Here is a 144,179-nt window from a genome sequence, read left to right as displayed (position 1 = left end):
GCTCTCTTGAAGTTGCTATCCTAACAGCACCAGGCGGTTAAGACAGTGTCTATTTCTTCATGTTTAAAATACGGCACCATATGTGTGAGTTGCCTCAGGGTTTGGGTGACAAGGCATTCTATTTTTGTCAGATTGTTCTGGTTTTTACTCCTTTTTTTCCCCACAGTGTCCTGAGAAGTCCTTCTGAGTAGCAATGTGTCCCCTTTGAAAAATCAAACCATGCCTGGAGGGTCATAGCCCTTGAAATGAGACTAGTGGAATGTTTAGAACCCAGCAGCTGATGGCTCTCTGAAAGCCTGATTCTCTACCATAAGCATTTTGTTTTAATTGGTCTGTGAGTTTAGGCTGATGTGACTAAGTGATCAATCAGGTTTGAATTATGAGATATTAAAAAATGGGATTAGAGAAGAAAAAAAAGCATTTGGCAGATTGACCACAGGACAGGAGAGCTGAAACGTCTTCATCTAACCATTGGATACTTGCTTTTTATTTTTTTCTCTATCCCTTGAATGCTAAGTCATAACAAAACCTACTTAGATGTACTTCCTTGCTCATGTTTCATTGGAATTCATTTTGCAATTCCCCTTCTGTTTTGATCCAGAGTTCTTTTCTTTCTATCAAACACAGTAAGCCAGAAATTCTGCCTGACATGAAACATTCAAGAACCAATGAATGCCTGCTATCTAGAAAAGTGAAATGAAACTATTGAGCTCTTGCTACCTATAGACAGTGTTAATATAGTCTTTGGAAAAAACAAAACACAAAACATGAGTTTTAACACTGATAGGTAACATTAGTTCCATTTAAACATTAGCTACTCTGTTCCTATTTGTACAGTTAAATGGGAGGTTGGCCAAGGAGGGCATTTCAGCATGTGGATTTTTGCCCCCTTCTTTTCGAATGGTTATTAGTGGGAGGAAGTCCTTGGGTCATCTCAGGCCGGTAACTGAAACTGCTTGAGACAGACATTCTTCCAGGGTCTGGAAAGGTTAGGAATTGGGTAAACTTATCAAGCTTGGCTGGTTTTCCAGTTGACTGGCTGTGTCTGAGGTAAATATGGGTGCTCTGCAAAATGTGAAGTCCTGCCACTCATTTACAAAGATCTAGGAGCTTGGTTTTGTTTTTTAAAAGGTTGATTTTGTTTCTGAACTTTGGTCAAACATATAAAATGAGTATGAATTGGCTCCTCAACTCTGGGAGCAGGAAGTATTGTATTTCTTCATGTTCAAATAAATTTGGCTGTGTTCCCTCCTGACCCAGCAAGGATGTTGAGAATTTAATCTCATCTGTTTTTGCCTTGCAACTTCTTTTGGTCATTTGAGTAATTTGAGGGTCTTATACGTTCCAGAAAACTTGAGGAAGGACCTCTGGTCTGGCTGCTGAAGTGGCTCATTGAAAAGCATAGGTTTGGTGGTACAGTGTACATGTGAAACTTGGCCACTAGATCTTTAGTCTCTGCTGAGTTGCAGGGCCCAGGTTTTAGATCTAGTCTTCATGTTACCTCAGTAGCACCCACACATTGCCTGGGCATCGAGTCCACTGGGATAGAGTCATGTCTTTCAGAAACTTCTGGACTTTTCCCATCTTGAATGATTCATTTGTTTACTTTGAAAACCTAAACATCTGAAACTCTCTTCCTTGGGGTGACATCTAGGTTACAAATCCTTGCTTTTCTCTTGAGACGAAGATTAAGGAAAAGTAGCTCTCATTCTTTCACATTAGACTCACAAGCAAAGTTAAATTCCAAATCCATATTCTCTGCCATATTTCCTTTCTTAGTTTTTTTTTTTTCTATATTCTTGAATCACTGAGTAAGCTGCTAGCATACATAGTTAAGTGTTAGATCATAGGAAATAGTCTCTGATGCCTGTGATAATGTTGTTGTTGTCGTGTGTTTTTTCTTTCTTTTTTCATAGGGGAAAGTATGAAGTCATCTTTCTCATTGCTCTCCTCTTGAAGTCCAAGAGCAAAGTACTTCTAAAGAGCAGGGTTTGTGGTTCACATGGAATGTAAATAGCTCAAATGGCCCCACTTCCAAGAAGCCTTCTTTAACCCTAAGGCTGAATGAAGGAAGTGTATTCTGTTTTCTACTGTATTCCCAGCAATACTTTGAGCATTCTTTTAAAATAAATTAATTGCACATACTCCCCCACTCTAGGGAGAGCTCTGATTTCTCTTCTCATTCATTCCAAGAAAAAAGGTCAATACCAAGGACTGTATTGGACCAAGTTCCTTTTCAAGAGGGGGTGGTGTAAATTTCGATTTGAATAGAGAAGATAGAAGACTCTTTATACTTTGTGTGACCTCTGCTCTGTTTAATGTCTTTGCTTTAGAGCCATGCTTTAGGTCCTATCTTGATTCATTAATTTATTTACTCACTTAACAACTTTCTTTAGGGCGCTATGCTTCAGACGTTGTCTAGACCTTGGGAATAGTGCAGAGATAATTCAGCCAATATTCTATCCTCCTTGCCTATATTTTAGTGGACTGTCTCTCTTGGAATTGACATGGTACAGTGAGATTGCCTTGGGCCTGCCTGAGTCTTAGGGTACCCCAAGAAGGCTAACTGGGAAGCTGGATTGTTTATTCAGAAAAGTAGTCATTATCCATATTTTTGCTTTTATAGGCTACTCAGAGAGTCTTGCCTGATGGTTCAGATGGTAAAGAATCTGTCTGTAATGCAGGAGACCTGCGTTTAATCTCTGGGTTGGGAAGATCCCCTGGAGAAGGGAATGGCTATTCACTTCAGTGTTCTTGCCTGGAGAATTCCACGGACAGAGGAACCTGGCAGTCTATAGTTCATGAGGTCGCAAAGAGTCGGACTATCATCACTTACTCACAAGAGCTTATAGCTCAGTAGTTGTCTGTCTTGGCCCACCTTTGTTTTGAGCAGTAAGTATAGAGCATCTGCCATGTGCATGGGGATCAATCTTGAAATTGATAAAATCCCTGAGTCATGAAGACCATGTACATTTACACAGCTAGCACATTTCTGTGATCATATCTCCCCTGGAAACCCCAAGGTCCTGGATCTGCAGAAGGAAGCCAATTCCTGATCTAGAATCCATCACCCTCTTTTTCCAGACCATTTTAGAGCCCAAACTACTAACAATGAAAAATAACATTGCTTCCATCATTCGCTCACTGTGTTATCTGCCTAACTAGATTCTAGTGGGCAGACACCTTGTCTTAACTCTGGTATCCTGGGCACATTTAGCAAGATACCTTATTCATTGTGGACTGAATGAATGCAGAGATACATGCAGGGGAAAACAGAATGGTGCTGAAATCGTTCTCTTCTGCATTTTAAATGGCTCTCAATTTGTTCTTAACTAAATGATAATTTTGAATTTAGGAAAATATTTGGCTGTGGGGAAAATAGATGAATAAATATTGAAACATTTTGTTTACTCAAGGTGCTGGGCTAGGAACTGTGGATTACAAAACAATGAGCTGACCTAGATTTGGGGTTTAATGTGTATGGCAGGGCAGATGAGTCACATGCAAACAATGAGATTTAATTAAGATTATTTATATATTTATTTTTGAAATGTGTTTTTTTTAAGCATCACAGTAGTGGTCACTGCTTTACCTATGGTTGTGAGTGCAGATGAAGTTTGAGATTTGCAGTTGTTTGAAAAGAGACACTTGCGTCCTTCATGAGAACTAAAAGTCAACCAGATGGCAGGAATATACAATGTTTGGGTGAGAGTTGAAGGATGGAAGCAAAGCTTGGGTCCTGTTTTCTTCTCTCTCTCTCTTTTTTTAAATTTTCTTTTTCTGTTTTTCAGCTGAGCCAGGCAGCATGCATAATCTTAGTTTTCCAACCAGGGATCAAACCTGTGCCCCCTTCAGTGGAAGCCAGAGTCTAATCCCTGGACCACCAGGGAAGTCCTTTGTTTTCCTCTCTGCTCGGTACCTTGGATGATCTGGTTTCAGAGGAACCCAAAGAGAACTTAGCTTGTTTTCTCTTATCTTTCCCTCCCCTGCTGTGTTCTTGTGTATCAGTCGCTCAGTTGTGTCTAACTCGTTGTGACCCCATGGACTGCAGCCTGCCAGGCCCCTCTGTCCATGGCATTCTCCAGGCAAGATTACTGGAGTGGATTGCCATTTCCTACTCCAGGGATCTTCCCAGCCCAGGTTTCCTACACTGCAGGTGAATTCTTTACTGTCTAATCCACCAAGGAAGCCCTCCTTGTTCTTAAAAGAGTCTATTTTTGTTTGCCTAGTTAGAATGTTTGTACTCTGTTATTTTGTATACATTTTCATTCTGATTTGGGTTGCCTAATTCTAGTATTTTACCTATATTCTGTACAATGTCCTCTATTGCTTTCAAACTTGTCTTTATGGTAGTATTTCTCTGATTTGTACAATTTCCTGTTATTTAAAATACCGCATGTTAGGTCATTGCCTTGAATTTCATCATCTAGAAATTGTCTCTGGTTAAAGCTATACCAGGTCAGAAAAATCTGGCTATATGACATTTTAATAAAATATAAACATACACCTTGGGGGTCATTGCTTACTTGTGAGATTCCAGGGCTCAGAAGTTTGGAGAGGGCTACAACCTTGGATAGAAGATGAAGACTGTTTTAGAAACAGCGTCACTCTGTGCCACTGTGGTAATCAAGGGCAGGATTGAGCAAATTAACAGTACATGCTGTCTTCTTACCCTGCCTTTTAATATGGTCAAGATATGGCAGGTGAATTCTCTACACATTTACATTTTTTTTTTTTTAAACTAGAAAGCCATAGGGAAGGAGAGAGTTCATGGCTACCCCAGAAGACATGGTAAACATTCAAAACACCTGATCTGTTTCTGCGGTTCATCTGGAAGAGATGGCACTGCATACAGGAAGGACTGTGACCCAAATTCATTCAAAGATATGACTCTGCACATTTTTCCTGCACAGTGTTGTGCTTCAACTTTTCATTTTTTGAGGGGACGGTGTTCAAAGTGACATTTAGGATATATGCCTGATTTTTGCTCAGCTCTCAGCAGATCTGGAATCTTTCATCTTTGAGATGGGTTCATATCTATGGATTAATGACAATCACCGACCCATAGCAAATGCTGGCAAAATTTTTGCAAACATGGGCCAAATTTTAGTTTTATTATAGAATGTAAAGTCAGAGCTGGCTTTGAGTTTTGTACTAACATATCATACAAAACTAATTTACAGTTCTTCCAGATGGGTTCAGAGTCTATGGCATGCTGCCTGCTACTCTAAAACGTACTTAGTAGAGAGGATGATAGTGAGGGAGGGAGTCTAGTTTGTTCCTAAGTGGGAAAATATGAAAGCTTTGCAATTTATGGCAATAAAGACTTGAATTTTTAAAAAATTACCACTGTAACAGCACCTTATCTAAATAGTTTCAAGGGAAATGGCAGAGAACCAATATTTTACAGAATGAGTCACACCAGGCTTTGTGCTCTGTGCATGATGTGTATTATCTTATTTGTTATTGCTGTACCATATGAAGTGGGTATCTGTTTTCATTTTTAACTGGAAATTCATTTACCTCTGACTTCTATAAATCATTTCTTTGTCTTTGTTACATATCAGATATGTGTGCGTATGTGCTATCTGTTAAACAAAAACATACTTTGTTGGCACGGAGTCAAAAATATCTTCCGGATAGAAGCTGACTCAGCTTGATTCTGTCTCCAGTTTCTGTGCAGGGCTGTGGTCTACAGTGGTGCAGGTTGCTTACTGGATGAGTCCCTGGTCAGGGAACAAGTGGGGGTATATTACAAACCCCAGTCCACTCACTGTACTATGTGCTTTGGTCTAGATCATGTCTGCTGGGAGAAAGGGGCACCTTTTGCTAGTTGATTCATCTATGTTTGCAGTGATTCTGCTGATGTGGATTCCTCAGAACAAATGAGCAACCCAGGAAAGGAACTTTGAAACTCTAGGTAATATCCTGTTCATCCTGGCATCTTTGGGTGTTTGTCTCTTCATTTCCCCCTTCTCTATCAGGCATCTTGGGACTCTCCCTTAGAAATCCATTAGTCTTGACTGCTGATCTCACTCTGGCACTAGCCTGGGAAAATGGCTGGATGAAGGATTCTGGCCTTCCTGTCTCCCTCTCTTCACTTCCCGCTGGGCATGGAGACCTGGCACTGATGCAATGGCAGTTTGCCCTTGCTAGGTAGTACTCTTTATGAATGGCTTAGTGAGTATTCATGTTATTCTTTTCTTATATCCTTTCCCCTAAAGCTGCATGGATAGTCAAGAAAGTGTCTACACACACACACACACACATTTAAAACCCCAGAGTTTCAAACTTTGGAAAATAGTGTAAAGAAAAAATTGATTAAAGTGCTGTCAGTTCTTTAGTAAATTTACTAAGCTGCATAGATAAATGAGTGTTAAAATATACAAAGAGAAAGGGATTGCTGTAACTTAATTTTAAAATATTTATTAAACATCTGCTTGATTCTTGGTGTGTTACATGCAGGAATGGAATACAAAAAAAATTATGTTGTGAACATGGGCTTATGACTTAGTTTAAAGAGATATGAAAACCATCAGTGTAATATATCTTATATATAATCTAAGTGTTGGGAAACAGGGACCCCATGGCACCAGATATGTTCTTCAAGCTCCGACTCTTATGTCCCCAGCCATCTTGCAAAGTCGGCTAACTCCTGGCCTTCATTTCCCTTATCTGTGAGTGAGACTTGGCGTTCTGTAATATCTTCCTCCCAGGCTGTTGTGTGCCTGGAATAAGATAATGCTTGCACGATACTTTAAAACTTCTAAGGCTCTTTATATATTGAAGGTTTAATGGTCCTTACAAAGAAAGATGAAAGAATTGCTGATAATTTATTTCAAAAAAAATAATTTTTTCTTTTTAAATAACATGTTTTGTGTGAAAAAAGTGCAGAGACTAAGGTATAAAGTAAAAGAAAAAAAAAAAAAAAAAAACCCAATCAACTGTATACTCCCAGTGATAATCATGTTTAGCATTTGATGTATGATTTTTTAAATCTTTACAAGTTTACATTAATTTATTAAAATTGAGGTACTATTATGTACAATTCTAAACCTACCCTACTTCCATCTTTGTATTAGTTTAAGATTTACAGAAAGCACATGGGCAGTTATTGTTATGGGCTCTCAGCAAATATCTGCTGCTGCTGCTAAGTTGCTTCAGTTGTGTCCGACTCTGTGCGACCCCACAGACGGCAGCCCACCAGGCTCCCCCGTCCTTGGGATTCTCCAGGCAAGAACATCGGAGTGGGTTGCCATTTCCTTCTCCAGTGCATGAAAGTGAAAGGTGAAAGTGAAGTCGCTCAGTCGTGTCCGACTCTTAGCGACCCCATGGACTGCAGCCTACCAGGCTCCTCTGTCCATGGGATTTTCCAAACAAGAGTACTGGAGTGGGATGCCATTGCCTTCTCCGTAGCAAATATCAGTTTTAGATATATCAATAGTTCAATGATTTCACACAGTAGCACTTCCTAACATGACTTTTATTGGATTTATACACAAAATTGATACATCCTTATAGAGAATGCCCAATGCAGCAGGCCTGGGTTCGATCCCAGGTCAGGCCCTTGGATGCCTCAACTAAGACCTGGTGCAGCCAGATAAATAAATAAATTCAATAAATATTAAATCCACCTCTTACCTATCACTTTGTCTCTCACTGAATCCTTTCTGCAATGAGACATCAAGAACCTGAGCTTTATTCAGTCTCGAGACCATGTGTGATCTCAGTGGAAAGATGTGGGTTTAAGTCGCAATCTGGGTTACATGGTTTCAGCATGATAAAATAAGGAAACGCTAAAAACCCTGGCTCCTTTTCAGTGCTACTCCCCTTGTTAAGGGGTGGATTTCCTCGTGCTATGGTGTAAATATAACTTTTAAAATACTGGAGAACTTCCCAAGTATTCAGACAGTGTAAAGATTTTGGAAAAAATAATTACCTGGAAGTTTAACTCATGCAAAATGGACTTTTTTTTTTTTAATATATGGATGCTTTTCTTAATACAAGGCACACTAGGAGTTTCAAATCATATATGCTTTAAAAAAGACTGTTTCCCAGGGACACTAGTAAGTACACATGTTTCCTTTGGGCCATTTGATTTGTATCATTTGCCTCATCTTGGTTAATTACACCAGTGTGCTCATAGTTATATAAATTGTCTTAGGTGACTTGATACTCTTGTTTTCAATTCTGATCAAATGTAAATTGGCAACACATTTCCTTATGGGCATATCCTTATCCTCTTTTAAACCAATTCTATCTTGAAATAAAACAAATGAAATGAAGACACTTGTAATTACAACCTCGATAGGTTTTATCTTATCACACCTTCAAGATTTCATGCCTTTCTATCTAGGTCCTGTCTTCTCCTCCCCCCTCTCAGTTCCTTTTCCTCTCTAGGTCAGATTAACAATGGAAAAAACCTCACAAGGATATTCAGAGGGTGAGAAAATGTTAGGATGGATCTGAACCTCTTTATTAATAGTGAGTTGCATAATAAATGCCGTGGGGTTGGTAGGTTTTACTGCGTCTGTTAAACATTAACAGTACTTGTACTTTCTGGGATATTGTTGAAGCCTGGATACTGCTCAGCCAATCACAAAGAAACAGGTTTCCATGGAAGCAATAGCATGGATTCATTTCATTCTCAATGGAATCCACACAGCAAGACAGATCTGTAAAAATAACCCATGTAAAATTGAAGCAAAATATTTCTGGGTATTTGTTTTATGCCTTTCAGTGTGTGTGTGTCTGTTTTCCATTTAAAAAATAATCTAAAAATATCTGGGCACTCATGAGAGCTCCCAAGGAAGCTAAAGCTCTTAGCCCAGCCTGGTTGTTTGTTGTTCTTCTTCTGAGCATGCATACCTGTGTGTTTGAAGGGCACAACCCTTCCTTGTTTATTTACATTCTTGAACAAAAACATTTTAGGCCAAACTTTATCATGAAACACAGAATATTCTGAATGTGTGGTGAACAATAGACTATTTACATAATATTTATATATCAATAATAAAAAAACGTAATTAATGATTTTTGATGCTCCTATATGATAGGCTTTGAACACTGAAACTTGGTACTATAGGAAGCTTTATTTTATAGGTGAAAATGGAAGCTCAGAGGGTGCAAGGAACCTCTTCAAGGCTGCAGAGTTTGAGTGGCAGAACTTGGTTTGCAGTCTGGGTTTACCTGGTTGGCAGATGCTATAATCCCAAATTACTATGCCATGTTTTTATTTTCATGAAGAAGAGCATCAGTATTATTTAACTGTTCCTGAAGTCAAAACACAGGCTATATCTCCATTCATATATACACACATTGATGTACATATATATATATATATTCACACACTAAACCCTGCTCTCTCCTTTTGCCATTGCTCCTATAACAAGCAGTGTATTTTTTTAGCTCTAACAACACTTATTCTACTGCAGTGACTGTGTTTATCTGTTTCCTCAGGGCTGGGCTCTGAGCCCTGCTGATCATCGATGGGTTTAGGCTGATCTGGATATTTCCGGAGGCTAGGACTCTGCTTGGCACAGTCCTACTTTGTATTAACAGAGTTGATTTAGAATCTAGTAGAGTTTGAATGACAAGCAAAAAAAAAATATATATATATATATATTTTGTTTTACATAAACCCTTAGCTGAAGCAAAATTGTATGGAGCCAGGGGAATGTTTGAATAAATGAAAACTTTTTGCTGTTCTATTCCCTGAACCAAGAAATGTGCCTGGTACACTTGAATAAATGAGATAAATATCTTGGAAGTATTTTAGAAGCATTATTCTTCATTCTTCACATTTTACTGTATTAATATAAAACGTTTATCTAATTAGTATTTATTAAAACAGGTCCTCTAAAATTGAAAATTGTCTGAGTACTTTGAAGTAATAAAGAGGAAATAGAGTGTCCTAATAAGACAGTTTCTTCCTCTATTATTTTTAATTCTTGAACTTGTTTGGCTGACACACCAACAATTCATATGTTGGTTAACATTGAGGAATCAAGTTCTTTCAATGTTCAGTCTTTTAAAGATGCATTTTATGATTCAGAGCTCTCTGAAAACCATTTCTTACTTGGTAATTGTGTTATTCACCTCCCTATCATAATGAACAGAGTCTATCGGATGTGACCTAACCTTTCCTTTATGACTCAGCACCATCACTCTATTATTTGTAAACTGTAGGGTTGTAGAGTGATGTCCTTGGGTGTCAGAGCTTGTATAGTCCCCATCTGCTTAATTTCTTTTTTTATTTCCCTTCCATCATCTCTGATCATTTGCACTGGTTTATCTGGTTCTGCTTCATAAATACAGTCCATTATATGTGTAATTCCATGTCTTCTGTTTGCTAAGGCTGATCTATGGGTTTCATGGGGTAGTAGATAGGTCAGTAAGTTTAATCAGCTATGGTAAGATGAACCCCTGAATATTTCAATTAGCTCTGGCCTATAGGCTTCAGGGTAAATCCATTTATCTTCCTCTGTAAAATGTATGAGCTTGGTTTAAGTGCATTCCTTATCAGTGCTAGAGTCTTTTTTCAATTGTTATCATTGTTTCAATTTTCAAGAAGGAAAGTGTATTTGGTTGAGTTCTATAGACTGTCTGCTGAATATGTGAGACTGTTATAATCTGCAACAAAGACTATAATCTACTTTGTTATTTTGAAGGGGAGACATTTCAAAGGCAGCTTCCTTTGGGGATGTTTCTAGGAATAGTGACTTGACATATGTGGGAATATATGTGTATATGTATATATAGAGATATATGTATTTATATATTTCTGTGAATTCACTTATATTCTATATTGTTTCTGAAAAGATTTAAGGTAACAGTAGTGACAACAGAAAAGGGAAAAAAATGGGTAAAGTTCATGAGCTTATGTAATAGATGTCAACACTTACCTTGTGTTAACTTGGCAGCCTGTTAATTTGTAGTTCTTTTTGCTTATAACTATCTTCAAATTATTCATGGGATTGTGGCAGGATGTCCCTCGGTTATGAGTAACCTTGGAGGCTGGTGTGGCTTGGTCACAATCTTGAGGAAGTTCAGTTTTATTTTTTAAATTGTCTAGATGAATTTTTTTTTTTTTTGAAGGAGAGTCTAAAGGATACGACAGACCAAAATAGTGTTTTTGACTATTAAGTTATAAGAAGCATTTGAGATAATCAGAAATAAAGGAGCCAGGGGTCCGAAGGGAAATGACTCAGGCATTCTTGAAAAGATATCAGCTAGTGCAGCTGTTATCTTTCTTTCTGGCCTGGTGCTGAAGTTTTGCCGTGAGAGGTCTTGCAGTGTTGATCTGACCAGGGTAGTTGCTGTTTTAAAACAATTTGATAGCCAGGTTTCCAGATCTGACAGAAAATAGTAGCTGAGATTCCTGATGTATTTTAAAGGGCTGCTGCTGCTGCTAAGTCACTTCAGTCGTGTCCGACTCTGTGTGACCCCATAGACAGCAGCCCACCAGGCTCTGCCATCGCTGGGATTCTCCAGGCAAGAACACTGGAGTAGGGTGCCATTGCCTTCTCTGATTTTAAAGGGCAGTAAAAGTTAATTTGCCCTATGATCATCTCCTCAGTGGTCTTACTTCACTTTAAAATTTTCATGGTTAGAGGTACTCTGCTGGATAAAAATGGATAAAGTCCATGGGCCTACATAATAGTCACCAACATTTACCTCTTATTAACTTGGCAACCTGGTAATTTGTAGTTTATTTTTGCTCATGTGTGATTGTTTAGTCACTAAGTTGTGTCTGATTCTTTGCGACCCCATGAACTGTAGCCCGCCAGGCTCCTCTGTCCATGGGATTTCCCAGACAAGAATACTGGAGGGGGTTGCCATTTCATCCTCCAAGGGATTTTTCTGACCCAGGGATTGAACCCGGGTCTCTTGCATTTCAGATGGTCTTCTGCATTGCAGGCAGATTCTTTACCGACTAAGCCACAGAGAAGTCCCTAACTACCTTCAAACTCTTTGTGGGATTGTGGCAGGGTGTCCCTCAGTTATAAGTAAGAAGGCAAGGCAATATTTTGCCTGAATATACAATTTAGGTATATTCAGGTAACAAGATGATGTTTTCCCTGCTGCTGCTGCTGCTGCTGCTGCTAAGTCACTTCAGTCGTGTCTGACTCTGTGCGACCCCCATAGACGGCAGCCCACCAGGCTCTGCCATCCCTGGGATTCTCCAGGCAAGAATACTGGAGTGGGTTGCCATTTCCTTCTCCATTGTGTTAAAGTGAAAACTGAAAGTGAAGTCGCTTAGTCGCATCCGACTTATAGCAACCCCAAATATACCATTAATGCCCTTTCTGAAAGTGAAAGTGAAGTCGCTGTAGCCTACCAGGCTCCTCCATCCATGGGATTTTCCAGGCAAGAGTACTGGAGTGGGTTGCCATTTCCTTCTCCAAATGCCCTTTCTGAACACACAAGCAAATTAACAAATTTAGGCAGCTTTCACCAGCCAAGAGTGGAGTGTGGCTGATCGAGATGCAAGATGAGAACATTTAAGATGGGCATGTCTGAAGTAAGAGGCGGTGTCCTAGGAAGACGTGGGAAGTGAGGGCTGACTGGGTGGGGAAAAGACAAAGCCATTGGACACCTGGCGGTGCATGTGCTGACTGCAGGAAGATGACGAAAGGAGAGATGAGGGAGTGAGGACTGCTCGACAGTTGTGCTCCAGGCTTGTTCCATTTTGGGGGGAAACATAAATGAGCTAAGAGTAAAGAAATCATGCCTTTGATTATTCTTGACCTTTTCCAATTAGGTTGTACAATAATTTAAAAGTAATAACTCCCTCTGCTTCCTGACTCAACATCCCAGCTAATTAGCTAAATCCTTTTGACCTCTGCCTGGTGACTCATCTTTGCTTCTGATTCTGAGACCATACTGGTTTACAACTAAAAACATTTAAAGAAACTTAGTACTGAATGTCTTTTCCTTGTTTTGCTTCAATCTTGTGACCTAGTTTTAGATTTTTTTCTCTGTTATTGAGGTTAGATGATCACCTTGCATAGAAGATGTAATAACCAAATCCCTGTTCAGTTTGTTTATTCATTTACCAAGTATTTATCAGATGTTTGCTAGGTGTCTGGTACTGTACTCAGAACCAGAAACACAAAGACAAATGACACATGGCCATTGTTCTTCAGAAGTTACCTTTAGTGCCAGAGAACTTGCCTTTATACTCAGGAGGGCTCCCAGGGCCCTTTATGACTGGAGTCCAGCCTGCTGCTAGGAAGCTTCTATCTTCCTCACTCACTTCCCTTTCCCTGAGTTTGGAGATCTGCTCCAGAACCCCATTTGTTGATTGAATCAAACTTTCATGCCATAGGAGTTTGTACATAGAATGTTTTCTGGAGAAAAAATTAATTTAAATATATTTGGAGACTCTCCAGAAAAGTTTTGAATTGTTTCCTGTTTGTTCCAAGGGTTGTATATTTTTCCTCATTGCCTTCACAGAGAAAGGTGAGTGGGTTCAATTCAATACAAGAAACAACCATTTTAAGGTATCTGCATCATTATATATACATCATACACATATACATATATGCATGTATAGTATATACACATGTATATGCACAAATTCACATGTATACATATACAGGTAAGTATACATGTATATAAATGCATATATAGGTATGCATTTAGGTATGTATGCTAAGTTGCTTCAGTCGTGTCTGACTGTATGGCCCTATGGACTTCAGCCTGCCAGGCTTCTCTGTCCATGGGATTCTCCAGGAAAGAATACTGGAGTGGGTTGCCATGCCCTCCTCCAGGGGGTCTTCCTGACCCACGGATTGGACCTGCATCTCTTATGTCTCCTGTACTGCCAGGCAGGTTCTTTACCCCTAGCACCATCTGGGAGGCCCTTAGGTATGTATACATACATATATATATGTACACACATACACACACCACATCTTTTGTATCCATTCCTCCACTGATGGGCATTTGGGTTGTTTCTATATCTTGGCTATTGTGAATAATGCTGCAATAAACATGAAATTCACACATCTCTCTGAAATCCTGTTTTCATATCCTTTGAGTATATGACCAGAAGTGGAATTCCTGGATCATATGGTAGATCTATTTTTATTTTTGGGGGGAACCTCCATATTGTTTTCCATAGTGGTTGGGCCAATTGACATTTCCACTAGCAGTTTACCAAGGGTTCCCGTTTTACCACATCCTCACCAGTCTTCTTGATAAATAGCCATTCCAGCAGGAGTGAGGTGATATCTAATTGTGGTTTTGATTTGCATTTCCCTGATGATTAGTGATGTTGAACATCTTTTCATGTACCTAGGGGACATTTTGATGTCCTCTTTGGAAAAATATGTACTTAGATCTACCCATTTAAAAATCAGATTATTATTTGTTAATTTGTATCAGTTCTTATAAATTTTGGGTGTTAACCTCTTATCCAATATGTGGTTTGCAAAAATTTTCTCCCATTCTGTGTGTAGTATTTTCATTTTAATTGTTTCTTTTACTGCGTAGAAGCTTTTGAATGTGATGCAGTTCTATGTGTTGATTTTTGCTTTTGTTTTTTTGTGCTTTTGGCCGTTGGCAAGACTAATGGCAAAAAGTTTCTTTTCAATGCTTTCTTCTAGGATTTTTATGGTTTCAGCTCTTATGTTTAAGTTTTCAGTGATCTATTTCAAGTTAATTTTTGTGAGTGGTATGAGATTGGCATCCAGTTTTATTGTTCTACATATGTTTCTTCAGTTTTCCCAGCACCATTTGTTGAAGAGACTGTCTTTTCCACTTCGGGTGTTCTTGGCACCCTTGTCAAATAGTAGTTAACTGCATATGCTGGGATTTAATTCTGGGCTGTCTATTTTGTCTAGGTGTCTATTGTGGTGGGAATACCATACTGGTTTTATTATCATGGCTTTATAATATGGTTTGAAATCTGGATGCATAATATCTCTAACTTTGTTCTTTTTTCTTAGAATTGCTTTGGTTATTCAGGATCTTTTGTGGTTCTACACAAATGTTAGGATTGTCTCTTCTATTTTTGTGAAGAATGCCTTTGTTATTTTGATGGGAATGTTGGTGAATCTGAAGATGACATTTAAACAATATTATTTCGTCTGATTCAGGGACAGAGGATGTCTTTCCATTTGTTCATGTCTTCTTTGATTTCTTTCAGAAGTTCTGTAGTTTCCATCGTAGAGAGAGATGGATAGTTTTTCATTGCACATGACTGATTCCTTTTAGTGGGCTAGAGCTGCTGCCAAGAGCTGGCTACCCAGCTACAGGTCAGGTTTGTCAGCCTTCATTCTGTGTGGCTGCTTCTCCCAGTGGAATGAGAGCAGAAGTGATGTAGTCACATGTAGGCCCAGGTAGTTAAGAAGTAGAAGGTGTCTTCATGATTTCTGCTCCTGTGTATAGAGAATCCAGCACAGGAAACCATGATGGTCCTTGGGAATGAAATCATAAGATGAGAGGAGTCAATTCCAGAAATACCACCTAGGGGATAGTCACCTCTCCTTGAAGAGCACCCAATTATAGGATTGAGAAATAAACCTGTAAAGTGTCAAACATCTAGGAGTTGAGAATATCTGTTACTGCAATTCGGAGAAGGCAATGGCATCCCACTCCAGTACTCTTGCCTGGAAAAATCCCATGGACAGAGGAGCGTGGTGGGCTTCAGTCCATGGGGTCACTAAGAATCGGACACAACTGAGTGACTTCACTTTTCCTTTTCACTTTCATGCATTGGAGAAGGAAATGGCAACCCCCTCCAGTGTTCTTGCCTGGAGAATCCCAGGGACGGGGGAACCTGTGGGCTGCCGTCTATGGGGTCGCACAGAGTCGGACACAACTGAAGCCACTTAGCAGCAGCAGTTACTGCAATTAGCATTCTGCACCTCATCTTGTTGGCTTAGTACAAATCACAAACCTAAGCACTTTAGGTGACACAAAGATGAGTCAGAAGCATCCAGAAGTTTGAAGGAAGGAATGCAAACAATTGTAAGACAAAGTGAAAGTGAAAGTCACTCAGTCGTGTCCAACTCTTTGCGACTCCATGGCCTATACAGTCCATGGAATTCTCTAGGCCAGAATACTGGAGTGGGTAGCCTTTCCTTCTCCAGGGGATCTTCCCAACTCAGGGACCAAACCCAGGTCTCCTGAATTGCAGGTGGGTTCTTTACCAGCTGAGTCACAAGGGAAGCCCAAAGCAGATTTTAATCATTTAGAATTTTAATAAGACTCTTTGAATTGCAAGTGACAGGCATCCAATTTAAACTAGCTTTATCAAAGAGGGAATTTATTAGCAGAATGCTCATATTACTGATAAAAAGATTGAAAAACCAACAAGGATATAATTGTTTCCTGGAAGAAACTGGGACCAGGGACTTACATGCTGCTAATACTCATTCCTTATAGATCAGTTATGGCCAGAGGAGCAAAGCTGTGGGAGAACTGGTAGCTCCAGTGGATACCACAGGACTAGTTGGGGGGCTGGGAGAGCAATACTCAGAAGTAAAGAAAGGCTCTTTTATTCTCAAAGAAAGGAAAAGGTATTTAGCAGACAAAATAATTGGTTTCCTCTACAGATGGAGTAATTATTTGCAAATTCACCTTTTTTTTTGTTTGTTTTGTTTAGTGTATTTTGCATGGTTAACATTTCCTGTTTTTATGACTGGCTCTTGAGCTTGAATTAGATCTTTCCTTTTTGTTCCTCTGTCTTCCCCCATGTCCAGGACTGTCTTGTATATAATAGGAATTAAACAATTATTTTTTTATTGGTTGAGAAAATGTAATTAGAGAAGTACAGTGGATTTGGGTCTCTGTATGTTGTCTTGATGCAGACACTCCCTTTTCTTCACCGAATCCTGCTCCTGTACATGAAATTGCAACTCTAGCTAGCAGTGGTTTCTGAACATGCTTTGTAAGTATCCACCTCTGATATGTTCTCCCTACTCTTGCTTCCCTTGGGAGCCTAGCCTCCTCCTCCCAACCAGTCTAAGGTCCACCACCCATACCTGATTAGATACAGGGCAAATACCACCCCCGCTGTGAGGCCTTCCCAGCCCATCACATGACACAGAGGTTTTTCTTCCTCTGAACTCCTCACTCTACTATTAACTGGTGACCATGTCTTCTTGCATTGTCCTTGTGTAGTTTCACACTGTTACATTTTGTGAACAATTAACATTTTAAAATAATTAAACATATCATTTAAATTTTGATTTTATTTTCCAACTAGATTGTGAATTATTTGAAGAATAGGAACAATCTCTCATGCCTTCTATAGTGGTTGATGAAATAGCTTAAGTGGTAGGCTTCTGATAAATCTTTGCAAACAGATTGAATTAATTCTTATTTTCAGTTTCAAGGCTGTTATCCCATATACAGCACAGCTAAGAGTCTGCAAATATTCACATGAATACAGTGCTTTTTAAATGAATATTTTTTCCTTTCATTTTTAAATTAAAGGGCTCTGCCACATGGTTGAGTCGAACATATCAGTGCTCTATTATTATTATTATCTTTCCATTTCTTTAAGATACAACCCTTAGGGATAATGAAACCTATTGCACAGAGTGAAACCAGTCAGGCTGCTTATTGACTTTGCAGAGAAGCAGTTTCTATAAAATTGTAAATGGTAATCATTAATTAGACTGCTTTTCCTACATTGCCCTGTGTAGTGGTGGATGGTATATGTGGTAATCTGAATGTGATATGTATGAAAAGCACAGGATGTGTGAAAGAAGGTGAGAAAAAGCCGGGCTGCAGAAGATGAAAAGCTACTACAGCTTCTGAGAGGATGCAATATGTGAAGATTAGACAATGCCTCGACTCTGAAGGCGGGTAGAGCAGGTTGGGCGCTTTAAATAATTTTAAACAGTTTCCCTCACTGTTTCCTTACCCTCAGCCGCACCACACACCGTTTGCTTCTAGCATTCGGCCCAAGGTCTTGTGCTTTCTGGAATCTCTCTGCTGCCCTCACTGGCTTCTTTTCAGCCATGATTGTCCCTTATTTGCAAATGACGCAAAGATTAGAGAAGGTTTCTTATTTTGTGTTTTTTTTTTTTTTTTTTTAAATAAGATTCTGAAAAGGCTCTATCTGCTGTTGAAATAAACAACTCTTGGCTTTAGAGACATATCTGTTCTCAACTTCTCAAAAATTATTCTCATTAATTGCTCAAAATGTACTATAACATAGAGTTTGATATTTGAGGAATTCATAGACTAATGAAAGGTTAAAAAAAGAAATGACTTTAGAGTCTATCTTGTTCACATCCCCTGTTTTAAAAATTAAAAAATTCCAATTCTGTGTAGAAAAAGGGGCAAAAAAAAAAAAAAAAAGAGAAAGTATAGTGCAACACTAACAACAACACATTTACAACTGAAGCACACATCTTAAACTTGAAATTCAATTTAAAATTTATATTACCAATCCAACAAGTAAAAATGGTGGCCCAGGTATATTTGTGGTATTGTCCTACATTTTAGTTTGCTTGGTTTGTTAGTCAGAAAGTAAGCCGTTGAAATCTCCACAGTTAAGGGACTGTGAGTTCAGATTCCTTGTGGGATGTGGTTTTAGTATGTTAATGGACTGGCCCACCCAGATCTGGGGTAGAATGGCCATAACATCCCCTCTCTTGGATTTTCTGTCTCACTGCACTGAAAACCAGCCTATTTTAACTTATTTAAAAATTATAATTCTGCATTTTCTATTCAAAATATTATAGCTATTTAATTTCAGGAGATATGCTTTCTAATTTTATGCTTTTCAAAGTTCCCACCATTGTTGTTGCTCTCTAGTCCCTAGGTCGTGTCTGACTCTTTTGCAACCCCATGAACTGTAGCCTGCCAGGCTCCTCTCTTCATGGGATTTCCCAGGCAACAATATTGGAGTGGGTTGCCATTTCCTTCTCCAGGGGATCTTCCCAACTCAAGGATGTAACCCAGGTCTCCAGCATTGGCAGGTGAATTTTTTTTTTTTTTTTTTTTTTACCACTGAGCCACCTGGGAAGCTCCAGGAAAGCACTAGAAGATATTAACTGCATATAATTGGTGCTGATATGATGATATGAACCACCACACCTTGTTTTTCTTTTCCAGCAACAGTGGTTAACATTTATTGAATTTTTAGCATGAACCACGTTGTTTGCTTATGTCAGTCATCACAGTGATTCCAGGGAGTGAGGTGCTGGTTATTTTTTCCATTTTATTGATGCTGAAACTAAGGCTTAGAGAGGTTACACAGTTCATTAGGTTTGAATCCAGACTGACACCAAGCCCACCTACTATTATGCTATAGTAATTTTTTAGACAAAGTGTTGGGTAAGGAGACTATCATCCTTGTTTCTAACCCCAGAGCACATGAAATAGAGCACAGGCACTCAAGGGATGTTCTGTCCTTCTGGGTGACCCGGGATGAAAAGGAGAGTAGAATTAGGTATGTAGATGATTGTCCCTTTTGAGTTGTGACTTTCTTTGTCACTTCTACCCCTGAGCACTGGTGCTCTGGGAGTCACCGTGGAAACTCAGGGTCCAGCTCCAGCTTCTCTCTGCTATTCAAATCTAGATAAGGACAAGGGGTCACCCTTGTAAATGATTAATGTGTTTCCACTTGAAAAGTATTATCCCGTTTTCTGTCACTACCTCCCTGCCAAGTAAATGTGTATGGTAGAGTGCCTGAATTTTTCAGGTTAGCCAAATATTCTGTCCTGTTTTCCCTTCATAGTCCTCAAAGGTCAATGGTTTGGTATTCAAACTATTATCTTAAGGATTGACTAAAGGCAGTCCCAGAAGCTATGCAAAAATCCTCTGTGATATGGAATCTAGAAAAATGGTATTGATAAACCTATTTGAAGGGAAGGAATGGAGACACAGAGGCAGAGGACGGACTTGCAGACACAGTTGGGGAAGGAGACAGTGGATGAATGGAGAGGGTGGCTTCAGCATATATACAGTATCCTGTGTAAAACAGATAGCTGGTGGGAAGCTGCTACATAACACAGGGAGTGTTGCCTGGTGCTCTGTGATGACCTAGAGTGGTGGGGTGGGGGAGGAGAGGGAGGCTCAAGAGGGAGGGGATCTATGTATAATTATGGCTAGCTCGCATTGTTGTATGGCAGAAACCAACACAACATTGTAAAGCAATTTTCCTCCAATTAAAAAATAAAGTCCTCTATGACAGAGGAGGTTTTGATTTTTGGTTTGGAAAAATGTGCTTAGAGAAGCAGCCTTCACACATTCTTCTCTAGACTTGACTCTTTAGTCTGAATTGCAGGAACACCTGTTTCATTGCAGTTTCAAGTTCACATCCAGATGTGTCTGGTGCCATGGTCAGTTCCCCCACAGCTGTGGTGCCTGGCAAGCAGGTTGCAGCTCATTGGCGTATCTCTCTGGGGAATGGGTGTTTTATTTATAGGCAGTGGGAGTTCACGGTGAAGAACGAAGTCTCGGTGGTTGCATTTTCTTTCTCATGGTATTGATAAATAAAGCCCAGCATTCCCTTCCAAACAGTGTTTCCAGAACCTGAACTCATGTATTCAGTAAGTGGACCAGGTTCTTCCTCAGCGCCAGTGCCTTCTTTTATAGACTCTCTTAATTAGGCTATTTCAGGGTAATGAGATGTCTGTGCCTGTCAGCTGAGGGAGCCAACAACTCTGCTTCCATTCACTGCAGAGAAACAAACTCAGGGGCAGCTGGGAGTGAGATTTGAAGGCAGTGCCAGCCCCACCTGACCTGCCTCTGCCAGGGCCCAACAGGTGGGATGAGGAGTGCGGTATTCTGGTTCTCTTTTGCTCTTCCCTCCAAGAGTGGGTCCATGGGAAGTCTGGTGGGATAGATGTCTACTCATCATCCCTAACACTAACACATGTTCACAATGGTCTACACACTTTGCCTTGATCCTTTGACGTTTGCCTCATTCAGTATTTCTAGGGGTCCTATGAAGGAGGGCCTGTTACTATTCCAGTTTGGAGAGGAGGCAGTCGAAGCACAGAGGGGCTCAGTGACTTGCTGCAGGTCACAGGGCTGGGAAAGCGGCAGTGCTGAGATGTGATCTCAGTTGGTGTGAGAGAGAGAGCTCCTTTGTTCCCTGGGTCCCAGGGAACTCTGCAGGGCCTGACCCACTGGGTGTGGTCCTTATGCCATTTCAAAGGGAGATGTAAGCTGTGCCAGGAAGACAAAGGACTGAGGGTGTTCCCTGCACTGTACTCTGTGGCACACATTCTCACGGTGCACTTCCCAGCCCCACGTAGTCCAACCGTGCAGGAGGTCCCCTCTCCCTGGCAGCTCTGGGCTAGGCCACAGCCTCCAGCAGAGAACTGAAACCAGGCTGCCTCTGAAAATAGAGGACGTGGGCAAAGAGGTGGCGGGTTCCTTTCCTTGCTGAGTAGGCACAGTGCCAACTCCTCCTGGAAGAACTTTCCTGTCTTCTTTTCTCCTTGACCCAGCAGGAGAGGACAGCTGAGTCTCCAGGCAATTCTTCACTGACTTTGAACACCGAGTCCTGTTCTAGAGAGATGAGAGGCTGCACATTTATGTTGGGGTGAACTCTGAAAGGTCAGTCTGCCCTTTTTAGAATAAAAATCTTGCTTTTTACCTCATGCGTTGTCCCACTGGCCTTGTGTGTATTAGTATGTGAAGAGTAGGCTAAAAGAAGAAACGCCAGAAACCTCATTTAGAGTTTTGGATAACATTCGGAGTTAGGTTTGTCTGTTGAAAGAATGCTTGATATGGGATGGTCAAAAACAGGATGACTCTCCTGTTCTGACTTTGAGGTCACTTTTTCTTGGTCAGTGGGCAGCGGCTTTTCCCCACCCTTCAGGTAGGACTGAAGAAAGCACAGGGCATGCATTTCTCTGAGAGTGTTCTGAGACATCTGTCTGTCTATCCATGGGGGAGCTTCCCTTTTGCAAAGTTTTACTCCATTCACTGGAGGACAAGCCACAGGGTTTCTGCAGGCCTACCTGAGTAACACAGTTGTACAAAAGGTACATCTTATGTTGGGAAAAGATAGCAGCCTTGTTCCCACAGCTCTATAAAACTCAGTGCTCCAGATGGCCACCCTGCCTCACTCCTTCAGAGCAGAGGCAACCCCCAGATTCAGGGTCATGGCAAAGCCATGTTTCAGAGTGTCCCTGTACCACAGCAGTCATGATCCGGGGGTCCTGTTAGATATGTATTTATATATATATTTGTGTACATAGCTGTGTATGTATGCATACACACTATATATACATATATACACATACATATGAAATACATCTGAAAGAACTAGGTTCTATGTTTATGTAAATAGTACCAGAATGGGTAACAGCTATTTTCCTTTATGAATGGGTTGTGAGAAGAAAAACTACCAATGAAACTCATAAAAGAAGGACTGAGAATGGTGTTTTCAATTTCCTTGGTGTAAAGTCATTTCCCCCAGATTAAATTGTCTGTTACTACCTTCCTGGCTAGTTTCTCTCAGATTAGATTTCTTGGAGTCCTCTCGAATTCATTTCTATGTTTTGGATGCTTTATTAACTGTATATGGCTGACACTTAATTTTATTGATAGAATTTGGTAAACATTAACAGATTACATGCTTCCCTTCTCCCTTCCCCTCATCCCACATGACTCCTCTCTGCTTTCCCCACCTTGGCCCCAGAGACAAGAACACTTATTACTTTGTTTTATAGTCATCCTGAAAATAGGCACCAGCTCCCGCGTGTGTAGCATACAGAATTCTAATGAGCACAGAGCCAGCTCTTCAGTCCTCCACTCTGATTTGAGCAGGGTGATGTCAACCTGTCTAGGAAGTATTGAATTGATTTTAAAATTGCTTTCAGGGTGAGTAAATTGGTGGGACCATGCGTTACCCTCAGGCTGCCCTACACTCAGTCACAATTCCCTGTTTATCTGAAGACCAGAATTATTAGAAACCATCTGAATAGATGCCCTTCAAAATATAAGTCGAGGGAATGTTGGTTTTGTCTTAAGCCTCAATTTTATAAGTTGCCATTATCTTCAGTTTAAAATTGTCAAACATATTTAGCTTCCAGTTTGAGTATTTTCTTTCTAATTCTAGGATTTGATTCATTTACTAAAACCGGGAATTGCTCTTTTGAATCATCTCTTCTATCCCTCCCTCTTTCCAGCATCTTCCTCCTACATGTTTCTTGGAGTACATTTTGGTGCTTCAGCATAAAGAGCACTATATAATGTTTTCTTTGATTCCCATTCTGCCATGCAAAATGAAAAGCCCTAGCATCCAGTATGTGAAAAACTGACATTGTGAGCTATTTGTAAAAACAGGCTATATTCAGCAAGACACTGTCTTGCTGAATATCAAAGCCAGATAAACTCTCTCCATACCAAAAACCAAGGACAATGACAATGAAAATTCCAACCCCAATACATCACCAAATGCATGACAACTCTTCCTTCAACTCTCTAAAATATGGTTAGGTTTTTAGATTGCTACTGCTAAACCGTTTGCTTTTCTTCTTGCAATCTGCTTTCCAACTTGCTAGTTTAGCTAGTGATTAATGAGTTAATTAGTAAAGATTTATAAAGTTCTTTGAAGAATAAACATACTATTTACTGTGAACCTGCCTTTTATAACATTAGATTAAAGCCACTTTAAGCTACTTACAAAAACCCAAAACTGAAACCTTTAAAATTTAACTACAGTGACTTCAGAAATTTTATTAGCCTTTTAAATACCTGACTCCAGTAACTCACCTGGACTTCCCAGGTGGTGTAGTGGTAAAGAATTCTCCTGCCAATGCAGAAGATGGAAGAGACATGGGTTCCATCCCTGGGTTGGGAAGATCCCCTGAAGGAGAAAATGGTAACCCACTCCAGTATTCTTGCCTGGGAGATCCCATGAACAGAGGAGCCTGGGGGATACAGTCCATGGGGTTGCAAAGAGTCAGACATGACTGAGCACACAGCACACATACATTTGCACTTAGGATTACCTTTCACTTAATCTCAGTAACTCAAGGTTTTGATTTTTTGGTTTTTAGTTGATTGGACCCTTTCTGCTGGAGAAATTTCCCAGCACATATTCTTTAACAATGACCATTAATTACTATAAGTATTCCTGAGATTACCCTCCTCCCACTGAAGCAAATCTGACTACTGAATAATTTGTTAAGCCATATGAGGTATACAAGAAAATGTATGATTTATTATTTGTCCCCAAAGAACTTATAGTACACATAATTCAAAACAGTAATTCATAATATAAGACAGAATTTGATGTGTCAAATGAATGGTGTAAAAAAGTTGATGTCCTGGGAGTTGTTGTTCAGTCGCTAAATTGTGTCCAACTCTTTTTGACCACATGGACTGCAGCATGCCAGGCTTCCTTGCCTTCACTATCTCCTGGAGTTTGCTCAAATTTATGTCGTTGAGTCAGTCAAGCTATCTAACCATCTCATCCTCTGCTGCCCTGTTCTCCTGCTCTCAATCTTTCCCAGCATTAGGGTCTTTTCCAATGAGTTGGCTCTTTGCATCTGGTAGCTGAAATATTGGAGTTTCAGTTTCAGCATCAGTCCTTCCAATAAATATTTAGGGTTGATTTCCTTTAAGATTGACTGATTTGATCTCCTCACACTCCAAGGAATTCTCAACAGTCTTCTCCAGCACCACAATTTAAAAGCATCAACTCTTTGGTGCTCAGCCTTCTTTATAATCCAACTCTCACATTGGCACATGACTACTGGAAAAACCATAGCTTTGACTATATGGACTTTTGTCAGAAAAATTATATATCTCTGCTTTTTAATATGCTGTCTAGGTTCGTCATAACTTTCCTTCCAAGGAGCAGGTGTCTTTTAATTTCATCACTCCAGTCATCATCTGCAGTGATTTTGGAGCCCTAGAAAATAAAATCTGGGAGTAGGGAGAAAGATCTTTTTTTTGTGGGTTGCTTTGTTTCCCAAAGGAACTCAACAGAGGCAGGACTTTGAGTTGGTCTCGGAAGGACTCAGTCTTTGTGGAAGTGGAGCTTATTCCAGGCTAAAGGAGAGCTGACAGTAACAAAGGTACTCCTGACACATGCTTAGGAGTTAGTGCATAGATGGGCCTGACTTGAAGGCTGGTTCATTCAAGTAAGAATAAGTTTGGAAAAAACATCAAGGTAGAGAATATCTCAAGGTGCAGGCTGAGGAAAATTGTGTTTAACTTTGTTGTTGTTGTTGTTCAGTCGCTAAGTCCTGTCTGACACTTTGCAATCCCGTGGACTATTAGCACGCCAGGCTTCTCTGTTGTTTACTGTTTCATGGAGCTTGCTGAAACTCATGTCCATTGAGTCGGTGATGCTATCCAACCATCTTATTCTCTGTCATCTCCTTCTCCTCTCGCCTTCAATCTTTCCCAGCATCAGGATCTTTTCCAGTGAGTCAGCTCTTCACATTGGGTGGCCAGAGTAATGAAGCTTCAGCTTCAGCATCAGTCCCTCCAATGAATGTTCAGGATTGATTTCCTTTAGGATTAATTGGTTTGATCTCTTTGCAGTCCAAGGGACTGTCAAGAATCTTCTCCAATATTGCAGTTCCAAAGCATCAATTCTTCAGTGCTCAGCCTTCTTTATGGTTTAACTCTTATATCCATGCATGACTACTGGAAAAACTATTCTTTGACTATACAGACCTTTGTTGACAAAGTACTGTCTCTGCTTTTTAATATACTGTCTAAGTTTGTCATAGCTTTTCTTCCAAGGAGCAAGCGTCTTTTAATTTCACGGCTGTAGTTACCATCTGCAGTGATTTAAGACAGTCTCTCACTGTTTCCATTGTTTCCCATCTATTTGCCATGAAATGATTGGACTGGATGCCATGATCTTCATTTTTTGAATGTTGAGTTTTAAGCCAGCTTTTTCATTCTCCTCTTTCACCTCATACCTAGAGTTTTCAAGCAAAGAAATTATTAAATCCTTTATTTCACCACTTTGAAAGTGGTGGAAAAGTAAATCTTATCTGTAAAATAATTAGTCAACCCAGAGTATAGGATACAATCTAGAGTATAGGACTTATACCAGTTCAGAACAAAAGGGAAATTAAAACTCAAAACAGTGCCTGGAGTGGGTGTAGCATGTACTTGTTCCTCCTCCTTTTCCAATAATTATAAGGTGGTGACTTTGAGGGGTTCCTAAATCTTTCAGAATGCCCTCCACATAGCAGTGTTCAATATCTGGGGATGGATATATGAATAAATAGCTATTTTGTTGGTGAACATAATAAGATGAACAACAGCCATCATGTAAAACCTGGAAAGAAATTGCCTTTATATAACTTACTTTCTGTTTCATTAGGGATTAACTCATTTTTATCTACATTTGATGTGAGGCTGGACAAGAAAGCAGATCCTTTTTACTCTGCATTTAAAAGGTAAATGAAGAGCACAGAGTAAACAAATGAAAGCAAACAGAAAACCAAGTTAAACCAAACAAAAGCCTGACACGTCTTACATGTTAACAAACCGAAATAATGTATTGTTGATTGGCTGTCCCTTGGGAGAAAAAGTAGCTAAACAACCTCTTGAAGAAGGACATTTAAATGTTTTCCAGGTGGCTTTTATTCTGTCAGAACCCATTATGCTGAATGGGGATATATATTTACAGGCTGCTAATATCCAGCTGATAAGAAACCATATCTGAATTATTTCTAAGTGTCCTGGGAGCCCAGAGGCAGCTAAAAGCATCTCTGCTCATATGTCACTTTCAATCAATTGCAGCTGTTACCTGAGCTGTCATTTACCCATAATCAAGAACTAGGACTTGAACCTGAATCAAGCTTCAATTTTCTTGCACTTGAAATTCTCAAAACAGTAAAAAACTAAATGTAGTCAGTGTTAGTTATATGATGACTTGCCTTTTAAGAGTACTAGATAATTCAGCAGTAAATTTTGGAATAAATACTCAAGACCCAAAATGATTTCTAATCTTGAGTAGTAGTTTTATTATTTGTCTCTTTCTGCAAATATGGGTTTTCTTTCAATGAAGATTTCATTTCTGGTATAATTACTAAGATCAGAGTTTGTGTATTGTTGTCATATATAAGGGGTTTAGTAAAGTCAGGGAGCATGGGTTAAATCTTACTTTATTTGATTAATATTAAGTATCATTTATTTTTATTACATAGGTTTCTTCTGAAGAACAAAACCCTGGAGTTGCCTTTAGGAACTCAGGGCAGTTAAGCCATGTAACCTCTCTGATTTTCAGGTTTTGCATCTAGTCTATAAAATAAAGGGTTGAACTAAATGATAGCTAAGGCCTATTAAATTACTAATTCTAATATTATTTATGATCCTGTGATTTCAGCTGGTTTCCATCGTAACTGGTGGCTACCTCTAGAAGTTCAAACCTGAAAGGAGGTAGTGCATTTGCATTCATTCATTCATCAGCCATAGAGCTTGGGATTCAACGTGGCAAAGCCTGCTTACAGGCACATTATGTGATTCCTCTTTTGCAGCCATTTGCCTCATTTGTTTACAGTGATTGTTCTCAAAACGGTGGTCCCTGGACCAGCACTGTTAGTGTCATGTGGGGACTTGCTATTAATAAAGACACAGATTCTCAGGTGCTGTCCCAGACCTACTGAATCAGGAACTCTGCAGTTAAAGCCCAGCTATCTCGGTTTTAACAAGTCCTCTAAGTGTTGCTGATGCATGTTATTTTAGTTTATTTTATTTTTCATGTTAAAATTTGATGACCTGCGGTTAAAATTGTAGGTTCAAACTCTGAGGTGTTAATTCTGCACCCTGACCCTACCTCACATTATTGTTATAAATTCTTCCATTATTTATCAGATTGGAAAAAATGCTTAGCTGGCTCAGCTCTATTGCAACTTGCAGATCTTGAACTATTCATTTAGATTGAGGTGTTTTTCAGTATCCTTCAAAGGCATCTATTGCTCTAATTCACAGCTCTATACAAATGAAATTCTGTCTTTCCTGACTCCTCAGTGATACCCTGTTTTTGCTTAGACCTATTTCCTTACTGTACACTTCACTTATCCTTATTCTTTCCCATCTCCATTTCTTGGCTCATACTATTTTCTCCTGGAATAAATTCTGGATTTTCTCTCTGCTGCTGCTGCTAAGTTGCTTTAGTCGTGTCCGACTCTGTGCAATCTCATAGACGGCAGCACCGGGCTCCCCTGTCCCTGGGATTCTCCAGGCAAGAACACTGGAATGGGTTGCCATTTCCTTCTCCAATGCATGAAAGTGAAAAGTCAAAGGGAAGTCGCTCAGTCGTGTTCTACTCCTAGTGACCCCATGGACTGCAGCCTACCAGGCTCCTCCGTCCATGGGGTTTGCCAGGCAAGAGTACTGGAGTGGGTTGCCATTGCCTTCTCCAGGACTTGCTCTCTACCAATCTAAATTGATCTAAACTTGCAGATAATTACTATCTCTAAGAAGCTTTTCCTTAATCTCACCCTATAGGCACTCCTCCCATTAAAATAAAAAAAAATTCTGTCTCTTGAATACCCTTAAATGTATCACCTAGAACAGCATTCCTCAAATGGAGTTATACAACTCAGTCACCTGAAAGAGGTCTTTAAAAGTATAAATTCCTATGTGCCCCTACCATTGACCTACTGAATCAGAATCTCTTGGGTGAAGGTTTTTACCCAACAACCTTTAGCCCGGTTCTTAGTAGATCCACATTGCAGCTGGAAAAGGTGTTCAGAAATCACTGAACTAGAAGAGGGGTTGGGACACCGGTTCTGGTAAATATTTTGGGCTGATGAGCCATACAGTCTCTCACAATTATGAATCCACCATCAATCTCAACACAGCTGTTACAGTACAAAAGCAGTCATAGATGATATTTAAACAAATGGGTTCAACTTTATTTACAAAAAATATGGTCCAGGAGCTATAGTTTTCTGATCCCTGAGCTAGATTAATATTTAATTTAGTAAAAATCAACTACAGTGTCTAAACTGTTACTCTACACTCAGTAGGTACTTTTGGGAAGAACTAATAATAATAAATAAAGGAATCCAAAGTAATGTACTTAGTGGACCATTTTAAATTTGAATGAGACAATAATTGCAAAGTAATGCTCCTAGATGATCTTGACTAAAATCATGCTGACATATGGAAACTCTTGGTGGTCTGGGGAGAGGGAAGCATGGAGTATACATCTGAATTCTAATTAAGCCTGATCATTTCTTGGTTTTCCATCTATAAATTATATTCTACCTAATTGACTTCCTGACCAAGGTTTGGTTGAAGAGTAATTTGTTTAATGTTTTGAAAAGGCTACATAGATGCTGAGTGTTATTGCAGAACAAGGTTTCTAAGGAAGAACCAAGAATTAGCAGCTCTAAATGCCCAACCCCCACCCGTTGTTTTTTTGTTTTTTGTTTTTTTTCCTGATTCCTGACAAAAGCTTTAGTTAAATGTCTCCTGGAAAGTGGCACTTAGCCCCTAACTCAAATGTCACTCTGCTCTCCCATTTTACTCAGGAAAACCTCAAATACATTGTGTGGGTGATACTGAAAGAGGTCAGGATCAAAGTGTATTTAAAGTTGCTAAGAGGAAGCAGATGTTCGTTTTAGCTGGGCAAAAGATCCTCAGAGTTTCCAGTGAAATATAAACTTCTTGAAGGCCCCGTGGGATCTATGCCTTAAAATGTCATGGTTTTGTTTACGCTTCTCATATGCAAAGCAGTGGTGAGATGTGTTGTTCTGGGAGAGATAGAGGGAAGTTAATGAGCTGGAAACAATAAGGAACTCTATACTTGGAAAAAAATTGGAACGGATGTTGTCCTTAAAAAAAAATAGAACAAGATTAGAATAGTCATTTCCCTCCATTCTGCTTTACATTTATACATATTTTTAAACATCTATCTCTGAATTATTCTGGTTGGCTGGAATACCAATTAGTTTTCTTTAATACTTTTTGCTCTCATCTTTTTCCAAATAGAATAAGAAGTTTTTTCTTATCCTTTAGAGATTGTACCTTTCTCAGTATAGTTGGTAACCAAGAGATAGTTGCAAAGTAAAGAATAGTTGGTGGCTTTTAAACTTCAGCTGAAGCCAAAGTATGAAACTAATGCTTTGAAGAGTGATCTGAATGCAGACAATTATAATTTTCAGCCAGAAAAGATGCCCAGAGACTTGTTATTTTTTCCTGATCACAGGGCATCAGGTAAAATGCTGTGGTAAAATGCTAAACAAATGTAATATTTTGTGTATTGTATTTTCTTAAACACTTGAGAAGAAGGTAAGCCAAGGAGGATGAGGGATCCTCCAAGGTGCAAGACCAGCCTAAAGCTGAGAAGGGAAGAGGGGAAGCAACTGCAGTGTTCTCGGTTCCTGAATTGCTTCAGAATCATTTCTATGTTAAGGTCACTATTGTGAGTGGTGAGCTTGTTTTTTCTATTTACTCTTTCTGGGTAAATCAATGAGGGATTAATTGGTCAAAATTGAAATACAACTATAATGTCTATGCTGCTAAGCATATAATTAATGAATTTGGTTTTCTACACATTTTGTTGAAGTTTGTTAATTTAGTCCTAGATCCTGGTGCCATCATGGGGAACTAAGACAGATATGAATAGGCTAGGAAGACTACAAAAAGACTACAGCTTTTTCTAGGGCATTTATCTGAGTGATTGTAAGGAAGCCTGGCTGGTCTTCATTTTGTAAGGCAGAGGGAGGAAAGAACATCTATTACATTTGAGTGATACAAAGACATCTTACACTATAAGCAGCTCACTTCTAGGAACCAGATCTTAATCACATTCTCATGCCCAGACCTGGCAGAGAGAAGAACACTGTGAAGGTTCTTTGCTGGAAGAATGCCTACCACGTATTAAGGCACAGAGTAGAATTAAAAGCCCATCTGTGAAATAGTAATGACAGTTACTTGCCTGTCTTTACATCTCATCGCAAGGAAATGGATGAATTATTTTACCTTGTTAAGAAAAGTGCCATAGAGTCAAGATGCAATAGAGCTGGAAGGTACCCTCATTATTCCAGTTTTGTAGATGAAGGAATTGAGATTCAAAAAAGAAAAATTCTCCCTGAACACCATTTTGGTTGTGGTTCTCACAAACATTGATGTAGAGCTTGTCCATTTGCACAGTTTATTTTATTTTCATTGCCTCTGTTTGATCCCACTAACAACCCTGCCATGTACAGCAGTTGCACTGCACCCATGAGTGCCACGATTGGTTCGATCTACAAGTGTGAAGATACCAAGGGATGACTGTATGTTGCCATTTTATTAAGGGACTTACTGATTTGAGTATCTCAGTCTAACTCATCTGGAACCACTTCCCCAGACGCAGAGGGACTTGTATACTGTTACAATAATAAATTCACCTTATAGATGAGAACACTGGGCTTTCGGGAGATGAAGTGAAGCATCATTTTTGCCTTCACCCTCTCTTCATTCCTTGTATCTACTCAATCATTTAATCCAGTGGAGACTAACTCTTAACTATTGCTGGAGTCTTCTCGTGTTTGCGTATTCCCACTACCCCTGCTATAGAACAAAGCACCTTACATTTTCCTCTTGATGACAGTGACAGCTCATTGTTCACCTACTTGATACCAGGTTTGACCCTGACCCCAACCCTGTTTCCTGAATATTCTAAAACAAAGATAAGATCACATTACTGCTCGTTTTAAAACTTTGAGTAAATCCCAGAGTGCATGTCACTAATGCATGACAGAAATTTCCTTTAGATCCTCTGCCTATGTATTTTGCCACAGCACTCACACATCCTGTTCTTGTTCTCCTCTTCCTTGTCTATAGGCCGTTTCCTGTTTTATAGTTCTCAATGGGTCAGCTGATGACGGGAGAGCAGGACAGGGAACATCTCTTTCAACTTGCAGATGCATTCATTGAATTCATTTAAATCTCTGTTAGCTAGCCTTGTGCCAGATATTTTATTAGACACTCAATAAAGTTTTCCTGAATGAATGGTTGATTGAAAGATGGATTCCTTTGCTGCTGCTGCTGCTGCTGCTGCTGCTAAGTCACTTCAGTCATGTCCGACTCTGTGCGACCCCATAGACGGCAGCCCACCAGGCTCCCCTGTCCCTGGGATTCTCCAGGCAAGAACACTGGAGTGGGTTGCCATTTCCTTCTCCAATGCTTGTAAGTGAAAAGTGAAAGTGAAGTCGCCCAGTCGTGTCCGACTCTTAGCCACCCCATGGACTGTAGCCTACCAGGCTCCTCTGTCCATGGGATTTGCCAGGCAAGAGTACTGGAGTGGGGTGCCATTGCCTTCTCTGATGGATTCCTTTAGTTCCATTCAAAGCCAAATTTCCAATATCTTTGTTTACTGATGGCAAGAGGTATGATTTACTCTCCCCAGAATTCTTGACATGTAATGTGATCAAAATGGAGGTTTCATTTGGGGATTTTTTCCTCTAAATCTTTTCTAATAATCTTTAATCAGTTTGTATTTGTTTGTAGATATTAGGTTGGCCATCTCTTGTAGAATATATGTATGAGTGTATATGTATATATATATACACAGTTGTGTCCAGTTGTGTCTGACTCTTGTGATCCCATGGACTGCAGCATGCCAGGCTTCTCCATGCCTCACCATCTCCTGGTTTGCCCAAGTTCTTGTCCATTGTATCAGTGATGCCATCCAGTCATCTCATCCTCTGACACCCTCTTCTCCTTCTGCCCTCAATCTTTACCAGCATCAGGGACTTTTCCAGTGAGTCGGCTGTTCACATCAGATGACCCAAATACTGGAGCTTCAGCTTCAGCATCAGTCCTTCCAGTGAATATTCAGGGTTGATTTCCTTTAGGATTGACTGGTTTGATGTCCTTGCTGTCCAAGAGACTCTCAGGAGTCTTCTGCACACAGTTCAAAGGCATCAATTCTTTGATGCTCTACCTTCTTTATGGTCCAGCTCTAACAACTAACTGTATGTGATTACTGGGAAAACCATATCCTTGACTATATGGACCTTTGTCTGTATAGAGTCTGGCAGAGTGATGACTCTGCTTTTCAACACACTGACTAGATTTGTCATAGCTTTCCTGCCACAAAGCAATCATCTTCTGATTTCATGGCTGCAGTCACCATTCACAGTGATTCTAGAGCCTAAGAAGAGGAAATCTGTCATTGCTTCCACCGTTTCCCCTTCTATTTGCCATGAAGTCATGGGGTTGCAAAGAATCAGACACGACTGAGCGACTTCACTTTCACTTTTCACTTTCATGTGTTGGAGAAGGAAATGGCAACCCACTCCAGCGTTCTTGCCTGGAGAATCCCAGGGACAGCAGAGCCTGGTGCCCTGCTGTCTATGGGGTCGCACAGAGTCGGACACGACTGAAGTGACTTAGCAGCAGCAGCAATGGGGTTGGATGCCATGATCTTGTTTTTTTTTTTTTTTTTTAATATTTAGTCTTAAGCCAGATTTTTCACTCTCCTCCTTCACCCTCATCAAAAAGTTCTTTAGTTCCTCTTTGCTTTCTGCCATTAGAGTGGTGTCATCTGCATATCTGAGGTTGTTGATGTTTCTCCTGCCTATCTTGATTCCAGCTTGTAATTCATCAAGCCTGACATTTCTCATGATGTGGTTAGTGTGTAAGTTAAATAAACAGGGTAATAACAGACAGCCCTTTTGTACTCCTTTCTCAATCCTCAGCCAGTCAGTTTTCCATACAGAGTTCTAACTGTTGCTTCTTGACCTACATACAAGTTTCTCAGGAGACAGGTAAGATGGTCTGGTATTCTCATCTCTTTAAGAGCTTTCCATAGTTTGTTATGACTCACACAGTCAAAGGCTTTAGCTTAGTCAATGAAACAGAGGTAGATGTTTTCCTGAAATTCCCTTGCTTTCTCTCTGATCCAGCAGATGTTGGCAATTTGATTTCTGGTTCCTCTGCCTTTTCTAAACTCACCTTGGACATCTGGAAATTTTTGGCTCGAGTAATGCTAAAGCCTAGCATGCAAGATTTTAAGCATGACCTTAATAGCATGGGAGATGAGTACAATTGTCTGATGGTTTGCACATTCTTTAGTACCGCCCTTCTTGGGAATTGGAGCACAAGGCAGTGATCCATGAAGGGGCTATATAAATATATATATATCCCTTAATAATTTTACTTTTAAGGGTATTTAATGAATATACTATTAATACTACTGATTTATTAAATCTGGTTGTGAACTTGTATGAATTAACAGTAGATAGGATTTTTATATGAATTTTACAGATGTTACTTCTATTTTGAAATATGAAACATTTTAATATATATCTATTGTTATGTTGCAAATGAAGATTTCATTTCATTCATTGTTTGAGATGTGAAAAGAAGGACACCTTTTTCATTAGCCTTCTATCTTATCATGTTAATATGGACATTTACTTTTAGCAGTGATTACTGAGTTCTTCTTTCTGGTGAATGTATTAACAAGTGTGTCAGTATTTTTCTCCTTTAATCTTCAGGATATGGGTCTATTAATTTCTTAATTGACCTCCAATGTGCTTGAAAATTAGGAATAATAAACACGTACAAATTAATGCCTGTTTATATTGAACAGAAAAATATTTTGGATTGAACAGACTTTTGGCTTGTATATTGTTCATATAATTTGTTCAATTTTTTTACATTAGCTTTTTAAAACAAAGGCATGAAAAATTTGCATATGTAAATGATGAGAAGTATTTTTTTCCTTACTGATCTTATACCTTTGATTTTATTTTATCTACTCTTTGGTTGGCATTGATATGCCTTTTATTAGCACTTTTCTTTTCACTTCCAAAATGTTGGCCAGCTATGCTAGGTTTGAATATTCCCCTTTTGATGGTGCTTTTAAAGCTAATGGAGGTGAGAGTATCAGGGAAGGAGGAGGAAGGTGTCCTTGGAGGGTTAACTTGGAGGACATGACCCAACCAGCTGAGTTGGTTCAGAATTGGGCACAGTTGTGCATATCAGCCTGGACCCTCTTGATACCTGAGGGGGTGTCTCTCGGATTGGGATGAGACTGTGAAGAACAGATGATAGCAAATCTGGGTATGGAGCCTACACCTGATGCAGATGGTATATTGTATGAGGTAGGGTGCATTATTAAAACCGAATCCAAGCATCAAGAAGTGTGGCTCATTGTCTTGATGAATCATAGCATAAGTGGCAACTTCTAGTCTTATGTGTGCCCTGTTAGTTCTTGAGCTAATTCTGACAGAACAAAGGGTATTTTGTTACAGCTACCTCCCCCTCGGCCACCTGCAGCCCAGATTAAGTGATTTCTATAATCGAAGTCTGTTGACCTAGCTGTGCCTGCCCTGTGACACTGGTCCTTTTTGATGCCTGCAGTGCAACCTCTAACCTGCTCACCACCTGCACCAGGCTCTGCAGTACAGCCTGTGAAGCGCATCCCCTGAGTGACAGCACTTCCTACCATACCCCTACTCCACACCATGTTTGTCTGGCTGACCCTTGTTGTCTTTCTGCCTAAGGTTGCATTGCTGAATCCTAATTTATTTACCAAACACCAAGTCAGAACCATGTAGTATTCTGTAGCACACCATTAGCCCCAGATGTTTATTGGGGTGCTAACATATGTAGACCACTCCCCCAGGATGATGGCTGCTGACTGGGTCTGTCTCCACTACACCTTTCAGACAACCCAGAACTCAAATACTGGGTCTTGTCCCTTTCGATCTTCTTACCTTTGCCCAGAGCTTGTTGCTGCAGTAGGGTCAGTTACCCTAGTCCCTGTTCTAAGTGATTAGTTGTCTCTGCCAGCTCCTCCTAACTTCCTTCCTCCCATATTCCTATATATTCGTTATGACTCCTGCCCAAGTTACCTTAAATTCTGAAGGTTCTAAACCCGATTAGTGTGCTTGGTTTGTCCATTGATTTGTAGGTGACAAATATATGTCAAATGGATTTGTCCCCAGAGGGCAGAAAATAATATGTTCTAGAAGCAAAGAAACCTTTGGGAGCCTTAGGCATGCATGAAGTTTTCAGTAGCCCATGAGCTTTGTTATCTTACTTTTAATGTACTTGTTTTTCTTACCTATCATAAGATTGCTGCCATCAAAAGCCTTGTTGTTATTATGTGTCAGGGCTTTAAAAACTCTGATACATAATTACTCTGGTTAGCAGCAGAGTAGAGTCATAGTCCAAACAGATAAATTAAGCACAAGGCCCTTGGATGTGAGGTCTTGCCTCAAGTGTCACAGACTGTCTATAAACCCCCTGTCTGAAAGTGGGTAGAGGTGGTCTGAGATGTAATGACTTGTGCCTGTGTATAATGGGCCCCACAAATGATACCAGGGCTGGAGGATGACCAGGCAACCAGATTGTGCCACTGTTCTGAGTGGAATAACATCTGAGGGGGTTCAGGAGGTAAGGTGAATTAGATCACTGGGAAAGTACAAGCAAGAGGTGAGTGACTTGGAAGTTTCAGGTGAACACTAAAGATCAGAGAATACGCATTTGATTACTGGAGGTGCTTTAGGTTATATATATATATATTTTTTTTTTAATTTTGCTCTTAACTTTGCTATCAAATTATCCCAACAGATGAAATTAAGAAAGTGAAGTGTTTTTTTTTTTTCTAATTTAGATTTTCCAAAAGTGAATTCCAAGAATCAGCTGTGTCAGTGTCCCTCGCAAAAATGCACATTTTCATGCCCCGCCTGAGACCTGCTGAATAAGACTATGAAGGATGGCATCTGTGGATCTGTCCTGATCCTGTGTACTCTGAAATTTGAGAATTATTTAGGACCATTTAATTTTGTCCCATCAGGGCAAGTTTCTGAGAACCTTGTGTATATATCAAGTAGAATGGGCTCTATTTAGAACAAGAAGCCAGTGACATAGTTTTCAATCATTTGGGGGTATGGGGAAATGCTTTTACTCCATAAATGTATTTTTGACCATCAGAGATTTAAATAAGCTTAGGTCTACTGTGAGGAGGTCATGGACAGACAGGTAGGCAGAGGGGATGATAGAAGATCTGGGAGCATCCTGAGGAGCCAGAAAGACTCAGAAGTTTCTTAGGAATCAGTTTAGTTCAGTTCAGTTGCTCAGTTGTGTCCAAATCTTTGGGACCCCCTGAACCCCATGAACCCCATGAACCGCACGCCAGGCCTCCCTGTCCATCACCAACTCCCGGGATTTACCCAAACTAATGTCCTTTGAGTCAGTGATACCATCCAACCATCTCATCCTCTGTCGTCCCCTTCTCCTCCCGCCCTCAACCCTTCCCAGCATCTGGGTCTTTTCAAATGAGTCAGCTCTTTGCATCAGGTGGCCAAAGTATTGGAGTTTCAGCTTCAACATCAGAAAGACACCCAAACTGGTATTTGTTAGGGCTTGCAAGTGGTGAACCCTAAAATAGCTTGCCTGGGTTTAAATTTATAACTTACCACCTCAGAATTTTTTGAGGGTTGTATGGAGCTACTCCACCAGAAATTATTGTCTATGAACTTCCTCATCAAAGAATTCAAATTCACTAGAATCTGAGGGTTGGAAAGAAAATAGAACCACATAAAGTGGGATCCAGGGTCTGAAAACAGGGTTATGGATCCACTGGTTGACAGAAAGGAGTTTCGTGTAGCTGAGGAATAATTATCTAGATATGTAGAGTGCAGTATGGTAGTTACTAGCTAGTAGTAGCAGTTAAACTTATTAAAATTAAGTAATAATAACATTTCAGTTAAGTCACACTAGCACATTTCAAGTACTCAGTAGCCACGCCTGGCTATCTCATTGGATAGTGTAGATACAGAACATTTCCATCATTGCAGAAAATTCCGTTGCACAGCACTAATCTAGATGAACTAGTTTTGGTGGGGATGGGAAGAAGGAATGTTTTGATCTGCTGCAAGTCACTAGCTAGTACAGGGTGGAGAATGTGGACCAGTGAAACCAAGGTAGCCTAAGTGCAGAAAGGATAATCTAATTCTCAGTGAACCAGGTTTGGCTACTTTCAACCTGGAAAGCCTGAGCATCTATATAGTGTCATTCCAGTTTGTATCTGAGCCAGTTCCCAGGGTGAATTCTGATGCTCTTCTGATTCTATTGAAAATCTTTGTTGTTTGAAAAAGGTAACGCAGAGGGGTAAGGGAGGCCGTCAGGGAAGAGTGCCTGTTAATGAATCAGGCGGCTTGCCCTGTTAGTTGCTAATCAGGAACCGACTGGACTTCCCATTTTGGTTGGACAAGCTAAGTCCCTCCAGAGGTCCATGTAAATGCTAATCTATCCAAAGAATGCAGATTTGGAAGGGACTAGGGAAGAAGGCAGGCGCTTACTTCATTCAAGCAACCCAGAGAATCCAGGTTCTCAGACTGAGTTGGGCTTAGTTAGCCAAATCCACCAAAATTCAAGGGAAGAAAGAATCCCAGGGCAGTTGGATCAGCCAGAATTCTCTCCAGTGATGATGAGTATGTGGAAAGAAGAGTGAAACAAGAGGGTAAACCAGATGTTTTTAGAGAAAATAGCTCTCTTTGTTTTTGTTCAGTTTCCAGGACTCTGATATGAGTACATTTGAAAGGAGCTGTGCTTGGGAAGGGGTGTAGCACCAGAGAAAGCCAGCTTTTCCCCAGATAACTACGACCTTTTCTTCACAGGCCAAGCCTGTCTGACAGTCTCATTCTGTATGAGTTCCTTCCCAGGAGACTCTTCAGTTCCTGAAGCAAACAGACTCCTGGCAGCCCACCGTTCCAGGCAGCCAGACATGGCTGAATATTAGTGGCAAACGAGGTAGCTGGAACTCCTGCTATGATAAGATTCACTGGCAGCCTACCACATGCCAGGAACCTGCAGGGATATTATTTAGTTGATTCCTCATAATGAACCTATGAGAGAGGAATCATAATCTCCATTCCACAAAGAACCAAACTGAGGTTTCCAGAAGTCAGATAATTTTGCTTGAGGTTCCTGAACTATACTAGTGGATAGAAGATTTGAACCCAAGTATATTTGATATCAAAGCCCACCCGCATTTCTGCTACTGAACTACATTATCAGTTGGACCTAATAGTTAGTCCTTAAAGTTTGAGGCCTAGCTCTTCTCATTGTAGGATTTTGCTTTTGAAGAAAGGAGGGATTTTAGAGGGGCAAGATATGATGATTAATTTTATATGTCAGTTTGACTAGATCAGTTTGGTCAGACACTATTTTGGGTGTTTCTGCCAAGGATGAGATAAACATTTTAATTAGTAAAGCAAATTGTTCTCTATAATATGGTGGACTTTGTCTAATCACTTGAAGGTCTTAATAGAACAAAAGGAATGACTTTCCTGAGCAAGAGGGAATTCTCCAGCAGACTGCCTTCACACTTTATCTGAAACATCAGCTCTCTGGGTCTCCAGCCTGCTGGCTCACATGGCAGATTTGGACTTTCTAGCTTCAAGGAAACGGCAACCTACTCCAGTGTTTTTGCCTGGAGAATCCCAGGGACGGGGGAGCCTCGTGGTCTATGGGATCGCACAGAGTCGGACATGACTGAAACGACTTAGCAGCAGCAGCTTCTATAATCATATGTACCTATTCTTTAAAATAAATCAATTTATATATAAATATTCATAGCTTATTGATTCTCTTTCTCTGGAGAACCCTGACTAATACACAAGGGATAGAGGGAGAGTGAGGCTTTCCTATATGAAACAAAATTCAGGAGGTTGGGTCTTGACAGGCACCCCTACCTTAGTTTTAGTTATTATAAATACTCCCCAAAACACTTAAAATTAAATTTTTATACATTTAGAAATTAAAAGGAATGCGTAGAAATAATTTCAAATGGAAACCAAGTATGAATCTCTTTTGCCTAGGCCTCTGTCTTTTCCCACATGGAAGATTCAGAATTTCAGGAGGTTAACCTAAATTTATACAGCTGAAATTGACAGTGATTCTGCAAGCCAAAGAATGATCTTATTTTGTGAGTGAAGTATGAACGTTAACTAAAAATTCAACATATGAGAGAGCTACTGGAACAGACTTGGAAACATCCTCCAGTTTGTACACCGGTCAACACGATGCCAAGTCTGAACCAGGCCTCTGGGGAGAGCTGCAAGCAGAGCTCCCACACCCACTCCTTTCACAGTACAGTTGACCCTTAAACAACATGGGTTTGAACTGTGTGGATCCCTTTATACCTGGATTTTTTTCACAAGTAAATACTACACTACTTCACAGCCCTGGTGCTGTGTGCTTAGTGACTCAGTCGTGTCTGACTCTTTGTGACCACATCATAGACTATAGCCAGCAAGGCTCCTCTGACCATGGGATTCGCCATGGAGATTACTGGAGTGGGTAGCCATTTGCTTCTTTAGGGATCTTTCTGAACCAGGGATTGAACCCAAGTCTTCTGCATTGCAGGTGGATTCTTTACCATCTGAGCTACCAGGGAAGCACTCCCATGGCCCTTAGTTGTTTGAATTCTCAGATATAGATGTGCAGATTCAGAGGAACCACAATAACAAGGGCTGACTATAAGTTATATGTGGATTTTTGACTGTGAGGAGGGCTGTCTCTCTGAACACTTGAGGTTGTTCAAGGGTCAACTAGAGTTTGTCTCTGTTTGTGTTGTTGTCTGGAATCATCATAATGGAGTCATCAAAGTCATCATCCATCATTTACATCTTTTTGCCTCTGTGAATCTCCCACTTGGAGCAGTGATCCAGTTAAATGAATTTATTTAATGATTTTCTAAGTTAACCAGGGAGGATTTAAATCAGCTTTGTAACCAACAACAACAACACAGAGGGAAGCTGTTAAAATTTTTGAAGAGGGGTAAAAAAAGAAAGAAAGGCTCACTTTAAATGTATTATGAAAGGAAGAAAGAATTGTAGATTTCCATGTTTAGTGCAATAAATTTTTTCCATAGAAATTTAACAATAAATCGTATTGAGGATCTAAATCTGAGAAGCTTATATAGGTTTTTGTTAAACCAGAGTGTATTTTCACATGGAATGGACTAGACCATTCTTTTAGAACATAATCCTTACATTAAATCAAGAAGAGTTTATATAAAGATATGGATTGTGTATCTCACATATGCAAGATCTTTGATGCAAGCCTTCTCATCAAGCCCCACATCCACTGCATCAGCAAGCTCCGTTGCTTCTGTCCTTAAGTCCACTGACCTGTTTCTGTTTCCACTGTAAATACTTAATCCAGTTACCGTTATCTTTCCATTTACAGGATCATCTCCTAACACGTGGCTCCCCTATCGCATGCCATGTTTATTTCCTTGGTAGCAGTCAGCACACTTTGTACTTATTAAGTGAAATTGTTTATTAATTTGTTTGTTTGCCTGGGCATGTATACTCTTAGTTCCTTGATATGAGACCCAGCTGCCTTGTTTAGTACAATAGTTTTATCTATGGTTTCACTTTGTGTGGTTTCAGTTACCCATGGTCAACTGAGGTTTGAAAATGTTAAATGGAAAATTTCGGAAATAAACAATGCATGTTTTAAATTATATGCTATTCTGAGCAGCTCTGCAGCCCTCCTGCTCTGTCCTGCCTGGGACGTGAATGGGACATGAATTATTCCTTTATCCAGTGTATCTTACCCTTTAGTCACTTAGTAGCCACTGGTTATTAGATTGACTGTTGTGGTGTCATGGTGCTTATGTTCAAGTCACCCTTATTTTATCTAAGAATGGCCCCCAAATGCAAGAGTAGTCATGCTGGCAATTCAGATATGATGAAGAGAAGCTGTAGAGCTTCCTTTAAGTAAAAAGGTGACAGTTCTGGACCTACTAAGGAAAGAAAAACAGTCATATGCTGAGATGCTAAGATCTACAGTATGAATGAAGCTTCTATCTGTGAAATTTTGAAGAAAGAAAAAGAAATTTGTGCTAGTTCTGCTGTTGGAATTCAAAATGCAAAAGTTATGGTCACAGTGTTTAAGTGCTTAGTTAAGATGAAAAAGACATGAAATTTGAATAATAAGATATTTTGAGAGATAGCATTTATATACCTTTTGTTCCAGTATACTCTTATAATCTTTCAATTTTATTATTAATTGTTAACCTCCTACTGTGCTAATTTATAAATTAAACTTTATTGTAGGTATGTATACATAGAAAAAACAGTGTACGAGGAGTTCATTACTCTCTGTAGTTTCAGGTCTCCAGTGAGGGTTTGGGAATGTAGGCCCTGTGGATAAGGGGGAACTACTGTGGTGTAGATTTGGTGTCTGGGGCAGAGTTGATGCCCAGTAAGTATTTGTTTGAATGGAAAATTTACAACACACATGAATGAGGAAGTAGTTGTTTTTAATAAAGAGCTCACCAGAACTTTTTTTTTTTTTAATGATAAACTACATTTTTGGTCATTTAATGTATTTTATACACATAGATATAATTCACATGAAAATTTTAAAGAGTCTATCTCTGATATAATGCAAAGTGCCTCTGAAATTATTTTACAATAGGTTGAATTCTGACTTGTGTTTCAAATATATACTTACGCTCTTCCTGACTTAAAATGGAAAAAAAAAGTACATCCATTTGTATCTGTCTGTCTTTCCTTCCTTTCTTCCATCTATCTGTCTATTTCCCAGGCTCCCTATAACATATTTACACATAGAAATACCTTATTTTAGGTTATACAAGTATTTAAGAAAATTTCTTGAGCACTGAAATTTTGTAAATCAAATTATAGTATGATTTATATTTGACTGATACTCTTTTTGACTGATTTTCTATTGGATGTAATTTCTAATTACTATCCTCTATCCCAGTCAAATTTGTAAAACAACTCAGAATTATTTTTTAAATAAGAAGTTATTAGGCAATGAGGACACTTTTCACCTCCTGCATCTACTGATCCTTGATTATATTTAAATTTTTCTTGTACCATCTTCTTTTCTGAAGGCAAATCTCATCTAGTTCCTCTCTCCTTGTAGGATTTTACAACACAAATGAAAAATATAGGTTGCGATGCAACAGTGAATAAAATGATTTTGAGGGTTATGTTCTCTATTACATAGACTTACAGAAACAAACAAACAAAGAAACTCCTATATGTGTTTAAGTCCCCGACTTGGGGATTTGTTTGAAGTCTAATTCCCACGCCAGTCTCAGGATGCTCTGGCTTCTGTTGTGGGTGTTGAACTGGCACAGATTCTGTATGCATTACTTACACTTTCCTTGGGGTCTGTACTGAAAGCCTTGTGGATTTAGAAATGGATTAACACTGGCATTTGGGGTATTACAGATGGAACACCATGGAACTTTATTTCAAATAAACACAATGCGTGTATTTCATTTGTCTTTTCAGTGGTTCATAAAGGTGAAAAAGAAAAAATATTCTGCTACTTTTGTTGAAATTAAATTATAGAAATTATATGATTATGATTTTAAGGATTTAGTTTCACCCATTTACATAATAGATTTCTCATGATTGACTAAGTTAATATTAATTCTTTGGACTAAAATGTTTTAATGTGTTTTTTGCCAAGATCTGTTATTCACTGAAAGCAGACAAGGTATCAGCTAATTATGTTTCTTTACAAGTTTGGCTGAAATATTTAAGTGAGCTGTAGGCCTACTTATTTTATTAGCCTAAGTACTCAAATCTGATTAATATTTGGACAGTATTTAGTTAGTAGTGTGAAAAAGACTTTTGAAAATTAACCCTGTCATATTTTAGGAAGCAGTTAAAAATGTGAAGTAGAATAACCTCTAAACTGTCTTCACAGAACAACTAAAGAATTAGCTCAATTTAAAATAAATCATAAGTCATTTAGGAAAGAACAGTTGAAATGCATGCGTGTGATGTAGTTTTGTGGGAAAAAAATAGTCACTGAAACCAAGAGATGTGAATTCAGATCCTGGCTCCATCATAATGCTAGGGGTTCAACCCTTGTGTAAGTTATAGAACTTTTCTGAGTTTCAGCTTTTTCAGTTGTTAAATGAGGATAATCCTACCTATCTTACAGACTCACTGTGATATAATGAGATACATATGTGAAGGTGCCTAGCAAGAATAGAATTGCAAGATATAAAGGAAGGCATGAAATAGGAAGGGAAAGGATGAAGGATGGCGAAGTGAAGGGAAGGAGTCTCTTCTTCACTCCAAGCATCCCTAAAACCCTTTACCCCAGACCCTTTCCCTTCCAGTGGCTCACCTTTTCTCCTGTCAGTGACCATCTGCCTTCTCTAACATAGAGTCAGTGGGATAAAGGACATGTGATACATACATACAGTGGAATATTAGCTCTAGAAAGGAATGAATCTGAGTCTGTTGCAGTGGATGAACCTAGAGCCTGTTATACAGAGTGAAGTAAGTCAGAAAGAGAGAAACAAATATCGTATGTTAATGCACATATGTGGAATCTAGAAAAATGATACTCATGAACATATTTTCAGGGCAGGAATAGAGACACAGATCTAGAAAATGGACTTGTGAACTTAGCGGGATAAAGAGAAGGTGGGATGAATTGAGGGAGTGGCATTGTCATTAACATATATGAACTTCCCTGGTGGCTCAGATGGTAAAGCATCTGCCTGCAATGCAGGAGACCTGGGTTTGATCCCTGAGTTGGGAAGATCCCACAGAGAAAGGAATGGCTACCCACTCCAGTGCTCTTGCCTAGAGAATCCCATGGACAGGGTAGCCTGGTGGGCTACAGTCCATGGGGTCGCAAAGAGTTGGACATGACTGAGTGATTAAGCACATTAACATGTATATGCTACCATGTGTAAAATAGATAGCTAGTGGGAGCTCAGCTTGGTGCTGTGTGATGACCTAGAGGGGTGGGATGGAGAGGTGGGAGGGAGGCCCAGGAGGGAGGGGATATATGTATGTTTATGACTGATTCACCTTGCTGTATGGCAGACACCAACACAACATTGTGAAGCAATTATTACTCAAGTTACTCAAATCTGCATAACAAAGGCCCTGACCGTGAGGACAAGTAGAACTCTTCAGTGGCTTCCTGGTAAGGGTACAGGGCAGTCTTCTGCATGGATAAAACTTACTAACGCATATATATGGAATTTAGAAAGATGGTAACGATAACCCTGTATACGAGACAGCAAAAGAGACACTGATGTATAGAACAGTCTTTTGGACTCTGTGGGAGAGGGAAAGGGTGGGATGATTTGGGAGAATGGCATTGAAACATGTACAATATATATGAAACGAGTCGCCAGTCCAGGTTTGATGCATGATACTGGATGCTTGGGGCTGGTGCACTGGGAGGACCCAGAGGGATGGTATGGGGAGGGAGGAGGGAGGAGGGTTCAGGATGGGGAACACATGTATACCTGTGGTGGATTCATTTTGATATATGGCAAAACCAATACAGTATTGTAAAGTTAAAAAATAAAATAAAAAGTAAAAAAAAAAAACAAAAACTTGCTTCCTCATTTTCCTATCTTCCTTTTTTTTTTTCCCTTTTTAAAATCAGACCAGAATAAGATTGCCATCTTAACTCTTCATAAGCTGATGGCTTTTTAGTTAGAGGGGGTTTAGGCCACAACTGTCCTATAGAAACAGGAAACAGGTGTGAACCACATATGTGATTTTGTTTCCTACTAACCACATGAAAATAAAACATAAAAAGAGATTAATTTTAATAATCTTTTATATTCAACCCAACATATCCAAAATATTTATCACTTCATTCTGTAATCAATATTATAAAATTACTATGCATCCTTTTTTTTTTTTTTGCATTTCAATTTGGACTAGCCACATTTCAAGTGCTCAGTAACCACATGTGTCTAGTGACTACCATATTGCATGTGTCTGTATGTGTGTGTATTTAGTCCTGTCTGACTCTTCACAACCCCATAGACTTATAGCCTGCTAGGCTCCTCTGTCCGTGGAATTTTCCGGGCAAGGATACTGGAGTGGGTTGCCATTTCCTACTCCAAGGCAACCCAGGGATTGAACCCGCATCTCCTGCATTGGCAGGAGGATTCTTTACCTTTGTGCCATCTGTATGGTGACCTACGCCTTACCATATGGCATAGGTCAGGTTTAAGACTAATTCTTCCCCTTCCCTTTCTGCCCCACCCTGACCTCCCTTAAAGCTGTCTGAGAAATTTGGGAATAAGCTAAATCACCAACCCCAGATTTTGTCAGGAGAGTGAGATGCAAGCAGACAGTAAATTATCCAGTATTGTTGTCCAGCTGGTGAGTGCCACAGCCAGAGCTCAAACTCAGTTTTTCTTGATTCAATTTGTTGTTTCTTCCAATTAAACATCTAATTTATGGATTACAATTTATAAACAGAACTATTGGAGCTCAGATAAATGAAGTCACAGTGCGTTTCACAGAGAGGAATTGATAAATTCCTCAAGGAATAAAATGACAGGTTCCTGACACGATTATGTGATTGAGTGGGTAATGCACTGGCTCCTTAATACCATAAGAACCTATTCTCCTGAATTTTATGGAAAAAGAAACCTAGAGGCCTGATTTGCCATGGGAAAAAAAAGTCTATAAAAATCCTTTAATATGGCATCCTCACATTGATGTTGATGACTCTTGCATCATATATAGTACATAGTACATATAGTACATAGTACTATACTTGGCTCATAGAATCTCATAAACATTTGCTAAATCGCATTAAGCATTAGTAAATAGGAGATCAAAGCTAGAAGTAGTATTGGAAACCATCTAGTGTAAACTTTACAGAAGACAGTGGTGGCAAAGTGCCCAATAATTCAACAAATTGTAGTACCTTCTCCCTCCCTTTAATGTTTCAGATCAGAGAAGTGACTTGCTCAAGGTCATACAGCCACTAATTTGTAGAATTGCAGGTCTCTGTATATGCCTAGTGACTTTTTAAAAGCATAACTTCATTTCCTCTAATTAGACAGAATTGAATCTATATCTAAGCCATGTCTTGTGAATGGAGGGAGTTTGGAACCTCAAGATATGACATCTAAATTGGAAATTTAGAAAGCATTTACTGAGCCTGAGAGAATTATCTGTTTCTTGAGAGTGCTGTTAAAAAGCTACAAGAATGCAGTTATTTTGGATTTGTTTTAGTGCTCTTGTATTTTTAGAATTTCCCCATAAACACCTCCCTTGAGGAATATCGGCACTTGGCATGCCGTGGTACCTCAGGATGCCTTTAGCAAATGCAGTTGACAACTTGACAGAACATCTGGATTCGTGTGTTTCTGAGAAAGCCCAGGTGCCTATTCAAGATATTCTTGCTTTTTGACTCTTCAGTTTGGCTAATTCTTCCCTTCTTTCTTGAGCACAAGCAGACTTACTAGCACAGAACCGGGCCACCTGTCAGGATGGAGTTATTTCTGCCCAAACACACGGCTAGGTTCCAGACTGCCAGTTGTTCAATACAGACTCTTTGTTCAGATAATTGAGGGCATGTTTATAAAGCAAGGGCCATAACAGCAAGGGCTGTGGAGTGGCATCCACGCTGAGAAGTTTGATGAAATCAGGCCTCCATATAACTTAGTCTAGCATGGTGATGTTGCTCTGAGAAGTGAGGTGGAAGAAAATATCCCCAGGATAAAAAAGAACAGGATGAAAAATCCTGGTTAAAAAAAAAAAGAAAAACAAACAAGATATGGATTTTTTTCCTTCCCAGACAGATTGTTAAATAGGCTTTACTTGTTCATTGGGGTCTGGTAATGAAAGTTGACAGGATATTAAGGTTATTTCAGGTTCTACTGTCTCCCAGGGTCACATAAGCCTTCTGTTATGCATGTTAATCCATCTCAGCATTCCTGCCAGGAACTGGCTAAGTAGGGCAATCGGTTTAGTATGCACCCTTCCCTTTTACAGTTTCGTTGAGAGGCAAAACCTACCAAATAGCAGAATATTCATTGAAAATCAAATGATGTTTTTCTATTCTGAAGACACAGCACCAAAATTTGTGATTAATAAATGATGCATCCGACTGCTATTTCCTCAGAAATGCAAATCAAAAAGAAGAAAGCCACATCTCCCTCCTCTCCCCATTTCTTTTTTGGTACGTGCATGTGCACACATGCTCAGGTGTGCATCTGTGAAGGTACATAAAACTAAACGTTGAATTTAACTATCATAGACCGGAAATGCTGGTTGGCTCCTGCCAAGTCCAACTTGTATTCTGTCTTTCTTCCTCTTTAGGCCTACCACTTCATCGTCTGCAAACTCACCACCAAATATCCCATTAGCTATGGAAGGGGAACAACATCAGAAAGAAAATACTGGAGATATAATTAAATCTTGGTGAAAGGGAGATTGCAGAGGTGTGATTCTAGAACTAATCCTTTAGTAATGATGTGTTCCCCCTCCACAAGAGGGGCTTCTTGGTGGGGACATTCCCACACCATGGACAGAAGAGCCTGGCAGGCTACAGTCCATGGGGTCGCAGAGTCACTAAACAACAACAAAGAAACACCAACAGACATTATACCGGACAAATCCTTGAAGGAGACTGTAAACTTTTGTGATTATAAAATAACCAGAACTATTCTCATGGTTGTTGCTATTTCAACCTTAAATCGATTGTTTTCCACAACTGATGACTGTCACGGCAACAGCAAAGGGTTTGGAATTCATTTGATTGTTAGAATCCAGCCTTACCACTTACTAAATGTGTGGTCACAAGGAAGATCCTTAACCTCTCTAAGCCTCAGTTTTCTCATATATAAATAAAATGGGAATAATTGTACCTACATCTTAGGATTCTTACAAGGTAAATGAAATATACATACTCTTTGGCTCTGTAATTGGTGATCTTTTAATGGTCACTACAGTAATGATGAAGACAAATAAAAATTCAAGATTAGTTCTAGTGAACTGTTGCCGCCTTTTGTCTGCTTCTTAAGGGTTATGACATTATACCAGAGCAAGGTGCTATGTGCCCTAGCCTAAGTGGTCAGTGCAGAAGGAAAAAATACCCCTTTTTACCCACATTTATCTTTGAACAAAACCATAAAAAAAGGTTCCATTCTCTTCTCTTCTGATAAAAGCAAAATGTATTCACTCTAAGTGGCTATTAGAGGGCCAATCTCTGTATAGCCCATTCTATATAATAGGTACTCAAAACACATTCACTCTATAATGGCTTAATATTTTCTGTACCGTGACTAGTGGTGTTGGAGGCTCCTAATAAAACATTACATCAACTCTTGTACCTCTGAATCTTTGAGGCAGATGTTTTCGTAACATCCTGTAAATACTCCAATTGTCTCAAACGGCTGAGATTTCACCTTTGTACCATTTTCAGAAATGTGCCCATTGAGTAATGGGCCTGTCTAATCTGTTTGACGTTTATTGGTGCTCAATGTGTAGGAAGGTTGGGAGATGTAGCAGAGCACACTCTAAATAAATCAATGGAAGAAAGCAAACTAAATCACAGGGGGAAATTACAGTGTCCAAATCATTTATACACTGGTGATTACCATTTCACCTGGGTCCAACTGATGTCACACAAGAGTCTCTAAAGCCCTTGGAATCATTCGTCAACCCGCGTAAGCCTGCTCATCCACACTTCCACGCTGCATCGCCTGTGGCGGCAGCGACTTACAATAGTCTAGTACAGGCAGATTAGTTAGCAAGGAGGGGAACATGTGGAGTAGAAAATGGACTAGATTTAGAGGGGTTCTGCTACCATTTCTGCTCTATGTCTTCTTAGGGAAGTCACTGTACATCTCTGGACCTCAGTTTCCTTAACAAGAAAATGTACGTGTATCTATGTGTTTTTGGAAGTATGTGTGTAGAAGATTGGTTGTAATTTGCATAGTTTTGAAAAGATCAGAGCCTCTGTTTCATTATTATCTAACTCAGAACTTAATATAGAAAACTGATAAAAACAGAATTTATGTTTGGGCAAAGGGACCCAGAGCAGACTGAACTTTTACCTATATCCTATGGCAATTCCAAACAGACTTTCATAAATACCTAGAGTTCTCCTATCTATGTGTGATTACATGGTCTGTGAAGCTCTACCAACTCTAATTTTATTTGAGTCGATGGCAAATTCACCTGCACAGATACAATGTTGGATTTATGCAAATAATTTATTAGTTTTTAATTTATTAATTATTTTGCAAGTTATGAAAATAATTTATCAAGTCTTTATAGTAGTTGGTTTCAAGTCTCATGAGTCTGTAGTTTAAGTTCCTTTATATTTTACTAATTTAAAATAATAAAAATGTCCTTTGTGTATTGTTCCCACCACCTATATTATTCTTATAACAAATGGCTAAATTGTATTCATTTAAAACTCTAAGCTCCTTAGAGAGTCTGTTTCCAGTTAGGATGGTGAAAGTCCCAAGAGACTGTTGTGCTCATCCTGGTAATGAGAATAAGCTGGATCATCTACAAAGTCATAGATTTGTCCCCCATTAGGGACTTGAGGATTCTAAGAAACCTAAATGAATCACATTCCAGGAAACACAAGTTTTTCCTAGAAGAGCAGAGATAACCAGAGATGCCTTCAAACTAGTGGAGGAATGGGAGGTGGGGTGAATCTGACACAGACTGGGGTAAGGAAAAATCCGGCAATTACACTTCTTGGAATTTACCCAAAGAAACTGAACACTTCTGTCCACACAAAAACCTGCACATATTTATAGCAGGTTTATTCATAATTGCCAGAACTTGGAAGCAACCAGGATATCCTTCAGTAGGTGAATAGATAATCTGTTGTACATACAGACAATGGAATATTATTTGGTGCTAAAAAGAAATGAGTTTATCAAGCCATAAAAAACATGAAGAGATCTTAGATACGTATGTTGAGTGAAAGAAGCCAATTTGAAGATATTATATATGGTATGATTCAAAATTATGGAGATGGTGAAAAGATCTGGGATTGCCAGAGTTTTGCAGTCAGAGGGATAAGTAGGCAGAGCACAGAGGATTTTTAGGGCAGTAAAAATACTCTGTATGACACCTAATGATAGATCCGTGGTATTATACATTATAGAATATAATACAACACCAAGAGTGAACTGCAATGTAAACTATGGACTTCAGGTGATTATGGAGGGTCAGTGTAGGTTCACCAGTGATAACAAATGTACCACTCTGGTGAGGGTGCTGGTAATGAACGAAGCTCTCCATGGTTTGGGGCAGAGTGATATATTGAAAATCTCTGTACATTCCTCTCAGTTATGCTATAAACCTAAAACTGCTAAAAAAAAAAAGTCTTTAGACAATAATCATGTAAATATATTAAGGTATTAATGGAAAAGATGAATAAGAAACATGAATATGAACAGGGAGTCTTAGCAGAGAAATTGTAACAACAACGAAGACAAATAGAAATGTTGTAAGTGAAAAAAATGAAGAGGGAGGGGACATATGTATATCTATGGCTGATTCATGTTGATGTTTGGCAGAAACCAACACAGTTCTGTAAAGCCATTACCCCTTCAATTGAAAAATAAGTAACTTAAAAAAATTATTTGATGGGATTAATACACCATGGTGATTTGTGTCCTTTTTTAAAGTAGTTTCTTTAAAAGTTACAATATATGTTTATATGTTATCCCAGTCTACCTTCAAACCACATTAAACTAGTTTACCAGCAGTGTAAAAACCTTACAACCGTAAAATTTTCTTTATACCTCTCTTATTCTTCTTGCTCATGTTATCATACATTTTACTTTTAGATATGTTAAAACCTTCAGATCATTGTTATTAATTTGCTTAAATGGTCAACAGATCGATTCAGGCTTTTCTTTTTTTTTTTGGTGTACGGTGTCTTCGTTGCAGCATGTAGGATTTTAGTTCCTGAGCCAGGAGTTGAACCCGTGCCCCCTGCATTGGGAGTGTGGAATCTTAACCACTGGACCACCAGGAAAGTCCCTAGGCCCTTCTTTCAAGTATCTTTCATCTTTTATTCAACATATTCAATCTTTCTTCAACCCCCCACATGTGGAATATAGTCATAATAACTGTTTTAATGTCCCTGTCTATTAATTTTATCGTGTCATTTCTGGGTCAGTTTTAATTGATTGATTTTCCCTCTAGTTATGGATTGTATTTTCCTTCTTCGTGTGCCAGGTAGCTTTTGACTGGATGCCAGGCATTGTGAATTTAACCTTGTTGAGTGCTGTAGGCTTTTGTATTTCCATGCATATTATTGAGCTTTCTTTTGAAACATAGTTAAGTTACTTGGAAACAATTTGATCTTCATGGATGTTACTTTTAAAAGGTGAAATGAGAGCTGCATTTGATCTAGAGTTAGTTTTTCCCAGAACTGAGGCAAGGCCTGTCTTAGTACTTTAACCCAGAAGTTAGTTGGCAAATGTTTCTGTAAAGGACCAGGTGGTAAATATTTTAGGCTTTGTGAGCCATCTAGTTTCAGCTTTAACTACTCAACTCTATCATTAACTACTCAACTCTGTCATTGAAAGAAAACAGAAAATGCGTAAAGAAATGAGGGTAGCTGTATTCCAATAAAACTTTATTAACAAAAATAGGTGGCAGGCTACATTTGGCTTGGGAGCTATAGTTGCCTACCCTAATCAACCAAGCTTGATTAATGAGGTTTTCTCCCCTGGCTGTGCGGAACAGACACTATTCCTGGCCCTGATTGAATTCCGGGTGCTGTTTCCTGGATTCTCTTTGAGTAGTGTCCTCACTCTTATTTGTTCAGCAGTACTTGGCGGAATAATTAAGGGGGATCCTTTCCCTGCAAACTTTGGAATTTTTCTTTCTGTGCAGTGTGCTCTCTCCCCTGTCATCTGCTCTGTGAACTGTTGGCACTCTGGCTTTCCTGAATTCCCTTCTCTATTTCCTCAACTCAGGTAGTCTGCCCTTTCTGCACCATGGTCTGTAATCTTTTTCCAGAGGGTGAATTGGGGCACTCAAAATAGTTTCCACCTTTTTGCCTCCCAGGTCTCAGGAATTGCTCTTCTTCTTTGCTTGATATCCATATCTTGGAAGCTGGTCTTTATAGAATTTTAAGTGGTAGGGTAAAGCTGGTCCCTGTTATTTTATCTTTGCCAGAAAGTAACAATATCCCCCTGGAGAAGGAAATGGCAACCCGCTCCAGTATTCTTGCATGGAAAATTCTATGGACAGAGGAGACTGGCTGTCTGTAGTCCATGGGGCCACCAAGAGTTTTCATGATACATGAAGCTATGTCCATGAATTATTTCCCCCTGCTGCTGCTGCTGCTAAGTCGCTTCAGTCGTGTCCGACTCTGTGCGACCCCATAGACGGCAGCCCACCAGGCTCCCCCATGGAGCTCTCTTCTGTAAGCAAAAATAAGCATCAAGTACACAACAGATGAATTTATCCATCTGTAAGAATAACACTATCTTAGAGAATGACTGGGAATTAAGTTATTGGAGAAGACTTGGGGAGTGTGCTTCCCAGGTGGTGCTAGTGGTAAAGAATCCGCCTGTCAATGCAGGGACATAGGAGACCTGGGTTTGATCCCTGGGTCAGGAAGATCCCCTGGAGAAAGAAATGGCAACCCACCCCAGTATTCTTGCCTGAGAAATCCCATGTACAGAGGAGTCTGGTGGGCTACAGCCCATGGGGTCCTGAAGAGTCAGACATGACTGAGCACAAGCATGATGTGGAATATGCAGGTCTAATCAATCACTGTAGTATATGTTCAGAAATTAATGGTAACTGAAGAAGCTACAAAATGATCAATTAAGGTATAGCCTATCTCTCTAAAGTATTTATTAATCCTATTTATTACTATTATTTCAATCTCCACCTTTGACCCTAGAGCTGACCCTCCTTTAATGACAAAGGAAAAATTATTTTTCCTCTCTCTTTTCATCTAGCATATAGCATGGGCATAAGAATATTTTAAAAATTTCTCATGTAATTCTAATGTACAGCCAGGTGGTATTAAACTGCATGCTGAATAACACTAATTGAAGTAGCATCTCATAGAAGAAAACACCCCATTTCAAACTGTGGCAATCATGAAAAATTTTTTTCATTCAGTAAGTGTTTACTAAAGGCTTTCTATGTACTCAGCACAGAACAGGTGCCCAGTGGGTATAGAATGAATAAAGGCATGGTCACCGTTCTGAGAATGCTTACCATCTAGTTGGGGAAACAAATACATGTGAAATAATTGAGCAAAAACGCAGGCTGTGGATAATTAGCTCTGGAATGGAGTGGACAAACAGCATGCTGCTGCTAAATCGCTTCAGTCGTGTCCGACTCTGTGCGGCCCCAGAGACGACGGCCCACCAGGCTCCCCCGTCCCTGGGATTCTCCAGGCAAGAACACTGGAGTGGGTTGCCATTACCGTCTCCAATGCATGAAAGTGAAAAAATAAAGTGAAGTCGCTCAGTTGTGTCCGACTCCTAGCGACCCCATGGTCTGCAGCCCACCAGGCTCCTCCATCCATGGGATTCTCCAGGCAAGAACACTGGAGTGGGTTGCCATTTCCTTCTCCAGACAAACAGTATAGTCTATAAAAATTCAGTAAAGCAGAAAATCAGAACAATCTGAAGTAGTCAAGGCAGGCTTTGTCAGAATTGGTATTTTTCTTCAAATAAAACATTTTGAAAGTCTATTAATAAGAAAATAGAAATTCTTACTTGCCAGGGACATCCTTTCTTTTTCAATTTAAGATGGATCAATGGAAAATTTGAGAACTAGTTTACATAGTACAATTAATGCTAATAATTTCCAAAAAAAGTGTCTCAGTAATTTACTTGTGTCTTCAATGTCTAGAAATTCTGTTGGCAATTTAAAAATGTTCTTTTTCCTAAAAGAAGCATATCTGATACTAGTATTATTATTATTTTATTTGAGATGAAAAGGGAGGGATACTTAACACCTAAAACTAATTAAGTGTTTTATTTTTTGGAAATCCAAGAAAGTTTTGTCATAAACACATCTCCCTATTTTCAACATGTGCCTTTATTAAAAGAAAATTTTAGTCCACATTTTCCTGATTTATTTGACCTAAATAGTGCTTTGTGAAAACTATTCAATTTTTGATCGAATTTAGCTTTTCAAAGAGCTTTAGGTCTATCTATCTATATCGATCTCTCTATCTCCTTTCAGAAAACCAAGAAATGTTTTCCCAGGAGCAGAAGCAGATGGAGACCCAAAAGATCAGATCAAAAATGCAAGCAGAGCTCTCCTCTTATCCCCATTTCCACTTCCCTTCCAAATCCCATTTGGAAGGCTGGCCCTCTTGTTTGGTGGCCTTTGCCTCCTCTGACAATGGTAAAAGGAGGCCTTTTTAAAATAGAAGCAGTGGTGCAGCACATCCTGTTCAAGGAACAGCAGTGTCTGCACTTTGTGTCTAATGCGTGAAGCAGCTGTCTGAGTTGCTTGCCCCCAAATTGCCTTTGGATAGAAGTAAACAAACATGGACATCCAATGGAGTATATTTGAAACTGACCTCTGAGGCCATGTATTTTAAGCAGATTGTAATTTTGCAAAAGACATGGCCCCATTCCAAGTGTTTATTTAGTGTTGAATGGTTTCCAATTGGCTGGTTGGTCAGCTTTTTTTTTTTTTGATGGTGTTGAAAACAAAGATACCAATAATAGATGTTGGATTTGCACTCATCTCGGTGTACAGCTATTCATTTTTGGGGGTGCCAGAATAAAAATTCATTATGGGGAGAGAGAGGCAAATAAGTCTGGCCATATGGCAGCTGGTTTTGGGGCAACCATTATTATTTCTACCCCTCACACCTGGATGTTAACGTTGTTTAGGAAAGAGTGTTAAAGTCCCTGCCAGCATAGTTCTTTTTTATAGACTGCATACTGTGTGCAAAGCACTGGGCTGAACTTCCTGCACATGATCTGCTTTTGCCCTCACAATGACCAGAAGCAGCAAGTGTTATTACCCTCATTTTAGAGATGAGGAAACTGCACTTCAGAGACCTCCAGCTGTAAGTTTGAAGTGAAGGTTAGTCCCAAGGTTTGATTCCAGAAGTTACTGTCACTTTATTTCATGAAAGATCCACATTAACCAGATTTCCCCTCTCCTGCTTATGTGCTTATGCTGTAGCAATTCTTTCCCCTTCTACCTGTCCCTGGTATGAATTTTGGCTCCAGGATGTGACAAAGTGGATGCCTAAGGATGAATATATTTTTTTTAAGTGGTAGCATTTATTATCCAAGTGCAAAAGAAAGAGTCCTTCAGGGGATTGTACATGTGACCATATTTTCCTACACATATTTAGAAAGGAGACTAAAAAAACGAAAGCAAAAATTAAAAAAAAAACCTCACAACTCTTCTTGCATATCATTCATCTCACTTCCCTTTGTGCACCAAATGTTAATTTGCTTCTAGAAGAGACTTCTTTAAAGAGAACCTTGGGTTAAAAAGAGCTGTAGGTTAAATTAACTGCATCTTGGCTACTGAAACTGGTCCTTGGGTGCAGAAGGGAGATTTACTCAGCCTTTTTCTCTCCCTAGTTTTGGGTCTCTTTCATTGAGGCATATGAATCATCAATTTTGAGACAGCTCTTGAGGACTTTCTGTCCCAGACATCTAGAGTCACCTCCTAATGGCAAACCATTGTGAGCCAAAATGCCAAGTGCTCTTGTGCTTACAAGTCACAGCCTTCTCTGTGTAATCATCTTGGAATTACTTTCACAGCCTAAGTTCTGCGTCCGTGCAAGTGTTTTCCTCTAAGCAGCACTTTTAGGAACTTGAGGAATTGCTGAAGGTAGGGAAAAGTTTTAGGAGATCTAGATTCTAATTAACTTTTCCTGTAATTAACAGTCACCATCCCCTCTGTGCATGCAACTGAGACTCTCAAAGATAAAGGGAAGCACTGAGGAAGATAGCAGCCCAGGCTCAAAAAGCTCACAGAATTCTTCCCCTTACCAAGATTTTCTTTTAAAGTTTTTTTTGATGTGGACCATTTTTAAAGTCCCTGTTGAATCTGTTATTATATTTCTTCTGTTCCAGGCTGTGTGTTTGTTTTGTTTATTTGACTGTGAGGTATGTCACAGATCCCACTGTCCTAGGTCCCTGACCAGGGATTGAACCTGTAGCCACTGCATTAGAAGGCGAAGTCCCAGCCACTGGACCACCAGGGAAGTCTCCCCATTTCCCAGGATTTTAAAGCGAAAATCATCCTAGGAATATGGGTTGCATGAGAAGGAAGGGGAAAAATGATGATTTTTTTAAAAAAGCAGAAACTAGATGTTATCTTTCTCTGCAGAACTGAATAACTTTGTCATATATTAATGAATAGATTTTCTCAATATCCCATGACATCTGTGCCTTCTTTTCTATGATGTTTAATAGTTTATTGCTGGATAGATGAGGGTTAAATATCCCAGTGCACCGATCAACTTCTCCTGTTTCCTCTTTTCTCCATTCTTTTCTGTCCAATAGACTTACCTTCCCCAAGCTCCTGGAATAGACTTTTCAGATTCTAGGCTGCTCTTCATGGTGTCTGCATCACCCAGCAATTATCAGTTCTTTCCTCTTTACCTACTGAAATCCTTCCTATCCTTTGAGGCGTATTTCAAACATCACCTCCCCTCATAACGTGCTTTACACAAAATACTCCTCCAGTGGATAGTCTCGATAAATTTTCTTGGTTACTCTTGCCATAGTTAATGGTTTTCACTTTTCCAGACTGGATGGACTTCCTGTTAACTTTCTGTCTCTTCTGACTCTCATTGCAACTCTCTCTTTCAGTTTATGGGTTATACAACTTGAGTATGATCTTTCCAGTCAACAAATCTCTGTCTCCTCCGCATAAGTTGCCTCTTTGACCACTTTGACTATATTCATTCCAAGACTGCATTTTAAGGTTTCAGTGCCTTTGCCTCTGAAATCCTCTTTCTAGCACATCCTCTCATTTCCCTCTTACTCACTTATTGCTGTGGTTTCAGTCCTAGCATGCAGCAGTTTCTTTTGCTATAGAGTCTTCTTTTCAGCATCTTTCCCCTCCCTTTCCTTCTGCACAGTTCACCTTCTTGTGTTATCCCTCTTCCCTAAATCACTTTTTTCCTCCCAACTGTCAATCATGTGTCCAACTTAGCCTAGTTAAGTGTGCTTCTAAGGCAGTACTTTTCTCCCTCTCCACCTTCCGACTGCTAGGCAGTTAATGTCCCTCATCCTGGCTTTGCCTTCTAAAAGCTTCTGCTGCCTCTGTCAAATACACAAGCTGTCCACCTGCCATGGCCTGTTGTGTCCAACAGACCTTGTATTAATACTAATGGAGTTAGGATTGATGCCCACCATCGGAAGAGCCACATAAGCACTCAGAGCCCAGGATAAAACTTGAGTTCAGTTGTGTTTGATTTCCACTGCCATACAGCTGCTCCCCTTCATCTGCTGGGAGTCCCTAGGTACCACCTGCCAAGACCACTGCCCACCCAGGTTCTTAACCACTCAATGAGGTCATTTTTGATTCTGAATTGTTTTGTTTCCTGGTGCCTTTCTGAGTTGCTCACTGCTATATTGTTTGCCCTTCTTTCTGCCTGACTACTGGGGCCTTGAGCTCTTCCTGCCTCCTCTTGCCTCTGAACCATTTCCTCCCATTCTCAGACTGCTCTCCTGGTTCATCTTCCCCTTTATAATAATATGGTTTGCTCTTGCCTTTACTGTCCACTTAGGCCTTCGGGCCCTGTCTGACTTCCTGGGCTTCTGGCTTCCATTGCCTGTACAGATCCTCATCTCAGATCAATTTAATGACTGCATATCAAGCACTTACTATATATAATTCACTGTGTGATTTGTGTCAGAGATATAAAAATAAGTAATACAAGTACTTTGTCACAAGGAATTACAGTGTAATGCAAGGGTGATTTATTTGTACAAGGCAGACTATGATACATTCCCTAAATGAGATTCAAGAAAGTGAAAGGTGAAGTTCAATGTGTGTGTGTGTGTGTGTGTGTGTTGGGTTCTGGGTAGTGGTGAACAGGACAGTTTGCTTGGAACAGGTGACATGTAGGACTGATTTGAAGATGAATAGGGACATAGCCAAAGAAATACATGTTTGGACAGAGAGTTAAGTTTGGCTAGACTTGCAGTAGTATTTTTCAAAAGGAAGATACTACTGTTTTACAGAAGTCACCCGCCACTTCTGTGACAGGTGCTTGGGATGCTGAACGTTCCACTCATTAAATGACACTGTGACCTCCAGTCACTGAGGTAAACAAACGCAACTCTGACACAATTTCCAGATGCCTTGGGGATGGTACCATCCTCCTGAGCAAATCGCTGCACCATGGATGGCATATGGGAAAATCCAGAAAGATCTACGCAACTGAGGAGTTTCTGCCAAAGTAGGATTGAGTGAGAAGCTACTGAAAATCTTTAAACATGGATGACAGTCTCTAAGATACTCTTTGGAAAGCATTAGAATATTACTCTGGCAGTGAAATAGAGGACAGCAAACAAGAGAGCCTGGATTAGTGGGTGGGAAGAGTCAGAGGCTGTTGAGTAATGCAAATAAGGGATGATAGCAAATTATGCTGGATACATACATACAATGTTGCCTTCATTGGGTAAGACAACTAGTTGGATATGGGGGATAAGGGGAGTTGAGTCAACAGTGATTCTCAGGTTTTGAACCTGGTGGCTAGAGGGGCCATATACAGAAATAGGGAGGTCAGAAGGAGGAGTTGGTTTCAGGGCAAGATGATGAGCTCAGTTTGAAGCCTGTTGTGTTTGTGCAACCCAAGAGGACACTGAGTGACCGGAGTGGTGCCACCAAAGACCAGTGGCCACTTAATGAATATAAATTATGCTACTTGAAAGGCTATGTTTTTAAGGTCTTTGAGACAAATTGTTTCTTAAGCCCATCACACACTGCCACCCTCTAGTCACTTTGCATCAGCCAGCCTCCTCATCTTCCTCTTTTCTTTTCTCTCCCTTTCTCCCTCCCTCCTTCTCTCCCTTCCTTCATTTCCTCTTTCTTTTTCTTTCTTAACAATGAACTTTCATCCCAGTTCAGATCAGAATGCTCCTCAAATTGAAATTAGCATTTTGAATTAGTGACTGAGCTTTTTAATAAAATATTAGGTAATGGATGTACCAGGAATGAACTAAAAAAGATGCAAGCTTTTCTTAATGATTTCAGCTTTATTCCCTGGTGTCTCTCACCGAAGAAAGGTCATGAACAACAAGGCACAGACACATTGTATCCAGAATTGCTAAAGTAAGTTTTCTCCTCCAGCAGAGTCCCTGAGGATATTGAATCTGGCTGAGCTGTTCAAGGTTTCATATTCTCCCCCTAAGTAAATTAAATCAGGAGCACATCTCATCACAGAGATCCACACAAAAGCCTGCTATACCTTTTTGGCAAGCAGTGCTGGAAATGGAGCTTTTAGAAATTCTAAAAGCCTGCCTCCTCCAACCATCTGCGTTTGGCTGGTCCAGCTGCGTCCATGGCAGGGGTGGGGATGGGACCACGGTGGCAAATTTCATCCATGTCTGAGCCAAACAAAACCCAGATGGGCTCCTTTCAACATTTTCTCTCTTTTGCTCAGTGACTTGGTGTGTATTTCTTCCCCGAAGCAGCCAGTGATCCTTCTGGGAGTGAGTGGTTATCTAACCTTTTTCCCCCAATGTTGAACATGCTTTAAGTGTGAGGGTAAATGAATACAAATAGGAACGTGTTGGGAAGATACAGTAGGGAAGCCTTCTGTGGCTCTGCGAGAAGATACAAATGCCGGCTTAATTAGAAAATCAATCTTGCTGTCCGGCTGATTGATTACAATCCTCTGCTGGAGGTGGGAAAGAGTCGAGTCATGACGAGATAATTTTTTCCTATTACTAAAAGGAGGCCTAATGTACATCTCTAAGCAATTCAGCGTGAAGAACTTGTTAAAAACACACCACCTTTTCCCTCTTGTTAATTGAATCTTCGAGGGAGAAGAGGAGCAATCACATAGTTTGCATTTGTGAAAACTCTTATATTTTTTTTTCCTAAGGATCCCTGAGTTCTGAGAGGTGATTTAATAACTTTATTTCTAAAAAATGGAGATTTTTTTTTATAGGATGGAGGATGGACACCTGCTTACCACATCCACAGAACACTGGCTTAAGTGATAGGGTTTATATCCCTGGAGGAAAGAGTTTACATGTTTGATGATCAGTTTACATCTCTTGGCCCTCATCAGTATCCTCATCAAAACACACTGTGAGGGTAAAAGTCAGATGTTATTTTGTCTACTTGGGTTTCCCTGGTGGCACAGATGGTAAGGAATCCAGCTATAATGCAGGAGACCTGGGTTCGATCCCTGGGTCAGGAAGATCCCCTAGAGAAGTGAGTGGTTACCTACTCCAGTATTCTTGTCTGGAGAATTCCACAGAGGAGCCTGGTGGGATACAGTCCATGGAGTTACAAAGAATTGGATGCGATTGAGCAACTAACAACTTTCACTTTTCAGATGAGAAAATAGGCTGTGAGAGTTTAACCTGACCAAGATCACATGGATGGTGAACAGAGGAGCCTGGAAGAAAAGCGATCTGTCCTGCAAACCCCAGCATTTCCCACATACTGCTCGGCTTCTAAAGAAAGTCAGCAAGAGTAGCTGACCCATCTGTGTTCTCTCTCTTGCCTTCTATTGGTTCTGTGGTCAGATCTGCTTTTCATGCCCCATCCTGCACACATTCTAAATCCAGAAGATAAGTTTTGATTGAACAGAGTTCTCATAGTTCTGATCTGCATTTCTCATATTTCCAGTCTTGAAAAGGCAAAGCTTCTTCCTTCAATTGTGGAGCGCCATCAGCCATCTCTCTATTGCTTAACTCTTCTACTTGATTTGTCATTTCGCAAATGTGAATAATGATGCAGCTATAGCTCTCTTCCCCTAAGGATGATCTCTACTGATACTCTTTCTGCAGAAAAGCCTCTGAAAACGCTTGCTGCAAATAAAATTGGAAGAAAGATTTTAGAAACCTTCCTAGCTTAAAGGATACTAAGAAAAAAGACTTCAGGTCTAGGAGATCCTAGAAGAATGTCCTCTGCTACTTAGAAACCCTTTCCTTGGGTTCTTTCTTGTCCCACAGTATCTCACTTATTCAATAGGTTTTTATTCCAGGCTTTCCCCCAACCCATATTGACCCTTAATCTTGAGCTAAAACATTTTCTCCCTCATTTCAGTGAAGTTTTGCAGTTCAGGCATTTCATGCACTCTCACATGTGGATTACATTTGTACTATTTAATCATTTCCAAAAGCCCACAGTCAAGACCAAGCTTATTAGTTAAATGGAACCAACGTTCTCTGGGCAGTGTTCATCCCAAACTTCATTTTATGAGAAACATAGTGAGGCTTGTTATTAAAATCAAGAGATATTATTTGTTTCAACGGTCAAAGACTGCAAGAATAATGAAATTATGCAATAATTTTAAGATTTCATTTTGGGTACTCACTTCAGCATAATGAACTTTATTATATAATGCTTCAATCATTAAAATAAACCCTTAAAAACAGACTCAGAGAAGGCCATCAGCCATCATTCCATCAAACTCACCTAACTAAAAGAAAAAGAGCAGATGTGACTTCTGTAGCATCATGTATATGGAAATCTCTGACCTATAAAAGAAACGTATACTTTATAAGGAGCATTTATTTGAGGTACCTGTGTTTTCTTCACTCTGTGATCCTCTAGGTGTGGTGCTAAAAGGCAGTGAAATATCTTGAGTACTGGAAGCAGAAGGAAGAATGCCCAAACCCAGAGCTGTTGAGAACAGTGTGTGTGTGTTTGTATGTGTATGTGAGAATTCAAGGAGAACAATACAATTTCAGTGTATTCTGTATATTGTAGGCTTTTACCACTGTTGTGTGGAACACACTTTGCATATTTTTGGGTAGAGCTTAATTATTATGATTTTACTTTCGAAGCCAAAGGTTGTGCTATTCAACCCAATTTACGAATGGGGAAACTGAGGCGAGAGACAGTAGATCATTTCCCCAAGGTCACACAGATAAGTCTTGGCACATCCAGGAGATCGTTCCTGTGCTCTAACTGTAAAGCTTGTGCTTTAACCTGCTGTGTACAGTATACTGTCTGTAATTATACATATAGAAATAAACTAGTGGGAAAAGAAACGTGGTACTTGAATTTGACACTGTCTCACAAAGTATGTTGCCTACGGATTCATGTATAAAAATCAACTGTTAATTTGAAAACTGGTGATGGTTTGGGTTTCGTTTGCTCTGAGGCTTGATGTGTGCATGTGTACTAAGTCACTTCAGTCATGTCTGGCTCTTTGCAACCCCACAGACCATATAGCCCTCCAGGTTCCTCTGTCCATGGAATTCTCCAGGCAAGAATACTAGAATGGGTTGCCAGTCCCCTCTCTAGGGGATCTTCCTGACCCAGGGGTTGAACCAGGTCTCCTGCATTGTGGACAGATTTTTTACCATCTTCCTTTACCAGGGAAGCCCTGAGGCTTGGTAGAGCTCATAAAATACAGCTGATTCTTAAAAATGTCTTTCCCTTAAGTATGGAGGTATAAAAATGTTTAAAATGTGTTAAAATTTTGAGGTAAATTAGCCATGGATTTATGACACAATAATATTTTCAAACGCTCCAAAATTTTACGGAGGGCTTCACATTTCAGTGATATTTCTTTAAATACAAAGAACTTCATGGAACATCTTGAGATAAGATTCCTACCTTAAGATTTTGCCTCCCCCTTTCTTCTTTGGTTTTGAGAGAAATCAGAATTTGCTCACTTTGTGTTATCACTGACCTTGTAAACATACTTAAGGTAAAAATGATGGCAGAATCAACTCAGAATATTTGAACCTTAGGAGGTGGGGTTTGGCAAAAACATAGCCTGTTGAAGAACAAAACTAGATGGTTTTAGGAATCTGTAGTAGTCCCTTGCACTGTCATATGCTTAGGAAATATTTATTAACATTTTTGGAAATGACTAAGATCCTCTTGGTTAGACTAGTGTTTTCTCTATTTGTGGTTTTGTATTTATTTCTGAGTAATCCCAGATAACAATGGTAAACCAAAAAATCAGGCAACAAACCCTTTGAGTATACTAGTTTTATGCAAATTTAGATGGTATTATGAGAAAAGAATGTAGATCACTCCTGAAAAAGAAAAGGAAGGTTAAACATTTCCACAGCATCTTTGGCCCCAAATGCAACTCAGTCTACACTCCTCTCCCAAATCCCATTTGCAGTGTTTGTCATGTGATGTGGGAAATCACTGGGAAGACCTGTGGAGGTGTCATATGTCAATAACTGCTGCAGATGGCCAGACACTTAAGTTTATTTTCTCAGTGACTCTTTCCCAAACCAGTGAGTGAGCTAGGAGAGACATCACTGCTCACATTTCACAGAAAAGTTCACAGAGATGTTAATAACATATTCAATATATATGAATAGCAATAGTATCATCAGGAGTTGACTCTAAGATTGCTCCATTCCAAAGCCCAGCCTCTTTTCACTTTTCGTGAATTTCTCTACATTTCATGAATGTTTCTAGTGACTATTTTATACTTGCCTCCTCTTTTAGAAGAGCGAGTGTGAGACTATAAGGTTTGGATAAGAGAGTAACGTTGAATAGGCAAGGTAAGACTGAGCCATTTATAGGCTCAACTAGAGATTTCATAAATAGCTACAATTGACAGATTTCAACTGCAGACAGATGGTAGTTTTGGCAAGGATCAGCTCAATTCCTCGAAGGTAGTTCTGTGCTACCAGAGCTGGTCTGCTCTACACTCCTTTGGGCTGGCTCAGCATGGAGTACGATGAGGAGGTTTCATCTGGCTGGACTGAATCTTAATATTTCACAATGTCAGAAATGAAATGAAAGGAAAGCTAATATACTTTGTATGTTACTTCCTCTTCCTAGAGATATTATCACAAAGGGACCTGGAATGTAGGTTGAAGAGATATATACTTGAAATTCCTATCTTCTCTCAGTAATTATTGATACTTGTGGCCAGCACAGATTCAACTTATTTTTAGATCAAATATACAGTTGGTAAACGAACTATATTTTAGGCTTGAATTAAACTCATTTTTCCTTCCAGTCTGTCCCAAATCTAATTGATTGGGCACCTTTCCACTTCATATTCTTGTTTATTTAGAGGAAATATAATACATATGTTTCACATTCATTTATGTTTAATTTATCAAACTGCTATTTTGCAATCAGCATATGGTGTCTCCTAGAAGATTCTTGAGGTGCTTATGATAAGATTTGGCTCTGCTAATCAGGACATGGAGAAGGGTATGGCAACCGACTCCACTATTCTTGCCTGGAGAATGCCATGGATGGAGGATCCTGGTGGGCTACAGTCCACGGGGTCACAAAGAGTTGGACATGGCTGAAGTGACTTAGCACGCACACACGCAATCAGGACATAGTATGATGTCTGGAGAGAAACAAAGTTCCCAAAGGGCTCTAAGTCAGCTCAAAGCTCCATTCAAAACTGGTTATGAAAGACTGAGTTTAGAAGAGTTCTTTTGTACAATTCACTGCTCTCTGAAACAGCCAGGAGAGATTGCTGGATAAAGGGTTACTGGACTCCTCAAACAGCTTGGTTTAATGTTTATCGTCCAGCCACAAATGGACAGATTGATAAATATACTATTTTATTTATGCACTATATACTAAACATTATGTGCTCTGCATACATAGTAAGTAGAACATTAAGGATTTGACTACATAAAAATTAAAAGTATATGATTAACTGGTAAGTAATATTGGCAACAAATGTGCCAAAGGCTAGTATATTTAATAAATGCAAAAGTATATTTGAAAATAATAATGTAAATATCCCACTAGAAAAATGAATACGACAGAAGGAAACACATGTAAACACACATACATATAAATGGGAAATTAACTTGTGCAAAAAATTTGGTTTTATTAATACTCAAATGATACAAATTAAAACAAAATGAGATATAATTTTTAAACTAGCAAATTTGCAAAATAATGTTAAAACATTAAATGCTACCAGGAGTTTTTTTTTTTTTTTAACATAATCTGTAGGTTGAATTGCAAACTAGTATAATTTTCCTAGGAATGCATTTAACAATATGAATAACATTCTTAAAAGAGTTCATGTCCTTTCATGCAATAATTTTACTTCTAGGAATCTGTCCAAAGTTGTGGGCAAAGATTTATATGCAAAAGTATTTATTGCATTGCTGTTTCTAATATTAAAAATAAAAAAAGCCAACTTTTCTAATAATGGAATTAAGTTATGGCTAAACAGGGTATATTGCATAAGCTATTATTCATTTACTAATATCACACTATAGCATTTAATGTCATGAGGAAATGCTATTGTATAAATGAGAAAAAACAGAAAATGAACTCATATATGATTCTAACTTTGCAAAAATAAAACCAGATACACAAATGCATGAAAATATATATTAAGAGAAACCAGTTGTTATCAATTATGTGATTTTATTTTTATTCTTTATAATTTTCTGCCTTTTAAAAATAATGAGCATGTGTTAACTTTATAATCATAAAACATTAAATATTGCTTATAGGGAAGGAATTCTTTGAATTTCCAATAGGCTAAAGCAGTAGAAGTAGTATATTCATCAAAAACTGATATGGTGTTTTTTGGGTTTTTTTGATGTCCATTAAATAACTCTCCTTTTCTCATGTTTTCATGGCAATAGTGGCGCCAGCTTTGAAAAGATCTATAAATGAAGCTTTGTTTTCATACAAAAATGATAATCTAGAAGAAAACGCATTCACTCTACCTAGTCAGTTAGAAAAAATCTCCCACAATTCATGTTAGAAAAATGTTCTGATTTCTGAATAAAATTTAGTTGGAAATTTCTTTAGGTACCTTCAGTTGATTGAGTTCAGTTCAGTCGCTCAGTCATGTCTGACTCTGCGACCGCATGGACTGCAGCATGCCAGGCTTCCCTGTCCACCACCAACTCCCTTAGCTTAAAGGAAAATAGTTATTTGAATAAGCCAGTTATCTTAAAAAAATTTTTTACATCTTTTCAGAAGGTATTTCCCCCATGAGTTTAGACTTGATTGACTTGATTTATCTACCTTATTAGGGAGAAGGGAATTTGGATACACAGCATAAGAAGATATAGTTGAGAAACTGGAAACTTTTTACAAACAAAATCTAGTCTGGAGAGATAACAGGATGTGGGAGTGAATTAAAACCTGGGGTTGCATTTTAGTTCTGCCACCTCAAAGATGTGTGAGCCTGTTCCATCAGGCTATAGTTCTCATCTACCTCAAAGGGTTCTTGTGAGGAATACATGTATATGTGTGAATTGTTATTGTTATCATACAATCTATGGAAGATGTACTAGAAATCAGGCTCCTGTTTTATCTTAATATTGATGAGTTGGACCAGAAGTTTCTTGGTAGAAGAAGTTTCTTGGTAGAAGTCATCGAAACTTGTTAGAAGTCACTGAAACTTTCACTCCAATCTTTACAAATGTCCCCAGAAATTTTAATTTACGCTAAGAAGTATGGATGCCATACTTTTTGTTTGCTGGTAGTCCTACTGTCCAATCACTCTGAATGCCCTGAAGATCAAATATTCTTTAAAATATATGTTTTTATATTTACAGTAAACTCTAAAAGAAATGAAATAGGCCACACATCTATTTTATAGCCACCTCATGTTTGTGTGCACCTTAATTTAAAAACAAATCAACCAGCTGAATGTAATATTTGTGAAGAAAGCTTATCATTTTATAATTTTGAAAAGTTAGAAATAAAAACTGCTCTGGATCAAAGTGTGTAGTGAAGAAGCCATGTCTCAGCTCGAGGAGCTTAGTGGATGGGCTTGCAGAGACAGACCCTCAAGAGAAAGTAGAGTCTGCCTGTGGGAAAAGCAGTTGACAACTATTTGTCACAACAACACACAGTAGGATATTTTTTGACCTCACTGCGAGGCTTGTGTGATCTCAGTTCCCTGACCAGGGTTCAAACCTGGGCCCTTGGCAGTGAGAACACAGAGTCCTAAACACTGTGCTGCAAGGGAATTCCCCCACAACTGGATTTTACACTCCAGGCAGTAGATGTTGGACAATCCCAGCCAAGGAGAACCAAGAGTTATCAGTTTAAATTCATGAAATGGCAAAGACATTTCTGGAAAAAAAATTGAACTTTTTTTTTCCTTGATAGCAGATTCAAATAAAAGGTCAGGAATGCTCATAGACACTGAGGCAGGCCAGATGTAGAGGGAAAACCAGGACCTCTTGTTTGCTTCTTTGTTTATGCTTCCTGTAAGTTGAATTTGGGCTTCTTAATAAGAACTTACATTTTGTTTAATTTCTGTTCTTACTGAGGTTTCTTTTTGTATGATAAGATAGTATAAGCATAATTTTCTTAATAATGACTGATTTTTTATGCATATAAACTTCAAGTGGGAAGTATGTATTCTATTTTAAAAATGTGAATTGAGTAACATGACAAAGAGCATTGTGCTACTCCAGAGATTCATTATAGAATTAGTGAGCTTCTGGAATATTTCAATCTAGAAGCCGTTAGGTGGGGATGAGCAGGAGTGACTACTGAACAGGAAGGAGGTGAGGTGGCAGAGTCGGGGTGGGGCAGGCTGGGACATCAGAACCTGAGTAAGGTGGAGGCATCCTCGTGAAGGTGGGGAAACTGTGGCAGCATCGGGAGACTGAGTACATATAGGGAGACTGACACAATAAGTAAATAAATTAATGACGGTTTTATGCTATTTAAGAAGAAAGTTATAAATGTAGTAAGGGAAAAAAATGCAATGAACCGTGTGATATTAGATTGGAATCGGAGGTCTGATGTGAACTCATTGTTACACACGCACACACACTCACACACACAACCCTTTGGCTTCCTAGCTCTGGTCATTGAGAGGCCCCCTGAGCCCTGGCATCCCAGTCACAATAAGCACCTCTAGTGGCCAAATCTTGATTTCAAAGTACCATTCTTTACTAAAAAAAGCTGTGATTGTTTGGAGAAATGACTGATTCCAAGACTGGGCCAGAGAAGGTATAAAAGAAACCTGGAATATCTTATTGCCCTAGGATGTAGGAAGTACTCAAAGGATGGTGGAACATGACGACAGAAACCTCTTTGAAAGGACTCACATGAGCACTGGATAATCTGAACTTCAAAATAGATAATCTTAGTAAAGGATTATAACTCATTGAATAAAATAGGCTCCTTGAGTCCATACTAATACATCAATGGACAAATAAATTGAGAAAGGTGGATGCTGACTAATGAATGTAGAAAGAATATTTACATTAGAAAATTACCATTTGGCAACCATTACAGTAGTAACTAAGCCAGGAAACATCTATGAGTATTAGAACCAAGGGAGTAAAAGTTTGATGAGGAGAAAATATAGTCTCAAAGAAGTACCTACTATGAAGTATTTACATATTAATAAAAAAAAGAGTAACTTGAATAAACCTGGGCGATACCATCTTAATCCAATTATCAAAGTTAACCTTACCAGAAAAGAGACACAAGAAATTGTGACCACTTTATAGGACTTCTGAGACTTTACTGCCAAAGATAGATAACCTTGATTTAATCATGAGAAAACATCAGGCAGATTCAAATTGAGGGACATTCTACAAATAACTGGCATGCGGTTTTCATCAAGGACTTGGATATTATAGAAAGACTGGGGAGCTATTCCATATTGAAGGAGACTAGAGACACAAAGAACTAGATGTTTAAGTCTGTACTGGATCCTTTTGCTATGAACAAACAACATTATTGGAAAACTCAGTGAAAATTGAATGGGGTCTGATATTAGATGTTTTGTTGTTGTTCAGTCACTAAGTGGTGTCCAACTCTTTGCGACTGCATGGACTGCAGCACGCCAAGCTTCTCTGCCCTTCACTATCTCTCGGAGTTTGCTCAAACTCATGTCAATGATACCATCCAACCATCTCATCCTCTGTCACCCCCTTCTTCTGCCCTCAATCTCTCCCAGCATCACAGTCTTTTCCAGTGAGTTGGCTCTTTGCATCAGGTGGCCAAAGTATTGGAGCTTCTTCATCAGTCCTTCCAATGATTATTCAAGGTTGATTTTTTTTAGGATTGACTGGTATATTAGAGACAGTAGTCCTGTATCATGTTAATTTCCCCATTTCAATGGCTTTATTTTAATTATGCAGAAGAATGCCTTTGTCTGGAGGAAATTTATGCTAAATTCTTGAGGAGTTATATGATAGTATGTTGGTAACTTTAAAATGGTTTAGGAAAAAAACAATTTTTGTACTGTGTTTGCAGCATTTTTATAATTCTAAAATAATTTCAAAATAAAAATTAGCTTTAGTCTGAAAAAAATGAATAAGAAGTGCCCTCTGTCCTCAGAGAGGCTATTGTATAGTTGAAGGGCCATGACAACAAAGGTGAAGTCAGCAGGGTAAAGAGGGAGGCAGTCTGGTGACATGGTTACTTTTTGGGCTCTGGAGCCAAATGGCCCATCTCCAATAGTAGCCCTGCCATTACCAGCCAGGAGACCTTAAGGGGATGGAATAAAGTTTGAGGGACTCAGTTTTCTTCTCCATAAAAAGCGGATGATAATAGTATAACCTTATAGGGTAATGTGAAGTTTATAGAGCATAAGGCAAGTGCATAATACATGATAGCAATTATATTACTGCTGCTGCTAAGTCACGTCAGTCGTGTCCGACTCTGTGTGACCCCACAGACGGCAGCCCACCAGGCTCCCCCATCCCTGGGATTCTCCAGGCAAGAACACTGGAGTGGGTTGCCATTTCCTTCTCCAATGCAGGAAAGTGAAAAGTGAAAGTGAAGTCGCTCAGTCATGTCCAACTTTTAGTGACCCCGTGGACTGCAGCCTTCCAGGCTCCTCCATCCATGGGATTTTCCAGGCAAGAGTACTGGAGTGGGGTGCCATTGCCTTCTCCATATTACCTCCATATTACTAGTTATTGGCAATTAAACTCATGATTATTTGTAGTCAGAGAGATGCATCTAAATTCAAACACTGCCACTTTCTATGTGACCTTGAGCAAGTTACTCATTTTTCTAAGGTTCAGGTTCCCCACTGAAAACAGAAATAATGATCATGTTAATGAGTACCAGTAACAGAATAGGTGTGAGAATTAAATAAGATAATGCAAAATGCTTAGCACTTTCTAAGCACTTTATAAATGTGTTATTGTCACATAAATACAAGATGAAATATTAATAGAATAAATTTCATCAGATAAATTAAAAGCATGTGGCAGTTCTGAGAAGAAGGAAAAACCATCTGGGTAGAAGTAAGGGAAAAGCACTAGGTTGTAGAATTCTCTGGAACAACTGAGAAGTTTTTACTCTGATTAATAGATGCTAAGACTAGAAGTAGGGCAGGAGCAGTAGGAAAGAGGAAGAAGGAATGTGGTGGTCAAGGGAGAAACAAGAGTCATTTGTGATCTCTCAGCATTAATAGACAACATGCAGCCAAGAAGGAAGAGCCAGTGTGTGGAAAAGACACTGGATTAAAGTGTTGAGGGGATGCAGCAGGAAATGAAATTGGCTCTAGAGAGAGATTTCTTTTCTAGAGAAAAGGAGACTGGAATGAGCAAGTGTAGATGCTGAGCTGATGATGGAAGTCTATGAGCAAATGAGATTTCCAAGAAGGACTGCCCAAGAGATAAGGAAGGAAGAGGTAGGGGCAGAACCAGGGAAAATGCCTTCATTTAGGGAGGGCAAAGGGAGGATGGAAGTGTTGGGTAGGTGTGAGGGTGAGGAAGAGAGAGAAGTGGTGAATGAATTAGGAAGATGCTAAGTAAGAGGCAAGGGGTAGCTTCGTTCAGAGAAAGAATGCAGAGGGTTGAGAAGAATAAAGGGTGGGAGAAAGATACTATATTATTTACCTAGCTGGTTGTTGCCAAGTTGCGGGAAGGAAGTAAAAGCCAGACTCCCAGGGGTTAAGTGCCAGGGAGAGCATATCTGAGTAAAGGGCAGGACTTGGAGGAAACTTCTTGGAATTCTAATGCCAAGGCAGACATACCAGGAAGCAGATAAGCTTTCAGTTTCAATCCCCTCACTCTCCCAGACCTTTCTCAGGGCCTAGGATGTACTAGCAGTGCCTTTCTATGGTTATGTAATCTGTAAAACTTACACACTGAAGATATTTGACTTTGTCTGTTTAACAAAATCCCACAGACTAGGTGGCTTAAACAACAGAAATGTATTTATCACGGTTCTGAAGGCTGGGAACTCTAGTCAGTACCAACATGGTCAGGTGGAGCCCTCTTCCTGGTGTGCAAGATAGCATCGTGTCTCCCTATTTTCTCACAATGTGGGGGTGGGAGGGCTGAAGGAGAGAGGGAAAGACAGAGAGAGATCCTCTTGTATAAAAGCATTAGTTTTAGGGATTCCTTGGCAGTCCAGTGGTTAAGACTTCACTTTCCATTGCAAGGGGTGTGGGTTCAATCCCTGGTCAGGGAGATAAGATCCCAGATGATTTGCAATGAAAAAATAAAAACATAAAACAGAAACAATATTGTAACAAATTCAATAAAAAGTTTTAAAAATGGTCCACATCAAAAAAATCTTTAGAAAAACATTAGTCTCATTAGGAGATCTCCACCCTCATGACCCAATCTAGCCTAATTTCTTCCCAAAGCACCAGCTTCCAAATACCATCACACTGGAAATTAGGCTTTCAACACAGGAATTCTGGAGGAAGACAAACATTCAGTCTATGCCAATGTTTAAGTACAGTAAAAGACTATTGTATCTTTCTATTTAGGCCCTCCTTTACTCACAGTTCCCCTTTGTTGTGAACAGCATTTCAGTATCTGCTTAGGGAACTAGGGTTAGGGTGTATGGGAATATACTGCGAAGTTCACACAGAGGTAACATATAGTTAAGTTACTGCTAATAGTCTCAGGAATTCTCCCTCTACCCACTGGGGCCTGACTCACCCAGGGATGACATCAAGTGTGAATGTGCCTTTTGACACCTGGCATTAGGAAAACTGTGGCGGAGAAAAGGGTTGAAATGCATAGCACCAGAAGCTAGTGTGTGAAACGTCCTTTTAATTATAAGATGTGTGAAATTGCAAGAAGAGGATCCGTTTTTTGTCAAGGCCCAGTCAAAATGCACATTCTCCCCTATCAGATAAGATAACCTAAAATTCATAATATACCTCTGTGATGAGACATCAGTGACAAATTGGTTAGTGGGTTGTCAGTTCAAAGAAGATTTAAGATTAGTCATAGCACACACACACACATTTTTGAAATGTTCTGAAATGTTTCAACTCAGGATTGAAAGAAACTTGATAAAGAATTTTTACAAATTGGAGACAAAAATTCTGCAGGCTTACATATTGCCAGTAATGGAGTAGGAAGCTAAAACTTTCTGTACTGTAAAAATGAAAACATTAAAAAAAAAATTAACTATACTGAAAAGACAGATTGAATCTTTGCCAAATAAGGAAGCAATCAAAGAGAATGCAGATTAAAAAATGAGAGGGAAAATGTTGCAGAGACCAGACAGTTAATAAATGTTTATATTATTTATTACATTATTTTTATAGGTATTACACTAATATATTTGTAGCGTTTGTTTTTTAAAATTGTAATTTTTTGCATTGTTCTCATTCTAAGTAAATATTCACTTTTGTACTTTTGTTTACAAGTTTGAATTCTTTATTTTAAACAGCCCTCCTACTCCCAAATTGTATAACCTGCAAGCCCCACAAAACCTGGATCTTCCTCATATAACAACTGTGCTTTTTTCCTTAGGTTTACTCATGCTTGAACAGAAAACCTAGGATGTCAGCTTTGGGCTAAAACAGATATTAAATATTTTTCATCATTAGTAATTTTTAGATGAGAGGTGACATGAGCATTTTACAGGCAAAAGGGAAGGAGCTAGCTGGAAGTTGTTCAGTCACTAAGTTGTGTCCGACTCTTTGCCACCCCAGGGACTGCAGCACACCAGGCTTCCCTGTCCTTCACTATGTTCCACAGTTTTCTCAGATTCATGTCCACTGAGTTGATGATGCTATCTAACCATCTCACCCTCTGTCTCCCCCTTCTCCTTTTGCCTTCAATGTTTCCCAGCATCAGGGTCTTTTCCAGTGAGTCAGCTCTTTGCATCAGGTGGCCAAAGTATTGGTGCTTTAGCTTCAGCATCAATCCTTCTAATGAATATTCAGGGTTGATTTCTTTTAGGATTGACTGATTTGATCACTTTGCTGTCCAAAGGACTCTCAAGAGTCTTCTCTAACACTATAATTAGAAAGCATCAATTCTTCAGTGTTCGGCCTTCTTTATAGTCCAACTCTCACATCCTTACATGACTACTAGAAAAACCATAGCTTTGACTATATGGACCTTTGCTGGCAAAGTGATATCTTTGCTTTTTAATATGTTATCTAGGTTTGTCATAGTTTTCCTTCCAGGGAGCAAGTGTCTTTTAATTTCACGGCTAAAATACCACTGTGACAAGGACATTGTTGGAACAGATCTTATTTTGTGAGGATGAGTTGGAGTTGAGAGAACAGCTTTCAAAAGCAAGCACAGACAGTAGTGAAGAAAGAAAGAGAGGGAGTAGACTCTGAATTAGTGTGGAGGGCGGTAGGGGTGTTCCAGTCCTATGACCTTAATCTTCCAGTTCATGAAGGAGGCCAGGTCGTCACCTAAGTACCAGAAGTGGGTGGTTATAGGGATTTCCAATGCTTGAGCATGTCATTAAGAACTGTTTTGCAAACTGAAACTGTGAAACAGCAGTGATGAACCTTTTGTCATCTTTCCAAACTCTGTCTGTTATTCCTAAGACACAGCACCCAGAGACAATCCCATGGGCCTGACAGTACCTGTTTAAAGGGAAGGGCTTGGGAATAGCCCTATATTTTCCCTATTCTAGTGTCAGAATGATGAGAGAATAAATCTGAGGAAATGACGCAAGGTTAGTGAGGAGACCGTCGGGTGGGGAACTTGAGTTGTTGCCTTGAGGAAAGGCACAAGGATTTATTTATATATGGCCTTATCCCACACAGGATTTAAGGCTGCTTACAGGAATGCATGCAGTAAAATAGCAAGATGTGGTCCATAAATAAAAAATCAAGGCTGGCAAAGGCATAAAATATAGAAGAGCAGACTTCAGATGTGGCTTGTCAGGGGTCTTGAAGTAACTGAAGGGGTTGCCATGTGGATGCGAATTTAGGGTTATTTGGTTCAAGAGCAGCAGGGGTGGGGTGGAGGATGGGGAGGGGATACAGTGAGGCGTGTATCAGCACAGCATAAAGTGAGACTTTCTAACAAGTGCAGCTGTTTCACAGAGGAATGGAGGTCATGAACTCCTCCTCCATCACAGGAGGCAATTAAACAGAGCTAGGTAGCTCCTTTCTGGCCTGCTATGAGAGCCAGCTGATGCAGTGGATGGACTGGCCCCTGATGTGCCCTAAAGGTCGGCATTCAATGATCAAATGAAAGGAACTGTTCTAAACAATGTGCTGTAAGTAACGAACTATTCTAAAATATTCCACACGATAATAAAAGCTTGTCAACAGTCATACTGTGTATTTTTTATGACCTGCAGTGTTGCCCACCTTTAAATGCCATTGCCGATTGCAAACCCAACATTTCTAAAGCAGAAATGAATAAACCCTGCATGAAGGACGGGTGGAGTGAGAAGTTCATGGGTTATACCCCATCATCATTCTCTGAGTCATCACTGGCAGCTTGCAGAGCTGGTGGTATCCCTTCACATAACATTCAACAATGGCTCTTGTTCCCTATCATCTGTCAGGCCCAATGGTAGACCCTGGGGAGACGATAATGTTTCAAAAAGACACAACCCCTGCTTTCACAGTGATGGTTGCTTAGTGGAAAAATGACATTAATAAAAATAATCACATCTATATACTTAGAAAGTCTAATTTGTTGTTCAGTCCCAGATCATGTCCACCTCTTTGTAACCCCATGGACCAGGCCTCCCTGTACATCACTATCTCCCAGGGTTTGCATAAACTCATATCTATTGAGTTGGTGATGGTATCTAACCATCTCATCCTCTATCTCCCTCTTCTGCTTCTGCCTTCAGTCTTTCCCAGCATCAGGGTCTTTTCCAATGAGTCAGCTTTTCACGTTAGGTGGCCAAAGTATTAGAGCTTCTGCTTCAGCATCAGCCCTTCCTATGAATATTCAGGGTTGATTTCCTTTAGGATTGACTCATTTGATCTCCCTGTAGTCCAAGGGACTCTCAAGAGTCTTCTCCAGCACCACAATTCTAAAGCATCAATTCTTCAGTGCTCAGCCTCCTTTATGGTCCAACTCTCACATCAGTACATATCTCCTGAAAAAACCATAGCTTTGACTATATGGACCTTTGTCAGCAAAGTGATGTCTTTGCTTTTAATATACTGTCTGGGTATGACACAGCTTTCTTTCCAAGGACCAAGCATCTTATAATTTTATGGCAGCAGTCACTGTCCACTGTGATTTTGGAGTTCAAGAAAATAAAATTTGTTACTACTGTTTCTGCTTCTACTTGCCATGAAGTGATAGGGCCAGATCTTAGTTTTTTGAATGTTGAGTTTTAAGCCAGCTTTTTCACTTTCTTTTTTCACTCTCATCAATAGGCTCTTTAGTTATTCTTTGCTTTCTGCCATTAGGGTGGTATCATCTGCGTATATGAGGTTGTTGATATTTCTCCCAGCAATCTTTATTCCAGTCTGTGATTCATCCAGCTCAGCATTTCTCATGATGTACTTTGCATATAAGATAAATAAGCAGGATGACAATATACAGCCCCGACATATTCCTCCCCCAATTTTGAACCATTTTTCAATGTCTGTTGCTTGTTGTCCATTGTCCCATGTCCGGTTCTAACTGTTGCTTCTTGACCTGCATACAGGTTTCTCAGGAGACAGGTAAGGTAGGTATTCCTTTCTCTTTAAGAATTTTCCACAATTTGTTGTGATCCACACAGTCAAAGGCTTTAGTGTAGTAGATGAAACAGATGTTTCTGGAATTCTCTTACTTTCTCTATGATCCAGCGAGGCAATTTGATCTCTGGTTCCTCTGCGTTCTCACAATCCAGCTTGTGCATCTGGAAGTTCTCAGTTCATGTATTGCTGAATCCTAGCGTGAAGGATTTTGAATATAACCTTACCAGTATGCAAAATGAGTGCAATTGTCTGGCATTTTGAACATTCTTTAGCACTGCTGTTTTTTGGGATTGGAATGAAAACTGACCTTTTCCAGTTCTGTGGCTACTGTTGAGTTTTCCAAATTTGCTGTCATATTGTGAGTGAAAGTTGCTCAGTCGTGTCCATCTCTTTGCAACCCCATGGACTATGAAGTCCATGGAATTCTCTAGGCCAGAACACTGGAGTGGGTAGCCTTTCCTTTCTCCCGGGGATCTTCCCAACCCAGTGATCGAACCCAGGTCTCCCGCATTGCAGGCAGATTCTTTACCAACTGAGCCACAAGGGAAGCCCCTTGCTGGCATATTGAGTTCCTACACCTGATGATATACAACATGTTCTTCCTTCATGCTATAGCATGTCTTATAAAGCTATCCACTATCCTAGAATACCCTTCTCTTTCTTCATAATGCCTATTAGGCCTTATTGAGCTTTTTAAAATCCTAAAAGATGCTGCTGCTAATAATGCTAATTAGGCATTATGAAGAAAGAGAAGGGTATTCTAGGATAGTGGATAGCTTTGTAAGACGTGCTACAGCATGAAGGGAGAACATGTTGTATATCATCAAGTGTAGGAAAGTGTGTGGCAGGGAAGAGTGATCAGAGGGAGGTGTTTCCAGCTGCGGGGATGATGTAAGTGAAGCCTCAGAAACATAAGGAAGGCTCAGAAACATAAGGGATTATTTGAAGAATTTTGTGGCCAGGGTGGCATGAGTCCAGGAGAGAGGGTCCAGGCTGTGCTCAGAGGATTTCTGTCTTTATCCTAATGGTAATGGAAGCCCTTTGGTTTTACTGAAGAGAGAAATATGGTCACATTGATATTTTGTTGTTTCGTTTACATGTATGGAATCATTTTAGCTTTGGAGTAGGGTCTAGAATGGGGAGTAGAACAAGAATAAAGGTAGCAAGACTATTCTGTAGGCTGCATGAGCACTCAAGATAAGAAATGGCAGTGATATGGGCAAAGATGGAGAGGAATGACAGTTTCCTAAAGGCGAACATGGGATAAGAATGAGCAGGATTTGGTGATGGGTTGGATGGGAGATAAGGGTGTGGGAGGGGAAATGGTATCAGAGATGACTCCAGCACCTCAACAGATAAGTGTTCCATCCACTGATGGGGTGCACCATGATAGGGCTGGTCTGAGACACTGGCTGACAGGAGAGACCTTCTTGACTTACTTGGTTAAGGGTTAGAAAAGGCAACCAGTTTAACTGATTCAAATTCGGTTCAACTCAGTGTATTTCCATTCTATCCAATCCAGTTAGATTATGGAGCAGCTACCAAATAAGGCCCCATGACTGATGCAGACAAGTGTGAGTGGCTCTCAACATGGTTGCACGGTCTTCTCTTCTACTTGATGGCTGTTTGCATGACCAAAGGTCCCCACGCAAAGTGCCAAGTGCCTACAGAGACAGAAATGAAATGCCACCATAACACAGCACCTAGTACCCCTCACAGAGGGCTTGACTGACTTGTAGGAAGATTGGACTGGCTTTTTCTAAAGTTGGGAATGAGGCTTCATAGGGTGCCTTTGAGGGGATGGGGCAAGGGCTGATGTGAATGTGGGCAAACCTCTGATATCCTGTCATTGGTCAACCCTGACCAAGAGCAGGGGATTAGAGTGTGTACACGTGTTCTTAGCCCTGACTTCCTCTCAAACTGCCAGGTGCTTCTTAAGGGATTCTGTGCTCATGTCCTCATTTCCATGGACAATAAGCACTCTCTAATGAGCCCATCTGTGTTTTAAAACAGCTAGTTGGAAAGGATCTGATAGCTGGGAATTTTCTGACAAAGGCAGTGCATACCTCTATGTATCTGGGGCTGATTGTTCTACCACAGCCACCTGAGGTTACAAGTGGAAAGCAGGAGCCCCAGCTTCCTCTTTCAGCCATGTCGGGTATCTATACACACCTTTCCTATGACCCTGATGTATCCCAACTTCTCAAAGTGCCACTGCCACTCCCCTCCAAAACCCACTCAGAATTTCAGGATAAGCACCATAATCTAAATGCAAATACTTCTGGGAGAACTCCTGTGCTTAATCTAATTTTGGATCTTAATAATAGTGACTGACCCTTGTACACTCAACCCCACTTTCAAAATGTGCTTCTCTAAGTGTTTCATTTAATGCCCAGACAGTCTTGTGGGGTCGGTATCATTATAATCATCCACAGCAGGATATCTCCAGACCACTATGTTGTGGCCGAGCTGGGACTCTGCATTTCATGTTTCCACCTCTCTACCAGTTGTTCCTTCTGAATAAAGCAAACAGATCTGTTTGGGGAGGGGGAGCTTGAAAATGTTGTGAGCAGAGAGGATTTTCCCATTATCCCTTGAAGTCACACAACATAGGCAGCTGTCGAGTTCTCCCCACTTAATGGTAGTCCAGCTGTCAGCACAATAGCTAAGAGTACAGGATGTAAAGGGAAATAGGCCTGTATTTGCATACTGATCTTTAACCTCCTGTGTGTGACCTTGAGCAAATGATTACAAATTAGGACAGTACAAAAAGGGACAGCAATCATAGGGCTGTTGTAAGGAATAAATGAATTAATATATATGTATACATATACATGGGGCTTCCCTGATGGCTCAGTGGAAAAGAATCTGCCTGCCAATGCAGGAGAGACACACGTTCAACCCCTGGGTTGGGAAGATCCCCCAGAGTAGGAAATGGCTACCCAATCCAGTATTCTTGCCTGGAGAATTCCATGGACAGAGGAGCCTGGCTTGCTGCAGTCCGTGGGGTCACAAAAGAGTTGGACATGACTTAGCAACTGAACCACCACAACAAATACATACATACATGTACACATACACACATACAAACGTATACATATATGCCATAGTTGCTGAATCATAGTAAATACTTTTAAAGTATTATTGTGGAGGCAGTGTTTTTGCAGCCTTGTTTCAGGGCCCAGATTTTGGGCTGACCTCAATTTGAACAGGGGAGGCAAATAACTGAAGTGCTGTTTTGCTCCAGGTTGATTGGAAATGACTGATTAGAATACTGTGTAGAGAAGGTTACTGAGGTTTACTCTGAGATCAGCTGAAATTAATTGGTGTTCCTGTATGCGTGCTCTGTAGTTTTGCCCTTTCTTGAGACCCGTTGGCCGAGTCTGTCAGTCTGTGCCTTCGCTTTGCAGCCTGAATGTCTGCCTTAGGCGTTTGCTCAGATTTTTTCTGTCAGGACCAGTCCGGCTATGTTCAAACTCGGTGCAGTTTCCAGCTCACAGGGCCACTGCCTGCTTGGGTGAGAGCAAAGGATTTAATGAATAAGAACTATGTATGGATGGGTTCTAACAAGAGGGGTTAGCAGGCTGATTCAAAAATAACTACACCGCAGCAACTCTGGGTGAGCAACACATGCTGTATATTTCCATCCAAATAAAAGACATTCATTTTGAAGACCCTGGAACAGCTGTAACTTGAGACTCCCACAAATGCTTGGAAAACTGTCAGTCCTTTCTGAGTGGCAGTAGATATAGAAGCAAGAATGCCAGTAAGAATATAAAACTGATCCTGTGGAACAGGGCATGGGTTAGCCTCGCAAGAAGCCAGCATTCCGGAGCACTGATCTGGCTTTCAAGTATTTTGGGGACAGTATTTTTATGAAGTTTACTGATTAAACATTTTCTGATCTCTCTTCTAAAAGAATTACAGAAATACAATAATTATTATGAATGATCTCTTAGAGTAGGGCTTATCAAAGATTCCATTCTGTGATCTGCAGAGAATTCTACCAATGTGCTATGTTTTTCTTTTGCTTCTACCAAATTTATCAATGTCTCAGGTCATTATTTGCCTGATCACAACAACATGCGTTCATGAATATGTATTCGCTAAAATCCTGCAATTTTATGTGTTAATTTGCTCATGTCTTTAGGTGTTTATAGCAATTAAATGAGACCTTGATAAATTTAGAGGAAACAAAAAAAAAAGCTTTGATATTATGAGTGCTTATGTGCTTGAATTGCAGGCTGTGAGATAAATTATGTTTTGTGCAACTATTAACTCATTTATGGGTTTATTAAATATTTTCCCATTTGGTTACATTTCTTCTTAGAAAACAGTCTCTTCTTGACTGCATTGTTTGGTCTTTCTTGTGTTCATTTTAGTCTGTGAATGCGGCTAATCCTTATCTTGGCTAATGTGAATTAGGTGTGTTGTCTTGTTGGGGACCTATCCAGGAGCCTGGAAATTTATTTGTAATGAGTCAGGGTAGCCATGGGGCAGGCTGCTCAGGGGTCAGAGTTCTGTCTCAATCCCACCTAGTAGTGGGGTACCCAGGTGGAAAGGGATGCATTGCTAGCAGAGGTCGCCAGTGAAGAAGGGGCCGGTGACTGAGTTCTGGCTGCCTGAGAAAGAAAACCTGGGAGTTGTGATAGCCCTACCAAGCCCAGTGGTGTGTAATTCCAGTGGTGATGTTCCAAGGGCTTGGTAGAGTAGGGATTTGGAGTGGGGTCCAGAGAAAAAGTACTGGGACTCCCAATTCCATCCTGAAAGTTGGGACATAGCAGGGTGGAAATGACATCAAGGCCCAACGGAATGAGAGTGGCAATGACTTGGTCACAGACCACAACTCCAGGAAGAGATGGGGTGGGGTTGCCAGATTTAACAAATAAAGATACAGGACATCAGGTAAATCCAAATTTCAGATAAATATTTTTGAGTCAGTAGGTCCCATGTATTATTTAGACATACTCATACTAAAAATTTATTTATTGCTTATCTGAAATTTATCAGGGCATCCTATATTTTATTTGGCAGCCCTAGGTGTGTATACGGGACACTGTTCAGCACTTGTGTGCCTGAGGAAGCCTTACTCATCTGGATGGAGGGGCTGGCTGCGGGTGGGGAGAGAAAGTTGGAGCAGGGCTGCTGTGTTTTGTGTGTGTGTGCGTGTGCGTATGACAGAGAAAGAGAAAGAAGAACTAAGAGACTAATACTGAATAATTTTATGTTGGCTTTAAGACCCACTTATTTTCATAATTTTCCGTCTCTTTTTGCAGGGCAGGGGTTTGGTTTGCTTTGCAAGTACAAGATACATTTGGCCTATGTCAGAGACAGGATATTTGTTGGTCTGTAGTGTGAAACTGGCAAAGTTGTGTGTATCCAAAGCAATGCCATCTTATTGAGAATGAAAATTTCAATCCCCCAAAATGGTTGTCCAGATTGCAGTGAACACGTGAATATCTGGAAACATTTGGATGATTGCTATCCTTTGCATAAAAATCCGCATGACTGACTCTATTTTTCCATTTTTATCCATGTATTTTAGAATAATGTAGACAGCTGAAGAGGTTCATCTCCAAGAGAGAATACATAACCATCATGAGGTAGGAAAATTTCAAAACTACTTCTTGATATTTTTCTTCCGTCTTTATGGTTTGTGTTTATTCTTTTTAATGATTTTATTGATCTCTGGTTCTCATCTCACCCCCTGCCCAGGGCCAAGCGCAGAGCTTGGCACATATTAGATGCTGAATAAACTTTTAAAATGAATAGATGGGTAAATTCATATATTTATTCTTAAGTAATATATGGTGGTTCAGATGGTTAAGAATCTGCATGCAATGTAGGAGACCTGGGCTTCATTTCTGGGTTGGGAAGATCCCCTGGAGGAGGGCATGGCAACTCACTCCAGTATTTTTGCCTGGTGAATCACATGGACAGAGGAGCCTGGTGGGCTACAGTCTATGGGGTCACAGAGTTGGACATGACTGATCGGGTAGCACGTTCACAGCACACAGAAATTATACTAAGGATTGAAAAACTATTAATTTCAAAGGGAAAAGAACACATATTTATTGACTATGCACTGTGAGACAGGGACTGGGCCAGACACTATATGTGTCTATGTACACATACACCCGCATATGCAGATTTATGTACTACTGCAGTCTCCTTGTGAGTAAGCACTCAGTTCAGTTCAGTTCAGTCGCTCAGTCATGTCCGAATCCTTGCGACCCCATGAATTGTAGCATACCAGGCCTCCCTGTCCATCACCAACTCCCGGAGTTCACTCAAACTCATGTCCATCGAGTTGGTGATGCCATCCAGCCATCTCAAGCATTAGTAGCCTCATTATACATTTGTGAAGACACAGCGGTTGAGTGTATTCTGAAGATCCTCATCTAATAAGAAGCAGGGCTGGGACATGTGAACCCTCTGTGTGAGCTATTAACATCTCCACTGATGCCGTGCACCTTCCTGGACTAACCTGCAGTCATTGCTCTTGCTTTAGTAGGTCTCATATCACTTTGAGAATTTGAATAAAGCCAGGTTCCTCTCCCAGAAACACGAACATAGAAAGGAATACTCCCAATTTTACAAGCACTGTGGGTTCATCGAGCATCCCTGATTAAGGACCTCATAATTAGGATACAGAGTTCTTTCTGGGAGGTCACGGCTGACCTCCTGAACATCAGTTTCAGGATCAACCTGAAACTGATGTGGCCACAGCCCAGTTCTCTGACAGCCCTGTTCAAGACCCTTCCCTCATGGAGGCTAGAGGTCCGGATATCCTCTTTTCATGCAAGATCTGTTCATCCCTCAGGGAGCCAATGTGCTTCTTTCATTCTACTAATAACTGTATATTAAATACATTAATATTCAAAAATACAGATTTTATGATTCTTAATTTTACTGTTTTAGTGATTAAAAGTGAAAGTGTTAGTCCCTCAGTCATGTCCAACTCTTTACGGCAACCTCCTGGATTATACTGGGTATGGAATTCTCCAGGAAGAACACTGGATTGGGTTTCCATTCTCTTCTCCAGGAGATCTTCCCAACCTAGGGATCAAACCTGGGTCTCCTACATTGCTGGCAGATTCTTTACCATCTAAGCCACCAGGTATGCCCCTGTTGATTAGAAAATTAATGGATAATAGTCACCCAAATAAAATTATGTACAATGTCAGGAGTACAGCAGTGACCAAAACAAATGTGGTCCCTACCTAGAGGCAGAGCCACTATGAAGCAAAAGAAGATTCAGCTTTGTGGCCCCACTAACTCGAGCCCTTTGGAGGTCCTGGGAGAGGCCTTAGGAAAGGATTCACATAATTGATTGTTATGTTTTATGTAAAATATGCACAGTAAGGTATTTCTGTATGGTTTTTCTTAAAAAACTGGTCCCTTTCACCAACCATGGAAGCTCAAGTGCCTGCATCTCCCTGTCAGTGTCCTCATGGAGCTTTGTGAAGAAGGACTGACATTTGATGGAGGAGCAAAAGACGGATGGATTCAGGGTTGGGGGAGTGCTGGGTAGCTGCTTCTAGGGGATTTGGTCTTTTTGTGAGGTGGGCCGTTGAAACTGAGATCCGAAAGATGGTTGTTTTGGTTTGGTTTGTTTGTCAAGGAAGGAGCTGCATTAGCAGGTGGAGGGGACTACGGGTGACGAGGCCTGGGCCAGGAGCGGGCAGGGCTGGTGTGAGACCTGAATTGGGTACCCCATGACTGGTGGGCACAGAGAATGAGGGGAGACTGGTGGGCGAGGAAGCTGAGAAGAGTGAGCAGTTTCCCTAGGATCCTATAGGACTCGTTAACCGTTTTGAACCTATTCCAAGAATAGTGAGGACCTGCTAAAGGGGAGTTACATGGTCGGATTTGTATGCTAAGAACACACTCTGGTTGTTGGGTCGAGAATAGATTTTCTTTTTCTTTTTTTTTTTTTTAATTTTTGGTCTCTGGAAACACTGTTTTGAACACAGCTAAAGAAATGAAATATTCCTTAGTGCAATGAGGGGAAAATTCTCTCAAAGGCCATGCACCTCAGTATACAAGAGCACAGAGTGCCCTGGCCAGCATCTCACACACTGAATCAGAAGGGCAGGTGGATCAGGGCACCAGGGAGCAGCCGGGAGTATCTGTGCTGTTGGTGGTGGTGGGTGTGGGGCTTTCCTGGCACCCTTGGTTCTGCATCACAGTTGACATCAGGTTGGAAGCAGTGAAGATTGAGGGAGACTATAGAAAACCAAACATCTCAAATCCACAGCTGGTGATGAGGATGCAGGTGGTGTCAATGCTAGTGTCAAAAATAATGCCACTCTTTAAGATGCCTTTCAAGCAAAAGTGAGCTTGTACATGGAAGGACCAGTGGGAGGGAGTTTGAGGGAGAATGGATACACGTAATATGCATGACTGAGTCCTTTGCTGCCCACCTGAAACTCTCACGACATTGTTAATCAGCTATGCTCCAATACAAAATAAGGTTTAAAAAACACAAAAGCAGTTCATCCAGCAGGCTGCATATAGTAGATTTCCACACTTCACCAAGGCATGTTGCTCTCACCTCTTCCCAATAGCTTCCTCCATTCCTTACCCGGTTAGACTGGGTTTGCCCCAGACTTTGCTCTGCTACTGTTCCTCTGGAATTGTTCATAGTTTGTTAATATCAGAGAGAATCCCTGATACTGACTTGGCCCAGCAGTGATTCTGTCTGTGAGATGCTATTGTATGGGTTGTGACAGAACAATGCCTCACTGATTAGACCTGTACACGTGTCTGAAGACGGTGTTTGGGGACCTAATGCCCAACTATCCCTCATGGCACAAAATCAGTTCCACAAAATTTAGCCGCCAAGGTCCAGCTCAGTGGGACCAGCTGACCAAGAAGTATGGTAATCATTTTTATTAGGGTGTATTTATTGTGTGTGTTAGTTGTTCGGTCGTGTCCAACTTTTTGTGGCCCCATGGACCAAATAGCCTGCTAGACTCCTCTGACCATGAAATTCTCCAGGCAAGAATACAGGAATGGTTTGCTGTTCCCTTCTCCAGGGGATCTTCCAGATGCAGAGATTGAATCCAGGTCTCCTGCATTGCAGATAGTTTCTTTAACACCTGAACCACCAGGGAAGCCCATGTATTTATTAAGTGAAGGAATTATATAATACATATTTAGATGAAAACGAAGTGTTCATGCTTAAAGGGTAATGAACACTTGTCCATAAAATCAACAGATATACAACATTTCATTTATGATGATGCTAGATAAGTAAGGAAGTAGGATTACAATAGCATATCTTATTTGCCTACATTAAAGCAATCTTGGGAGACTAACGCAGGCTACACATTGCCTATAGTCTAATACAAATATAAGCACCTAGGATTAAAAATCTTCTGGCAAGTCAGGAGTGAGGCTTTCAATGTTCTTATCATCTATCAACCTGGAAAGCTTTTCTTAGTTTTTCTGTTTGGGGGAAGAGTTTTATATTTGTGTACTTGTCAAGTTGAGTGAGGTTTTGAAAAGTCAAAGGAAGGAAAAGGAGCTGATAGTCACTGTCGTGGGGGGAGGAAAGCTAAGGTAGGGGAACCAGAAGGGCATGGGAGGGAGGTGGGTCTGGGGAAGGGAGGCTAACTAGAGGCTGCTGTCAGCCCTAACCTGTTGCCTTCATCCCTGGGAGCCGGCCCTGTCCCTGCTCTCTGTGACAATGACAGAGCGTTTGGGAGGCTCTGCAGTCAATCCACACGGCATGATAGGTGTCCCTGCCATTTTCTTGTGTGTCACCAGAGAAAGACATTCTCCTCCCTGGAGTCCACAGGAGTCCACGTGCTCTGCTTGTGGGGAAGTGGACACTTGGTCCCATTTTTGTACTTTTAAAAAATTGGCCAGCGATGAGTCACAATTTCATCAACTTCTCTGATATGAGAAGCCATAGATGGAAGTACACAGAAATTATTTCTTTAATGTGATGTCCTTTCTATGTGGCAGTGAAATGACTTTCCTGCCATCAGGAGATACATGTTCTTTGAATTATTTTTATAGTCATAAAGGAAGATCTGTAAAAGGCTGTCTGTACCTGATAGCTCTGCTTTTATTGATTCTCTTCAGAATTATATCATACCTTGAAATGTTGGGGAGCGGGAAAAGAGATCAAAAATATTCTGATTGTCTGTGAGTGCTTTACAGAATTAGTTGGTGTGAATTATATTATTTCTAAACCCTGTTGTTCAAGCAATGTAAACTTCCACATATTCTGAATAGCTTAATTCCTATTTTGAGCCCCTGTCTTGTGCCAAGAACTTAGTCTCAGTTAATGTGGGGTCTCTGACCCCATTTTCCTTGGACTGGCATATAAGCTCTTGAGAAAAAATTGCTAGTATACTGCTGGTGTGGGGCTGTTGGATGTTGGAGAGGGCTTTGCGGTCCGTCTGGTCTTTAGCACCATGTAAGTACTACCAGAATGAAAAGCCAAGTGACCCACCCACCTAACCAGCCTCTGGGTTGTCATTCACAAGGTCTCGTCTTACTGTTCCTGGACATTTTGCTCCTCCTGAGTCACTCTGGCTTACAGGGACCCTGTGATGCTGTAGGAGTCCAGAGCTACCTATTTTATCTTGTCTGTAACGCTGGGTATTTGAAGTATTATTTTCCATTTACAAAGGACAGATATTCAATTCAAATTAATTTTAGCAAAAGAGGAGAACTAATTGTCTATATAACTGCAAACCCTGGCGTTTCAGTCACAGTGGGATCCAGGTGATATATGACTCTTTTTTTAATCTATTGACTCTGTTTTCCTTTGTTTTAACCCCCAACAATGTATGTTTTGGGTGGGCCCTTCATCTAGCAATCTCAAAGGCAGAGAGGTCCTTTTCATCTCAGCATCCTAATAATTCCAAAAAAGTACCCTGATTGCCCCTGTTTGGGTTGTATCTGCTGTTAGACTCCAATAAGCTTGGACTGTATATTTCCCCCAGGGGTTGCCAGTACAGGATCCTGTGATTGTGAACCTCTCTAGAGTCCCAGAAATGAGGAAAAGGCAGATCCAAGATGAAACAATGGAGCAAGGAGTAAAAAGCAAACCAACGGCCACTGTTTGGCAAGTATGAGTTTCTGAGTTAGGTGCTATGTAGTGCTTTCTTTGCCATGGTGAAGTGAATCCATGTCCGAGAATGGGCTAAAGGGCTAACATTTCTTATTAATTGCAGGCACTGTGCTGAGTACATTGAATGCATCATATCCTTAGCTGTTACTGGATTCAGCCCTTTTAGGAGACAGACATCACCCAACAAGGTGAACTAGACCTCGTGTGAAAGGAAAGTCCTTACTTCCTAAGCATTCACAGCTCCCATTTCACACACTACTCTTGATCTCTTTCTTCTGATCTGCCTCAGTGATATTCCACCACTTACCACTCCAGTTTTGTTGTAACAACTGGCCATCTCCCAAAAGCTTCCAACCTCCTCTCCCCTTCTGCCTGATAGTTCCAAGTATAGAACCCCACCCTCACCCTTGCTGACTTACTCTGTGGGTCATTCACACTAAATTTTCAAGGTGGCCCCGACATCATATATTTGTTGGTTCCATAGAACTGGCATTCTCTGAGGTAAATAGTTATCACAGTTTTATATCTAGGTTTCCAAGAAGTAAAGGACCTTTTCAAGAGACATATATCTGGATATAATTAACATGAATATGGAGTTAAACCCAAAGCCTGATTATAAATTCACCAGACACTATCTTAGATTAATATGCACGAAGCCCTTGTAAGTCCTTGAAAATTTGGCAAATCAAGATTGAATTTTTGGTTTAGTTGATAAAGAAATTGCAGCCTGATGATATTCCTGGGTGATGCTCTTTCCTGAATTTTGAGTTCAGAAAAGAAGAATGAAATTTAAGGATACAAGGAAACTGACTCATTATGAAGATTTGTTCTGTTTTTGAGAATGGTGCTTCCCAGAATTGTGCAATATGCCACATAAGCAGTATTGCCTCATGGCCCTGAAAAGAAAGGAATAATTACAAATTTCATTTAAAATAGATCACCATTTATTTTAATTATATGATTTGCCTAAAGAAAGTTAGGCTTAAGAGCTTACTTGTGTTACTTATAAATGTATATCTTATATTAAAATTCAAAGTAACAGCAATATATCTGTGATCTACTTGAGCCCTGCAATTTCTCATATCTGATTAATTTGCCTATAGAGTATCAGATTGTTGATTCTCTGTAAAGACACGGCTTTCTGATTCTAAGGATAAAAATTATATAAGCATCAGAATCCAACAGCTTCTTTTATTTCAAACCACTCTTCACATTTTGACAAGTTAAGCACAAATGAATCATAAATGTACAGATTAAATTCCTGTTGGAATACAAATGGGTTTAAATTGGAGGAAGAAAAAGTGGTTGGTCAAATGCATCCCTATTTTGCTGAGTGGAGAACTTTCAAAAAATAGCTTAGTGTTTGAAAAATCTAAACATGCCCTAATAAAACCACGAATGTGAATATTTCCATATTTTAGTGTTCTGTTTCCATTTCAAAGTCAAAATAGTTTAATGAGTATGTTTAGAAAGAAATTCTCTCCTTTTCCCTAATTAGTGGTTTTTCTTGTCTGGCATCCCTTATAGTTTTACTTGAAGTTCTTCACTTCATCATCTGTAGTCAAATAAAAGCATAAGCTGACTCTGCCTGATTAAGACTGTGACTGCCTCTGTATGAGCTCCATGGTTTACCTAGGCAAGAAATTTCTCTGCTTGTTTGCAACCACCACATAACAGGAACACATTAGTTGGGTCACTGAGTGAAAACCATCAACAAGACACACTTACAAAGGATGAGAAAAATACATTGCTGCTTATCTGCTCTACATTCCATATTCTTTAATAATGTGATCTGACTTGGGCTGGGTGTATTGAGAAAGCAATGAGAAGGATGAGAGAAAAATAAAGTAAATAACCCTAAGGAAACTAAGTTACCCATCTAAGTAAAAGAGGGTAACCCTTGCAGACTGAGATAAAATAAGTACTTTATCCCAGAAGCAGAAACCATGTATTTATTGAAGCCTCTTACTGGATGAGAAGGGGCTTCCCTGGTGGCTCAATCATTAAAGAATCCCCCTGCAATGCAGGAGACGTGGGTTTAACCCCTGAAATGGGAAGGTCCCCTGGAGAAGGAATGGCAACCCCCTTTAGTATTCTTGCTTGGGAAATCCCATGGACAGAGGAGCCTGACTAGCTGGGTCACAGGAGTCAGACATGACTTAGTGAGTAAACCACCACGACCACTAGGAGATAAAGTTAGCAATTCATCTTCCTAGGAGATGAGCAGAACTCAATTGGCATGTGGGCAAAAAAGGTAGTGGGGGAGGGGATGGGGAGTGCTGAAAACAGCAAGAAAGAAATAGGTGATGATTTAGCTTGGTCACATAGTCAAGCACTTAGTCCAGGAAGAGGCAGCTTGGGGAAAGCCAAGTTCTTGAAAAGGCAGAGCAGGGAGATGCCCACAAATAAAAAGATATTTAAATAAGAGGCCCATTTCTTGGTAGCTGCAATTATTTTTTACTGATAGAGTACAATCAATTGTGAGTATTGCAGAGCCCTTGCTGTTAAGAATCATGCTTTTAAGAGCCATGCGGTAAGACTTTGTCTCAGTAGAGTAGGAAGCTTAAAGAAATATTGAGATGAAGCCTATCTAGCAAAGAATCAGTCAGTCAGTTCAGTCACTCAGTCATGTCCAACTCTTTGCAACCCTATGGACTGCAGCATGCCAGGGTTCCCTGTCCGTCACCAACTCACAGAGCTTGCTCAAACTCATGTCCGTGGAGTCAGTGATGCCATCCAACCATCTCATCCTCTGTCATCCCCTTCTCTTCCTGCCTTCAATTTTTTCCAGTATCAGGGTCTTTTCTAATGAGTCAGTTCTTCGCATCAGGTGGCCAAAGTATTGGAGCTTCAGCTTTAGCATCAGTCCTTCCAATGAATATTCAGGGTTGATTTCCTTTAGGATTAACTGGTTTGATCTCCTTGCAGTCCAAGGGACTCTCAAGAGCCTTATCCAACACCCCGGTTCAAAATCATCAATTCTTCAGTGCTCAGCATTCTTTATGGTCCAACTCTCACATCCATACATGGCTACTGGAAAAACCATAGCATTGACTACACAGACCTTTGTCAGCAAAGTAATGTCTCTGCTTTTTAATATGCTGTCAAGATTGGCCATAGCTTTTCTTCCAAGGAACAAACATCTTTTAATTTCATGGCTGCAGTCACAATCTACAATGATTTTTGGAGCCCCCCAAAATAAAGTTTTTCACTGTTTCCATTGTTTCCCCATCTATTTGCCAGGAATTGATGGGACTGGATGCCTTGATCTTAGTTTTTTGAATTTTGAGTTTTAATCTAGCTTTTTCACTCTTCTCTTTCACTTCATCAAGATGCTCTTCAGTTCCTCTTCACTTTCTGCCATAAGGGTGGTGTCATCTGCGTATCTGAGGTTATTGATATTTCCCCCAGCAATCTTGATTCCAGCTTGTGTTTCATCTAGGGCAGCATTTCGCATATTGTACTCTGCATTTAAGTTAAATAAGCAGGGTGACAATATACAGCCTTGACGTATTCTTTTCCCAATTTGGAACCAGTCTGTTGTTCCATGCCGAGTTCTAACTGTTGTTTCTTGACCTGCATACAGATTTCTAAGGAGGCAGGGCAGGTGGTCTGGCATTCCCATCTCTTGAAGAATTTTCCACAGTTTGTTGTGATCCACATAGTCAAAGGCTTTGGAGAGTCAATAAAGCAGAAGTAGATGTTTTTCTGGAACTCTCTTGCGTTTTCTGTGATCTGAAGGATGTTGGCAATTTGATCTCTGGTTCCTCTGCCTTTCTAAACCGAGCTTGAACATCTGGAAGTTCTTGGTTCATGTACTGTTGAAGCCTCACCTGAGAATTTTGAGCATTACTTTACTAGCATGTGAGATGAATGGAATTGTGAAGTAGTTTGAACCTTCTTGGGCATTGCCTTTCTTTGGGATTGGAATGAAAACTGACCTTTCCCAGTCCTGTGGCCACTGCTGAGTTTTCCCATTTTGCTGGCATATTGAATACAGCACTTTCACAGCATCATCTTTTAGGATTTGAAATAGCTCAACTGGAATTCCATCACCTCCACTATCTTTGTTTATAGTGATGCTTCCTGAGGCCCACTTGACTTCACACTCCAGGATGTCTGGCTCTAGGTGAGTGATCACACCGTCGTGGTTATCTGGGTCATGAAGATCTTTTTTGTATAGTTCTTCTGTGTATTGTTGCCACCTCTTCTTAACATCTTCTGCTTCTATTAGGTCCATACCATTTCTGTCCTTTATTGAGCTCATCTTTGCATGAAATGTTCCCTTGGTATCTCTAATTTTCTTGAAGAGATCTCTGCTGCAGCTAAGTCACTTCAGTCATGTTCGACTTTGTGCCACCTGGTAGACGGCAGCCCACCAGGCTCCCCCGTCCCTGGGATTCTCCAGGCAAGAACACTGGAGTGGGTTGCCATTTCCTTCTCCAATGCATGAAAGTGAAAAGTGAAAGTGAAGTCGCTCAGTCGTGTCCGACTCCCAGCGACCCCATGGACTGCAGCCCACCAGGCTCCTCTGTCCATGGGATTTTCCAGGCAAGAGTATTGGAGTGGGGTGCCATTGCCTTCTCCAGGAGATTTCTAGTCGTTCCCATTCTATTGTTTTCCTCTATTTCTTTGCATTGATCACTGAGGAAGGCTTTCTTATCCCTCCTTGCTGTTCTTTGGAACTCTGCACTCAGATGGGTATATCTGTATATCTTTCCTTTTCTACTTTGCCTTTAGCTTCTCTTCTTTTCTCAGCTGTTGGTAAGGCCTTGTCAGATGACCATTTTGCCTTTTTGCTTTTGTTTTTCTTGGCGGTTGTCTTGATCACCGCCTCCTGAACAATGTCACGAACCTCTGTCCATATTTCTTCAGGCACTCTATCAATCTAATCCCTTTTTTCTAGCAAAGAATACTGAGACTGAATCCATATACACTGACATCAAATTTGCTACTAACTTTTGATTTTCAATATCACCTTGGAGACCAGCTATATTATTTTCAATATCTGGGCTAATTTCTCTTTACATTTCCCAAGCAGCCTTCTGCACCTAACCTTGAGTTTTTGTCGTGTTTGAGGGATATTTATAAATATATATATAAAATAAATAAATAAATTCTGGGGGAATTCAAGGCAGTGGAGGGGAGAATGTCACTCTTTTTGTCCTCTATGTAAACTGGAGCTGAGGGATGTCCAGACTGTATTAAAAGGGCTCTTTTCAGAGTCATCTGGAACCTTGAGGAAAGTGTTCTGCTTTTGTGTTTGGGTGGCCTGCAAGCCCTCCAGCCATCAACCTACCTATTACAGGAAATCTCTTTGTCAACTCAGCTTCTGCCCTCAGTCAGCTTTGTTCATTTACTCCTAGAATTTGCAGGTAGAGTCTTCAACAGCCAGATCATTAGATAACTTCTTAAGGGGTAGATGTTGCTATCTGATATAAAGGAACTATTGTACAAAGCACATTTAGTTATAATTACTACAAAGACAAAATGAAGAAAATTAGTTCCTTTCCTAGAGATTTTTGGATAAACTTATTTGGAGATTCACCTGATGGTAAGTGTCTACTATGACCATGTAGTCATGTGGAGGCTGATGAGTGCTTTTCTATTTAGATATCTGAGTAAAACTCTAGGGAAACAGTTGGATATAATAAACAGAACATTGGCCCTAAATGGAACCTGATAAGCCGTGAGTTTAAATCCTAGCCTTGTCACTCAGTAACTCTGAGACATTAAGCAAGTTACTTTTAAACTCCTTGGCTCTCAGTTTCTTCATCTGTAAAATGGAGATAATAGCTCTCTAGATAAGTACTGGGAGAGATGATATAATGGGTCAGCGGGCACCCATTGGGCTTGCAACAAAGATTGGTTTCCTTTCCTTCTTTCTTTCTTCCAAGTGTCCTCACCTGTAGAAAATAATTTTTTTACCAGTGTTTTTCAAAAGGCTAAAAATTCACCCAAACTTCATGGGCATAAAAGGACTCCACCAAATAACCCTTTAACAAGCAGTCCCATAAAAGCATCTGGAAGAGATATATTATTTCTTTTAAAGAGCATAGGGTTTAGCAACAGAAAAGTTACAGAGAACAATGTTTTTCAAGCAGTGGTTTTAAAGTGGCTGGGAGGTCAAGTCACAAATAATCTAAGGTCCCTTCCAGCTCTAAAATTCTGTTATTTCATGAAATTGCAACAGTGGCTACAAACCAAGGCTTCCCTTTATGACTCAGAAAGGATTGCAGGCTCTGGTCTGGCTACTTGGCATACCAAAGATTTGATTAAAAACCCACCACCTTCAAATATTAGCTTTGGGATTAGCAAATCAAATAAATGCATGTGGAAAAAAAAAAAAAAACAAATAAATGCATGTGATAGCTTAGTCAGATGTGGTTAAGTTGTTTTTGTCTGCCAGTACATTCTGAGAGAGTAACCAATAGCTAAGCAAACTAGCCAACAGTCCATGAAGTTGAGAACAGGGAAAGGGGGTTTTCCCAGCCCAGTCTCTTTATATCTTGATTATTGATTGCCATAGTCTATGTGAGGGAATTGAGCTATATGTAAAATAAGAGATCTTTGGGTAAAATTGATAAAGGTGTCTAGTTCTGAAACTAAGAACTCTCAAGAAAATCCAAACAAGGATGTTGGGGTAAAAATGATTTTAATTTCTTTTAAAAATAGAATTAATTTCCATTGAGATGAATTTTAGAAAAAAATGAGTTCTAGAAAACGTGGTTTTGCAACACTAAGCATTATTTGAAACAATTTATTTTCAGTGGTTATTTCAAGATGAGAAATGGAATGTAAACACTCAGGATATGACAATATCTCTTGTAAGGAGTGAGTGAGTGTGTGTGTGTATGTTGGGAGGATGTCTTCCTTTGAGAGGATAAATTTTTCCTCTTGCCTTTGGAGTTTATTCTATTGCTAGAAAATACTGCAAGTTTTAAATATCATTTCATTCTATGAAAACATGGATTCAAAAGTCACCTTTTCCACACTGGGGGTTAGGGAGAATCTAAGTAATTAAGTAACAATAACACAGATTCCTAAAGATACTTCAAAATCAAGATATTCCTGCCTAGGGAAGTAACAGCCTGTAGCAACAGACAGCTGCCAAGACAAGCATGCTTTGAGGACCTACTGTACGCTGGGTTCTGCTTTGACACTTGAGAAGGAACTGAAACCCTGGAGCTCTGTCAGTGCCCCCAGATGGTGCTCTAATTTACAGAAAAAGAAAATACTGTTGGGGGAAATGGAGTCTTCTACGCAAACCTGAGCGGATGAGAGATCTAATTTAGGTGAAGCAACATTACATAGTATTCAAAACTAGTGAAAAAGGAATTTGCTTAATTGTAGGAAATGGCAACCCACTCCAGTGTTCTTGCCTGGAGAATCCAAGGGACGACGGAGCCTGGTGGGCTGCCGTCTGTGGGGTTGCACAGAGTCAGACACAACTGAAGCGACTTAGCAGCAACAGCAGCAGCAGCAGTGACTTTTTAGACTTTGGAATATTCACCTTCAATAAATTTCTACTGAGTGCCTACCACGTTAAAAAAAACTGGGAGGGTATAAAAGAATGATAAAACATGTTTCTGCCTTTTATTATAGTCTAGAAGGACAGAATATTTATTGTCGCTTTAATTGAATGCTATGTATAATTATTAATGGTATAATTTTTCCAGCTAAATTTTCATAGGTATGTATGTAAGAAAGTTATTTGATGGTTTTAGCTTTACAAAAGTAAACAAACAAAACTTAAAAGATATCAATCAATAAACGAAACTGGAAATAGAAAAAAAACAACTGGGAGAGAGTACACGAAAATGTTCTTAGTGATGTTTTTATCGTGGTGGAAACATGAGTGATTTTGGTTTTCACTTTTATTTTTTTAGAATAAGCCTATATTTCTTATATACTTTATTTTGTGTTTTTTAACAAGTTTTTGCTACTTTTTGGCTTCTCTGGGTCTTCATTGCTGCGTGGGCTCTCTCTTGCTGTGGCGAGCAGGGGTTGCTCTTTGTCGCAGTGTGCGGCCTTCTTATTGTGGTGACTTCCTTGCAGTGGAGCACAGGCTCTAGGAGCTGGGGCTTCAGTAGCTGTAGCACTCGGGCTCAGGAGTCGCAGCTCACAAGCTTAGTTGCTGCATGGCATGTGGAATCTTCCCAGACCAGGAATTGAACCCATGTACTCTGAATTGGCAAGCAGATTCTTATCCACTGGATCACCAGGGAAGCCCCTCTTGTATACATTAAAATATAAAAATTCCTTAGAAGAAGGATATGAAGGAGGAAATAAAGTTAAGGAAGATGAGAAGAAGGAAGGAAGAAAGGGAAAGGAAATAAATCACACTTGAGAAAGAATATTTTTCTTTCTGTTACTCACACTTCTGAGAACGCTGGCTATGTAGGCCATAAACCCACAGCTGCTCATCTTTTCATGTGAAAGTTGTCAGGTTTTCCCCAGATGTGGCAGAGATTATGCAGCCATGGGTGATTAACATCTGGAGGGAATGGACAGATAGACATCTAACTTGAGTACCACAGAAAGAGTTAGAATGATAGAATGGTTAAAGGAAATGGGAGGCTGACTTTACAGCTGTTAGCTCAAACAAATTAGAAGCAAGTGAAAGTCCAGGTGAAAGAGATTGGGCCCAGGAAGTGACAAGTAGATGAGGATGGGGTCTAGGACAGAGGCCTAGGGAGGAGCACTGCTGGGGAAAAGGCTGGCCACGTGCCATGTGATTGAAGCGCATGGATGGGAGAGTGATCACCAGGTTGAAGTAAGGCTTGGGATCTGAATCACCTGCTAGAATGATAGCTAAAGTTTCTTGTGGTGCTGTCACAGACTCCTTGCCAAGTTAGAACTCCTAAGGGAAGCCTCAAAGGACTTTTATTAGGGGAAACACTTCAGAACAACCTGCCTATTGGGAAAGGTTGAGATCTGCCCCTGAGTTCTGCTTCTCCTGTGCAGAGGCCACCTATGTCTCATTTAGGTCATCTCTGCTGCCACACACAGTCCTTCAGATGCATTAGTTATTGCAGGATACCTTTCCAGAATTGCTGCATGAGTTGTAGTTCAGTTTTTTCTCCCAAACCTAGGTTTCTGTAGAGCACTGTCAGACTGAAATTCAGTTAGCTCCATGCTATATGTGGGCTAAGTGGTATGGTACTGAAACTGATGGGTTGGAGATACGTTTTAAAAACCAGAGTATTCCACAGAAACATCTAGATTTCTGATATTGGTTGATAAATTGGAAAATCTGTTAACATTAGGCCCTGACTCCTGCAAAGTTACAATGCGATAGAGCTGAAAAAATGACATTCATTCATCTCCTTCTTTCTGTGTGACTGGACTGTTTTCCAAAGGGATTGTTTTGCTTTCTAATAAACAGAGACAGTTAGGAGCAAACAGCCTTCTTCCTCCTCTGGACATGAGGTTTCCATGACTCCTGAAACTCTAACATTATCTGGGTCCACGAAGGCAGTAAATTGAGCACAAGATATTCGGCTGAGGGTGGATGGGTAGAAAGGTGAAAAGAACTTGGGTCCCTCATGGCATCATTGAGCCGTTCAATTAACCTGCCCTAGAGCCATCATCGGAGAAGGCAATGGCACCCCACTCCAGTACTCTTGCCTGGAAAATCTCATGGATGGAGAAGTCTGGTGGGCTGCAGTCCATGGGGTGGCTAAGAGTCGGACACAACTGAGTGACTTCCCTTTCACTTTTCACTTTATGCATTGGAGAAGGAAATGGCAACCCATTCCAGTGTTCTTGCCTGGAGAATCCCAGGGATGGTGGAGCCTGGTGGGCTGCTGTCTATGGGGTCGCACAGAGTCGGACACGACTGAAGTGACTTAGCAGTAGCAGTAGCAGAGCCATCATATTGTCAGATTTCTTGTTACGATGATGATTTTGTTGATTCTATGTTGCACTTTCTTTTTATAGTTCAACATCTCTGAAATCAGAATGGATTTTGCCATGGTAATACCTTACAATCACTGCTGGCCAGAGGTGGTCCTGACATGGTTGTCATTGCTGTGAATGTGTCAAATTGATCATTATTCCCCAGGCCATGACTGACAGCTGCAGCTCCTTGACAGTTGAGTCAACAAACCATTGAAGGACCTTCATGTTAGGGATCTTGTTTTCTGTCTGAACAACTTCCATTGATACCTTCTGGAGAGATAAAGTAAACACCACTATCAAAACTTCCATAATGAATGTCGGTGTTTGGAAGAAAATTCAAGAGACAATAGTGGAACAATTTTTCAAAAATGCTATATCACCAACACTTTGGATATCACAGACGATAATATTGGGTAGAAAAAATATGGCTGTTGATGGCTCTGAATTTAAAAATGATTCAGAAGTTTCAAAATCTGAAAATGAAAATGTCTTAAGAATATGAACTATATATATTTGATTTATGGCTATATATACTTATACTTCTAATGTATATTGTATATGTGTTATATGATAAAATATATTTATACATTTTACAGTTCTCTTTCAATAGGTATAAAATTTTTAAAAATTAAGTCATTAGGATTGTGTCAATCCTAATTGGCAGTGTTTTTTTTCCTTCTCTCTTCTTTAGTAGTTCATAAAATGGCATGTGTTCCAATTGGCTTCTTACATTTGACAGAATCACTAAATTCTTTGTTGTTAAAGTTGTGGTCTTCTCTCTCTTGCAGTCAAACTTCCACAATGATGTAGCGTATATTTTATGAATATTTTACATGTAGTGCCTTTCATTTTGGGTTTTCCATGTGGCACTAGTGGTAAAGAATCCACCTGCCAATGCAGGAGACACGCATTTGATCCCTGGATTGGGAAGATCCCCTGGTGTAGGAAATGGCAACTCAGTCCAATATTCTTGCCTGGAAAACTCCATGGGCAGAGGAGCCTGGTGGGCTACAGTCCACGGGGCCACGGAGTCAGACACAATTGAGCGACTGAGCACACACTCACACGCAGCTTTTATTTTAGCTCCCTTAAGGAAAAGGAGTAGAATAGGTTAATATCCCTGACGTGTGGGAATCTGAGTTCTCCATCTGGTCTCTTCATAAACAATAGATACAAGTAGTGACAGGACTACTCTCTTGTTAGTGTAAGCATATGATGAGTAGGGTGAGCAAGGGGAGACTTGTCTCTCTGTGAGCTCAGAAAATATCCCTACATCCTCCCTTCTGCAAAGACTTCTCAGTGTTCAACAACCAATAGTTGTGCTCCTGTGTTAACAAGGAGTATCTTCTGGAAACGAAAATGTGCCAGCGTCCTTGCCAATAGATCTCTTAATTAGCTTGCTGATACTCTTAGCAACTGATTTAGCTATTGTGCTAGAAATGAATTATTTGAGTTCTTTTTTCCCACAGCACCCCCTTTATGCTCTCTGACTGTTATAGGATCATGGTGCTCTTTGATTAGCCTGTCATAATTTCCTAAAGTAAGCAAACATTTGAGAAAATGCCCACGGCACCTTACTGCATTGCTTAAACTTGCTGCTAATTCTGTTATTCCTTGATACCTAGCTCTAATTATACCACTTATTTATTCTACAGCTATGCCTTTTCTTTTGGTGTATTTCATCCTTATAGACAAGATTAGTTGCCTCCCTTCAAAGAAACTTCACCATGGGCGTTACTTGTTGGGAGAAGAAATATTTCCTACTTTTCAACCTGTGCATGTCCCAGTCATTCATGCCTGAGAAGTGTTCACTGCAACATGGGTCTTTAAGAGTAACTAAGCAGGGACTGGGAGTTCCATCCTTGTGATAAGTACATGTTTCCTGTTAAACGCAAGTTCTTCATTTGAAAAGGTTGAATAGAATGCTATTTTGAAGAAGAATTCCAGTTAAATTTAGTGTCATAAAAAATTCAGTCCAAGAATAGTTCCTGGCTTTGAGCCTGTGAATTGGATGTGTCTTCATTCACTAAGCATTTCCTGCAGTGTTTGTCCTGTGAACACATATGATGGCTTTATTGGTTTTAATAGTATTTGTCTTTCCTTCTAAAATGACTTTTCTAAATTTTATTACTGCCAAACAAGCAGGACCTTGTTTTTATTTTAATTTTTAAGTTTCTGTCAATTGTTTAGCCAACTTCTATCATAAAGTTGGGCTGCTGTATTCCCTACTGTTACCTTCATCCCTGTCTAGAAGCCATATCTGCTCTTCTTCTCAGTTCTTCAAAGGAGATAGCCTTAAAAGACAACCCTCTGTATTTTTGCTAACAGTTCATTAGATTTTAAGGACTGAAAAGTCTACCAATGTCCTATCAGTCTCTCTGACCTGCCTTATGTCTCCTTGGGCTTCTCCTGTTCAGCTCTCCCTTTGTTCCTTAAAGACTGCTGGAGGAAAACTTCTGATTCTTTAATGCATATTTGGTGCTCCTGGGCCCTGCCCTAAATGTCTTACAGACATGATCCTGCTTAATCCTTCCAACTGCCTTAAAGGTAACTATTATTATGCCAAAGTAATTAGACAACTAGCCTCAGGTTACTCAGCCAATTAATGACAAAGCTAAAGTTTACAACCTCATTTGCCTGACTGAAAAACTCTCTCTCTAGTTATGAAAGTAATATTCAGAACCTCCTACAGAATATATTAATTTTGAGGGGATGTGGAATTTCTAGTCCACTTCACTTTCCTTTTTTCTACTGTTTGTTAGGCACTAGGGACTCAAAACCAGAGAAGGCAATGGCACCCCACTCCAGTACACTTGCCTGGAAAAATCCCATGGATGGAGGAGCCTGGTGGGCTACGGTCCATGGGGTCTCTAAGAGTCGGACATGACTGAGCGACTTCACTTTAACTTTCCTTATATTCCTGACATAGAAACACAAGAATGACCATGTCCCTGAGCTTCATTCTCCACATATTTGATGTGTGATATTTTCTTATATTTTACTTCAAATTTTACTACATCTAAGATATTGGTACCAGTTTTTTTGTGTTAATTTCTAAATTAACTTCTCTCCAAAATTTGTCATCAGTACATCTCTTGTCATAATTCTGCCAAAGTATCAGGATTTCATGAGAGACTCTGTTTTATAGTCCCCATTGAAATTCTTGGCTCTCTATCTGAAACACAACGACAGGCATCTGAGGGTGTTGTGTGGGGTAATAGGCCATCTTTCAGGCTTCTTTGGACTGAAACTATATACCAAAAATAAACCTAACTTAATACAGTATGTGATATGGAAATGCTAACGTCAGTGTTTGTATAGGAATCAATGCATCTGGTCAGTTGATGAGGTTGCTGAGAAAAGCCTTGAAAATAACAAGAGCAAGGTAAATAGGTCAAATTTGTCAAATTCTGCAGCAGAGTCTTCACTGGATAGGCAGGGCAGCTGCCGATTGCTCCTGTGATTCCTCCAACTCAGCTGAATGTTCACAGTCTTTGGGATTCTACTCCAAAAGTGCAAAATTATGGGATAATTTAATTCTGGGATCAGTCAGCTTCAGGATAGGAAGATCTGCTCTTGAATATTGTGAACTCAGAGTTACACTAAAGAAGAACCCAGTCACCCTAGGGAACAAATCAACTAACATACTTGGAAGAGAAAGGAGGACAATTTTTATGTGACTTTTAGCAAATTTGCTCATTATCTCTTTAATATTTTCTGGGCTGTTGACAGTGATGAGTATATCAAATTAATTCTTGGATGGCTTGCTAGACTGACTGAGTTTGGATCTCTAGGAGCTGTAAGCAAAAGCTCATCTAATCCAGTTGGATCAATTCCTCCTCTCCCATCCTCTGTGTATCCCCTGACTGTTACCCTCAACTGCCGTAATTAAACATTCTTGTTTCTTGGCACTGTGTGGACCAGAGAGTGTCTCAGTGTGAAGTCTGCCCATGGGATACTATGGAAGTCTGAAAGTGTATGGAAAATTACATGTTTGTGAACAGATTTTCATCTTTCTGGAGAGAAAGATCATAGCTTTTATCAGATTCTGAAAGATCCTATGACACTAATGGTAACAAACATTGGTTTCAAAAAATTACTCATTTAATGAATATTTCTTTTTTTCCTCTTGTTGTGTGGAAGGCTATCCCTTGTAATATTAACGAGCTCAGACTCTAAGTGCTTAGGATACATTGGTGAACAAACTAGATTGCTGTCTGTCTAACAACCCCTGTCCCATCACAAGTTTAAGTTCAAACAAGACAGTAAGATAATTAGAAACCATCAAAGTGGATGGGCCAAGAACTTGCTAATAGTGGTGAAGAATGAACACTGCTACTAGATGGATACTTACTGTAAAATTTGTGGGTTTTAAAAAATTTGTGTATATTGATTTTGGAAAAACTTTTAATTGGCGTTTCTCCCCCTTGGAGATAGTTGGGGAGTCCCGTGGCATTTCTTTGTCATTCTGCTTGCTGAGTTTGTACAGATGTCCAAGTAGTCTCCAGCTTGCACATCATTCTATCAAGCACCTGGCTGCTGCATGCAACATGAGAGCTCATGCTATCCATCCACACTGACAAGAGAGGAAACGAGAGGCATGGACCTTGACAAGTTCTGTCGCATCCAAAAATGAAATTGATTCAGGCCACTAAAAAACTCCAAGCTCTTTCATTAATAGGCCCTGGGAAGCCACAATAAATCAGCCTATTAGGGAGCAACAAGGGTGCAAATTGGTGTCTCAGTTAATGTGGATAAAGATTTCAGTGCACACTGCATATATCAAAAATTTAACACACGCTGTTTGCAGAGTTTTAATGAATACAAAAAGCTCGATTGCTGAAAACCAACACAACCCAGGCCTTACTTCATTTAACTGTCAATAAAATTGTCTCTTATTTTATTTTCTAATGGTTTATCAATACTGGTAATTTGCCACTGGTTATAAAAGGGAGGATGGGGGAAGGGAAGGAAAGGAATTTAAATAAGCCCAGCTAACTAGAAAAGAGCTTGGTGGGCTGTTTTTCTGCATAAGTTAATGACCAGATGATATGAGGAAGTGAAACCTCCATTTCTTAGACTACAAATATCAACTTTACTTGGAAAAAATACATTAGGTCAGTGGCGCACTTTGCTCGGTAAATCTGTTACTGCTGTTTGATAAAGGGTGTTAAAGCATTGTAATCTAGCCTTTCTTAAAGAAGTTCAGATTAAGGAAAAAATGGCTTCACTTTATTTTTTTTTCTCCCAGTGGAATATGGCTGCAATGTGAAGTTTTCCAACAGAAGCCAAATGCAAGGTCTCACCTGCCATAACTGCTTTCTATAAAATACAGAATAAAGCCCTAAAGCCCTTTTCTGAAGCACGGGAGGAAACACCATCCTTGTACCCGAAATGAACAAGTCTTGCCCATTTTTCCAGTGTAGTATGGGAATGGCTTCTAATCATTGTTCTTACCTATATAATTACATAGTGTGTAAAGAGAGGGACATTTTTATATTTCTCTGGATGCTATTTATATAGTTTTTTGAAAAACAGATTCATGATGATGACGTAACCATGAGAACTCGTTCATTGATTGATTCATTCAATAAACATTTGTGTCAGGTTAATAGATTAAGTTAATGTAGAAATTAACCTGTGCCTTACTTTAGTATTTTTATTATTTTCTTGCTCTAGCATACTTGTTAGAAAGTGGATGAAGAAGTATTTTTATCCTTCACCCACAGAAGAAAGGCAACCAGATTCCTGTGTTCTCAAGTTTAGACTTCTTTGTTTTTTCTTCTCCTGTCCATTCCCCTCCTCCCCCTCTCCTCCTCCTTCTTTCCTTTCTATTTCCTTTTTCCTCTGAGGCTAGCGAGGATACAGAAATTTGAGTTCTTTACTTAATCCCTTTGGAGATATTTCTAGGCACTAAAAGGAATGCGTCTGAAATACTCTACCTTTCGCATAGGCCTATCCCCTGATCGTGTTTTTGCCTTCCAGAGGTGATAGCACCTCGGAAGGAGGATGGCCACCTTGGTAATTTAGGTGGTTACCCTCATATGCTGCCACCTTGAAAGCAAGGGGAAAGAGATCTCTGAGGGCCAGACAAAGGCGAGTAGAGGGGATGACAGCCCCCTCACCCTCCTAGAGGAGCAGAAAAAACAATGTCTGAGGTAAGTGATGCTGACAGATGACCAGAGAGTGAGCACCCCGCCCCCCCACTTTCATGGACTGCCTGGGGAGTCCAAGGGAGGAGGAAGATGCCCCAATAAATGACTACACTCTTTTCATCATCAATTGACAATTGAGGAATCAGAGCAGAACAAGGTTTGTTTTAGAACTGTTAAGAATTGTCACACTCCTTAGAACCTGTGTTGTGCAGCAATTTCTATTTATGACCCACTTATTGAGCATCTTTTTTGAGCTAGGCCTTATGCTAGGCAGATGGAAAGATCCACTACCTTCCCTCAAGGGAATCTGAGTCTAGTGGGGAAGGCAGACAAATGAGCAGAGAACTGAAGCACCACCGGAAGGATTCTCTTGTGGTGTGAGCCAGAGGCAAGGAAAATGCAGAGGAGGGGCGGCTGAGTCTGCTTGCTCCTTGAAGAAGGGTGATAGGGGAGGAGAGGAAGGGCAATTCAAAATGATGGATCAGCATTTGCAAAGCTACAGCCTGTGGAAGGCGGCCCTGTGTCAGGGACCAGCAAGAAGTTCCGTGTATGTGTGGGGGCTGCTGTATCGTACCTGGTGTCCAGTGATAAGAGCGGAGGCCCCCCACAGTCTTGGGTAATGAGTGACATCAATTTAAAGAGCACTTTAGAGGAGTTTTTGCCCAAGGAAACAGGAATGCTTGAAATCATACAGCTTACATATGAAAGACATTTGATAGAGGACTTCTCCAAATTTGACAAAAGTACTAAAAATGAAATGACATTGCTAATAGTAAGTTGTGAGGGTGAAATAAATTTTCTAAATAATAATCATAAATTATCATTAATAAGTAAATTTTGATCGACTATGTTATAGGGAAAACTGAATTATCTTCCCAGTATATAAAAGGCTATTACAGAATTTTGTCATAAGAAGATTACACAGCCAAAAATGTAGAATACATTTGACCCAATGTAGAATACATTAAACCCAATGTGTTTATAGAGATTTGCCAAACAGGTAATGAAAACAAATCTTGCATTGCTTTTTCCTGTTTGTATATGTGTGTGTGTGTATGGTATTTCTGGTATTAGTTGGCTTTGAAAATTGGTATTTTTTTCTGCTTTTGCTCTTCATTTAAAATATTCTGCCGGGGGTCCAGCCCCGGCTGATCCAGGGTATTCGAAGGAGAGACGGCGTCGGCGACCTATTTACATATTCATCAAAGATATAAAGAGTAATAGATTGAGGATAGCTCAGTAGGAAAATTCAGTGGAGAAAAGAGGCTGAGTGGCTTGGTTTATGCGGAAAATCAATATAACCTGTGACATCAGGTTAGCTCTGACCACGGAGGCCGCAGGCGCCCTCTCGAATAGTGGAAGGTGCCCCACCTTAGACACCTTCTCGAGTGGATCTTAGAAGCCCAGGCAAATAAATGGTCGCAGAGGACCTCCGCGCTCCAGATGGAGACTCAGCTGGAAGTTAAGGAGAAAAATGACATGGGGAGACCAAGCTTTGGCAAGCAAGGCCCGTAGCTTTATTTTCAACAGGGGCTTTTATACCCTAAGTTACACATAGAGGATAATAGGGGATGCAAAGTCAGCAGTCTTTGATCCTTATCAAAAACCAGGGTTTCTTTCCTGCAAATTTATCGTATACAAATGGTTTAGGTGATTTACATCATCTTCTATTAATATTTTATGACTCTTGACAAAGGTTTGTCAACCGTAAGACTTACTTTCTCTAAGAGTAATTATTTTAAGGTTTGGCGCCATCTTCCGAAGGTGTTAGATAAAATTGCATTCCTATAGTGCAGAGGTGCAATGGGTTTACAACAAAGGAAAGAATTTATTACCTTAAGGGTCTAAAGTTGCTAACACCGAGGCCACTAGTTATTTTTTCTACATACCAACTATATTAATTAATACACATTCAAGGATACAATACAGGGGATGTGGAAACTTGGCAGCAAGCATTGGCTCATCTATGAAATCTTTTACTAGTTTTATTCTGACAGTTTCTAGCTTTCTGAGAGGCTCTAAACTATTTGAATATCTTAAGCTTCCAGTGCCTCTCGAGGCTGGGAGACTGTAAACAATCGTATGCATCGCTGTAGGAGTCCGGGTAAACTTGTCAGGCAAGTTAGAGAGCTATCTGAGGGGTTTGGATTTAAACACTCCTAATTGCCCAGGAACTTTATTAATTGGAGCTGTAAGTTAACTCTTTGACAGAGAGAGCAAGATGGTGGTGGGGGACAGCCCCCGGTAAAGTCAGAGGTGAGAGCACAAAGCAATAAAGTAGGCAGACTTTGGTTTTTTTGGGGGGTAGATGCTCGAGAATATCCAGGGGGACTCCTGAGGCTCGATCCCGCCTTTGCGTATGCCGAGCCTCCTTCCTCATGACCTTTGTCACGAGCGGAATGCCTCTCGCCGGCTCCCGGCAATATTAGGTGCCCTACTTTGTGTTACATTTTGTGTTATCATGTGTTACATTTTGTGTTATCATTATTATAAAGAAGCTCCCCCAACCCCACAAACTGTGTAAGTTTCAGGTCCCCCCCTACCCAAACTGACCTTTAGGTTAGAACAGAGATGGGAAGGGTAGGCGGGGACCAGTTTGGAATCTGTGCTTCAAGAAACGGTGGAGAACCTTCATGTTCACCTGAGGCTTCACATCTATTCATCTTGTTGAAGAGGAAACTTGGCCCAGAGACATCAAGTGACTTTTGAAGTTCTCAGAGTCTGTTGGTAGCAAAGCCAAGAGTAGGACTCCAATTCTTGCTTCTCTGGTATGTCTTCCTTTTCTTCTCCCCCTTCCTCTCCCCCTTTAGCTCCCCCTCCCTCCTCCTTATCATCATCATTATCAAAAGGTAAAGGCAGGGTCACAAACAAGCTGATTTATTTGTTTTGGCTGCACAGTGTTTAAGAAATAACTCATGCTTTCTTCTATTCAGATGGTTCCTTCCACTCCCATCTCCTTCACTCAGGTGACAGATACGTTTGTCCGGTGTAGCTTGAAAAGGCATCTGGGCAAGGGCAACAGTACTTGGAGAGCAGAGAGGCTTTAAGGCTCAAGCTCAAGACCGTCTTCCTGCACAGCTCTGCTAGGAGACGTGTGCTCCCACACGAACGTGCCATAGCAGTATCCAGTAGTGACTCTGGTCTTTGTGCTATGCTAAGTTGCTTCAGTTGTGTCCAACTCTTTGTGATCCTATGGACTGTTAGTCTGCCAGGCTCCTATGTCCATGGAATTCTTCAGGCAAGAATACTGGAGTGGGCTGCCACACCCTTCTTCAGGGGATCTTCCTGACCCAGGGATCAAACCCCCATCTCTTATGTCTACCTGCATTGTCAGGTGGGTTCTGGGTAGGAAAGGAAAAAAAGTCACATTTTACCTGTTGATCATCCTCAGATTGTGGTGGAAGCCAGCCATGCTGGGTGTGTGTGAATGTGCAGTCCTGGGCAGGGGAAACTGAAACAAGAGGAGTGAAGACTCTTTGAGGGGCAGTGCTGCGTGTTGTTAGGATGGCAGGCCCAGGTAAAGAATACCTTGGTGAGGGACCACTTGTATTTAGTTTCAGCCCTTGGCCACACCCCACCTGACCTTTTAGTTTCCGAAGAAAATGCAATAATTGCAGGCGTTCTCAAGATAGCAAATGGCCCAAGAGCTGGTATGTTTTAAATTATGAAGGCAACTAAAAATTCAATAATGAAAGACATGAGTCCAAACCATTAAACTGGTGTAAAATTCTGGCTGATATACATAGATAACAGTCTTATTAGTCATTAGCCAGTTGACACCAAGGCATAACACTTTTAAAAAGGGGAATGGATTTGGCCCCATTCAGTTCTCTTGTGATATCAGACTCTAGACCCTTCTGTAAGGCACCTGAAACTACTTTGTTTAGGGACAAACATTATGACCTAGATATTATGACCTCTGTATTGTTCTTAAGAAAGTCTATATTTACCTAAGACTTCAACTACATGCCATGTTGAATTTTAGTACCTCAAATCCACATAACAACCTTACCCTCTTTTTATTCTGTAAGTGAAGAACCTGAGGCCCAGAGAAGTTATTACAATCCAAGGCTACACACTTTGCCAGTAACAGCAGAGTTAGGACGATAACTCAGTTCTGTCTTGTTCCAAAGCCATCATATACTGCTTGAGCACAACTGCCATAAAGGAAAGTCAAAGACAATGAGTACTAGCAAGTGGTACTCTTCTGAGGGTCTGTGTTGCACCTGGGTAGAGTCCATGGGACTCAGGTCATCACCCTGCAGGCTAGTTCATTATATTTAGTTCTATGCTCTGTGAAGCTTACATAGATGGGCTGGGGTCTACCATAATGTTCAATGACTACCTGCTCCTGAACATTATTGATATTTCCTTCCTCCTACGGACATCTGGACCATCAGGGAACACGGTCACTGAGCCACCTTGTGAGCATCTCTGAGGGCTGTATCCACCCCCCCAACTTAATATCTAAAGATTTGGGAGACCCCATCCTCCTTTGCCGCCACCATTCTTGTATCCCTACCCAGGAGACGCTTTGCCCACATACCTTCTCTTTTCTTTGTCAGCCTCTCAGAATAGGAGTTGCCTATAGTGAACAGACTAGCTGCTGTCTTAGAACTTGATGTATTTTATGTGAATGACTTCTAAATATACAAAATAGTTGACAGTCACAAATTCTAAATTCTATGAGGAAATCAAGGCCCTGTCCCTCACAAGCCCTCACTACAGTCTTACAAGGAGAGGAGCTCAGATATGAATCAAAAATGGAGTTGAGTCATGGACACATAATGTTGCCTCCAAAATTGGAGGTGAAATTTTAAGCAAGAGATGTAAAGCTGTTATAAGTACAGCAGAGGCAAAATTCTCTAAGTCACTTTGGGTTCTATCTTGCATCTTACTTTTTCCCCCAGCAATTGCAGAAGTGCAAGACAAAGACTGTGTAGTGATAAAGAGGGTATGCTCCACATTGGCGGTATCAGTGTGAACTCATGATTTCCAAACCATTTGTGTGTATACATGCATGTGTGACCACATCAATGTGTATATGTATCTATACAGATATGTGTATATATATACACAAGAGTATCAGTTCAGTTCAGTTCAGTCACTCAGTCATGTCTGACTCTTTGCGACCCCATGGACCACAGCATGCCAGGCCTCCCTGTCCATCACCAACTCCTAGAGTCCACCCAAACCCATATCCATTGAGTACCTGATGCCATCCAACCATCTCATCCTCTGTCGTCCCCTTCTCCTCCTGCCCTCAAACTTTCTCAGCATCAGGGTCTTTTACAATGAGTTAGTTCTTCGCATCAGATGGCCAAAGGATTGGAGTTTCAGCTTCAGCATCAGTCCTTCCAATGAATATTCAGGACTGATTTCCTTTAGGATGAACTGGTTGGATTTCCTTGCAGTCCAAGGGACCCTCAAGAATCTTCTCCAACACCGTAGTTCAAAACCATCAATTCTTCTGCCCTCAGATTTCTTTATAGTCCAACTCTCACATCCATACATGACTACTGGAAAAACCACAGCTTTGACTAGACGGACCTTTGTTAGCAAAGTAACATCTCTGCTTTTTAATATGCTGTCAACGTTGGTCATAACTTTTCTCCCAAGGAGTAAGCGTCTTTTAATTTCATGGCTGCAGTCACCATCTGCAGTGATTTTGGAGCCCCCCAAAATAAAGTCTGCCACTGTTTCCACTGTTTCTCCATCTATTTGCCATGAAGTGATGGGACTGGGTGCAATGATCTTAGGTATTTGAATGTTGAGCTTTAAGCCAACTTTTTCACTCTCCTCTTTCACTTTCATCAAGAGGCTCTTTAGTTCCTTTTCACTTTCTGCCATAAGGGTGGTGTCATCTGCATATCTGAGGTTATTGATATTTCTCCTGGCAATCTTGATTCCAGCTTGTGCTTCATCTAGTGCAGTGTTTCTCATGATGTACTCTGCATGTAAGTTAAATAAGCAGGGTGACAATATATAGCCTTGATGTACTCCTTTTCCTATTTGGAACCAGTCTGTTGTTCCATGTCCAGTTCTAACTGTTGCTTCCTGACCTGCATACAGATTTCTCAAGAGGCAGGGCAGGTGGTCTGGTATTCCCATCTACACAAAGACTTTGGCATAGTCAATAAAGCAGAAGTAGATGTTTTTCTGGAACTCTTTTGGTTTTTCAATGATCCAGTGGATGTTGGCAATTTGATCTCTGGATCCTCTGCCTTTTCTAAATCCAACTTGAACATCTAGAAGTTCACGGTTCACATATTATTGAAACCTGGCTTGGAGAATTTTGAGTGTTATTTATTAGCTAGCATGTGAGATGAGTGCAATTGTGCAGTAGTTTGAGCAATCTTTGGCATTGCCTTTCTAAGGGATTGTAATGAAAACTGACCTTTTCCAGTCCTGTGGCCACTACCAAGTTTTCCAAATTTGCTGGCATATTGAGTGCAGTGCTTTCACAGCATCATCTTTTAGGATTTGAAATAGCTCAACTGGAATTCTATCATCTCCACTAGCTTTGTATGTAGTGATGCTTCCTAAAGTCCACTTGACTTCACATTACAAGAGTATATCTGTGTATATATCAACACATGCATGTGTTTTCTAGCTCCATCTGCCCAAAGGAACTAGAAGCAAAAAAAAAAAAAAAAAAAGAAAGAAACTCTCAGTATCAGTGAGCACACCCAGTGCTCAGATCTTCTCTCCTAATATCATTTTCCACTAAAATACCAAGGACTCCTCAGACAAATCTATGGCCAAAGCAGGTAATATTCTAGAGGTTCCTGGAATATCTTGTTATGCCAGAAAATAAGGAAATGTTTTTAAAAAATGATGAGGATATATCATAAGGATAAAAGAAAGCTTGAAATATTAATAGCTCCCACTGACCAAGGTTGGAACAATTTGAAAATATAAAAGGAGCATATGAATATAAACCACTAAAGGAAATAGAAATTCATGTAATTGTATTGATAATAAATACATAATTAATAGAGGAAAAAGGAGGACTTGCAGAATGTCAAGATCTGATCAGTAAATGTGAAGGGATTATAAGCCTTAGAAAGTAATCATTTTATAATCATCTTCAAGAATGGTTCAGGCAAAAATCATCAATGGCTACTCAATTCAGGGGGTTGTTCGTATGAGGAGCAGAATATTTTCATGTTCTTAAACTGACTTCTCACCAATTGCTTATTAGTTTCAAAGGAATAGTTGTAACTATATGTTGTAGAAAACTGACAATGTCTTGGTTAGGTAAAGAAAGTTAAATCCTCAGTGAAGAGCAATAAACATTGTGAGCTTCCAGAATGTGGTACCAGGAGATCACAGTATCATTTATGGATATTCTGGCTGGAAATGCATTACCTAAATGAGAAAACATCTGACAAACCTCAAATCAGGTATTTTGTACAAAAAAAAAAAAAGAAAGAAAGAAAGGCATGATATTCTTCAAAACATCATTGTCATAAAAAAAAAAAAAAAAAGAAAGGCTGTAGAAATGTTTTAGATGAAAGGAAACTAAAGAAACATGACAACTAAATGCAGACCCACTACTAGACTAACTACTATCTTAGAGAGAAAAAAAAAGCTATTGAAGACGTTTTTGGGTCAATTGAGAAAATTGCATTATAGATAGAGATTAGATTAAAATTTTCTATTAATATTAAATTTACTGAATTAGATAACTGTGATGTTGTTATATAGGAGAATATCTCTCTAAGGAAAGATGCTTTCAATTATTTAAGGGCAAATGAGCATGATGTACCCAGCTTGCTTCCAGCTGGTTCAGGAAAAATACTATATATATAATGCTCATTGGGCATGAAATATACAAAGTTTATATATCAATAGAGGCGAAAAAGAGGTGTACAGAAAAAGAAAATAGGGTAATGTTAACAATAGGCCAGTCTAAGTAAAGAATATCAAGTGTTTTTGTATGATTTCTATCCGTGATAACTTTTGTAACTGAAAAGTTATTTACAAATCAAGAATTGGGAGAGAGAGCAAGAAAGAGGGATATCCAGCATTGATTATTATGGTTCCGAATCTGGCTATTTTCCTATCTATGTGAACTTAAGCAACTTTTGTAACCTCTCTGTGCCTCTGTTTCCTCAACTGCAAAATTAAAGCGATAGAGCCTTCCCTTGATTTTTTTGTGGGAAATAAAAAAGGTAATAAAAGTGTTTACTGTTATTAATTTGGATGTCTTTTCACTAAAGAGTTGTCTTAGTCTTGGGAGATAAATTAGGATGGATGTAAGGCTTGGGGTGAGAGGCTCAAAGCAAGATATGGAGGGAGGTCTGTAGGCTGGGACTTGAACTGAAGATGCTTGAGAAGCCTCCGAGAAAAGGCTCATTCAGATCGTCTGCATCCCAAATTCAGAATGTTAGAGCTACAGCCAGAGGTACAAGTAAAGAGTGTACATAAATACTCACTTTGAACCCAGTGGTGGCAATTGTGATCATTGTTTAGATTCACAAGCTTTATGGTCTTTCTAGAAAATAAAGTCTGAAAGAACCGGAGTCTCTGGGGGGGTGAATATTTCCCTATAACAAAAGCAGCAGTGAAAATAAATTTGGTGCTTAGAAATAGGACAATTATAAATAAACCTAGTACAAGTTCTCCCAAAACAGAGGTTGCTTTGTAAAGAATTCTGTCAGTTAATGAGATGCTTAAATGACAGTATCAGGCAAGAGGAGAAAAATGTTGGCAGAGTGCTTAAGAGGTTGAAGGCCAATTCTGTTGTGCCCACGTTGGTTTCCTAATTTGGGTAGTTTCTCTCACAAGCTCCTTATTTGAAGACGACTTTGGCAGTGTTATGATTAGAAACATAATGCATTCCACATGTGCCTGGAAGCCCGAGAGGCCAAATTTCAGGGGTTTTCGTGATGACTGCCAAGGCAGTCCCCTGGAAAGCCACCTTGCTGTGACCCTGGATCAAGGCACAGCTTCCCTGGCTGGTTGTGAATAGTGACTCTTAGAGGGAGCGGGGCAGGGGCTTGACCACCTTTGTTTAGCCCTCTTCTCTGTGCTTGCCCTCCTGCGAGTCTGAGAGAGGGCAGGAACTCCAGGAAGGTATCGATTTGTGCCTGAGGGTGTGGGAGTAGAGAGGGCTTCATGGAACCCTTCTCCTTCTGCTTCCTACCTCACTTCCCCCCTGACCTTTTCAGCTGGTGCATTATTACACAGTAGAACACTTCTCTCTCCCCTGGGCAGAGCAGTGTGGTGAGCAAGAGGCCCAGGCATAAACTGAAATTGCTTGGCTCAGCTGCTTATTGGCTTGGGACTTGGGAAGAATTGGTTAGCCTCTCAGCACCTCAGTTTTCTCAGCTGCAAATGGGGTAATTCCTCCAAGGTAGTGGTAAGGGTGAGAGGAGGTGACGAGCATGAATTGTCTAGAACCCAGCCTAGGTGCCTAGTGGATGGCTGTCAGCACCATTCTCCTAGCACCTGAGAAGAGGCACAGACTGCCCTTTCTAACTCAGTGCTTCGGGGTCAGCTTCCAGGTCCTAGCATAATCTGTGATTATAAATTTACCCTCAGAGGCCCATCGGCTGATGGTTTGTACTAACTCCTCTTCTTTATGGCTTTAGTAGTCCTAACCCCCTGAAATAGCAAACCAAGCTGAACCTGATCATTCCGATGTAATCAATATTTGGCTTGCAGTACATCTCTGCTTAAAATGTTATCTATTCAAATCATACTCACACCTGATTTACATTTCTTTCTAGCCTTTGAAGAAGACTCATTTCTTTTTCTAGGAGTCAGATTCGACCAGTCCTCAGTAAATAAGAAACTCATAGATGTTTTCAGAGTCCAATAAGTCTCATGTTATAATATATATAGATAAATATATATGTATATGTATTTTAAAGTCGCTCAGTCATGTCCCACTCTTTGTGACCCCATGGACTGTAGCCTACCAGGCTCCTCAGTCCATGGAATTTTGCAGGCAAGAATACTGGAGTGGGCTGCCATTTCCTTCTCCAAAGGATCTTCCCAACCCAGGGATTGAACCTGGGTCTCCTGCATTGCAGGCAGACACTTTACTGTCTGAGCCACCAGGGGAAGAAGTATATTAAGATATACATCATATTAAATTGTTTTTTCAATAAAACCAGACCTTGTGGTAGTTGTTTTCATATTTTCAGTTGAGTCTAAAGCCTTAATGGTTTGAATGAATTATTCCCCATCTTCTTCTTATCCTGTGCAACTATATGAAGCTCTGTGAGTTCATGACTGGTTAAAAATGTGTATAAAATTCTCTTACCAACTGCCAGTCAGAAGTATTACAACAAAAGAACTTGTTTTAGAGTTAAAAGAACTTGATTTGTGTCTTGGCTTTACCACTTACTAGTTACACAACCTCAGGCAAGTAAATTCACTTCTCTGAGCCTCAATTTCATCTAGAAAATGGAGATTAAAAATATCCTTGACCAGGGTAGTGTTGAGGATTAGAAGTAGTACTGTCAAAGGAATGTTGATAAAGTGCATGCCAATGGTAGTTTAATTTATTGTATTTATTGATCTTTTTCACTGTGCAGCCGAGGATTTTCCAAAGAGACAGAAAATATGATTTGTCTTCAACATATGGCAATTTTTAAGTTAGACCCTATGCATTTTCTTATTTAGTCCAACCTTCTCAGCTGATGACTAGGGCTTAAACCTTGATGCTTCTCTACTGATTCAATAACGTAACAGCATCTGCCTCTTTTGAAAGACAATGAGCCAATAAGAGAATCCTCTGCACTCCAGGCAGGAAATGTGTTCGGGACATCTAAGGTAGCACATGTATTGTTAGTATTATTCACCTGGATCATTTTTTGTGCTGATACAGTAACATCATCACCACCCAAAGTGGAAAAAAATAAATTATTTATGGCTTTGCATACTCATGCTGGGTCCAGAAAGCATTTGTGAATAGTGAGGACTTGAGCTGAACTCTCCAAAGGAACAATGAAGGGGGTCAGAGTACAGTGGAAAGGAGACCTGTGGGGATCAGCTTCCAACTGCATTATGGCAAAATGAATAATTCAAGAATATTGTTTTGGATCAGATATCCCTTTCAGCATCTTTAAAAACCTTTCTTTCTATAGAAGGATTGCATATCTATTCAATATCATGTCAAGGATTCTTTCTTGACTATAGCACTGCATGATAGCAAAATGAAGTAGGTGAATGTTTCAGAGAGATGATAATGTGTTCATTACAGCAAAATATTTATTTCAGTTATGATCTCTAAACACTTGAAAGGTATGTTTTGAATTCAGTAATGTCTAGTATTTTATTCACTTGATTTTCCATCTTGGTTATAAGCATTAGGATAAGGGTAGGAAAATGAGATCCATGCACCAGATCATCAATAAATGTTTTAGTCTGTTATACTTTTTCTAATTTCAAGCATTTTATTTTTGTAGCCAATGATGCCCTTTAGAACACTGTTTAGAGAACTTCTCTAAACTTATAGTTTAGATAAGATCCCTTTCCAAAAGGATCAAGCCAGTGAATCCTAACGGAAATCAACCCTGACTATTCATTGGAAGAACTGATGCTGAAGCTGAAGCTCCAATACTTTGGCCACCTGATGTGAAGAGCCAACTCATTGGAAAAGACCCCTACACTGGGAAAGATTGAGGGCAGGAAGAGAAGGGGGCGACAGAGGATGAAATGGTTGGATGGCATCACTGACTCAATGGATATGAGTTTGAGCAAGCTCCAGGAGACAGTGAAGGACAGGGAAGCCTGGTGTGCTGCAGTCCATGGAGTCGCAGAGTCGCACTCAACTCAGTTACTGAACAACAACAACAGAAAGACACACTTGATAGATTGATAAAATATATATGTATAAGAGAATGAAGACATTTTATCAGCCAACTTTTCTCTTGGGAGAGAACTGTTTGGAAGACACCGATGACCTGTCACATTAGAAGAAAAATCCCCAAAGCATACATAAATCACCAGGATGATCCCTAAACTGCCATGCACAGGGCAAGGAAAGAGATCTGTGTTGCTCCTGAAGGGACAAGAGGAATGTGAAGGGGAAAACAGGGCAAGAGTAGATGACACAGGTGAGTGAAAGTCTTGAGTAATGTGTGTTGTCTGATTTGCGCTTTCCCTCTGACTCCATCATCTTCTAGCCATCTCCAGTAATACATTTTTCCAAATGCTTAATAGTGTGGATTTCTGGTGGCAGCCAGTGATGGAAATGAGCCTGGGTGACAGAGGGTGAAGAGTGCTGAGCCAGAGATGCTTGGAGGCATCAGATGATAGCTAGGTTACAGAGACACCAAAACAGAAAATGAAGCCCAAGAAAAGGCAGAAAATAAATTCCGTAATACTTCACAGTTGTTTAGAGATGTCTGTGATTTGCTTCTAGCCCTGGCTGGGAGTTCCTGAGAGCCATTGTATAGAAAGGGAGTATGGTTAGTTCCATAGCTCTTGTTTTCAGAAAATAAAAGGTCTTACTATCCTCAAGAATTTTTTCCAATTTTATTTCTGGAAGGAGTTTCTTAGGCAAGTCTTTCCACAAAAGATCTCAAGTGGCATAAGAAAAAAAAATTGCCTTCAAAAATAGTTTTATAGTCAATGTAGAAACAGATTTTATGTGGCTGCTCCTAGATCTACCTTGATTCCAGTATGGGACATGAAAGCTAATACACAAACCTGAGAGAACTCTTTGAAGGACTGGATTAATCTGGTCTGAGTCTGAAGCTGTCTGTAGTGGAAGTTTGTGGCTGGTTTGCTAGAGTCATTCCATTCCAGTTGATTCGTCTAAGCCAATCAAGGTCGTTCCTTTCCCCTTGCCTGTGAATCCTCCACAGTCATGCTCTGACCTAATGCTGGGCGCTGAGAAGCAAGAGGAGATTTAGAGAACTTCTGGGAAAGGCTCTCTCCATCTCAAGTAGGAAATGCAGAGAGACAGCATCTCTCCTTTCATGGGATATGGTCGATTGTGATGTGGTCTAGTCCTGTGCAAGCTAATGTATGTCCTTACTGTTTGTCAGCTTGAATTGGAGATTGTTTTCCTCACAGTCAAGAACATTTTGACTGATATATATCTTTCAATAATCTGCCATGACCCAACGATAAAACAATGGAAGCCATTATAGAAGGACAAAGAAAAGCAAGTGGGTGAGGTCATGACCCATCCTGCGGCTTACCTCTCTAATCAGCCTTACCTTTTACCATTCTCCACCCACTACTATACTTTTGTGCTTCAGGGGTATTAAACTTGTTTTCTCTTGCCATGATTCTTTTACAAACTATCCTCTTCCCAGAACAGTTCTCCACCTGCTTGAGTGAGTATACACACCCATACCTCCAGCCTGGCTAATTCCGCTCATCCTTCATTCTTCCAAGTTCATTCTGATACTGCTTCCGCCAGTTGGGATAGTGAGAAGCTCCTTTGACATGCATCCCAACCCCTGCTTGTTTAGGATACCAGAGATAGGAAGTCTCTAAGTTAGCCCCAGGGAATTCCCACTCCCTGGTATGTATGCCCTTGTGCAATCTTTTCCTTTTAATGTGAGCTGGACCTGTGACTCACTTGTAATGAATGAAATATAGAAAAAGGATGTGCATTCCTAACTTATGCTGTCGCTTCCAGGATAAAGTTACAGAAAAGAAGGTGACTTTTGTCTCCAGCACCCTTTCTTACTCTCCGACTCTCTCTTGTGCCATTGATTGCGTGAGGTTCTGAAGCATTTACAGGGAGGCCTACATGGTGAGGAACTGAGGCCTGCCAGCAACCATGTCAGTGACCTTGGAAATAAATCTTTTGAGGCCTGTAAAAAATCACGTGGGGCTTCCCTGGTGGCTCAGGGGTGAAGAATCCACCTGCAATGCAGGAGACGTGTGTTCAATCCCTGGGTCAAGAAGATCCCCTGGAGAAGGGAATGGCTACCCATTCCAGTATTCTTGCCTGAAAAATCCCATGGACAGGGGAGCCTGGTGGGCTGTAGTCTGTGGGGTCGCAAGAGTTGGACATGATTTAGTGACTAAAAAACACCAACTATTATACAGAGTGAAGTAAGCCAGAAAGAAAAACACCAATACAGTATACGAGTGCATATATATGGAGTTTAGAAAGATGTTAATGATAACCCTACATGCAAGACAGCAAAAGAGACACAGATGTAAAGAACGGTCTTTTGGACTCTGTGGGAGAAGGCAAGGGTGGGATGATTTGAGAGAATAGCATTGAAACATGTATATTATCATATGTGAAACAGATCGCCAGTCCAGGTTCGATGCATGAGACAGGGTGCTCAGGGCTGGTGCACTGGGACGACCCAGAGGGATGGGATGGGGAGGGAGGAGGGAAGGGGGTTCAGGATGGGGAACACATGTACACCCATGGCTGATTCACGTCAATGTATGGCACAAACCACTACAATATTGTAAAGTAATTAGCCTCCAGTTAAAATAAATAAATTAAATAAAAACACAAAAATCACATCAGTGAGCTGGGAAACAGATGATACCTATCCTTAGTTGGGGCTTCAGATGACACTATAGCATTTGCTTGGCTACCGTCTTGAGTCAGAGTTACCCAGCTAGGCCATGCCTGAATTCTTGATCCAAATAACTTGTGAGATAGTAAAGTGTGTTGTCTTGAGATGCTAAATTTTAGGGTAATTTGCTATACAGCATAGGTAGTAAATATCCTTTCCTGATTTGCCATAGAAATCTACTGCTCCTCCTTCATCATACCACTTACCACTCTTTGTCATAATTATCTGGTTATTTGTTTGGCCACTTCACTAGGTTGTAAGTTCTGTGAGGATGGGGGCATTGTCTGTCTTGTGTGCCACTGTATCTTTAGCAAGTAACCCTGAACTTGGTACATGAAATATGCTGACACTCACTGAGTAATGATGGAAGGCTGGACTCTAAAATATGTGGCAGACATGGATGTGGAAGTGGAAATTTGGGTCAAGGAGATGCATACCATAGAGAAAGGCAGTGAAATTTATACCAAATTATAAAATTATTATTAATCCAACAAATTTGTAAACAGACTAACAACTAAGATGGTGCCAACAGATCAAATGGCATTTTAAATATGATACCCTGACAGTTAGCCCCAAGATGCCTACTGTGGTAAGAGAGGAGAGAAGGCATGAACAGATATAAAAGCACTGACCTATCAGTGTCAATCCTGTCTTCCTACTGACCACCACCTGACCTCTCTGGGCCTCAATTACTCATTGGTAAGTGAAAGGCTGTTTCATATTCTTAAAGATCCCTCTAAGCTCTAATATTCAGCGTTATATAGAATATTATTCTATAGACACTGACCTCAAATTATTTCAGAGCACTGGTCCTTAGTCTTCTGGTTTTTCTATCTATTGGGTCTGAGAGATATAATGCGCATTACTCTGAGACAGTCATTTTGCAGCCTGTGGGAGGAAAGGCTCACATCACATTATGGGCCTGTCAGAATTTCTGGGTAAACATGTAGTGTGAAAAAATTTCCTGGATGATTCTAACCTGCTCAATACTCACTTGTGAAAATTTTTGAGGTAATGCATACAGAAAGATCAACAGTTATGGTCTACATACTGGACATTCTGCTCTGATACAGTGAATGTGGAAGAACTTAACTAAATGTCCAGTGAAAGCTTCAAGGAAACAGCTGAAAAATAAGCAGAAAAATGTAACAAGAAACCCTTGCTGGTAGAGTTGCTGTTGGAAGATGGACGTTAGAAACCCCATCACAAAGTTTCCTATTTTTCTGGGAGCTGAAATACTTTCAACATATGAGCTGGTAATATATCATGGTTGACAATAATTTAGAAGGTGGTACTTCAAGGCGTTTACCCATGACAACCTGGAGCCTTCTGTATCTACAGGAGATTATTGTCAATATCCTTAACTAGAAAAGCACCTGCTGCTCTAATTAGTTTACAGCATATACTTTTGAGATATAGTAATAATAATAGCCAGCATTATTTAATCCTTTCATTTTTCAGAAGGCTTTCCATCATTGTGTTATCCTCACAGTGTACCTGTTAAGTAAGCAGTGCAGGTGTCCTGAAAGTAATGTTTTCCCTGCAGGTTTACTGACTTCCTCATTCAATGTACACATTAATCCAGAGCTCCCTGTGTATCATGGTCTCCCTGGGGATGTGGTCTCAAATGAGACATGGTTCATATTTGGGGGCTCAGAATCCAGAAGAAGAGGAAAACATGTAAGCAGATGATTGCAGTGCTGTCAGGTACTAGCTTTCTTTGACATTAGTGACCTGTGCCTCTACTCCACACCTGACACATACCTAGAACCACACAGGAGTGGTGGACTAGACAGAAACATTCCAAGGCTGGAACAAACATCCTTTTATTCACACCCCATTCCATGATGGAAAATAATTGCTTTTCTGTACTTTTGTGCTTTGTTTCTTTTCCAAAGCCACAAGCTCCCTAAACTTAAGACACGATGCTCACTGGTTAGGGATGCCACTTCTCATAGGTACCGATGTTCCTTTCACCAGTTAGAAAGTCCCTCTCATAGAAGTAGTGCTTCATTTTAGAAGCTCAATAAACAAGATGGGGGAAGTTTTAATCATCAGAAGAGGTCTTTCGTATGCTGGGACCCTGTTATACTGGCTCTTTAGGGTCAAATATACACATCTCTTCCCAACTCAGTTTCCAGAGAGAAAAGATTGGTAGCTTAAAATTGTCAATGGTGGGAATATTTTCAAAATGGAATCTGGCAAACCCTCCACATTGTAACTTTTTCTCCTAGAGAGGCAGTTGTTAAACATTTACCGGCACACCACTGACTGGAGTGCCTTGTCCTTCACCTGGGCTTGATTAAGTTGATGGATTTACTAAACTATTCTGCATATGATATGCATAATAGCCTCTTAATTTGGGTTTGAATGTAATTATACAGACTGTATTAATTTCTTTCCCCCTCCTCCCACATACGTGGGTTAAAATTCCCTTAATTAGGGATGTAAATTTATGCAAAATAACAAACAATTCGGGTTTTATGGTGAGAACCCTAGAACACTAATAGCACTGCAATCTTGATTATGTAGCCAACAAACCAATGCTCGTTCAAAACCACTTTCCTACACTGCCCATCTACAGAAAATCCATGGGACTAAAATGAGCTTTTCTCCTATTATTGGCAAATATGTATCTTTCTTCTTGTTGGAAAAAAGAAACCAAAAATCAAATAAGAACAGAAAAAATGCAGATGTGTTCATTTTGAAGATTTTGTAAATCATCAATTTAGAGGTTCAGTGACCAGTTCTATTTCTTCAGTACATATTCCCAACCAAGTCACCTCTACAGAAGGATTTCCCTGTTCCTGACAATAGTTTGCTTCCCTAGTAACTACACTGGAAGCTTCAGTGTCATCCAGGTACTCACTACAGTGGTAGGCCCATAGAAGAGATTCAGTACATAGATGCAGAATAGATCAATTTTTAAAAATGTCTTCTTCTTTATAATCCCATGCAACAAACCAACAAGTCTGCAGGTTTTCCTGCTAAACTGTTCACTTCTCCTTCACTGCTGATACTGTTCTAACTTTTCCAGCTACTTGTAGAAAAACATCTATTTCTGCTTTATTGACTATGCCAAAGCCTTCAACTTTGTGGATCACAATAAACTGTGGAAAATTCTAAAAGAGATGGGAATACCAGACCACCTGGCCTGCCTCTTGAGAAATCTGTATGCAGATCAGGAAGGAACAGTTAGAACTGGACATGGAACAACAGACTGGTTCCAAATAGGAAAATGAGTACGTCAAGGCTGTATATTGTCACCCTGTTTATTTAACTTACATGCAGAGTACATCATGAGAAACACTGGACTGGAAGAAACACAAGCTGGAATCAAGATTGCCAGGAGAAATATCAATAACCTCAGATATGCAGATGACACCACCCTTATGGCAGAAAGTGAAGAGGAACTCAAAAGCCTGTTGATGAAAGTGAAAGTGGAGAGTGAAAAAGTTGGCCTAAAGCTCAACGTTCAGAAAACGAAGATCATGGCATCCGGTCCCATCACTTCATGGAAAATAGATGGGGAAACAGTGGAAACAGTGTCAGACTTTATTTTTCTGGGCTCCAAAATCACTACAGATGGTGATTGCAGCCATGAAATTAAAAGACGCTTACTCCTTGGAAGGAAAGTTATGACCAACCTAGATAGCATATTCAAAAGCAGAGACATTACTTTGCCAACAAGGTCCATCTAGTTAAGGCTATGGTTTTTCCTGTGGTCATGTATGGATGTGAGAGTTGGACTGTGAAGAAGGCTGAGCACCAAAGAATTGATGCTTTTGAACTGTGGTGATGGAGAAGACTCTTGAGACTCCCTTGGACTGCAAGGAGATCCAACCAGTCCATTCTGAAGGAGATCAGCCCTGGGATTTCTTTGGAAGGACTGATGCTAAAGCTGAAACTCCAGTACTTTGGCCACCTCATGCGAAGAGTTGACTCATTGGAAAAGACTCTGATGCTGGGAGGGATTGGGGGCAGGAGGAGAAGGGGATGACAGAGGGTGAGATGACTGGATGGCATCACTGACTCGATGGACATGAGTCTGAGTGAACTCTGGGAGTTGGTGATGGACAGGGAGGCCTGGCATGCTGCGATTCATGGGTTCGCAAAGAGTCAGACACGACTGAGCGACTGATCTGATCTGTCTCACGCTGGTCTATCTCTACTTTCAAGCTTTTATTCAACAGGCTTTAACTGAGTGTGTGTTTCGTTGCAAGTACTGAGCTTGGGATGAAAATGAATCAGACATTCTACCTTCAAGGTGGGAGAGACACAAATAGATGAAAAACACTGTCTCTGCAATATGACAAGGGGTATACCCAGGGCAAACATCGAACACTGTAAAAACAGAAAGGAGGGGGATTGGGATTATTTCAAGTGGTGGGGAATCTTGAGTTTTATAGTATGTCTTGAGTTTTGTTGTGAGAACAAGATGGGAAGAAATAGCCTGGGAAGAAAGGAAATACAGCATATTAGGTCTTGAGTAAAAGCTGACTCAGGAGGAAGATTTAGATTCACTGTTAAATTCTGCTTGCCACTCTTTGAGTGACCTTAGGCAGATTACCTCAACTCATTGTGCCTTAGGTGCCTCACGTGCAAAAGGGGATCATCTACCTTATAAAATTGTGAGAACTAAAGGTGCTAATGAATGCAAGTTTTTTGTGATAGAGCCTGTGTGTATGTGCTTAGTTACTCAGTTGTGTCTGACTCTCTGTGACCCCTAGGGCTGTAGCCTGCCGGACTCCTCTGTCCATGGGATTCTCCAGGCAAGAATACTGGAATGGGTAGGCATTTCCCTTCTCCTGGGGATCTTCCTGACCTAGGGATTGAACTCAGGTCTCCTGCATTGTGGGTGGATTCTTTACTGTCTGGGCCACCAGGGAATGTTCAAGAAATGCTAGCTATTCTTATTATTCCAGGAAAAGAGGATAGCCTTTGAAAAATTATGTGAATGAGAAACAAATATGATCTGTTTCAGGAAGGGCAGACTTACATTACAGCTGGGTATAACACTGGGTATTGGTTGCACAGTGGTGAAAGGTAAGGCTGGAATGGCAGGCAGGAGCCAGGATCTGAAGGACTTTGTGTGCCATGATCAATTCTTTGGGCTTTAACCTAGAGGTGGTAGAGATCCACTGAAGGATTTTGAAGGGGAAAATGACTCACTGCTAAACTAAACATTGTTTTTTTTTTTTTGTTTTGCCATTTTCTGGCCCAATATTGTCAAAGAGAAATAGAGCTGGATGGTTGTAAATGATGGCATGACACTACTGCAGTAGGGGAGAGAGACATATAAACTCAACTCAACTCCACTGAAACAAAAAGTGAGAGGCCTTTTTAATGCTGGAGAGTGCTGAAGGACAAGTACTGAAGGACATTGTAGGGGTAGGGTGGGGCTTGGGGTGGTGTTGGTTGATGTGATTAGGGCATCTGTGTTCACTAACTGGTGCTTAGCAAAGTTAGGCTCCTACTCACTAGAGATTGGGCAACAGGACCCCTCCCTTTCCTGATGATTTCATTTCAAAGGGATGGCTCCTTGAAAATTTTATTCCTGGACTGTGGAAGATACATCTCAGAGGGACAGAGAAAGGATTTTTAATCTCAAGTTTTCTACAGAAAATGCCCAAAGAAGAGGAAGTTGAGAGGTCTGTAGTCAGATTTTGGCTGAAACAGTGAATTCTTGTGACAATGTTGATCCTTCTCAGCTAGGCATTCTGAGGGAGTGGAGTCATCCTAGGCATATATGCTCAGGCTGGTAGAAGTCATATTAGAGTTTGTTTAAGTGTCCTAGTGTGTAGGGGTGGACAATATTGTTTGGGCTGAGAGTCTGCAGTTCCTATAAGTCATGGTTGAGGACCAGGTGAGGAAGCAGCTCAGAGGAACCTGACTAAAATTTGATCAAGGAGAGAATACCCTCCTGTAGCTCTCTTTCCTACCATATGACATCTAATGGCCCCTTCAAAATCCAGTCCCACCTGCCTGGGAAACCTAATCAATTAGACTCCCACACGGTTTGTATTGTGTGCTCAAGTGCAGCTTGGAACAGCCCCTCCCATGTCCTGCTCTCATTTTCATCTCTGGGTTTTGCTTCTGTTGTTCTCATTCTCCCCGCCTCCTGCATCCTTTTCACCCCTCAGAGATTCATTCAGTGAAGGCCCTGAATCTCCAGAGTCTTATTTGATATCTTTAGGTCTTTTTTATGAACTTTAAAACTTAGTCTTCTTGCCACACAAATTAGCATTTAATTATCTTGCATATTGTGTTTGGAACATATGGATTTTTTTTTTCCAGAATTATGGCCTTTATTTTTTCCCTTAATTATTCAATAAAGGTTCCTTAAAAAAAGTAATGGCCTCATTCAGTGAGGAACATGTGGAATTTTGAGAAGATACTGGGCCTAGAGTTCAGAGGGATTTGATTCTCAATTTTTCTACTGACCAGCTGTTTGAATATGTCTCATCTCTGAGCTTTAATTTCTTTATCTGTAAAATAGTGAGGATTCATTCCAATTATGGTTATGATTAAGTTAGGTGACATTATATTTGCAAAAGTGCCTAACACTGTGCATGGCCCAATGTTCATTTATAATAGATATTTATTGAATCTTTTTATCATTTTTATGTATATTAATTGTCTCCCTAATTTGATTTTAGATTCTTTTAGAGCCAACAAACATGGCCTATATTCTTTCCCACAGTCTCAGAGTGTTGAGTACATAGTAGGCACCCAATAAACTCTGGCTGAAGGAACTGATTAATTGCACACTTAGAAGGAAATGGCTGATTGTGTGGTGTATTCTGTGAAGAGTTTAACAGATGCTCAGTAAGGAAATGAGTCCTCCAGACACCTACCAAATAGAGGCTGAAATTACACAGTTCTAGGAAGTACTAGTTTAGATTAATGGCCTTTTGATCTTCAAAGACTCCCCAACAACCTTTAAAACACTAGGGCATTCTAAGCAGAAGTCAGAAAAAAAGCTAGGAACCAGATACAACTATGAATAACCCTGAAAAAACTAAAAGTCAGGCCCAGCATAAAAATGCAATCAGAACTGGGGTTCCTCATCCCCTCACTCCCTTTTTGTTGAGCTTCCTCAGAGTAATTTGCTTCTAAACATCCCCATGTTATAAATGAATAGAACATCAGATGCTGAGAGTGATTTATTATTCATCATGAATAGCAGGTGAATGAAATAATTTAACAACCACTAATCTCTAAAAGGGACCCACTCATTTTTAATCATCTCATATGACATGTGATCACTCATTCACATACATCCCCCTGAGCTCATCTCTCTGCAAGGAAGCCTTAGCGGGCAGCAGAATGCTGTGTATGTACTTCTGTGACATGAGTATATCATTAGGTGAATATTACAGCCTGTGGGATCAGGACTATGTTTTTGTGTGGTGTGACAACTTGACACAATCCATACACATGTCACCTTTTGCATCCCATTAGTATCGAGGGAGCCCACAAATGCTAATACGGCATAGTGATAATTATACAGCTCACAGTTCTGAGCCTGGGATTAGAAATGGCAGCCGTGTTGATGGATATAAATTGCGGTGGTTTTGTCACATGAGAGAGGCTACTAAGGGGATGGTAGCTTGAAGATAATCTTTGTCATGAGAATGAGTCTAAAGCATTTAGAATAGGAAGCATTTCCTATCCTAATTATAATCATGCTGGGGAATATTGTACTAGTTATTTTTGAGGCACAGGAGAGTGTAGAATGTCTGGCGCATTTGGCGAATTTCTTTTTCCTAGACACACCAATTGTATATCTAGGAATTTAAGGGAGGTAAAATCAAGTTTTGCTGTAATTATTAATCCACACATCCTGTGATAAAGGGCAGAGGAGAAAATACAACTGATTAGGAGGCCAGTTAAGTTGGCCAGTTAATCTACTTGGGTTCTGGTACAAAAATTAATAATGATGGTTAACAGTGCCTACTACTTTTGACCGCCCGCCATATGCTAGGCACTGTTCACACATTATTGTATTTAATTCTCATCACAGTTCTGTGGGGTAGGCAATGTTATCCCTATGTATAAATGAAGAAATGCATTCACTCAGCCTTTGGCTATATCAGTGTCAACAAAACAGTTTAGGAAAAAGCTTTGAATGCAATCATATAGCTTATCTTGAAAATAATAAGTTTAAAATCATCTCCATTTTTTAAAAAAAATCTGTATGTGTTTCAGATATAACTCCAGTGGAATTATTATTCTAGAGAGATTATTATTTATATTATTACTCTATTATTATTTCTACTATTACATTATTCTTATTTTTAGTGGAATTATTATTTCTAGCATAATCTCTAAAAAATGGAATACTCCTCTGTGCTGAGGTTTAGTAGATCAATGTATATAAGTGTGTATCTGAATCACTTGAGAGGAGAGGACTTCTTCATTTGTGGATTTCTGATTCATCAGGTCTGTGGTGGGGGCAGGATGAGATTCTGCACTTCTCATCACTTCCACAGTCATGCTGATACTGCTGGTCCAAGCACTCAGATGGGTGGGACTGTTAAGTGAGAGAGACTGAAAGCAATCTCTTCTATGAAGCAGCCATCATTTTGGTTTTGAAATTAAAGAAGCCATGGCTTAAAAACAAAAAACAAAAAACTTCTTCTTTAATGAGAGTGGAGTAAATTCTTTTTTTCTCTGTGAGTCGTGTTTACCAAGGTGGAATCAGTATTTTTTTAAACTGCTCTTCAGAATCATTCACATTTAATCCAGATTTTCATTGGTCTTTTACATTAGACCATTCCTGATGAACTACATTGGTCTTTAGTTTGATTTTGAGTGAAGTAAAAGAGTAACCAACACTCTTCCAAACTTCTAAGAAGTATACGCAGATTAAAGTAATTTGGAAAAAAAAGAATAGGTGATAAAATGGGCGGGACAGGAAAGACCATTCTGTTGGCTGTTGCCAAGGCGTTTGATTGGCAGTTTGCTGGAGAGCACTAAGGATTGTAGACCATGTATTACTTAGAATGTTCAGAAGTTATACTTTGTGTGAAAAATGCTAAATATATATATGGCTATATGGTTCCCAGGAATGGTTCCATCTTTGACTTGAACATTTATCTTCAGTGGAATGAAGGCTTTATATGTGTCAGAATGAGAAGTTGTGTCCTTATGGAAGGCATTTCTATTAGCACATACTGCTGGGGGGAACCACAAACCCTTGTATTACTCCTTCTCATGAAAGACTTTGTATTTCATAAGAATTTTATAAGAATTGTTGGCATTTTATACAAATGATTTTCATTATGAGGCCAGTGGAGAAGGTTTGATCTTATCAAACCTTAGATAATGTCATATGCCCACTGGAAGCCAGTCAGTCGCCTGGAGGCAGCTGATGGTCAACAAAAGAGAAGTTCTGGCATCAAGCTGAGCTGGGTTTGCATTATGACTCTGCCTCTCTTTGGCCAGGAAACCTTGGAGAATCACCATCTCTGAGCCTCAGTATCTTCCTCTTCAAAACAAGGACAAAAATCACAATCTCAAAAGATTAGTGTAAGGGTAAATGCTGTGCCCTGAGTACAGGACCTCATTCCAAGTAAACACTCTGTAAAGGTTGTTTTCTTTTCTCCTTTGCATGTACCAAATATATGAGCATTTCAGACATAACTGCAAGCCACACTTTTCCTGGTCAACCATGCCTGCTTTATGAGAGGTTGCTATTGACATACTGTATTAACAATGTTTAAACTATGTGTTCTCACCCTCTGTTATATCAAAGTCAACAAAAGCTAGTTTAGAAAAGGAAAATTGGAGTTCAGTCACACAGCTCTTTGAAAATAAAAAGCTTGAGACCCCTTCTCCTGTTTCCTTCTCCCCCCCTTATTCTCTCCTCCTCTTCCTCTTCTTCTTTACCTCCTTTCCCTGTCCCTCTTCTCTCTTCATCTTTTCCATTTTTCAATGTCAATCTTTATATTCAGATAAAAATTTAGTGGAATTATTTAATTTATAAATACAATCTATAAGAAAACAAATTATCTTCTGTTCAAAAACCAAAGAAAGCTAAAAACCTTAATTGGCTTTCTAATGTATTTAGTTATATATATTTTTGTTCATTCAAAAATTATGCCCACATCATGCAGTTCCTCACAGCAAGCCAATTCCAGTCTTCTGATAAACAAGAGCACTTCTTTCAAAGGTTTCTTTCAGATTTAAGAAGACTTAAATATGAAAAGCCAATATGGTGGAATAAATTCTTTTTCCTCCTTAAAAAAGTGTGTACCAGAGGATCCAAGATCATTCTTCCCATTTAAAGAACCACTATGAAATCAGTTTTTCCAAGATTAGTGGTTCAATAAGGCAAAAGGCCTTAATCTGATTTTCTTTTAGAGTCTTTTGCCATGCATTTGTCATAGTTTTTCTTTTTAGAAAACTTAAGTGATTCTGAAAACAGTCTCTAATCTGTCTTTTCTCTTTGCCCCAAAACTTTCAATTTGATAATTCAAAATACTTGTTTAAAATGTGGACCACTTATGGAACTAGGGGAGGATTAGTATTTGGAAAAAAGGTTAAAGGCATAAGATTTGGTTTTCTGAAGTTCCTTTGAAAGGTCGAGTCAGAGCAAGAATCTGACCCCTGTCTGTATTTCTTTAACTTGGCAACCACATTGCCTCCAAGTGAAAACTATAGTGTGCTGGGTCACCAAAAAGGGTGAAGTGGTGACATTTTACAGATGAGGACTAAGATAAGAGTGATAAAATTACTCTGCCTAGGAGTTCAAAGCATTCATCAAATCTCTTATGTATTTGGGAACCTTTATTCTCTCATCACATATACATATTTTAAAGTTCTAATGGTCTAGGACACTTTCAATTTTTCACCTTCAAGGTCACAAGCCAAATTTTAGGCCTTCATTTGCATGACCAGGAAAACTACTTTCCTCTATATGTGGCTTGTCCCCTGCTTACCACCTTTTAATTTGAATGAACTAGTTTGCATATAGGAGAAGGCAATGGCGCCCCACTCCAGCACTCTTGCCTGGAAAATCCCATGGATGGAGGAGCCTGGTGGGCTGCAGTCCATGGGGTCGCTAAGAGTCGGACACGACTGAGCGACTTCACTATCACTTTTTCACTTTCATGCATTGGAGAAGGAAATGGCAACCCACTCCAGTGTTCTTGCCTGGAGAATCCCAGGGGCAGGAGGGCCTGGTGGGCTGACGTCTATGGGGTCACACAGAGTCGGATATGACTGAAGTGACTTAGCAGCAGCAGCAGTTTGCATATAAGAATTCTCCCTTATAGGTGAACAATTTGTCACGTTTTCATATTTTCCTTTCTGATGAGCCTCTACATTTTCTCCTCCCTGTTTCTCCATGAAAATTTGCCTTTTCTACCTCAGTTGTGGACTTCCTGGACAGCTTTCGAATTCCTGGCTACCTCTTTGAGAATGGGGGTCTGCCAGAGGCAGCCCATAGTCCCATCTGCTTCTGTGAATTAAAGTTCTCTTAGACAGTTTTTCTTTCCTATTTCTACTTTATCCCAAACCAGTGATTACCTATTCCAAGGTTTTCTCCATCCAGTCAGATCAGTGCAAGAGGGGAAATCGCTCTTCTCCAGGCTTCCCTGGTAGCTCAGATGGTAAAGAATTTGCATGGAATGTGGGAGACCTGGGTTCAATCCCTGGGTTGGGAAGATCCCCAGGAGAAGGGAACAGCTACCCACTCCAGTATTACTTGCTGGAGAATTCCAGAGACAGAGAAGCCCGGTGAGCTACAGTCCATGGAGTCGCTAAAAGTCAGACACTACTGAGCAACTTTCAAAAAAAAAAAGAATTATGATGCAGTTTTCTTAGATCCTTTGTATCTCTCCAAAAAAGTTTCTTTTTTCCTTGTTTATTTGCTTTTCTGTTTTTAAATCAAGAACAGATGCTGAGACGTTTTCAAGAATAAATAAATAAAAAGGTAGTTTTCTACCATACATCATGGCCTTCCTAGGTGGTTCAGTGGTAGAGAATCTGCCTGCCAATGCAGGAGACACAGGTTTCATCCACTGGATCAAGAAGGTCTCCTGGAAGAGGAAATGGCAACCCACTCTAGTATTCTTGCCTGAAAAATCCCGTGGACAGAGGAGCCTGGAGGGCCACAATCCATAGGGTCGCAAAGAGCTGGACAAGACTAAGCGTGCACGCAAGCACCATACATTGTAAGGAGACCCCAAAGCCTACATTTTGACTGCTAACAAACAGATGTTACAATAATCTGGAACTTTTCCCACATGTAAGTTAAAGCACTACAGACAGTTCTAATACTGAAAGTTCCCTGCGTTGCTGTCACAGTTACGACTTTGCAGCCTTTGTGTTTGACCTTACTGAATACTTTACTTTTCCAGTATTATTTGGCAAATCTAGTTAATTAATAGTCTTATCTTCATGGGAGTTAAGTCTGTCCTCCTCAGGCTTTATTAAGAGATCAGCTGAGAAAAGAACAAGGAAAAAGTCTGCTTCAGGCACAGAGAAATATAAAGGATTATGACATTACTTTGAAGATGTTAAGTGGTCTTTTTTCCAGTTCCTATTTTTCCCAAATAGTACATTAGCTTTTAATGGATAAGTAAGAAAATAGTAGGTAGTATTGAAGACACTTCTATTTGGGCCAGATTTTTTTTTTTCTATAGTAGCTGTAGGGCTTTTAAATAATTCAAATTGCATGTGCTTCTCTTTACAATATGTTCTCCTTTCCAAATCATCTGGCTATTATGAGAGAAATATTTGGATAACCAGCTGCTCTTCTTCTTTTTGAAAGGGTGAATTTCTTCTATAAGCAGAGCACCTCTAATATTCCTGTGAGGAAATATAAAAATGTTCATGCCAACTGTAAAGCTTCCAACTTAAAATTCCTTAGAGTATTATACAAAGCAAGAAGAAATGTATATAGGAAAAACAGCAGTGTTTTGGACAAAGGTTAATAGGATTGTTCTTATTCTGGGCTTACCCTTGGGTTTCCAGGGTAAAAAGGTTGCTTATGAACTGTCCATTTGAGTTCTAACAACTTCTAAGAATTTTCCTAGGCTAATTTATTATTACAAAAATTAGCCAAACAGTCTCACTTAGTGATACTTGAAATTATGTGCTGTGTTAGATTCTGGAAGGAGGTAGATTGCATTGTTTCTTGAAAAATTATCTTTTTGTTAACAGGAGCTTTCCTATTCCTGGTTTCTCTACACTCTTTTATGTTTTCTGTAAAACTCCAGATGAGCCTTTCTCACTTATTATAGGACTCTTTTGCTTACAATTTAGAGATCTAACTGGCTGGGTTGACTGCATCACAGATATGTCTTCTAGTGATCAACCCTGTGATTTACTCTGGAGCAACATAGCTCTAAGCTTTGTGGTTGAACTTTCCAATTGACAAGGAAGGAAGGATAAGGTGGGCTTGTGGAGATATTTTCATGTATTACACATGCAGCCTCAGTTTGCATAAATATTAAAAACTCTTCTGCTACTCATGGTAGTTTTTTGAGTTAGGTTATTTCCTCCTCTCAAGGAATAAATATAAGATTATTGATACATTTTGCCATTGAATAAAGACAAATTTACTCTCACTTTTATATTAACCTGTTCTCATCCTCAGCATCATCATATTAGTTGCAAAACATATTAACAATCCTTTTTGTTCATTATGTTGAGAGAATCCTTTTAGAAGAGGGCTATGTCTTAAAATATTCGATGCACCATTCTTCCCTGTCTCTGAATTGCTTCTTCACTTCAAGCCTGATGACAAAAGTAGGAACTGCAGCTTCTAGCATTCTTTCACTGATTTTTACTTTCACTAACATGTGTTAAGAAATATCACCTAACTTAAAGGTAAAGCAAAGGAAGGATGACATGCCCTTTTGATGTCATATCAGAGCCTTGTTTAACAGGCTTACCCAAAGATTATTGATTATTCAGGAGAATTTACCTTTGTTGGATTATATCTAGTTATTGATTAAAAACCCATTCTTTATTAAAATAATAATCTTAAAAACCCATATTTATTAGTAGATTTTTATCTAGTAAAAATGCAAATGATTTCTTCTTGGTAGAAAAGATAACCCCAAAGGTGATAGCTTTATTGCTCTGTAGGATATTAACTAGTTCTGTACCTAACCCTATTCATTCAAATATTTTTTCCTCCCATGCCTGTATAACCCTGGTTCTTCATTTCTCCTTTGAACCATCTATACTGTGTGACTGGTTCTTTCCTTAATGAGGTAAATAATTGTTTGCCACATGCTTATTTTATATTTGTGTTATGTTTTATAATTTCTTGAAAATTATACTTTGACATGTGCCATTCAAGATGCATACATATACATGTATATTTAAAATGTGATAGTTTTTGCTTGATAGGAGTCAATCAAGGGAAGCAATCACTAACTAGTTGAGACAAATGAAAACCTTATATAAATCTATTTTAGTACCCAGACTGCTTCAAGGACAGACCCAATCTCATTATTTAAAATATTGGTTTTCTGACAATATGTTAAGGAATTGTCTTGGGTTCAATGTGACAGATGGAGGATCCTTAAGGCATGCTACCCTCAGTAGTGCAATTAGCAGAAACGGAGTGAAGCAGCCACCTTTATCCAGTGAGATTTTTGAAAAACTGTTGATTACTGTGGCTTGCATGAGAAGATAACAATTCCTTTAATGTCTTCAACAACTATGTGGTCTGTAAGTGGAGCTGAGTTCATTTGTTCAAACAAACAAACCAATATATAGCAGTACCTGACTCCTTCACCTAATTAAGCATGGAATGAGTCCTCTTGTTCATTGTTGCTGCTGTTGCTTTCATTTTCCACATGACTGGTTTTTAAAAAATATTTTTAAATGTTTTTAATGGGTGGTACATTATGAATGAATGTTTAAAAAGTCAAAACCATATAAAAATATACTCAGTGAATACTTTAATTTTATCACTGACCCCATCGTACCACCTTCTTCAGAGGTAACCAGTGATTAGCTTTTAAAATATATGTCCAGATTTTATTTATGAAAATATTAGCAAATATGAGCACATTCTTATTTTTCTCTCATTCTACACATGAAGTCGTGAGATGTACACATTGCTCGACACCTTGGCCTGCCCCCACTTTTTTTACTTAATATAGATATACTGGCAATCTTTTCTTACCAATACATAAAATACTTTCTCCCTCCTCCCCCTCTTTTTAACACAATGTGGTCTCATCAGGTGGCCCTAGTTGTAAAGAACCCACCTGTCAACCCACCTGCAGGAGATGTAAGAGATGCAGGTTCAATCCCTGGGCCAGGAAGATCCCCTGGGGAAGGAAATGGCAACCCCCTCCAGTATCCTTGCCTGGAGAATCCCACGTATAGAGGAGCCCAGCGGGCTATGGTCCATAAGTTTGCAGAGGGTCAGACACAACTGAAGCGACAGCACACACACACGGCTTCATCAAAGTAACAAATGATAACTTTAGTAATTAAATCCCAGGTGAATGTGTAAGGTACCATTCAATTCACTAAACATTTAAAATAACAGTCAGTATTCTAGTGCTGGAGGTGCAAATATATGTTAAGGCATAAACCCAGTCCTTAAGGAACTCACATCTTACTAATAGAAATCAGAACATAACTAAGATACAGTGTGTTTAGCACTATGAAAGAAACATTTCTTACATGCAATGGAAAGGTACTCCAAGAAGTGATTAATTCTGCCCTGGAGGTGTGGGAGAGGTGACAAAGAAAACCAGAAACGTGACATTTGAGCAAGGTCTTAAAATAGGAGTATGAAGTACAAAAGAACCATTTCTTAGTCTAAATGACTGACCCAGTTCACAATTTTTGAAAGAATTTGGCTGTGATTACCCTTTTTTAATTCTCTCCCATTTGTCTGCCCTAGGGTTTCAGGACAAGTAATTTTAAGTCTGCCTGGTGTTTACATCTTTAAAAGCATTTGTGGATCGTCTCACTTTTAATCATCGGTCTGCCTGATCTAACGTACAGACTTTCATCTTCCCTCCTGTACCAGCCACTCTTCTTAAACCAATCATGAGTGTAGTCTCTTCCAGGCTTTCCAGACTGCATGATACCACTTTGTATTCTGAAAAACAGATGTTCAAATGCAGCCCTTTTCTAAATCTGAATATAAACAACTCCGTGGTGGTAGAAGGTTCCCTACCTTTCCAGCGACTCCTGCCAGGTTAGTCCATTTGCACATTTCATTCCCAATCTATTTATCCCAATGTAATAGCTTAGTCATCTGGCTCTCAAGCTAAATAAGAGCTCTTCAAATGCCAACCCTGAGAACTCCTCCCAGTATGAGTTGCAAGCCATTTATTTTCATTTGTTTACAGGCTTTTCAATCTTTCAGCCGGCTTTTCAATCGTGAGATAGTGTCCATATAGATGTCAATTTTTATTAATCTCCTAAGTAATTTTAAAGCCCTACACAAGATGTTTTTCTGAAGTCCTTATACACCTGCTACTCTGCTCTCTCACGCCCCTTAATCATGTAATTCTCTAGAAATGACCTATCAAGTATGATAAAGCTTTTTGCTCATGATTTGCATTTTATTCCACCTTTCCTCTTCTTTTGCTGACCCCAGATCTGTGCTCTGCAACCGCAATGACACTTAGTGGTCAAGCTAGAATTTTGGCCACCTAATGAGGCACTGTTACACTTCACCAACTATAGGGACACCATGGAGTATAATATTTTTAAAAATCCCCTTTTCCAAGATTCTTACCAGTCTGGAAATTGGCTGGAGCTCTGTTATTACTCTCGGCTCAGAGCAATCAGCAGAGAGCCTCAAATACAAAGACAGAGCGTGTCACCCTCTTGAACTGCCACCTTTGATCGAAGAACAAGAAAATCTTATACAGTATAGAGCTCAAGGTTAAATTGTTCTTACAAAAATCTGGCAGTTTTGCCCCACATGTATCATCAATTCTTTGAGTGTTTCAAATACTATTAAAATAGCACACTGTTAAATCACAACTCCAAGTACCCTCATCCTCTTTTCTCTGCTTTATTTTTCTACATAGTATTAACCCAATCTAATATGCCATATATTTCAAATAAATTTTATTTTGTTCCCCCCAGCTTGAAGAGGGAAGGGACTTTCTGACCAGCTTTCTGTATGTTCATATTTCAGAGAAATGCCTTACACATAAAAATTTCACTATGTATGTTCAATGACTGAATAAATTAACATATAGTACAGAGATTGAATTTCAGTTACTTAAATGTTATTGTCCTCCACTTAGTCTATTTTTTTGTCTCTGGTGATACACTTCCCATTGCCTCCCATATGTCTTGTGTCCTTTCAAATACTTCCTAGATACCTCTTCCCTCTAGGAAGCTTTCTTGGGTTGCCACATAGAGTTCCGCTGCTGCTAAGTCGCTTCAGTCGTGTCCGACTCTGTGCGACCCCAGAGACGGCAGCCCACCAGGCTTCCCCGTCCCTGGGATTCTCCAGGCAAGGACACTGGAGTGGGTTGCCATTTCCTTCTCCAATGCGTGAAAGTGAAAAGTGAAAGTGAAGTCCCTCAGTCATTCCCGACTCTTAGTGACCCCATGGACTTCAGCCTACCAGGCTCCTCTGTCCATGGGATTTTCCAGGCAAGAGTACTGGAGTGGGGTGCCATTGCCTTATCCGGCCACATAGAGTTCAACCCCCCTCAATTCTCAATTGATTGTTTATGTTGCTTAGACTTTGAGAATAGCAATGCTTTCATATGGGGCTAGCTGGTGTTCCAAAGGCCCTGATACACTTTAGAACCGGGTGGTAAGAGCAGCTGGATTGTTATTTCTCCTGTATCAGCCCAACTCAATGTAGGAAGAAAACCATTGTTTGGTTTCTATAGTTCAGGAGCAAACTGTGTAAGCAGACTGGTGCCTTGGTTTTAGAGGCAATCCAGTTGGTACTAGGTTTAAATCCCAGCAGTCTTTACCATCTCTGTGATGTGAAAGTGAAGTCACTCAGTCGTGGCCGACTCTTTGCGACCCCATGGACTGTAGCCTACCAGGCTTCTCTGTCCATGGGATTCTCCAGGCAAGAATACTGGAGTGGGTTGCCATTTCCTTCTCCAGGGGATCTTCCCGACCCAGGGATCTAACCTGGGTCTTCCGAATTGGAGGCAGATGCTTTAACCTCTGAGCCACCAGGGAAGCCCTCTGTGATGTGAGGCAGTTGTTAAAAATATTCTGTGCTCTAACACTTTCATCTTTAAGACAAAGATAATCATGCTTCCCTTGCAAGATGATTGCGAGGACCAGATATAATAAATACCAAACAACATACTTGACAAATTGACATGGCCACTACCTGGCTATTATTATTATAATCATTGCTACTTCTACTGTTATTATATCATTTCCTCTGTGCTTTGATTCCCCACTTACTTCCACTCCAATCTAAGATACTGATAATAAGTATCTAAGATAATATTTAGCTATTTCAATTTGAGATTATATTTTTCATACATTCATTCATTTAACAAGCATTTATTGAGAGTCTCACATATACCAAGCACAGTCCTGATTGCAAGAAATACAAAGACAAATACATGTTAGTCCTTCTACCTTCAGAGCCAGTAGTGTGTAGTATTCATTTATTCATTCATCAGATAGTTCAACAAATATTTATTGAACTTCAACTGTGCTCTAGGCTGAGTGATAGAGACTAGGAGTATGTCAGGGAAAAAATCAGATGGGGATTGCATTCTAGTAGAGACAGACAGACAATAAGCAAGATAGTCAAGTAAATTCTGTAGTATGTTATAATGTGATAAGGGCTATGGGAACATAGTGGAGCACGGTAAGGGGGCTCAAGAGTGCTCAGTGTGTGTTTTTGTGGGGGCTTTGCAATCTTAAATCAAGGAAGAATTTCCTTCAAATATGACATTTGAGAAGAGACTCAAGGAAATGAAGGAATAAGCTACAAGGATATTTGGGGGAAGAGCATTTCAGCAGAGGGAACATGAAAAGCTAGAGCAGAGAGTGATGTATAATGTACCAAAACAGAAGGCTGATCACTGTAGAGTCAGCAGCAGAGGCTAGAGTCAATTTTCCTGCTTGTTGCTAGTGTAGAGTGGACTGGGATCTGAGGGATGGATCATGTGACATGGTCCTGATGGAATTCCCTGGATAGTTGTCACAGAGTGAGGTCAGGCTTTCACGTTTGCCGGGGTCCAGCCCCGGCTGATCCAGGGTATTCAAAGCGGGGACTCAAAGCGGGGACGGCTTCGGCGAGGATCAGGATACAATAGCTTCAATTAGATATTAATTAGAGATGTAAAGAGTAATAGAATAAGGATAGCTCAGTAGGAGAATTCAGTGGAGAAAAGAGGCTGAGTAGCTTGGTTTACGCGGGAGACCAATAAAACTTCAAGACAAGAAGTTTGCACCACTTACATAGGCTGCAGGCGTCCTTCCATTCTCCCGAAGGAGAGGAGACACTGAGGCCTTCCCGGTCAGATCTTAGAAGCCCAGGCGTAATTAGTAAGCATGGCGGGTTCTGCGCTCCAGATGGAGACTCAGCCAGAGTGAGAGAGAGAGCTACATGGGGAGAACAGTCTTTAGAGGAACTGATCCCAATTCTTTATTTTCCATGGCCTACTTTTAGACACTGAGATGTTATGCAAAAGTCACGTGGGGTCAGCAGTCCTGACTTTTATCAAAGTCAGGTGCTTCATACAAATGTATACAGAGGTCTTAGGGGTGTTACATCATCTTCTGGCCAGGGGGCCTGCTGACAATTTATGACCCTCTCCTTGTGACAGCGGTCAGTCAACCAGGACACTTATTTCTCCAGGGGTGATTATTCTTAAAACAGACGCCACCCAAATAAAGTTACATTCCTATAGGGTGAGGGTATAGTGGGTTTTAGTTAAGGAAAGAATTTACTTAGCCTAAGGTCTAATGTGATTAATATCAAAAGTTAATACTTATTTCTTCTATATATTCATTAATGTGTGTAAGGGCAGGGGATATGGAGACTTAGCAACAAACATTGGCTCAACAAATGAAAAACCCTTCACCAATACAATTTTTAATCAGCCCATTATACTTATACTAATAGTTTTCTAACTTTTCTAAGGAACCTGTTTTTAGAAGGTTTAAAGCATCTCGTGCCTCTCACGGTTGGGAGGCTGTGAGTAATCACATGTGGCCGGACAAGCCTGTCAGGCAGGCCAGAGAACCTTCAGAGGAGTTTGTAGGTTAAAACACTCTTGTCACGCCCAGTTTTTATTAACTGGAGCTCTAGGTTAACTCCTTCTCTGAAAGAGGTGGTGGGGGACAGCCCCCCATAAAGTCAGAGGTGTAGGTGGGAGCACAAAGTAGTAAAGCAGGCAGGCTCTGGTTATGGGGGTAGATGCTCAAGGATTTCCAGGGGGACTCCTGAGGCTCGATCCCGCCTTTGCGTATGTTGAGCCTCCTTCCTCATGACCTTTGCCACGGGCTAAGTGCCTCACTCTGGCCCCCAACACACGTTGAACCATGTGTTTGTTTTTTTTTTTTTTTCTTTTTTCTCCCATTGCACTCAGGTTGGTGCTCTAGCCCCTGGATACTTTGAATTATATGCCCTACTTTGGGGTTCTGGAGCAAGATATATTTCTGGAGGGTTTCCTATCAATCTCTACTCTAACTGCTGCTAGTTTAGGTCTTAATTTTTTCCTCCCCAGTTTAGGTCTTAATGCTTATTCCCCCAGCCTCTCTTCCTCTGAAAAGTCAGGTGACGACTCTTAACATGCCATGCAGGCTTCTATCTCCACTGTTCTTTTCTTCCTGGCTTTACTCCCAGATTCCTCTTGGCAGGGAGACTGAGGCTCCTCTGCTTCCTCCCTGTCTCCATCAGTTTATTTTTGCTATAACAGCAGAAGGAACAGACTACTGCATTGCAGTGTGATTGTGATGGAAAAAATGGTGGCATGGGCATGCAGGGCCCAGGAAAGATACAGAAAATGCATTTTCTATTGTCCAAGTTTCAGTCATTTTCTATCATTTCTTTGACCTAACTGCTTAGCTGTGCTCTCATCCTAAACCCAAGGTGGTGGTAGTAAGGGTGCTTTCTTCATAGTCGGAAAGGATAGATCTGGAAAAAAGAGAGGAAGCCATGGGTAATGTGTTTACTCATAACACCTAACAACCCACTTCCAGTTAGTTATTTTTTCCATGCCTGTGGCACCAGGGTTCTCTATTTTAATGATTTTTCTATCCAGTAGAAAAATGCTGTCACCAGAAGTTAGAATTACCACTCAGCTCACAGGAAAGATGAGATTCCCTCCTGGCCTTCTGGTTTTCATGTCACTAGTCCAAATAAAGAAAAGAGAGAGAGAAAAAGGAAAATGTTTCTCTTTCTTGGAACAATAGTCTGAATTTTCAGGGAATGCTAAGATTGAATTGGGCAGCATAAGGGAGATGTAGGAATTGCCCTGGGGTGCTACACAGACTACCATAGTGAAAGTGTCAGTCGCTTAGTCATGTGTGACTTTTTGCGACCCCATGGACTGTAACCCACCAGGCTCCTCTGCCCATGGGATTATCCCAGCAGAATACTATATCCAGTGGTAAATTTTATCTAGTGGGTAGATAAAACCTCCTTGTTACTAGCCCTTCAATCTTGCTTCATAAAGGTCACTAATAGCTTCTGCTAATATGTAAGTATGGCTCTTTACCTCAACCAGCTTCCCTTTCAGTCTAAATGTATACTGATGGTTTTGAGATTCTGTGTACTGGTCATCTTTGTCTTCCTGAGTCCTTTACAGCCACACCTGCGTGCAAACATCGATCTCTTCAGATTAATGTACAAAACTCAGATACTTTTTCTTCTCAGATATCTTGGGCCACTTTTCTTAACATACTTGGAAGTAGCTAATTTCTGTGATTAAAAACAAGACCAGTTTATCTGACTGGTATTTACAAGATCAGTAAATTCAATCAAGGTTTAAATTGAGCAGTTAATATTTACCTGTGTTTACACTGATTTCCTTTTTCCTCCCAGTTTTCAACCATCTGTTTTCAAAGAGGAAGTAACCATAGTTGAGCCTTTTTAATTGGATCAATTGGATTGACCTGACATGAAGAAATTTTATGTCCTTTGAAAATTTAGTCACATTTTGTTGTTCAGTTCGGTTCAGTTGCTCAGTCGTGTCCAACTCTTTGTGACCCCATGGACTGCAGCATACCAGGCCTCCCTGTCCATCACCAAATCCCAGAGTTTACTCAAACTCATGTCCATTGAGTCAGTGATGCCATCCAACTGTCTCATCCTCTGTCATCCCCTTTTCCTCCTGCCTTCAATCTTTCTCAGCATCAGGATCTTTTCCAATGAGTCAGTTCTTTGCATCAGGTGGCCAAAGTATTGGAGTTTCAGCTTCAGCATCAGTCCTTCCAATGAATCTTCTGGACTGATTTCCTTTAGGATGGACTGGTTTGATCTCCTTGCTGTCCAAGAGACTCTCAAGAGTCTTCTCCAGCACCACAGTTCAAAGCATCAATTCTTCTGTGCTCAGCTTTCTTTATAGTCCAACTCTCACATCCATACATGGACTACTGGAAAAACCAGGGCTTTGACAAGACGGACCTTTGTTGGCAAAGTTATGTCTCTGCTTTTTTTGTTGTTGTTAGGCTTAAGATAATCTCAAATATAAAAAGTACACTCTAAAAATATTTGGGAGTTTTGCAGTCTCCAGACAAGTTAACAAAATATATATTTTATATTTAATAGTACTTTATTAAATATAAATATATAATGCTCACATCTTAAGTTACATGTTGATGACTTTTAACTTATCTATATCCTCTCATAACCATTTATAGATACTGGTATAAATTGTTTCCATTGCCCCAGAAAGTCCGAGCATGCTTCTTTTCAGGCCATGCACCATCTGAGAGGATGCTGCCATTCTAACTTCTATTCCCATAGATTAGTTTTACCTCTTCTTAAACTTCCTGAAGTAAGTTGACATTATCTTTATTACCTCCACCATAGTTTGGCTTCAGGTCAAACAACAGGGAGGGAACACAGCCCCTCCCATCAACAGAAAACTGGATGAAAGATTTACTGAGCACAGCTCCACCCATCAGAACAAGACCCAGTTTCCCCCTCTGTCAGTCTCTCCCATCAGGAAGCTTCCATAAGCCTCTTATCCTTATCCCTCAAGGGGCAGACAGAATGAAAACCACAATCACAGAAAACTAATCAAACTGATCACATGGATCACAGCCTTGTCTAACCCATTGAAACTATGAGCCATGCCGTGTAGGGCCATGCAAGATGGACGGGTCATGGTGGAGAGTTCTGACAAAAACGTGGTTCCACTGGAAAAGGCAATGGCAAACCACTTCAGTATTCTTGCCTCGAGAACATCATGAACAACATGAAAAGGCAAAAAGATAGAATACTGAAAGATTAACTCCCCAGGTCGGTAGGTGCCCAATATGCTACAGGAGGTCAGTGGAGAAATAACTCCAGAAAGGATGAAGAGATGGGACCAAAGCAAAAACAGCTCCACGTTGTGGATGTGACTGGTGATAGAAGCAAGGTCTGATACTGTAAAGAACAATATTGCATAGGAACCTGGAATGTTAGGTCCATAAATCAAGGTAAATTGGAAGTGGTCAAACAGGAGATGGCAAGAGTGAATATCAACATTTTAGGAATCAGTGAACTAAAATGGAATGGGTGAATTTAACTCGGATGACCGTTATATCTACTACTGTGGGCAAGAATCCCTTAGAAGAAATGGAGTAGCCCTCATAGTCAACAGAAGAATCTAACATGCAGTACTTGGATGCAATCTCAAAAACAACAGAATTATCTCTGTTCATTTCCAAGGCAAACAATCCAATATCACAGTAATACAAGTCTATGCCCCAACCACTAATGCCGAAGAAGCTGAAGTTGAACAGTTCAATGAAGATCTACAGGAACTTCTAGAACTAAAACTAAAGGAAAAGATATCTTTACATTATAGGGGACTGGAATGTAAAAGTAAGATGTCAAGAGCTACCTTGAGTAACAGGCAAATTTTGCCTTGGAGTGCAAAATGAAGCAGGGCAAAGGCTAACAGAGTTCTGCCAAGAGAATGCACTGGTCATAACAAACACTGTCTTCCAACAATACAAGAGAAGACTGTACACATGGACATCACCAGATGGTCAATACCAAAATCAGATTGATATATTCTTTGGACTGAAGGTGGAAAAGCTCTATACAGTCAGCAAAACAAGACTGAGAGCTCACTGTGGCTCAGATCATGAATTCCTTATTGCCAAATTCAGACTTAAATTGAAGAAAGTAGGCAAAACAACTAGGCCATTTAGGTATGACCTAAACCAAATCCCTTACGATTATACAGTGGAAGTGACAAATAAACTCAAGGGATTAGATGTGATAGAGTGCCTGAAGAATTATGGATGGAGGTTCTTCACATTGTACAGGAGGCAGTGACCAAGATCATCCCTAAGAAAAAGAAATTTAAAAAGGCAAAATGGTTGTCTGAGGAGGCCTTACAAATAGCTGAGAAAAGAAGAGAAACTAAAGGCAAAGGAGAAAAGGAAAAATATACCAATTTGAATGAAGAGTTCCAAAGAATAGCAAGGAGAAATAAGAAAACCTTCCTCAGCGATCAATGCAAAGAAATAGAGGAAAACAATAGAATGGGAAAGACTAAAGATCTTCTCAAGAAAATTAGAGATACCAAGGGAATATTTCATGGAAAGATGGGTACAATAAAGGATAGAAACAGTATAGACCTAACAGAAGCAGAAGATATTAAGAAGGGGTGGCAAGAAGACACAGAAGAACTATACAAAAAAGATCTTTATGACCCAGATAACCACGATGGTGTGATCATTCACCTTGATCCAGAAATCCTGGAATGCAAAGTCAAGTGGGCCTTAAGAAGCATCACTATGAACAAAGCTAGTGGAGGTGATGGAAAACCAGTTGAGCTATTTCAAATCATAAAAGATGATGCTGTGAAAGTGTTGCACTCAATATGCCAGCAAATTTGGAAAACTCAGCAGTGGCCACAGGACTGGAAAAGTCAGTTTTCACTACAGTCCCAAAGAAAGGCAATGCCAAAGAATGTTCAAACTACTGCACAATTGCTGTCACTCATCTCACACAGTAGCAAAGTATTGCTCAAAATTCTCCAAGTCATGCTTCAACAGTATGTGAACTGTGAACTTCCAGATGTTCAAGCTGGATTTAGAAAGGCAGAGGAACCAGAGATCAAATTGTCAACATCTTTTGGATCATCGAAAAAGCAAGAAAGTTCCAGAAAAATATCTACTTCTGCTTTATTGACTGCCAAAGCCTTTGATGGTGTAGACCACAACAAACTACGGAAAATTCTTCAAGAGATGGAAATAACACACCACCTTACCTGCCTCCTGAAAAATATGTATGCAGGTCAAGAAACAACAGTTTAAACTGGACGAAGAACAATGAACTGGTTCCAAATTGGGAAAGGAGTACGTCAAGGCTGTATATCATCACTCTGCTTATTTAACTTATATGTAGAGTACATCATGCTAAATGTTGGGCTGGAAAAAGCAGAAGCTGGAATCAAGATTGCCCAGAGAAATATCAATAACCTCAGATATGCAGATGGCACCACCCTTATGGTAGAAACCAAAGAAGAATTTAAGAGCCTCTGATCAAAGTGAAAGAGGAAAGTGAAAAAGCTGGCTTAAAACTCAACATTCAGAAAACTAAGGTCATGGCATCTGGTCCCATCACTTCATGGCAAATAGATGGGGAAAAATTGGAAATAGTGACTGACTTTAGTTTTTTGGGCTCCAAAATCACTGCAAATGGTGACTGCAGCTATGAAATTAAAAGACGCTTGTTTC

This window comes from Bos indicus, chromosome 1 (genome assembly GCF_029378745.1).
Source record: "Bos indicus isolate NIAB-ARS_2022 breed Sahiwal x Tharparkar chromosome 1, NIAB-ARS_B.indTharparkar_mat_pri_1.0, whole genome shotgun sequence".
NCBI lineage: Eukaryota > Metazoa > Chordata > Mammalia > Artiodactyla > Bovidae > Bos > Bos indicus.
This window is presented reverse-complemented; position numbering follows the sequence as displayed.